Here is a 144,179-nt window from a genome sequence, read left to right as displayed (position 1 = left end):
CCCATCTTGGAGCCTTCGCCGGCGCTCCGCCGGAGGGGGAATCGACCATGGAGGGCTTCTACATCAACACCATGGCCCCTCCGATGAGTTGTGAGTAGTTTACCACAGTCCTTCGGGTCCATAGTTATTAGCTAGATGGCTTCTTCTCTCTTTTTGGATCTCAATACCATGTTCTCCCCCTCTCTTGTGGAGATCTATTTGATGTTACTTTTTTTGCGGTGTGTTTGTCGAGATCCGATGAATTGTGGGTTTATGATCAAGTTTATCTATGAGAAATATTTGAATCTCCTCTGAATTCTTTCATGTATGATTGAGTTATCTTTGCAAGTCTCTTTTAATTATCAGTTTGGTTTGGCCTAGTAGATTGATCTTTCTTGCCATGGGAGAAGTGCTTAGCTTTGCGTTCAATCTTGCGGTGTCCTTTCCCAGTGACAGCAGGGGCAACAAGGCATGTATTGTATTTTTGCCATCGAGGATAAAAAGATGGGGTTTATATCATATTGCATGAGTTTATCCCTCTACATCATGTCATCTTTATTAATGCGTTACTTCGTTCTTATGAGATTAATACTCTAGATGCATGCTGGATAGCGGTCGATGTGTGGATTAATAGTAGTAGATGCAAGCAGGAGTCGGTCTAATTGTCACGGAAGTGATGCCTATATACATGATCATGCCTAGATAATCTCATAATTATTCGCTTTTCTATCAATTGCTCGACAGTAATTTGTTCACCCACAGTAATACTTATGCTATCTTGAGAGAAGCCACTAATGAAATCTATGGCCCCCGGGTCTATCTTTTATCATATAAGCTTTCAGTTTACTTTTATTTGCATCTTTACTATTCCAATCTATATTATAAAATACCAAAAATATATTTATCTTATCATACTATCTTTATAAGATCTCACTTCCGCAAGTGACCGTGAAGGGATTGACAACCCCTTTATTGCATTGGTTGTGAGTTCTTTGTTTGTTTGTGTAGGTGCGTGGGACTTTTGAGGAGCCTCCTACTGGATTGATACCTTAGTTCTCAAAAACTGAGAGAAATACTTACGCTACTATTGCTGCATCACCCTTTCCTCTTCAAGGAAAACCAATGCAAGCTCAAGACGTAGCAAGAAGGATTTCTGGCGCCATTGCCAGGGAAGTCTTTGCTCAAGTGAAGACATAACAAGTACCCATCACAAACTCATCTCCCTCGCATTTACATTATTTGCCATTTGCCTCTTGTTTTCCTCTCCCCCACTTCACACTTGCGTTTTATTCGCCCTCTCTTTCCCAATCTTCACCTCTCTTTCTCTTGCCTTTTTGTTTGCTTGTGTCTCCATCTGCCTTCTATGTGCTTGCATCTTTGCTTGCTAAAAATCTATTGTTATGGATCCACTTAAAGTATTCTACTTGGATCATCTTCGATCGTTATGCGCTCATGCTGAAACCCCAACTAGCCTAGTTGATGGGAAATCTTTAGATGAGCATGCTCATTTTGTGCGTCACTGTTTGTCTGAAAAAGGGAGACTCTTATGGGATCAAATAAATAGATTGATGTGCTATGCTTGGAATCTTTGTGAAATTCTTGATTTTACTTGTTGCTCTAAGAACCCTAAAAAACACCTTCCCTACCTATGTGAGTTTAATGAAAATGAAATATTATCATCTTATGCAAAGGGTGTTTATAGTTACTATGATATCGAACAAATTGAAGAATTTGTTTCTTTTAAGGGTGCTTATGAAGTTGCTTATTTTATTGAAAAGTATGATATTACTCTCTACGAATCTGAAAATTTTGACATACTTAAATATTTCTATGAAAACTATGCACATAATGTCTATGCCAAAGAATTTATTGAGAGAATGACTGTTGCTTTGGAAGAAAATAATGATATGCATGAATCTATAGATAATGATGATTTCGATGATTTGATTGAAATATCCCTTGATGAACATGATGCTTGCTATTCTTGTGTTCATGATGCCAATATTTGTGAAGATGAATTTGCTATAGTTCCTTATGTTAAACATGAGATTGTTGCTATTGCACCCATACTTGGTAGTTCCTTCGATGAAAAGCTTGATTGCAATGATTTTACTATAAATTCTCTTCATGTCAATTGTGCTAATAATATGCAAAACCTTAAGCTTGGGGATGCTAGTTTTGCTATGTTTACTACTTATTGCAATGATCATGATTGGAGTGATTCTTCTTATGTTCTTGAAAATTTATTTAAGCCCCATGATGAATATGAGATTGATAATAGTGTTTGCAATATTGAAAGTGGGTTTGGAAGAGTGTCAACTTTAGATCCCACATATTTGGAGAATGTTCAATCTTATGAAATTTTTGAGAAAAGTGGGTGTGGAGAGGTCATGACTTTAGTTAATGTTAATCCCACTATCTTGGAAGAGTGTCAACTTTTCATGCATGTGGATCATGTTGAGAATATGTTATGTGGTAGCTATTTTGTTTAATTTGCTTATGATCCTACATCTAATTATTATGAGAGAGGAAAATATGGTTGTAGAAATTTTCATGTTACTAAATTACCTCTCGTCATGTTGAGATTGCTATCGTCTCTTTCTTCTTCCTTGCATATGCTAGTTTTTGCTTGCCCTGCAAATTTGTTTGCTTATAATATGCCTATGCATAGGAAGTATGTTAGACTTATATGTGTTTTGTCATGTGTTTCATGATTCTCTCTTTGCGCTTCAATTCTTGTCTTTCATGTGAGCATCATTAAAATTACCAATGCCTAGCTAGGGGCGTTAACCGATAGCGCTAGTTGGGAGGCAACCCAATTTTATTTGTGTTTTTTGTTTTTGTTCCTGTTAAGTAATAAATTTTGCTTCTACCTTCTTTTTAGATGTGTTTCTATGTTTTAATCAGTGTTTGTGCCAAGTAGAACCTATAGGATAACCTATGGTGATAGTTGATTTGATTCTGCTGAAAAACAGAAACTTTGCACGCACAAAATTAGTTTTTTAAATCACAGAAACGTGATTTTGCATTGATTTTTTTTGATTTAGATCAATAGATAAATTGTCCAGGACTTCCTATTTTTGTAGGAGTTTTAGAGTTCCATAAGTTTGCATTAGTTACAGATTGCTACAGACTGTTCTGTTTTTGACAGATTCTGTTTTTCGTGTGTTGTTTGCTTATTTTGATGCATCTATGGCTAGTATTAAGTGGTATGAACCATAGAGAACGTGGAATGCAGTAGGTTTAACACAAATATAGATAAATAATGAGTTAATTACAGTACCTTATGTGGTGGTTTTGATTTCTTTCACTAACAAAGCTTATGAGATTTCCTATTGAGTTTTGTGTTGTGAAGTTTTCATGTTTTGGGTAAAGATTTGATGGACTATGGAATAAGGAGTGGCAAAAGCCTAAGCTTGGGGATGCCCATGGCACCCCAATATATTCAATAGTAGCCAAAAGCCTAAGCTTGGGGATGCCCCTGGAAGGCATCCCCTCTTTCGTCTTCGTTCATTGGTAACTTTACTTGGAGCTATATTTTTATTCGCCACATGCTATGTGTTTTGCTTGGAGCGTCTTGTATGATATTAGTATTTGCTTTTTAGTTTTCCACACCTTTTGGGATAAGCCTACTTTATTGAAATTTATTAGAATACTCTATGTGCTTCACTTATATCTTTTGAGCTAGATAGTTTTTGCTCTAGTGCTTCACTTATATCCTTTAGAGCACGGCGGTGGCTTAATTTTGTAGAAATTGCTAGTCTCTCATGCTTCACTTATATTATTTTGAGAGTATCTTATAACATCATGGTATTTGCTATGGTTATAAAATTGGTCCTAGAATGGTAGGCATCCAAGTTGGGTATAATAAAAACTATCATAGGAAGTGAATCGGATGCTATGATCAATTTGATACTTGATAATTGTTTTGAGATATGGAGGTAGTGATATTAAACTCATGCTAGTTGGGTGATTATGAATTTAAAGAATGCTTGTGTTGAAGTTAGCAAGTCCCATAGCATGCACGCATGGTTAAAGTTGTGTAACAAATTTTAAACATGAAGTGTCCTTGGATTGTGCATCCTTATGAGTGGCGGTCGGGGACGAGCGATGGTATTTTCCTACCAATCTATCCCTCTAGGAGCATGCACGTAGTGCTTGGTTTTTGATGACTTCTAAATTTTTGCAATAAGTATATGAGTTCTTTTGACTAATGTTGATTCCATGGATTATACACACTTTTACCTTTCCATCATTGCTATCCTCTTCGGTACCGTGCATTGCCCTTTCTCACCTTGAGAGTTGGTGCAAACTTCGCCGGTGCATCCAAACCCCGTGATATGATACGCTCTATCACACATAAACCTCCTTATATCTTCCTCAAAACAGCCACCATACCTACCTATTATGGCATTTCCATAGCCATTCTGAGATATATTGCCATGCAACTTTCCACCGTTCCGTTTATCATCATGACACGCATTACTTTTGTCATATTTTCATTGCATGATCATGTAGTTGACATCGTATTTGTGGCTAAGACACCATGCATAATTTTTCATACATGTCACTCTTGATTCATTGCACCATCCCAGTACACCGCTGCATGCATTCATATAGAGTCATACCTTGTTCTAGTTTTGAGTTGTAATTCATGTGTTGTAAATCAATAAAAGTGTGATGATCATCATTATTAGAGCATTGTCCCCAAAAAGAAAAAAAAGAAAGGCCAAAGAAAAGAAAAAAAAGAAAGGGCAAAGAAAAAAAAAGGCCAAAAGAAAAAAGGCCCAAGAAAGAAAAAAAAGAAAAAGAAACAAAAGAAAATAAAAAGGGGAAATGTTACTATCTCTTTTTCCACACTTGTGCTTGAAAGTATCACCATGTCCTTCATATAGAGAGTCTCATATATTGTGCTTCAAAGTAGCACATGTCCTTCATATAGCGAGTCTCATATATTGTGCTTCAAAGTAGCACCATGTTCTTCATATAGAGAGTCTCATATGTTGTCACTTTCATATACTAGTGGGAATTTTTCATAGAACTTGGCTTGTATATTCCTACGATGGTCTTCCTCAAAATGCCCTAGGTCTTCGTGAGCAAGCAAGTTGGATGCACACCCACTAGTTTTCTTTTGTTGAGCTTTCATTCATGTATATCTCTAGTGCATCTGTTGCATGGCAATCCCTACTCCTCATGTTGACATCAATTGATGGGCATCTCCATAGCCCGTTGATTATTCTCGTCAATGTGAGACTTTTCTCCTTTTTTTGTCTTCTCCACACAATCCCCATCATCATATTCTATTCCACCCATAGTGCTATATCCATGGCTCACGCTCATGTATTGCGTGAAAGTTGAAATTTTTTGAGATTATTTAAGTACAAAACAATTGCTTGGCTTGTCATCGGGGGTGCAAAATTTAGGAACATTTTTGTGTCATGAAAATGAAGCATAGCCTAACTATATGATTTTGTAGGGATGAACTTTCTTTAGCCATGTTATTTTGAGAAGACATGATTGCTTTTATTAGTATGCTTCAAGTATTATTATTTCTTTTGTCAATATGAACTTTTACTTTGAATCATTTGGATCTGAACATACATGCCACAATAAAGAAAATTACATTGAGCATTATGCTAGGTAGCATTCCACATCAAAAGTTCTGTTTTTATCATTTACCTACTCGAGGACGAGCAGAAATTAAGCTTGGGGATGCTTGATACGTCTCCAACATATCTATAATTTTTTATGGTTCCATGTTATTATATTACCCCTTTTGGATGTTTATAGGCTTTATTTTACACATTTATATCATTTTTGGGACTAACCTACTAACCGGAGGCCCAGCCCGTATTGCTGTTTTTTTGTGCCTATTTTTGTATTTCGAAGAAAAGGAATATCAAGCGGAGTCCAAATGGAATGAAACCTTCGGGGGCGTGACTTTTGGAACAAACGTGATCCACAGGACTTGGAGTGCAAGCAAAGAAGTAGCCGAGGCGGCCACGAGGGTGGAGGGCGCCCCACTATCTTGTGGGCCCCTCGGGCGGCCACCGACCTACTTCTTCCTCCTATATATACCCACGTACCCCGAAAACATCAAGGGAGCCAACGAAAAACAATTTCCACCACTATAACCTTCTGTATCCGCGAGATCCCATCTTGGAGCCTTCGCCGGCACTCCATCGGAGGGGGAATCGACCATGGAGGGATTCTACATCAACACCATAGCCCCTCCGATGAGTTGTGAGTAGTTTACCACAGACCTTCGGGTCCATAGTTATTAGCTAGATTGCTTCTTCTCTCTTTTTGGATCTCAATACCATGTTCTCCCCCTCTCTTGTGGAGATCTATTTGATGTAACTCTTTTTGCGGTGTGTTTGTCGAGATCCGATGAATTGTGGGTCTATGATCAAGTTTATCTATGAGAAATATTTGAATCTCCTCTGAATTCTTTTATGTATGATTGAGTTATCTTTGCAAATCTCTTCGAATTATCAGTTTGGTTTGGCCTACTAGATTGATCTTTCTTGCCATGGGAGAAGTGCTTAGCTTTGGGTTCAATCTTGCGGTGTCCTTTCCCAGTGACAGCAGGGGCAGCAAGGCACATATTGTATTGTTGCCATCGAGGATAAAAAGATGGGATTTATATCATATTGCATGAGTTTATCCCTCTACATCATGTCATCTTTCTTAATGCGTTACTCTGTTCTTATGAACTTAATACTCTAGATGGATGCTGGATAGCGGTCGACGTGTGGAGTAATAGTAGTAGATGCAGGCAGGAGCCGGTCTACTTGTCACGGACGTGATGCATATATACATGATCTTGCCTAGATAATCTCATAATTATTCGCTTTTCTATCAATTACTCGATAGTAATTTGTTCACCCACCGTAATACTTATGCTATCTTAAGAGAAGCCACAAGTGAAACCTATGGCCCCCGGGTCTATCTTTTATCATATAAGCTTTCAATTTACTTTTATTTTCATCTTTACTATTCCTATCTATATTATAAAATACCAAAAATATATTTATCTTATCATACTATCTCTATCAGATCTCACTTTCGCAAGTGGCCATGAAGGGATTGACAACCCCTTTATTGCGTTGGTTGCTAGTTCTTTGTTTGTTTGTGTAGGTGCATGGGACTTTTGAGGAGCCTCCTACTGAATTGATACCTTGGTTCTCAAAAACTGAGGGAAATACTTACGCTACTATTGCTGCATCACCCTTTCCTCTTCAAGGAAAACCAACACAAGCTCAAGACGTAGCAGTGCCTTTCCTGGCACCCTACCAGAGGGGTATTTGATCACGGAGGGCATCTAAATCAACATCACTGCCCTTCTGACAAAGCGTGAGTAGTTTAACATGGATCTAAGGGTCAATAGCTAGTAGCTAGATGACTTGTTCTCTCTCTATAATATTCAATACCACGTTGTCCTCGATGTTCTTGGAGTTCTATCCGATGTAATATTCTTTTGTGGTGTTTGTCGAGATCCGGTAAATTGTGGATTTATCATCAAATTATCTATGAATATTATTTGAGTCTTTTTTGAACTCTTTTATGCATGATCAAGTATCTTTGTATTTCTCTTCGAATTATCGGTTTGGTTTGGCCAACTAGATTGGTTTTTCTTGCAATGGGAGAGGCACTTAGTTTTGGGTTCAATCTTGCGGTGTCCTCACCCAGTGACATAGCAGGGGTAGCGAGTCATGTATTTTACTGTTGCCATCAAGGGTAAAAATATGGGGCTTTCGTCATAGTGATTGAGTTTATCCCTCTACATCATGTCATCTTACTTAAGGCATTACTCCGTTCTTATGAACTTAATACTCTAGATGCATGCTAGATAGCGGTCGATGTGTGGAGTAATAGTAGTAGATGCAGAATCATTTTGGTCTACTTGACACGGAAGTGATGCCTATATTCATGATCATTGCCTTGCATATCGTCATAACTTTGTGCTTTTCTATCAATTACTCGACAATAACTTGTTTACCCACCGTATGTTTTCTTTCAAGAGAGAAGCCTGCGACTTCTTGAGCTTGCGTTGGTTTTTCCCTTGAAGAGGAAAGGGTGATGCAGCAAAGTAGAGATAAGTATTTCCCTCATTTAGCGAACCAAGGTATCAGTCCAGTAGGAGACAACACACAAATCACCAAGAACTACACAAACAATCAAACAACTTGCACCCAATGCGATAAAGGGGTTGTCAATCCCTTCACGGTTACTTGCAAAAGTGAGACCTGATAGAGATAGAATAAACTAAGCAGAAGATAAAGTAAATATTTTTGGTATTTTTGGTTTATATATCGGAAAGAAAAAGATTGCAAAATGGTAGATCGGAAACTCATATGATAGAAAATAGATCCGGGGACCATAGGTTTCACTAGTGGCTTCTCTCAAGACGGCAAATAATACGGCGGGTGAACAAATTACAGCCGAGCAATTGATAGAAAAGTGCAAAGTTATGAAGATATATAAGGCACTGATTATGAAATATAGGCATCAAGTTCATGTCAAGTAGACCGACTCCTACCTGCATCTACTACTATTACTCCACACATCGACCGACTCCTACCTGCGTCTAGAGTATTAAGTTCATGAAGAACAGAGTAACACATTAAGTAAGATGACATGATGTAGAGGAATAAACTCAAGCAATATGATGTAAACCCCATCTTTTTATCCTCAATGGAAACAATACAATACGTGCCTTGCTGCCCCTACTGTCAGTGGGAAAGGACACAACAAGATTGAACCCAACGCTAACCACTTCTCCCATTGCAAGAAAAACAAATCTAGTTGGCGACCTAAACCGATAATTCGAAGAGAATTACAAAGATATCAAATCATGCATATAAGAATTTAGAGAAGATTCAAATAATATTCATAGATAAGATGGTCATAAATCCACAATTCATTGGATCTCGACAAACACACCACAAAAGAAGATTACACCGGATAGATCGCCAAGAACATCGAGGAGAACATGGTATTGAGAATCAAAGAGAGATAAGAAGCCATCTAGCTACTAGCTATGGACCGGTAGGTCTTAGGTAAACTACTCACGCTTCATCGGAAGGGCAATAGAGTTGATGTAGAAGCCCTCCGTGATTGAATCCCCCTCCGGCAGGTTGCCGGAAAAGGCTCGTAGATGGGATCTCACAGATACATAAGGTTGTTGCGGTGGAAAAGTGTTTTCGTGGATGCTTTTGGTGGTTTGGGGATATTTTTGAATATATAGGGCCAAGGGTTAGATTATAGGAGTCCCGAGGAGTGCTACCTCATGAGCTTGCGTTGGTTTTTCCCTTGAAGAGGAAAGGGTGATGCAGGAAAGTAGAGTAAGTATTTCCCATAGTTTGAGAACCAAGGTATCAATCCAGTAGGAGACAACGCACAAGTCACTAAATATCTACACAAAGAATTAACAACTTGCACCCAATGCGAAAAAGGGGTTGTCAGTCCCTTCACGGTTACTTGCAAAAGTGAGATCTGATAGAGATAGATAAATGGTAAAGTAAGTATTTTTGGTATTTTTGGTTTATAGATCGGAAAGTAAAAGATTGCAAAATAGTAGATCGGAAACTAGTATGATGTAAAAGAGATTCAATATAATGGAAAAGAGACCCGAGGCCCATAGGTTTCACTAGTGGCTTCTCTCTAGATATACTACGGTGGGTGAACAAATTACTGCCGAGCAATTGATAGAAAAGCGTAAAGTTATGATGATATATAAGGCAAGGATCATGAACATATGCATCACGTCCATGTCAAGTAGACCAAAACGTTTCTGCATCTACTACTATTACTCCACACATCGACCAACTCCTGCCTGCATCTAGAGTATTAAGTTCATAAAGAACAGAGTAACGCATTAAGTAAGATGACATGATGTAGAGGAATTAACTCAAGCAATATGATGAAAACCCCATCTTTTTATCCTTGATGGAAACAATACAATGCATACCTTTCTGCCCCTACTGTCACTGGGAAAGGACACCGCAAGATTGGACCCAAAGCTAAGCACTTATCCCATTGCAAGAAAGATCAATCTAGTAGGCCAAACTAAACCGATAATTTGAAGAGACTTGCAAAGATATCAAATCATGCATATAAGAATTCAGAGAAGAACCAAATAATATTCATAGATAATCTGATCATAAATCCACAATTCATCGGATCTCGGCAAACACACCGAAAAAGAATATTACATCGAATAGGTCTCCAAGAAGAACAAGCAGAACATGGTATAGAGAATCAAAGAGAGAGAAGAAGCCATCTAGCTACTAACTATGGACCCGAAGGTCTGTGGTAAACTACTCATGCTTCATCGGAGAGGCAATGGTGTTGATGTAGAAGACCTCCCTGATCGAATCCCCCTCCGGCAGGAAGCCGAAAAAGGCCCCTAGATGGGATCTCACGGCAACAGAAGGTTGCAGTGGTGGAAAAGTGGTTTCGTGGCTCCCCTCAATGTTTTCAGGGTATAAGAGTATATGTAGGCGAAGGAGCTAGGTCAGGAGACCCACGAGGGGCCCACAATGTAGGGGGGCACGCCCTACCCCCTGGGCGCACCCTCCACCCTCGTGGCCGCCTTGTTGCGTCTCCGACTTCATCTCCAAGTCTTCTGGTTTCCTTCTGGTCCTAGAAAGATCATCGCGAAAGTTTCATTCCGTTTGGACTCCGTTTGTTATTCCTTTTCTGCGAAACTCTAAAATAGGCACAAAACCAGGAACTGGCATTGGGCTCTCGGTCAATAGGTTAGTCCCAAAAATAATATAAAATAGCATACTAATGCATATAAACATCCAAAACAAATAATATAATATCATGGAACAATAAAAAATTATAGATACGTTGGAGAAGTATCAAGCATCCCTAAGCTTAATTCATGCTCGTCCTCAAGTAGGTAAATGATAAAAACATATATTTTTTATGTGGAATGATACCTAACATATTTATCCATGTAATTTTCTTTATTGTGGCATGAATGTTCAGATCCGAAAGATTCAAAACAAAAGTTTAATATTGACACAAAAATAATAATACTTCAAGCATACTAACAAAGCAATCATGTCTTCTCAAAATAACATGGCCAAAGAAAGCTATCCCTACAAAATCATATAGTCTGGTTGTGCTCTATATTCATCACACAAAATATTTAAATCATGCACAACCTCGATGACAAGCCAAGCAATTGTTTCATACTTTTGATGTTCTCAAACTTTTTCAATCTTCATGCAATACATGAGCATGAGCCATGGATATAGCACTAAGGTGGAATAGAATATGGTGGTTGTGGAGAAGACAAAAAAAGGAGGAAGATAGTCTCACATCAACTAGGCGTATCAACGGGCTATGGAGATGCCCATCGATAGATATCAATGTGAGTGAGTAGGGATTGTCATGCAACGGATGCACTAGAGCTATAAGTGTATGAAAGCTCAAAAAGAAACTAAGTGGGTGTGCATCCAACTTGCTTGCTCACGAAGACCTAGGGCATTTTGAGGAAGCCCATTATTGGAATATACAAGCCAAGTTCTATAATGAAATTCCCACTAGTATATGAAAGTGACAAAATAGGAGACTCTCTATCATGAAGATCATGGTGCTACTTTGGAGCACAAGTGTGGAAAAAGGATAGTAACATTGCCCATTCTCTTTTTTTCTCTCCTTTTTTATATTTTTTTATTTGGGCCTTCCCTTTTTTTGTGGCCTCCTTTTTTATTATTTATTTTTCGTCCGGAGTCTCATCCCGGCTTGTGGGGGAATCATAGTCTCCATCATTCTTTCCTCACATGGGACAATGCTCTAATAATGAAGATCATCACACTTTTATTTACAACTCAAAAATTAAACTCAATGCTTAGAACAAAATATGACTCTATGTGAATGCCTCCGGTGGTGTACCGAGATGTGCAATGATTCAAGAGTGACATGTATGAAAGAATTATAAATGGTGGGTTTGCCACAAATACGATGTCAACTACATGATCATGCAAAGCAATATGACAATGATGGAGCGTCTCATAATAAACGAAATGGGGAGAGTTGCATGGCAATATATCTCGGAATGGATATGCAAATGCCATAATAGGTAGGTATGGTGGCTTTTTTGAGGAAGGTATATGGTGGGTGTATGGTATCAGCGAAAGTTGCACGATACTAGAGAGGCCAGCAATGGTGGAAGGGTGAGAGTGTGTATAATCCATGGACTCAACACTAGTCATAAAGAACTCACATACTTACTGCAAAAATCTATTAGTTATCGAAACGAAGTACTACGCGCATGCTCCTAGGGGGATAGATTAGTAGGAAAAGACCGTCGCTCGTCCCCGACCGCCACTCATAATGAAGACAATCAATAAATAAATCATGCTCCAACTTCATCACATAACAATTCACCATACGTGCATGCTACGGGAATCACAAACTTTAACACAAGTATCTCTCAAATTCACAACTACTCCACTAGCATGACTCTAATATCACCATCTTCATATCTCAAAACAATCATAAGGAATCAAACTTCTCATAGTATTCAATGCACTTCATATGAAAGTTTTTATTATATCCTTCTTGGATGCCCATCATATTAGGACTAAATTTATAACCAAAGTGAATTACCATGATGTTCTAAAAGACTCTCAATATAATATAAGTGAAGCATGAGAGTTCAAAAATTTCTATAAAACAAAGCCAACGCCATGCTCTAAAAAGATATAAGTGAAGTACTAGAGCAATATTGCCTAGCTCAAAAGATTTAAGTGAAGCACATAGAGTATTCTAATAAATCACGATTCATGTGTGTCTCTCCCAAAAGGTGTGCACAGAAAGGATGATTGTGGTAAACTAAAAAGAAAAGACTCAAATCATACAAGACGCTCCAAGCAAAACACATACCATGTGGTGAATAAAAATATAGCCTCGAGTAAAGTTATCAATAGATGAAGACGAAAGAGGGGATGCCTTCCGGGACATCCACAAGCTTATGCTTTTGGTTGTCCTTGAGTATTACCTTGGGGTGCCTTGGGAATCCCCAAGATTAGGCTCGTTCCACTCCTTATTCCATAGTCCATCAAATCCTTACCCAAAACTTGAAAACTTCACAACACAAAACTCAACAGAAAATCTCATGAGCTCCGTTAGTATAAGAAAATAAATCACCACTTTAAGGTACTGTTTCAAACTCATTCTTTATTTATATTGGTGTAATATCTACTTTATTCCAACTTTTCCATGGTTCATACCCCCCGAGACTACCCATAGATTCATCAAAATAAGCAAACAACATGTGAAAAACAGAATCTGTCAAAAACAGAATAGTCTGTAGTACTCTGTAACTCTTGAATACTTCTGTAACTCCAAAAATCCATCCAAATTAGGAAAATCTGAGAAGTTTCTGTATGAATACAGATAAAAAATTATCATATCAAAACCACGTTTATGTGAATTATCAAAACTAATTTACTGTGTGCAAACGTTTGTGATTTTCAGCAAGATCAACACAACTATCACCGTAAGCTATCCTAAAGGTTTAACTTGGCACAAACACTAATTAAAACATAAAAACACATCTAACCAGAGGCTAGATGATTTACTTAATACTAAACAGGAACAAAAAGCAAAGAACAAAAATAAAATTGGGTTGCCTCCCAACAAGCGCTATTGTTTAACGCCCTTAGCTAGGCATTATTAATTTCAATGATGCTCACATAAAAGAGAAGAATTGAAGCACAAATAGAGCATCAGAGAACACATGACAAACACATATAAGTCTAACATACTTCCTATGCATAGGCATTTTATAACCAAACAAATTATAAAGGCAAGCAAAAACTAGCATATGCAGGGAAGAAGAAAGAAGCAATAGCAATCTCAACATGAAGAGAGATAATTTAGTAACATGAAAATTTCTACAACCATACTTTCCTCTCTCATAATAATTACATGTAGGAATTGTGGAAACATTAGCACCCAAATTACACAAAGCATGGCACTCATAATCATTAATCTTAATCTTAATAGTAGGTTCCCACTCATCATAAAGTTTTCTAGGGATAGAAACTTCCAATTCAAGCTTTTGTTCAAAAGATTTCATCATAGCATCAACGATATGTTTAGTAAAAGCTTTGTTTTGATTGTAAGCATGAGGATAATTCAACATGGATTGCAACAAGGAAATACAATCTATTAAAGAACAATTATCATAACTAAATTTATTGAAATCCAAAAGAGTGGGTTCATTGCTACTTAAAGTTTTGACCTCTCCAATCCCACTTTTATCAATTTTTGCCTCAAGATCTAAAAACTTCAAATCATTGGGACGCCTTTTAACTGAATTTGACTCATATCCAGTCCCATATTTATCAAGATTTATATTGGAAAACAAAGATTCAATAGGAGTTACATCAATCACTTTAAGATCTTCATCATTATTTTCACGAAAACTAGAAGAACACGATTTTACAAACCAATCTCGTTTAGCACGCATCTTAGAGGTTCTTTCTTTGCACTCATCAATGGAGATTCTCATAGACGTTAGAGATTCATTGATATCATGCTTGGGTGGAATAGATCTAATTTTCAAAGAATCAATATCAAGAGAAATTCTATCCACGTTCCTAGTCAAATCTTCAATCTTAAGAAATTTTTCTTCAACCAAAGCATTGAAATTCTTTTGTAGTCATAAATTCTTTAACACTATTCTAAAAATCAGAGGACATATTATTATAATTTCCATAAGAATTGTTGTAGTATCTTCCATAATTATTAGAGGAATTACTAGGGAATGGCCTAGGATTAAAATTACCTCTATACGCATTATTACCAAAATTGTTCCTACCAACAAAATTCACATCCATAGATTCATTATTATTCTCAATCAAGTTGGACAAAGTCATATCACTAGGATCAATAGAAGCACTCTTGCTAGCAAATAATTTCATAAGTTCATCCATCTTTCCACTCAAAACATTAATCTCTTCAATCACATGCACTTTTTTATTAGTGGAAGATCCTTCGGTGTGCCATTGAGAATAATTAACCATGATATTATCTAGGAGTTTAGTAGCTTCTCCTAAGGTAATTTCCATAAAAGTGCCGCGCAGCCGTATCTAAAATATTTCTAGAAGCAAAATTTGATTCGGCATAATTTTTTTGTATAATCATCCACAAACTCAAACCATGAGTAGGGCAATTTCGTATCATCAATTTCATCCTCTCCCAAGATTGTGCAACATGTTCATGATCAAGTTGCTTAAAATTCATAATATCGTTCCTAAGGGAGATGATCTTAGCGGGAGGAAAATACATGGAAATAAAAGCATCTTTACACTTATTCCATGAATCAATACTATTTTTAGGCAAAGATGAAAACCAAGTTTTAGCACGATCTCTAAGTGAAAATGGAAATAAATTCAATTTAACAGTATCATTATCCACATCTTTCTTCTTTTGCATATCGCGCAACTCAACAAAACTATTTAGATGGGATGCAGCATCTTCACTAGGAAGGCTGGCAAATTAATCTTTCATAACAAGATTCAGCAAAGCGGCTTTAATTTCATAAGATTCTGCACTACTGGCAGGAGCTATCGAAGTACTAATAAAATTGTTGTTATTAGTGTTGGAAAATCACACAATTTGGGCTCTTGAGTCATCGTGACGTAAGCAATCCAACACACGAGCAAACAAAAAGCAAACCAATAATACGAACGAAAGAGGGGCGAAGAAATGATGAATCTTTTCGAAAATCATTTTAGAAGTGGGGGAGAGGAAAATGAGAGGCAAGTGGCGAATAATGAAATGCAAGAGATGAGAGTTTTATTATGGGTACTTGGTATGTCTTGACTTGGCGTAGATCTCCCCGGCAACGGAGCCAGAAATTCTTCCTGCTACTTCTTGAGCTTGCGTTAGTTTTTCCCCTGAGGAGGAAAGGGTGATGCAGCAAAGTAGAGATAAGTATTTCCCTCAGTTATAGAACAAAGGTATCAATCAAGTAGGAGACAACGCACAAATCACCAAGACCTACACAAACAATCAAACAACTTGCACCCAACGCGATAAACAGGGGTTGTCAATCCATTCACGGTTACTTGCAAAAGTGAGATCTGATAGAGATAGAATAAACTAAACAAAATATAAAGTAAATATTTTTGGTATTTTTGGTTTATAGATCGAAAAGTAAAAGATTGCAAAATAGTAGATCGGAAACTTATATGATGGAAAATAGACCCCTGGGCCATAGGTTTCACTAGTGGCTTCTCTCAAGATGGCAAATAATACGGTGGGTGCACAAATTATTGTCGATCAATTGATACAAAAGTGCAAAGTTATGACGATATCTAAGGCAATGATTATGAAATATAGTCATCACGTCCGTGTCACGTAGACTGACTCCTGCCTGCAGCTACTACTATTACTCCACACATCGACCGACTCCTACCTGCATCTAGAGTATTAAGTTCATGAAGAACAGAGTAACGCATTAAGTAAGATGACATGATGTAGAGGAATAAACTCAAGCAATATGATGTAAACTCCATCTTTTTATCCTAATTGGAAACAATACAATATGTGCCTTGATGCCCCTACTGTCACTGGGAAAGGACAACATTAGATTGAACCCAAATCTAAGCACTTCTCACATTGCAAGAAAAACCAATCTAGTTGGCCAATCTAAACCGATAGTTCGAACAGAATTACAAAGATATCAAATCATGCATATAAGAATTCAGAGAAGATTCAAATAATATTCATAGATAAGCTGATCATAAATCAACAATTCGTCGGATCTCGACAAACACACTGCAAAAGATGATTACTTTGGATAGATCTCCAAGAACATCGAGGAGAACATGGTATTGAGAATCAAAGAGAGAGAAGAAGTCATATAGCTACTAGCTATGGACCCGTTGGTCTGAGATAAACTACTCATGCTTCATTGGAAGGGCAATAGAGTTGATGTAGAAGCTCTCCATGATTGAATCCCCCTCCGACAGGAAGCCGGAAAAGGACCATAGATGGGATCTCATGGGTACAAAAGTTGTGGCAGTGGTAAAGTGTTTTCGTGGATGCTTCTGGTGGCTTGGGGATATTTGTGAATATATAGGGCTAAGGGTTAGGTAAGAGGAGTCTTGAGGAGGCAGCAACGCAGGGGGGTGCACCCTACCCCCTTGCCGCCGCCTTGCGGCTCTTATGACTTCATCTCCAAGTCTTCGGGCTGTCTTCTGGTCCAAGAACAATCATCCTGAAGGTTTTATTTCGTTTGGACTCCGTTTGGTATTCCCTTTCCACGAAACTCAAAAACAAGGAAAAAATAGAAATCAACACTGGGCTCTAGGTTAATAGGTTAGTCCCGAAAATAATATAAAATAGCATATTAATTCATATAAAACATCCAAAATAGATAATATAATAGCATAGAACAATCAAAATTATAGATACATTGGAGACGTATCAAAACCTCTAGTGAAACCTATGGCCCCCGGGTCCATTTTCCATCATATATTTTCAGATGAATAAACCAAAAAACCCAAAAATACCTTGCTACAATTTATTTATATCTACTTTAGTTTGCCTTTTTTTTATCTTTTATACCTATCTCTTTTAGATCCCACTCTTGTTCGTGGCCGTGAAGGGATTGACAACCCCTTTTTCGTGTTGTGTGCACGTGTTTGTTAGTTTGTGCAGGTGCATAGATAGGAGACTTGCTTGTGCCTCCTACTAGATTGATACCTTGGTTCTTAACTGAGGAAATACTTATTTATACTTTCCTGCATCACTGAGGGAGTCCTGGATTAGGGGGTATCCGGACAGCCGGACTATATACTTTGGTCGGACTATTGGACCGTGAAGATACAAGACTCAAGACTTCGTCTCGTGTCCGGATGGGACTCTCCTTTGCGTAGAAGACAAGCTTGGCGATCCGGATATTATATTTCCTTCTTTTGTAACCGACTCCATGTAAACCCTAGCCTCCTCCGGTATCTATATAAACCGGAGGGTTTAGTCCTTAGAGACAGAATCATAATCATCATAGGCTAGCTTCTAGGGTTTAGCCTCTACGATCTCGTGGTAGATCAACTCTTGTAACACTCATATCATCAATATCAATCAAGTAGCAAGTAGGGTTTTACCTCCATCGACAGGGCCCGAACCTGGGTAAACATTGTGTCCCCTGCCTCCTGTTACCATTAGCCTTAGACGCACAGATCGGGACCCCCTACCCGAGATCCGCCGGTTTTGACACCGACATTGGTGCTTTCATTGAGAGTTCCTCTGTGCCGTTGCTGCAAGGCTCGATGGATCCTTCAATCATCAACAACAATGTGGTCCAGGGTGAGACTTTTCTCCCCCGGACAGATCTTCGTGTTCGGCGGCTTCGCACTGCGGGCCAATTCGCTTGGCCATCTGGAGCAGATCGACAGCTACGCCCCTGGCCATCAGGTCAGGTTCGGAAACCTAAACTACATGGTCGATATCCGCGGAGACTTGATCTTCAATGGTTTCGGGCCTATGCCAGGAGCGCCGGACAGTCACGATGAGCACGGCTTAGACCTGCTGTCCGACAATGCTCGAGATATCGCCCCTGCAGGAACCCCGGACCTAAATTTGGGGCAGATTGCGTTGCCCAAGGACGGGCGGATGGACCCTACCCCGGAGGCTGCATCCTTATCGGCAGTAGAGCCGAACACAGACTTCACCCCCAAGGAAGTCTGCGACACCGGACCCTCGGACTCATGTCCGACTGTAGGTTCCAGTCCGCGCACCCCCGGACCCGCCGAATCTGGTTGGGCTCCGGTAATGGAGTTCACCGCTGCGGACATTTTCCGGCACACGCCCTTCGGCGACATGCTAAACTCGTTAAAGTCTCTCTCTTTATCAGGAGACTCTTGGCCGAACTATGTCCGGCTTGAGTGGGAAGCAGGCGACGAAGGAATTCGCTGCCCACCCACCACCCACTTCATTGCCACGATCGATGATTTAACCAACGTGCTTGACTGCGAATCTGAAGACATCGATGGTATGGACGACGACGTAGAAGAAGAACAGGAACCACTGCCCACAGGGCGGTGGACAGCCACCTCCTCATATGATATATATATGGTGGACACTCCGAAAGAAACCAATGGAGACGAGGCACTGGAGGATAACCCCTCAAGGAAGAAGGCAAAGTATGAACATCATCAGTGCCACCCCAAGCCCCGCCACAACACTGCTGGCACGACAGTCAAAATAATCTAGATGGTGCCAAAGATGAACACAATCCCGATCAGCCTGCCTTCAAGCAGGTCAGACTGGCGACGGACGGATATTTGGAGAGGGACAACTACATGCCCCCCTCCGAAGACGAGGTGAGCCTCGACAATGATGAACTCGGCGTGCCTGAGGATCCCGCGGAACAGGTTCACTTTAAGCGACGGCTTATGGCCACTGTGAGGAGCCTGCAAAAGAAGCAACAACAACTCAAACCTGACCAAGATTTTCTCACTAACAGATGGACCAAGGTCCTGGCTACCGAGGAATACGGACTCGACCACCCCGACAAAGAGCACACACGGCACAATTCGCTACCTCAGCCAAAGAAGGAGAACCTAAGGCACATACCCCGACTCCAATACATCACCATGGTCTAGGACAATACGAAGGAAACACGAGGCAACATCCTCAAGCCTCGGCGCAATCATCATAAACATCAAGTCAGGGAAGTTGGCGCCAAATTCAGCGCCCCCGGTCCGGTCAACGGAAAAAGAACAGCTCAAGCCCATCCGGCCCAATTAGAATACTCGATCAACCATGTGAAATTCATGGTACCCCCAGAAGGGCGGCCAAGCATACCAATGGAGAATGCCGGATCCTCAAAACAAAATGGCCGGTTGCGCACCGGAAACAATGAAGGGAGGTTCCAAACAACGAAAGACCGATCAAACATGGTGAGGTCAAAGGAAGATCCCCCCACAACAACAACAATATATATATATATATATATATATATATATATATATATATATATATATATATATATATATACGGCCGATCGTCTCTGACCACATCGACCGTCCGGACAACATCAGCCATAGCAATTTTATTGCACTCACTATCAACCCAATAGTTTGGGGGCTCCATCTCACACGAACCCCCACGGGCATAAAACTATCAATAACATCTCCTCAAAGATACCAGGTGAAAAGGCCAAGTTTTAACCCCACCATACTAATCGTTGTCTTCGGATCACCAAACAAATACCACACCGAAGAATAAGTCTTCGGCATTGTCCCCTTATACAGTAATTACCACATACTACCGGGACGAACCACGTTGGCTAGATTCAACGGGGTACAACATTAGGCCAGTCCCGCGTGACACAGTCACAATTATGGGCAAGGCCGAACTCCACCCTTAGAGTGGAAATCATACCGCTGCTGGAATAGCGAGTCGTGCCTGTTTATCAAATTGAGATTCGGCAGCCAACTACAAGGAACCAACTGAGGAGTCCGAGCTACTTTATGGCATGATAGCCTGGTTCAGCCAGGCTCCGGTCAGGCACCCATGGTTCAACCACAGGACATGCAGCTGCCTTTAAGCATTTGTCTTTACAGACTAACTTTGGTGCAGAACAGGACTAGCGACGTGGAATCAGCTCGGACATACAAGGCAGGAGCACATAATTAAACCCCCCCCAAAGGAGGCAGTCCGGATACATTTCAGATCCACACCCAGCCTCCTCCAGTTCGGCCACGACAGGTTCCGCCAAAAACACCTCTTTTTATAATCATAAACAATAGTCATATGCATAGACATGTCACTCTACTACAAATGCGTAGACTTAAATAACACTTACAGGCCGTCGTTCCTCATTGACGCCTTTCTGTCATAAACGGCACCCACGCCTCGTGTTATGCCCCACTATGCCAGGGGCTTCATGATATTCATGATATGGCAACAAAGTCCGGCCACCTTTTCGGTCGCTCGGCACCCCGAACTTATAGCACTATATGCATCAGCTTTGAATCATGTCTTGGGTCATTAGTTGGGTTTGCCCGGCTCCCATTTTTTGGTATCTTACGTTCCACTCCATCGTCTAAGGTAGCGCTGGGAGAACTACTATGATTGTGTCCCGATTCTTCCGGACGAGCACCTCAGTAGAGAAAGCCGAAAACTGACTGTCATGATACAGCGAGAGCTGCTCAGCTCTTCGAGAGGTTGTAAAATCTTTAAAGATTTATTCTGCATAATGCCATTATAAATGCAAAATGCGACGGATCATTCTTCCGATCAGGCGCCGATAGAGCCCCTAGTACGGTCTTCCAAACACCAGGGGCTGCGCCGACCATACTTGAATTCCTATGGCTAAGTGAGAGTGATAAAGCCCTATAGTCTGATTGCCTGGTTCGTGGTGAGGAACACCTCCTTAAAAGGACCCAACAATGGGATAAAGAGTGTTCAGGTATGTCCCGAACACCCCCGTACTTTTTACGTGGGGGCAGAAGCCGACGACTGGCCAACTCTCAGGATTTATATACACTAAACAGCCGCACAGGGAGAACAAAAGTTCACATAAACAGGCAATAAATAATAAAAGTGCCATTATCCCGCATTACAAAGAATAGCACGACTGCCTTCAGGGAAATATAGTGTCTTTGGTTGTAACATCCCAAATTTTCAATTTGGAATGTTATACATTAGATCATCATTGTATATCATATTTTATTGCATTTTGTCTTGATCCAGAAATTCTACGCAACTCAAGGACCCACGGAGAGAGTTGGGGATTTCTTTATTTTCATATTTGAGTTTTCTCAAATTTTGAAAATAGGATCATTTGATTTTATTTATTTTATCTTCAATTATTTCTATTATGAAAATAGGAGAGAGGGAATAAAATGACTTTCCCAAAATAAAGAAATATTGAAGATTTAATAAAAAATCAAATAAGATTTTATTTCGGAGTTTTTGGCTATGTTATTTGAATTTAGGAAAAATGTGCGTTTTTCAAAATTGCATTTAGGCCCCAAATAAATGTTCATCTTGTCCGGCTTGATTTTAGAAGTCGGGGAAAATTTATTTCAGAATTTTTGGAGTCCGTTTAGTATTTCTTTTAATTGTTTTTCTGTGCGAAAGTAATTTTTTTAAAAGCTAACCGACCTACGGGACGTGGGCGACCCGGACTCTGCCGCCCCGGGCCTTTATAAGCCGCCCCACCCCACAGCCCAGCCCACCCTGCCGTCACCCGAACCCTAACCCTAACCGCCGCCACCGTCGCCCGACGTCGCCGGACCCCGCCGCCCCTCATCGCCGGACCTCGCCGACCGCGGCCGCCCCGCCGGACCTCTCATCGAATTGCCGCCGTCGCCGACCCGCATCCCGAGGTAGCCGCCGGTTTTTCTTATAAAACCGTTCCGTATCTTTTTCGAAACCCTAGATCCAGTTTTTTTATTAGATCCAGTTCGGTTTATTTTTTTACGGTTTAGTCTATTTAGCGGACGTTCATCCGAACGTTCATTTTAACGAACGGTTTTCGTCGTTTAGCCGCAGACAACGAACATTCGTTCGTTAGCCTGTTCATCCATTTTTCTTTTTCTTAGATTTTCCGTGATTATTTCTGATCGCGATTTCTGATCCGATTTTCGTTTTAGTTTAACTTTTCGCTCGTTTATCGGAATCAGGCGATTCAAGCGCCTAGAGTTTCGTCTCGAAACCCTCTTTCCGTTTAACCAACTCAAACAAGTTTTTGCTGCTGTAAAATTTGATTTAGGTCCAGATTAGTAAACGAAGTTTGTTTCTTTCGCCGTTTGAGTTTTGGTGCTTTGTTTGATTTGATTCTTTTTGCAAACCGGAGTTCTTAAGTTGAACTTTCTGGTTAGATCTCGTATTTGAGTTTTACCTATGCATTAGATAAGTACTTATTGTATGCTTGTTTGCTTGTTTGTTTGTGATAGAGTACCCGGAGTGCGCCGCTTGCTACTTCGAATTTCTAGGTTTCACGGATAATCAGCAAGGCAAGTAACACTTTGATCATACAACTTTACTGTCCCAGTTTTATTGTATTAGATCAATTCTCAAACAATTGCATGATTAGGATCTGTTTTAATATGTGGGTTTTGGGAAGTAGATGAGGTAGTACCTATTACCAGTTTTATTATCAAACCTTTGGTAGTTACTTCTACGTTTGCTTATATTGAGGCACCTGGGGAACCCAGTGTTGCCTGTATTTTTGGAAATCCTGGGGTACCGTGTGATTCTCCTATGGACGGCCACCCAGGCTCAAAGGGATCATGAGATTATTCATGCTAGAAACTTCCATGTGCGGCCACATGCTAATATGGGTTCTAGCATAGTTGATTAAGTTGTGTGAACTCTTGAAGACGTAGACTAGCAGATGTAGGGGAAAGTAGGTGTAACTGTCTACCCGGAGTAGGGAGTTTATGCTTCTGAAAGACTGTGTCTCGGTCATCCGTTTCTCAAACACCATGTAGTGCGAGAAATCCAGCAGATGAGATTGAGTCATGTGGGGAAAAGTGCGCAAACCTCTGCAGATTGTATAAACTAATCATGGCTAGCCGTGTCCCCGGTTATGGACGTTTTGAGTATCTAGTACTTGGATTATCATGTGAATCTCATCATGTTACTTTAATTAAATTTGTTGGGTTTAATGATCATGCTTAATTGGGATTGAGTTGGAGTACCCTTCTCAATGGTTAACAACCACCATGATAGTTAAATAAAATTTATTCCTTTGCAGTAGGGAAAAATTGGCTTTATGCAAAACTATAACCGAAGAGCTTTCCACCAGCCATACATGCATGTAGTATAGCATATTTCTGTTCATTACTCTCTATGTGTTGCATGCCAGCATATTCCATGTGCTGACCCATTTTCGGGCTGCAACGTTCATGTTGCAGACTTTTCAGACGATGAGTAAGGTGCCTTAGGTCGTGGTTCTATACTCAGTGATGCCGTTGGAGTTGATGGACTCGCTTATCTTCCAAGCCTTCCGCTGTTATCGCTATTAGATGGTCTTAAGCCATATTTATTGTAATAAGTTCTCTTTTGAGACATTCGATGTAATAAGCGTGTGATTGCTACTCTGTTATAAATCCTTCAAGTACTGTGCGTGTCAGCATTACCAATCCAGGGATGACACTGATGCACGGAGATCAGACTGTTTGATGTCTGGTCGCTACAAGATGGTATCAGAGCACACGTTGACTGTAGGACACGGCCACTAAGCTAAAGCCCTAGATCACTACTCTCTTCTCATTTCTGACTTCTCATCTTTTCTACTCTTTTAGGATGGTGGATGCAAGGAACAAGTTCACACAACCGGATGAAGATACACCTTTTGGACGCCACTTGAAGGAAGTCACTAAGTACCTAAACATTGGAGTACCAAGCTTCACCGGGACCTACATCGCCACTCTACCAGAAGAGGAGCATTGGATGATTCAAGTTCAAGTTACAGGAAGAACGTTCATGCCCGTCACTGAGCCCATAGAGTTTTCCTTTGATGCACCAACCTGGAGTCTAGGAAAGAGCATGGCAGCTCACATTACCATGGGACGCATTGGAGAAGTTTACCACCAGGATCTCAAGGATACTATCTACCAGATTTGTGGGCGCCGAGTTGAGCAATGGGAGGTGATCAGCACCAGGAAGGATAGATCAATTGCAGCTTTCATCCAGGAGTTAAACCATCACATTCATCGCCAAGAGAATCAGATGTGCACAAGCATGATAGATCTGAAGAAGTCATTGACCAAGATCACAGATTTGGAGGAAGAACTCAAGTCTACACGTGATGGATATGAGGAGGAAATAGCGAAACTCTTGAAGAAAAATGAAGATCTGAAGAAGAAACTAAAAGTATTCATGGGATTCCCCGCGACTGGAGGAGAAAACGATGATTGCACCTGCCCGGAGAACTACATCATCATCGATGACACCGACTCGGATCCAGACGATAGCGATGATGACTTTGTTGATGAAGCTGGAGCAGATACCATGGAGTCTTCGACCGAGCAGTTTTTCTAGTCGACCACCATCATAGTAGTAGCTTTCCCCCATGTAAATAGTATAGTCCGAGCACTTTTGTAATGATAGATAGACCGTTGTATGCCCTTGTTTGATTTGATTGAAGTGATATTGTTTGCATTTGTCTCATGTGCATATGGATAGTGTTTTCTCTCTAGACCCCATTCTATTCTGTATTCTCATCCTTTCTAAACCCTCAGATGCCTCCAAGACGTGACAATGGATTTGCTTTCCCACCGGAGCTCACCCAGTTGATCCAGCAGCAGAATACATTGATGCAGCTTCTAGTCCAGAATCGGAACCAGGGGAACAACAACAACAACCCACCACCACCACCTGTTGATCACTTAGCCCGTTTCTTGAGGCTTAATCCGCCGGTGTTTTCCAGTAGCACCGAGCCGATAGTTGCAGATTCTAAACGTAGGAGATAGTTTACAAAGTCGAGACAAAGTTTATCTTCGTGTATCTCCACTTTGAGGAGTTAAGCGCTTTGGAGCTAAGGGGAAGTTAGCGCCACGTTTTGTGGGACCCTACAAAGTTTTGGAGCGTATGGGAGAAGTTGTTTACAAGTTGGAATTGCCTAAAGGATTGTGAGGAGTTCATGATGTGTTCCATGTTTCACAATTGAAGAAGTGCCACGCAGAGATGGCTGATATACCGCTGAGAGATACAGTGCCACTCGAGGCGATACAGTTGGATAGTGATTTGACCTACGAGGAGAAGCCAGTCAAGATTCTCGAGGTCGCCAGCAGAGTCACCTGTAGCAAGGTTATCAAGTTTTGCAAACTTCAGTGGAGCCACCACACCGAGGATGAAGCCACGTGGGAGCGAGAGGAAGCTCTGCTGAAGGACCACCCTCACCTATTTTCTAGCCAACCCAAATCTCGAGGACGAGATTCATCTTAAGGGGGGTAGGTTTGTAATATCCCAAATTTTCAATTTGGAATGTTATACATTAGATCATCATTGCATATTATATTTTATTGCATTTTGGCTTGATCCAGAAATTCTACGCAATTCAAGGACCCACGGAGAGAGTTGGGGATTTCGTTATTTTCATATTTGAGTTTTCTCAAATTTTGAAAATAGGACCATTTGATTTTATTTATTTTATCTTCAATTATTTCTATTATGAAAAAATGAGAGAGGGAATAAAATGATTTTCCAAAAATAAAGAAATATTGAGGATTTAATAAAAAAATCAAATAAGATTTTATTTCGGAGTTTTTGGCTATTTTATTTGAATTTAGGAAAAATGTGCATTTTTAAAAATTGTATTTAGGCCCCAGATAAATGTTCATCTTGTCCGGCTTGATTTTAGAAGTCGAGCATAATTTATTTCGGGATTTTTGGAGTCCTTTTAGTATTTCTTTTAATTATTATTCTGCACGAAAGTATTTTTTTTAAACTAACCGACCTACGGGCCGTGGGCGACCCGGACTCTGCCGCCCCGGGCCTTTATAAGCCGCCCCACCCCATAGCCCAGCCCACCCCGCCGTCACCCGAACCCTAACCCTAAATGCCACTGCCGCCGCCGCCACTTCCTACGCCGTCGCCCAACCGCCGCGCCGACGCCACCCGCCGCCGCCGGAACCCGCCGCCCCTCGCTGCCGGACCCCACCTACCGCCGCCGCCCTGCCGGACCTCTCGCCGGAGTAGCCGCCGCCACCGACACGCATCTCGAGGTAGCCGCCGGTTTTTCTTATAAAACCGTTCAGTTTCTTTTTCGAAACCCTAGATCCGGTTTTTTTATTAGATCTGGTTTGGTTTTTTTGGGTTTAGTCTATTTAGCGGATGTTCGTCCGTACGTTCGTTTTAAAGAATGATTTTCATCGTTTAGCCGCAGACAGGGAACGTTCGTTCGTTAGCCTGTTCGTCCGTTTTTCTTTTTCTCGGATATTCCGCGATTATTTCTGATCGTGATTTCTGATCCGATTTTCGTTTTAGTTTAACTTTTCGCTCATTTATCGGAATCAGGTGATTCAAGTGCCTAGAGTTTCGTCTCGAAACCCTCTTTTCTTTTAACCAACTCAAACAAGTTTTTGCTACTGTCAAAATTTGATTAAGGTCCAGATTAGTAAACGAAGTTTGTTTCTTTCGCCGTTTGAGTTTCGTTGCTTTGTTCGACTTGATTCTTTTTGCAAACCGGAGTTCTTAAGTTGAACTTTATGGTTAGATCTCTTATTTGAGTTTTATCTGTGCATTAGATAAGTACTTATTGTATGCTTGTTTGCTTGTTTGTTTGCGATAGAGTACCCGGAGTGCGCCGCTTGCTACTTCGAATTTCTAGGTTTCACGGATCATCAGCAAGGCAAGTAACACTTTGATCATACATCTTTATTGTCCCAGTTTTATTGCATTAGATCAATCCCCAAACAATTGCATGATTAGGATCTATTTTAATATGTGGGTTTTGGGAAGTAGATGAGGTAGTACCTATTACCAGTTTTATTATGAAACCTTTGGGAGTTACTTCTACGTTTGCTTATATAGCCATGCTATGCTAGTAGACGTGGATTGGGTGAGTGAATTCATGACAGGTGTGAGATTGTTAATTTAATGTTTTACTTAAGGTGGCAACTTAAACTCACATCAGGGTGGACTAAGGCACCTGGGGAACCCAGTGTTTTCTGTATTTTTGGAAATCCCAGGGTACCATGTGATTCTCCTATGGACGGCCACCCAGGCTCAAAGGGATCATGAGATTATTCATGCTAGAAACTTTCGTGTGCAGCCACATGCTAATATGGGCTCTAGCATAGTTGATTAAGTTGTGTGAACTCTTGAAGAGGTAGACTAGCAGATGTAGGGGAAAGTAGGTGTAACTGTCTAACCGGAGTTGGGAGTTTATGCTTCTTAAAGACTGTGTCTCGGTCATCCGTTTCTCAAACACCATGTAGTGCGTGAAATCTAGCGGAGGAGATTGAGTCGTGTGGGGAAAAGTGCGCAAACCTCTGCAGAGTGTATAAACTAATCATGGTTAGCCGTGTCCCCGGTTATGGACGTTTTGAGTATCTAGTACTTGGATTATCATGTGAATCTCATCATGTTACCTTCATTAAATTTTTTGGGTTTAATGATGATGCTTAATTGGGATTGAGTTGGAGTACCCTTCTCAATGGTTAACAACCACCATGATAGTTAAATAAAATTTATTCCTTTGCAGTAGGGACAAATTGGCTTTATGAAAAACTGTAACCGTAGAGCTTTCCACTAGCCATACATGCATGTAGTATAACATATTTCTGTTCATCACTCTCTATGTGTTGCATGCCAGCATATTCCATGTGCTGACCCGTTTTTGGGTTGCAACGTTCATGTTGCAGACTTTTGAGACAACGAGTAAGGTGCCTTAGGTCGTGGTTCTATACTCAGTGATGCCGTTGGAGTTGATGGACTCGCTTATCTTCAAAGCCTTCCGCTGTTATCACTATTAGATGGCCTTAAGCCGTATTTATTGTACTAAGTTCTTTTTTGAGACATTCGATGTAATAAGTGTGTGATTGCTACTCTGTTATAAATCCTTCAAGTATTGTGCGTGTCAGCATTACCGATCCAGGGATGACATTGATGCACAGAGATCCGACTGTTTGAGGTCTGGTCGCTACATTGGTACACTGATCCGCCATAAGGCGGGCTCCTTTCAGGACACCCTCATAGTACAACTCGGGCTTGCGATGCTCCTTACCCTCCGGTAGTCCCTCAGTCATCAGCTTCTCAGCATCAAGCTTCCCCCAGTGCACCTTCGCATGGGCAAACGCCATGCGTGCACCCTCTATGTAGACCGATCGCTTAATGACACTGAGCCGAGGGCAAGCACCAACAATCCGCTTCATGAGTCTGAAGTAACTGCTTGGAATTGGCTCCGCGGGCCACAGCCGGACAACCAAGTCCTTCATGGCCAGTTCGGCCGCCTGGTGCAGTTCGACCAGCTGCTTCAGCTGATCGATAAAAGGCACCGAATAATTCGGTGCCAAATACTGCGACCAGAAATGCTTCTCAGCAGACTTCTTCTCCTCAGTCCGATAGAATTGGGCAGCATCTGATATGCTGCATGGAAGATCCGCAAACGCCCCTGGAGAAATAAGAATTCAGCTTGTTGCTTAGAGTTCCTCCCATTACTATGCAAAAATGGCCTTGAGTACAAAAGGCCTTACCAGCCGCAACCTTCCGAGCCTCCTGAATGTCCTTCAGAGCACCTCGGGCTTCTTCCCGAGCATCCTCTGCGGCTTGGAGAGCAAGGGCAAGTTCGGATTCTTTCCCTACTAAACTCTTCTCCAAGGCCTCGCTTTTCTTCACGGCCTCCTGGAGCTCTCGCTTAGCTTCAATGACCCTGGCCTCGTGCTTCTCATGAAGAGCCTGTTTGGCGGCGGCCTTATTGTCAGCTTCGGCCACAGCCTTCTTCAGTGCCTCAATTTCGGCACTCGCCCCTAGAGCATAAAATACAAATATTTTTGCCAGGCACAACATCTAATTCATGCTCAACTTAGCCTCGAGTAAAGTTATCAATAGACGAAGAGGAAAGAGGGGATGCTTTCCGGGACATCCCCAAGCTTAGGCTTTTGGTTGTCCTTGAGTATTACCTTGGGGTGCCTTGGGAATCCCCAAGATTAGGATCGTTCCACTCCTTATTCCATAGTCCATCAAATCCTTACCCAAAACTTGAAAACTTCACAACACAAAACTCAACAGAAAATCTCATGAGCTCCGTTAGTATAAGAAAATAAATCACCACTTTAAGGTACTGTTTCAAACTCATTTTTTATTTATATTGGTGTAATATCTACTTTATTCCAACTTTTCCATGGTTCATACCCCCCGAGACTACCCATAGATTCATCAAAATAAGCAAACAACATGTGAAAAACAGAATCTGTCAAAAACAGAATAGTCTGTAGTACTCTGTAACTCTTGAATACTTCTGTAACTCCAAAAATCCATCCAAATTAGGAAAATCTGAGAAGTTTCTGTATGAATACAGATAAAAAATTATCATATCAAAACCACGTTTATGTGAATTATCAAAACTAATTTACTGTGTGCAAACGTTTGTGATTTTCAGCAAGATCAACACAACTATCACCGTAAGCTATCCTAAAGGTTTAACTTGGCACAAACACTAATTAAAACATAAAACCACATCTAACCAGAGGCTAGATGATTTACTTAATACTAAACAGGAACAAAAAGCAAAGAACAAAAATAAAATTGGGTTGCCTCCCAACAAGCGCAATTGTTTAACGCCCTTAGCTAGGCATTATTAATTTCAATGATGCTCACATAAAAGAGAAGAATTGAAGCACAAATAGAGCATCAGAGAACACATGACAAACACATATAAGTCTAACATACTTCCTATGCATAGGCATTTTATAACCAAACAAATTATAAAGGCAAGCAAAAACTAGCGTATGCAGGGAAGAAGAAAGAAGCAATAGCAATCTCAACATGAAGAGAGATAATTTAGTAACATGAAAATTTCTACAACCATACTTTCCTCTCTCATAATAATTACATGTAGGAATTGTGGAAACATTAGCACCCAAATTACACAAAGCATGGCACTCATAATCATTAATCTTAATCTTAATAGTAGGTTCCCACTCATCATAAAGTTTTCTAGGGATAGAAACTTCCAATTCAAGCTTTTGTTCAAAAGATTTCATCATAGCATCAACGATATGTTTAGTAAAAGCTTTGTTTTGATTGTAAGCATGAGGATAATTCAACATGGATTGCAACAAGGAAATACAATCTATTAAAGAACAATTATCATAACTAAATTTATTGAAATCCAAAATAGTGGGTTCATTGCTACTTAAAGTTTTGACCTCTCCAATCCCACTTTTATCAATTTTTGCATCAAGATCTAAAAACTTCAAATCATTGGGACGCCTTTTAACTGAAGTTGACTCATATCCAGTCCCATATTTATCAAGATTTATATTGGAAAACAAAGATTCAATAGGAGTTACATCAATCACTTTAAGATCTTCATCATTATTTTCATGAAAACTAGAAGAACACGATTTTACAAACCAATCTCGTTTAGCACGCATCTTAGAGGTTCTTTCTTTGCACTCATCAATGGAGATTCTCGTAGACGTTAGAGATTCATTGATATCATGCTTGGGTGGAATAGATCTAATTTTCAAAGAATCAATATCAAGAGAAATTCTATCCACGTTCCTAGTCAAATATTCAATCTTAAGAAATTTTTCTTCAACCAAAGCATTGAAATTCTTTTGTAGTCATAAATTCTTTAACACTATTCTAAAAATCAGAGGACATATTATTATAATTTCCATAAGAATTGTGGTAGTATCTTCCATAATTATTAGAGGAATTACTAGGGAATGGCCTAGGATTAAAATTACCTCTATACGCATTATTACCAAAATTGTTCCTACCAACAAAATTCACATCCATAGATTCATTATTATTCTCAATAAAGTTGGACAAAGTCATATCACTAGGATCAATAGAAGCACTCTTGCTAGCAAATAATTTCATAAGTTCATCCATCTTGCCACTCAAAACATTAATCTCTTCAATCACATGCACTTTTTTATTAGTGGAAGATCCTTCGGTGTGCCATTGAGAATAATTAACCATGATATTATCTAGGAGTTTAGTAGCTTCTCCTAAGGTAATTTCCATAAAAGTGCCGCGCAGCCGTATCTAAAATATTTCTAGAAGCAAAATTTGATTCGGCATAATTTTTTTGTATAATCATCCACAAAATCAAACCATGAGTAGGGCAATTTCGTATCATCAATTTCATCCTCTCCCAAGATTGTGCAACATGTTCATGATCAAGTTGCTTAAAATTCATAATATCGTTCCTAAGGGAGATGATCTTAGCAGGAGGAAAATACATGGAAATAAAAGCATCTTTACACTTATTCCATGAATCAATACTATTTTTAGGCAAAGATGAAAACCAAGTTTTAGCACGATCTCTAAGTGAAAATGGAAATAAATTCAATTTAACAGTATCATTATCCACATCTTTCTTCTTTTGCATATCGCGCAACTCAACAAAACTATTTAGATGGGATGCAGCATCTTCACTAGGAAGGCCGGCAAATTGATCTTTCATAACAAGATTCAGCAAAGCGGCTTTAATTTCATAAGATTCTGCACTACTGGCAGGAGCTATCGAAGTACTAATAAAATCATTGTTATTAGTGTTGGAAAATCACACAATTTGGGCTCTTGAGTCATCGTGACGTAAGCAATCCAACACACGAGCACACAAAAAGCAAACCAATAATACGAACGAAAGAGGGGCGAAGAAAAAGATGAATCTTTTCGAAAATCATTTTAGAAGTGGGGGAGAGGAAAATGAGAGGCAAGTGGCGAATAATGAAATGCAAGAGATGAGAGTTTTATTATGGGTACTTGGTATGTCTTGACTTGGCGTAGATCTCCCCGGCAACGGAGCCAGAAATTCTTCCTGCTACTTCTTAAGCTTGCGTTAGTTTTTCCCCTGAGGAGGAAAGGGTGATGCAGCAAAGTAGAGATAAGTATTTCCCTCAGTTAGAGAACCAAGGTATCAATCAAGTAGGAGACAACGCACAAATCACCAAGACCTACACAAACAATCAAACAACTTGCACCCAACGCGATAAACAGGGGTTGTCAATCCCTTCACGGTTACTTGCAAAAGTGAGATCTGATAGAGATAGAATAAACTAAACAAAAGATAAAGTAAATATTTTTGGTATTTTTGGTTTATAGATCGAAAAGTAAAAGATTGCAAAATAGTAGATCGGAAACTTATATGATAGAAAATAGACCCCTGGGCCATAGGTTTCACTAGTGGCTTCTCTCAAGATGGCAAATAATACGGTGGATGCACAAATTATTGTCGATCAATTGATACAAAAGTGCAAAGTTATGACGATATCTAAGGCAATGATTATGAAATATAGGCATCACGTCCGTGTCACGTAGACTGACTCCTGCCTGCAGCTACTACTATTACTCCACACATCGACCGACTCCTACCTGCATCTAGAGTATTAAGTTCATGAAGAACAGAGTAATGCATTAAGTAAGATGACATGATGTAGAGGAATAAACTCAAGCAATATGATGTAAACTCCATCTTTTTATCCTAATTGGAAACAATACAATATGTGCCTTGATGCCCCTACTGTGACTGGGAAAGGACAACATTAGATTGAACCCAAATCTAAGCACTTCTCACATTGCAAGAAAAACCAATCTAGTTGGCCAATCTAAACCGATAGTTCGAACAGAATTACAAAGATATCAAATCATGCATATAAGAATTCAGAGAAGATTCAAATAATATTCATAGATAAGCTGATCATAAATCAACAATTCGTCGGATCTCGACAAACACACTGCGAAAGATGATTACATTGGATAGATCTCCAAGAACATCGAGGAGAACATGGTATTGAGAATCAAAGAGAGAGAAGAAGTCATATAGCTACTAGCTATGGACCCGTTGGTCTGAGATAAACTACTCATGCTTCATTGGAAGGGCAATAGAGTTGATGTAGAAGCTCTCCATGATCGAATCCCCCTCCGACAGGAAGCCGGAAAAGGACCATAGATGGGATCTCATGGGTACAAAAGTTGTGGCAGTGGTAAAGTGTTTTCGTGGATGCTTCTGGTGGCTTGGGGATATTTGTGAATATATAGGGCTAAGGGTTAGGTAAGAGGAGTCTTGAGGAGGCAGCAACACAGGGGGGTGCACCCTACCCCCTTGCCGCCGCCTTGCGGCTCTTATGACTTCATCTCCAAGTCTTCGGGCTGTCTTCTGGTCCAAGAACAATCATCGTGAAGGTTTTATTTCGTTTGGACTCCGTTTGGTATTCCCTTTCCACGAAACTCAAAAACAAGGAAAAAATAGAAATCAACACTGGGCTCTAGGTTAATAGGTTAGTCCCGAAAATAATATAAAATAGCATATTAATGCATATAAAACATCCAAAATAGATAATATAATAGCATAGAACAATCAAAAATTATAGATACATTGGAGACGTATCAAAACCTCTAGTGAAACCTATGGCCCCCGGGTCCATTTTCCATCATATATTTTCAGATGAATAAACCAAAAAACCCAAAAATACCTTGCTGCAATTTATTTATATCTACTTTAGTTTGCCTTTTTTTATCTTTTATACCTATCTCTTTTAGATCCCACTCTTGTTCGTGGCTGTGAAGGGATTGACAACCCCTTTTTCGCGTTGTGTGCACGTGTTTGTTAGTTTGTGCAGGTGCATAGATAGGAGACTTGCTTGTGCCTCCTACTAGATTGATACCTTGGTTCTTAACTGAGGAAATACTTATTTATACTTTCCTGCATCACTGAGGGAGTCCTGGATTAGGGGGTATCCGGACAGCCGGACTATATACTTTGGTCGGACTATTGGACCGTGAAGATACAAGACTCAAGACTTCGTCTCGTGTCCGGATGGGACTCTCCTTTGCGTAGAAGACAAGCTTGGCGATCCGGATCTTATATTTCCTTCTTTTGTAACCGACTCCATGTAAACCCTAGCCTCCTCTGGTATCTATATAAACCGGAGGGTTTAGTCCTTAGAGACAGAATCATAATCATCATAGGCTAGCTTCTAGGGTTTAGCCTCTACGATCTCGTGGTAGATCAACTCTTGTAACACTCATATCATCAATATCAATCAAGTAGCAAGTAGGGTTTTACCTCCATCGACAGGGCCCGAACCTGGGTAAACATTGTGTCCCCTGCCTCCTGTTACCATTAGCCTTAGACGCACAGATCGGGACCCCCTACCCGAGATCCGCCGGTTTTGACACCGACATTGGTGCTTTCATTGAGAGTTCCTTTGTGCCGTTGCTGCAAGGCTCGATGGATCCTTCAATCATCAACAACAATGTGGTCCAGGGTGAGACTTTTCTCCCCCGGACAGATCTTCGTGTTCGGCGGCTTCGCACTGCGGGCCAATTCGCTTGGCCATCTGGAGCAGATCGACAGCTACGCCCCTGGCCATCAGGTCAGGTTCGGAAACCTAAACTACATGGTCGATATCCGCGGAGACTTGATCTTCAATGGTTTCGGGCCTATGCCAGGAGCGCCGGACAGTCACGATGAGCACGGCTTAGACCTGCTGTCCGACAATGCTCGAGATATCGCCCCTGCAGGAACCCCGGACCTAAATTTGGGGCAGATTGCGTTGCCCAAGGACGGGCGGATGGACCCTGCCCCGGAGGCTGCATCCTTATCGGCAGTAGAGCCGAACACAGACTTCACCCCCAAGGAAGTCTGCGACACCGGACCCTCGGACTCATGTCCGACTGTAGGTTCCAGTCCGCGCACCCCCGGACCCGCCGAATCTGGTTGGGCTCCGGTAATGGAGTTCACCGCTGCGGACATTTTCCAGCACACGCCCTTCGGCGACATGCTAAACTCGTTAAAGTCTCTCTCTTTATCAGGAGACTCTTCGCCGAACTATGTCCGGCTTGAGTGGGAAGCAGGCGACGAAGGAATTCGCTGCCCACCCACCACCCACTTCATTGCCACGATCGATGATTTAACCAACGTGCTTGACTGTGAATCTGAAGACATCGATGGTATGGACGACGACGTAGAAGAAGAACAGGAACCACTGCCCACAGGGCGGTGGACAGCCACCTCCTCATATGATATATATATGGTGGACACTCCGAAAGAAACCAATGGCGACGAGGCACTGGAGGATAACCCCTCAAGGAAGAAGGCAAAGTATGAACATCATCAGTGCCACCCCAAGCCCCGCCACAACACTGCTGGCACGATAGTCAAAACAATCTAGATGGTGCCAAAGATGAACACAATCCCGATCAGCCTGCCTTCAAGCAGGTCAGACTGGCGACGGACGGATATTTGGAGAGGGACAACTACATGCCCCCCTCCGAAGACGAGGTGAGCCTTGACAATGATGAACTCGGCGTGCCTGAGGATCCCGCGGAACAGGTTCGCTTTAAGCGACGGCTTATGGCCACTGCGAGGAGCCTGCAAAAGAAGCAACAACAACTCAAACCTGACCAAGATTTGCTCACTAACAGATGGACCAAGGTCCTGGCTACCGAGGAATACGGACTCGACCACCCCGACAAAGAGCACACACGGCACAATTCGCTACCTCAGCCAAAGAAGGAGAACCTAAGGCACATACCCCGACTCCAATACATCACCATGGTCTAGGACAATACGAAGGAAACACGAGGCAACATCCTCAAGCCTCGGCGCAATCATCATAAACATCAAGTCAGGGAAGTTGGCGCCAAATTCAGCGCCCCCAGTCCGGTCAGCGGAAAAAGAACAGCTCAAGCCCATCCGGCCCAAGAAGAATACTCGATCAACCATGTGAAATTCATGGTACCCCGAGAAGGGCGGCCAAGCATACCAATGGAGAATGCCGGATCCTCAAAACAAAATGGCCGGTCGCGCACCGGAAACAATGAAGGGAGGTTCCAAACAACGAAAGACCGATCAAACATGGTGAGGTCAAAGGAAGATCCCCCCACAACAACAACAATATATATATATATATATATATATATATATATATATATATATATATATATATATACGGCCGATCGTCTCTGACCACATCGACCGTCCGGACAACATTAGCCATAGCAATTTTATTGCACTCACTATCAACCCAATAGTTTGGGGGCTCCATCTCACACGAACCCCCACGGGCATAAAACTATCAATAACATCTCCTCAAAGATACCAGGTGAAAAGGCCAAGTTTTAAGCCCACCATACTAATCGTTGTCTTCGGATCACCAAACAAATACCACACCGAAGAATAAGTCTTCGGCATTGTCCCCTTATACAGTAATTACCACATACTACCGGGACGAACCACGTTGGCTAGATTCAACGGGGTACAACATTAGGCCAGTCCCGCGTGACACAGTCACAATTATGGGCAAGGCCGAACTCCACCCTTAGAGTGGAAATCATACCGCTGTTGGAATAGCGAGTCGTGCCTGTTTATCAAATTAGGATTCGGCAGCCAACTACAAGGACACCAACTGAGGAGTCCGAGCTACTTTATGGCATGATAGCCTGGTTCAGCCAGGCTCCGGTCAGGCACCCATGGTTCAACCACAGGACATGCAGCTGCCTATAAGCATTTGTCTTTACAGACTAACTTTGGTGCAGAACAGGACTAGCGACGTGGAATCAGCTCGGACACACAAGGCAGGAGCACATAATTAAACCCCCCCCAAAGGAGGCAGTCCGGATACATTTCAGATCCACACCCAGCCTCCTCCAGTTCGTCCACGACAGGTTCCGCCAAAAACACCTCTTTTTATAATCATAAACAATAGTCATATGCATAGACATGTCACTCTACTACAAATGCGTAGACTTAAATAACACTTACCGGCCGTCGTTCCTCATTGACGCCTTTCTGTCATAAACGGCACCCACGCCTCGTGTTATGCCCCACTATGCCAGGGGCTTCATGATATTCATGATATGGCAACAAAGTCCGGCCACCTTTTCGGTCGCTCGGCACCCCGAACTTATAGCACTATATGCATCAGCTTTGAATCATGTCTTGGGTCATTAGTTGGGTTTGCCCGGCTCCCAGTTTTTGGTATCTTACGTTCCACTCCATCGGCTAAGGTAGCGCTGGGAGAACTACTATGATTGTGTCCCGGTTCTTCCGGACGAGCACCTCAGTAGAGAAAGCCGAAAACTGACTGTCATGATACAGCGAGAGCTGCTCAGCTCTTCGAGAGGTTGTAAAATCTTTAAAGATTTATTCTGCATAATGCCATTATAAATGCAAAATGCGACGGATCATTCTTCCGATCAGGCGCCGATAGAGCCCCTAGTACGGTCTTCCGAACACCAGGGGCTGCGCCGACCATACTCGAATTCCTATGGCTAAGTGAGAGTGATAAAGCCCTATAGTCTGATTGCCTGGTTCGTGGTGAGGAACACCTCCTTAAAAGGACCCAACAATGGGATAAAGAGTGTTCAGGTATGTCCCGAACACCCCCGTACTTTTTACGTGGGGGCAGAAGCCGACGACTGGCCAACTCTCAGGATTTATATACACTAAACAGCCGCACAGGGAGAACAAAAGTTCACATAAACAGGCAATAAATAATAAAAGTACCATTATCCCGCATTACAAAGAATAGCACGACTGCCTTCAGGGAAATATAGTGTCTTTGGTTGTAACATCCCAAATTTTCAATTTGGAATGTTATACATTAGATCATCATTGTATATCATATTTTATTGCATTTTGTCTTGATCCAGAAATTCTACGCAACTCAAGGACCCACGGAGAGAGTTGGGGATTTCTTTATTTTCATATTTGAGTTTTCTCAAATTTTGAAAATAGGATCATTTGATTTTATTTATTTTATCTTCAATTATTTATATTATGAAAATAGGAGAGAGGGAATAAAATGACTTTCCCAAAATAAAGAAATATTGAAGATTTAATAAAAAATCAAATAAGATTTTATTTCGGAGTTTTTGGCTATGTTATTTGAATTTAGGAAAAATGTGCATTTTTCAAAATTGCATTTAGGCCCCAAATAAATGTTCATCTTGTCCGGCTTGATTTTAGAAGTCGGGGAAAATTTATTTCAGAATTTTTGGAGTCCGTTTAGTATTTATTTTAATTGTTTTTTTGTGCGAAAGTATTTTTTTTAAAAGCTAACCGACCTACGGGACGTGGGCGACCCGGACTCTGCCGCCCCGGTCCTTTATAAGCCGCCCCACCCCACAGCCCAGCCCACCCTGCCGTCACCCGAACCCTAACCCTAACCGTCGCCACCGTTGCCCGCCGTCGCCGGACCCCGCCGCCCCTCACCGCCGGACCTCGCCGACCGCGGCCGCCCAGCCGGACCTCTCATCGAATTGCCGCCGTCGCCGACCCGCATCCCGAGGTAGCCGCCGGTTTTTCTTATAAAACCGTTCCGTTTCTTTTTCGAAACCCTAGATCCAGTTTTTTTATTAGATCCAGTTCGGTTTATTTTTTTTACGGTTTAGTCTATTTAGCGGACGTTCGTCCGAACGTTCATTTTAACGAACGGTTTTCGTCGTTTAGCCGCAGACAACGAACATTCGTTCGTTAGCCTGTTCATCCATTTTTCTTTTTCTCAGATTTTCCGTGATTATTTCTGATCGCGATTTCTGATCCGATTTTCGTTTTAGTTTAACTTTTCGCTCGTTTATCGGAATCAGGCGATTCAAGCGCCTAGAGTTTCGTCTCGAAACCCTCTTTACGTTTAACCAACTCAAACAAGTTTTTGCTGCTGTAAAATTTGATTTAGGTCCAGATTAGTAAACGAAGTTTGTTTCTTTCGCCGTTTGAGTTTTGGTGCTTTGTTTGATTTGATTCTTTTTGCAAACCGGAGTTCTTAAGTTGAACTTTCTGGTTAGATCTCTTATTTGAGTTTTACCTATGCATTATATAAGTACTTATTGTATGCTTGTTTGCTTGTTTGTTTGTGATAGAGTACCCGGAGTGCGCCGCTTGCTACTTCGAATTTCTAGGTTTCACGGATAATCAGCAAGGCAAGTAACACTTTGATCATACAACTTTACTGTCCCAGTTTTATTGTATTAGATCAATTCTCAAACAATTGCATGATTAGGATCTGTTTTAATATGTGGGTTTCGGGAAGTAGATGAGGTAGTACCTATTACCAGTTTTATTATCAAACCTTTGGTAGTTACTTCTACGTTTGCTTATATTGAGGCACCTGGGGAACCCAGCGTTGCCTGTATTTTTGGAAATCCTGGGGTACCGTGTGATTCTCCTATGGACGGCCACCCAGGCTCAAAGGGATCATGAGATTATTCATGCTAGAAACTTCCATGTGCGGCCACATGCTAATATGGGCTCTAGCATAGTTGATTAAGTTGTGTGAACTCTTGAAGATGTAGACTAGCAGATGTAGGGGAAAGTAGGTGTAACTGTCTACCCGAAGTAGGGAGTTTATGCTTCTGAAAGACTGTGTCTCGGTCATCCGTTTCTCAAACACCATGTAGTGCGAGAAATCCAGCAGATGAGATTGAGTCATGTGGGGAAAAGTGTGCAAACCTCTGCAGATTGTATAAACTAATCATGGCTAGCCGTGTCCCCGGTTATGGACGTTTTGAGTATCTAGTACTTGGATTATCATGTGAATCTCATCATGTTACTTTAATTAAATTTGTTGGGTTTAATGATCATGCTTAATTGGGATTGAGTTGGAGTACCCTTCTCAATGGTTAACAACCACCATGATAGTTAAATAAAATTTATTCCTTTGCAGTAGGGAAAAATTGGCTTTATGCAAAACTATAACCGAAGAGCTTTCCACCAGCCATACATGCATGTAGTATAGCATATTTCTGTTCATTACTCTCTATGTGTTGCATGCCAGTATATTCCATGTGCTGACCCATTTTCGGGCTGCAACGTTCATGTTGCAGACTTTTCAGACGACGAGTAAGGTGCCTTAGGTCGTGGTTCTATACTCAGTGATGCCGTTGGAGTTGATGGACTCGCTTATCTTCCAAGCCTTCCGCTGTTATCGCTATTAGATGGCCTTAAGCCATATTTATTGTAATAAGTTCTCTTTTGAGACATTCGATGTAATAAGTGTGTGATTGCTACTCTGTTATAAATCCTTCAAGTACTGTGCGTGTCAGCATTACCAATCCAGGGATGACACTGATGCACGGAGATCAGACTGTTTGATGTCTGGTCGCTACAAGATGGTATCAGAGCACACGTTGACTGTAGGACACGGCCACTAAGCTAAAGCCCTAGATCACTACTCTCTTCTCATTTCTGACTTCTCATCTTTTCTACTCTTTTAGGATGGTGGATGCAAGGAACAAGTTCACACAACCGGATGAAGATACACCTTTTGGACGCCACTTGAAGGAAGTCACTAAGTACCTAAACATTGGAGTACCAAGCTTCACCGGGACCTACATCGCCACTCTACCAGAAGAGGAGCATTGGATGATTCAAGTTCAAGTTACAAGAAGAACGTTCATGCCCGTCACTGAGCCCATAGAGTTTTCCTTTGATGCACCAACCTGGAGTCTAGGAAAGAGCATGGCAGCTCACATTACCATGGGACGCATTGGAGAAGTTTACCACCAGGATCTCAAGGATACTATCTACCAGATTTGTGGGCGCCGAGTTGAGCAATGGGAGGTGATCAGCACCAGGAAGGATAGATCAATTGCAGCTTTCATCCAGGAGTTAAACCAGCACATTCATCGCCAAGAGAACCAGATGTGCACAAGCATGATAGATCTGAAGAAGTCATTGACCAAGATCACAGATTTGGAGGAAGAACTCAAGTCTACACGTGATGGATATGAGGAGGAAATAGCGAAACTCTTGAAGAAAAATGAAGATCTGAAGAAGAAACTAAAAGTATTCATGGGATTCCCCGCGACTGGAGGAGAAAACGATGATTGCACCTGCCCGGAGAACTACATCATCATCGATGACACCGACTCGGATCCAGACGATAGCGATGATGACTTTGTTGATGAAGCTGGAGCAGATACCATGGAGTCTTCGACCGAGCAGTTTTTCTAGTCGACCACCATCATAGTAGTAGCTTTCCCCCATGTAAATAGTATAGTCCGAGCACTTTTGTAATGATAGATAGACCGTTGTATGCCCTTGTTTGATTTGATTGAAGTGATATTGTTTGCATTTGTCTCATGTGCATATGGATAGTGTTTTCTCTCTAGACCCCATTCTATTCTGTATTCTCATCCTTTCTAAACCCTCAGATGCCTCCAAGACGTGACAATGGATTTGCTTTCCCACCGGAGCTCACCCAGTTGATCCAGCAGCAGAATACATTGATGCAGCTTCTAGTCCAGAATCGGAACCAGGGGAACAACAACAACAACCCACCACCACCACCTGTTGATCACTTAGTCCGTTTCTTGAGGCTTAATCCGCCGGTGTTTTCCAGTAGCACCGAGCCGATAGTTGCAGATTCTAAACTTAGGAGATAGTTTACAAAGTCGAGACAAAGTTTATCTTCGTGTATCTCCACTTTGAGGAGTTAAGCGCTTTGGAGCTAAGGGGAAGTTAGCGCCACGTTTTGTGGGACCCTACAAAGTTTTGGAGCGTATGGGAGAAGTTGCTTACAAGTTGGAATTGCCTAAAGGATTGTGAGGAGTTCATGATGTGTTCCACGTTTCACAATTGAAGAAGTGCCACGCAAAGATGGCTGATATACCGCTGAGAGATACAGTGCCACTCGAGGCGATACAGTTGGATAGTGATTTGACCTACGAGGAGAAGCCAGTCAAGATTCTCGAGGTCGCCAGCAGAGTCACCCGTAGCAAGGTTATCAAGTTTTGCAAACTTCAGTGGAGCCACCACACCGAGGATGAAGCCACGTGGGAGCGAGAGGAAGCTCTGCTGAAGGACCACCCTCACCTATTTTCTAGCCAACCCAAATCTCGAGGACGAGATTCATCTTAAGGGGGGTAGGTTTGTAACATCCCAAATTTTCAATTTGGAATGTTATACATTAGATCATCATTGCATATTATATTTTATTGCATTTTGGCTTGATCCAGAAATTCTACGCAATTCAAGGACCCACGGAGAGAGTTGGGGATTTCGTTATTTTCATATTTGAGTTTTCTCAAATTTTGAAAATAGGACCATTTGATTTTATTTATTTTATCTTCAATTATTTCTATTATGAAAAAATGAGAGAGGGAATAAAATGACTTTCCAAAAATAAAGAAATATTGAGGATTTAATAAAAAAATCAAATAAGATTTTATTTCGGAGTTTTTGGCTATTTTATTTGAATTTAGGAAAAATGTGCATTTTTAAAAATTGCATTTAGGCCCCAGATAAATGTTCATCTTGTCCGGCTTGATTTTAGAAGTCAAGAAAAATTTATTTTGGGATTTTTGGAGTCCTTTTAGTATTTCTTTTAATTATTATTCTGCACGAAAGTATTTTTTTTAAACTAACCGACCTACGGGCCGTGGGCGACCCGGACTCTGCCGCCCCGGGCCTTTATAAGCCGCCCCACCCCGCAGCCCAGCCCACCCCGCCGTCACCCGAACCCTAACCCTAAATGCCACTGCCGCCGCCGCCACTTCCTACGCCGTCGCCCAACCGCCGCGCCGACGCCACCCGCCGCCGCCGGAACCCGCCGCCCCTCGCTGCCGGACCCCACCTACCGCCGCCGCCCTGCCGGACCTCTCGCCGAAGTAGCCGCCGCCACCGACACGCATCTCGAGGTAGCCGCCGGTTTTTCTTATAAAACCATTCAGTTTCTTTTTCGAAACCCTAGATCCGGTTTTTTTATTAGATCTGGTTTGGTTTTTTTGGGTTTAGTCTATTTAGCGGATGTTCGTCCGTACGTTCGTTTTAACGAACGGTTTTCATCGTTTAGCCGCAGACAGCGAACGTTCGTTCGTTAGCCTGTTCGTCCGTTTTTCTTTTTCTCAGATATTCCGCGATTATTTCTGATCGTGATTTCTGATCCGATTTTCGTTTTAGTTTAACTTTTCGCTCATTTATCGGAATCAGGTGATCCAAGTGCCTAGAGTTTCGTCTCGAAACCCTCTTTTCTTTTAACCAACTCAAACAAGTTTTTGCTACTGTCAAAATTTGATTAAGGTCCAGATTAGTAAACGAAGTTTGTTTCTTTCGCCGTTTGAGTTTTGTTGCTTTGTTCGACTTGATTCTTTTTGCAAACCGGAGTTCTTAAGTTGAACTTTATGGTTAGATCTCTTATTTGAGTTTTATCTGTGCATTAGATAAGTACTTATTGTATGCTTGTTTGCTTGTTTGTTTGCGATAGAGTACCCGGAGTGCGCCGCTTGCTACTTCGAATCTCTAGGTTTCACGGATCATCAGCAAGGCAAGTAACACTTTGATCATACATCTTTATTGTCCCAGTTTTATTGCATTAGATCAATCCCCAAACAATTGCATGATTAGGATCTATTTTAATATGTGGGTTTTGGGAAGTAGATGAGGTAGTACCTATTACCAGTTTTATTATGAAACCTTTGGGAGTTACTTCTACGTTTGCTTATATAGCCATGCTATGCTAGTAGACGTGGATTGGGTGAGTGAATTCATGACAGGTGTGAGATTGTTAATTTAATGTTTTACTTAAGGTGGCAACTTAAACTCACATCAGGGTGGACTGAGGCACCTGGGGAACCCAGTGTTTTCTGTATTTTTGGAAATCCCAAGGTACCATGTGATTCTCCTATGGACGGCCACCCAGGCTCAAAGGGATCATGAGATTATTCATGCTAGAAACTTTCGTGTGCAGCCACATGCTAATATGGGCTCTAGCGTAGTTGATTAAGTTGTGTGAACTCTTGAAGAGGTAGACTAGCAGATGTAGGGGAAAGTAGGTCTAACTGTCTAACCGGAGTTGGGAGTTTATGCTTCTTAAAGACTGTGTCTCGGTCATCCGTTTCTCAAACACCATGGAGCGCATGAAATCCAGCGGAGGAGATTGAGTCGTGTGGGGAAAAGTGCGCAAACCTCTGCAGAGTGTATAAACTAATCATGGTTAGCCGTGTCCCCCGTTATGGACGTTTTGAGTATCTAGTACTTGGATTATCATGTGAATCTCATCATGTTACCTTCATTAAATTTTTTGGGTTTAATGATGATGCTTAATTGGGATTGAGTTGGAGTACCCTTCTCAATGGTTAACAACCACCATGATAGTTAAATAAAATTTATTCCTTTGCACTAGGGAAAAATTGGCTTTATGCAAAACTGTAACCGTAGAGCTTTCCACTAGCCATACATGCATGTAGTATAACATATTTCTGTTCATCACTCTCTATGTGTTGCATGCCAGCATATTCCATGTGCTGACCCGTTTTTGGGTTGCAACGTTCATGTTGCAGACTTTTGAGACAATGAGTAAGGTGCCTTAGGTCATGGTTCTATACTCAGTGATGCCGTTGGAGTTGATGGACTCGCTTATCTTCAAAGCCTTCCGCTGTTATCACTATTAGATGGCCTTAAGCCATATTTATTGTACTAAGTTCTTTTTTGAGACATTCGATGTAATAAGTGTGTGATTGCTACTCTGTTATAAATCCTTCAAGTATTGTGCGTGTCAGCATTACCGATCCAGGGATGACATTGATGCACAGAGATCAGACTGTTTGAGGTCTGGTCGCTACATTGGTACACTGATCCGCCATAAGGCGGGCTCCTTTCAGGACACCCTCATAGTACAACTCGGGCTTGCGATGCTCCTTACCCTCCGGTAGTCCCTCAGTCATCAGCTTCTCAGCATCAAGCTTCCCCCAGTGCACCTTCGCATGGGCAAACGCCATGCGTGCACCCTCTATGTAGACCGATCGCTTAATGACACTGAGCCGAGGGCAAGCACCAACAATCCGCTTCATGAGTCTGAAGTAACTGCTTGGAATTGGCTCCGCGGGCCACAGCCGGACAACCAAGTCCTTCATGGCCAGTTCGGCCGCCTGGTGCAGTTCGACCAGCTGCTTCAGCTGATCGATAAAAGGCACCGAATAATTCGGTGCCAAATACTGCGACCGGAAATGCTTCTCCGCAGACTTCTTCTCCTCAGTCCGATAGAATTGGGCAGCATCTGATATGCTGCATGGAAGATCCGCAAACGCCCCTGGAGAAATAAGAATTCAGCTTGTCGCTTAGAGTTCCTCCCATTACTATGCAAAAATGGCCTTGAGTACAAAAGGCCTTACCAGCCGCAACCTTTCGAGCCTCCTGAATATCCTTCAGAGCACCTCGGGCTTCTTCCCGAGCATCCTCTGCGGCTTGGAGAGCAAGGGCAAGTTCGGATTCTTTCCCTACTAAACTCTTCTCCAAGGCCTCGCTTTTCTTCACGGCCTCCTGGAGCTCTCGCTCAGCTTCAATGACCCTGGCCTTGTGCTTCTCATGAAGAGCCTGTTTGGCGGCGGCCTTATTGTCAGCTTCGGCCACAGCCTTCTTCAGTGCCTCAATTTCGGCACTCGCCCCTAGAGCATAAAATACAAATATTTTTGCCAGGCACAACATCTAATTCATGCTCAACTTAGCACAAGGTTTCAACATACCTTGCTTGTCCTCCAATTGCTTCTTCACACGGCCAACTTCCTCTTTGGCCCGTTCCAGACATTGTGTTAGTCCGGACACCTCCGCACTATGAGCGGCGGTCGTCTCTACGGATGCCTGTTTTCAAACAAAGGGATACACGTCATTAACTGAGTCTCCTGCAAGGCGGATGATTTGATCCCCTGTCCGGCTTTCTTTCTCTTTCGCCGGACAGTGCATCAGGGGCTACTACTCATACTGTGACAATCTCCAAAAGGTTTCTAAAAACATACCTCAAATCCTTTTATAAGGCTAAGGCAGGACTCATTCAGTCCGCTCTCGGTGGACTGAATCTTTTCAATCACCGCACCCATGAGGGTGCGATGCTCATCGACGATGGACGCACTCTTTAGCACCGTCGATAGGCCGCCCGGCAACTCTGCTTGGACAGAGGTTGTTGGCGGAGCGTGCGGGCCTCCCCCGTAAAAGGTAGCTGCTCGCCTGATCCTGGAGCCCCAAAGGTCTTCAGGACTACGTCCACCCGCGGGCCGAATCCAAGATTGCCCCCGCCATCGACAAACATGGGAGCCGCTGCTCCCGTGTGTCCGGCCCGAGGGATGCCCCCCTGGTCCGGGCCCCGCTGTCGCACCTAGGCTTCGAGGAAGGGGCCTCTGGAGGCGTCTCGCTCGCCAGGAAATCGAAGCTCAGCGAATCCTCCGATGAGGACTGTCCGGCATGGGACTTGGCCGGGTTGTACAAAATATGGCGACAGTTAAAACTACTACATCCTAATGACCTCGGGCACGTAGGTGTGTGCGGGTTTCATATACTTACGACTTTACCAGGGGCTGGGCCCTGGGATCGCAGTCCGGGCTGCTATCAGCGGCTGTGATGGATGCCTCGGGGAGGGAACCTATCCTCCTCTTTGGCGATTCGGCCTCCAGGGATGAGTAAGCCGTCCTTTTCTTCCCTCCCCCTGCGGGGGACTCGTCTTCTTCCTCCTCTTCATCTTCGGAGGAGAGATGGTCGTGGGAGTCTTCGGATTTTGTGTCTGAAGCATCGCGACGACGGAGGCCACTCTGGGTCTTCTTGACCTTCTTGGAGACCTCTTTCTGTGGCGCCTCATAAGGTGCTGGGACCAGCATCTTCGTCAGAAGAGGTCCGGCCGGTTCCTCCGGCAGTGGGGCTGGACAGTGTATCCGCTCCACCTTTTTCGTCCATTCCTGGGATTATTATAGAAAGCATGATAAAAGCGTCTCCCTCAGGACACGTCAGCTAAAACATGGATGGACATAGCACAACAATGACTTACCAGACTCGCAGAACGGGATAGTTGATACCCGCGGTCCTCGGCGGAGCCCGGCCATGGTTTGCCGGACTTGAAGAGCACCTTCCAGATGTCTTTGTGGGAGGAGCCATAGAGATCCTATAGCGTCTGGTGTTCGGCTGGGTCGTATTCCCACAAAGTGCAGGCTCGATGCTTGCAAGGGAGAACCAGGCAAACTAACATCACCTGGACCGTGTTGAAAAGTTTGACATCCTTATCGACCACGCTCTGGACGCGCGTTTGGAGCATCGACAGCTTGTTGGATGAGGACCAGTTTAGGCCCTTCTCGGGCCAGGACGTGAGCTGCAGTGGGGCTCCGGATCTGAATTCGGGAGCAGCGGCCCACATTTTACCGCACGGTTTGGTGATATAGAACCACTGCTGCTGCCACTCCTTGACGGAGTCATTGAAGGCTCCGGTCGGCCATACGACCTTGGGCATCTTGCTCACCATGGCACCGCCGCATTCGGCATACTCGCCATTCACCACCTTGGGCTTCACGTTGAAGATTTTTAGCCATAAGACGAAGTGGGGCAAAATACAGAGGAAAGCCTCACACACGACAACGAACGTCGAGATGTTATGGAAAGAATTGGGAGAAAGGTCATGAAATCAATCCCGTAATAATACATGATGCCGCGAACAAATGGGTGAAGGGGAAACCCGAGCCCACGGACAAAATGAGGAAGGAACACGACCCTCTCGTGGGGCTCCGGAGTGGGGACGATCTGTCCCGCCGGTGGAAGACGATGGCCGATTTTCTTGGCCAAGTACCTGGCCTCTTGAAGCTTTTTGATATCCCTCTCCCGGACGGTAGAGGCCATCCATTTGCCTCCTACTCCAGTCCGGACATCTTCAGAATCTCTCTTCGGTGGAGAAGAAGAGTGCTTGGGCGCTAGGGCTCCAGCAAAAGGGAATGGACTAGCGGAAGGAAAAGGTGTGGGCAAAAAAAGGAAGAGACATTATCTCTTTATAGAGGCAGTAAAAAGTTTTTGCGCCTCCCCACTTGCCTAGTGGAACCCGCTCATTCCCCACTCGCTGCAATTGATGGTGCAGTTGGGCTACCCATACCCGTATTGATGAGAATCCCGTAATAAGGGGACATGATCTCTGCTTCGGCAAGACGTGTAGAGGAAATCGCCTTGCAATAAGCATTGTGGATGGTTGTGGGAAAACGATTCGAATAATGACTCGACCGTGGTGTCATGTCACGCCGTACAAAAATTGCCAGCAGATCAGATTTATGAAGTGTTATGCTCTCTATGGTGGTATGTGAAGTTCGTCTTGCGGATCCGGACATGATTCAAGTGTTCGATAATTACTTTGGAGTATTCGGAGATGGAACCCGCCTTGCAATGCTGAAGATAAAACTACGCGCCGGACTCATCGTCATTGAAGCCAGGTTCAGGGGCTACTGAGGGAGTCCTGGATTAGGGGGTATCCGAACAGCCGGACTATATACTTTGGCCGGACTGTTGGACCGTGAATATACAAGACTCAAGACTTCGTCCCGTGTCCGGATGGGACTCTCCTTTGCGTGGAAGACAAGCTTGGCGATCTGGATATTATATTTGCTTCTTTGTAACCGACTCCATGTAAACCCTAGCCTCCTCCGGTATCTATATAAATCGGAGGGTTTAGTCCTTAGAGGCAGAATCATAATCATCATAGGCTAGCTTCTAGGGTTTAGCCTCTACGATCTCGTGGTAGATCAACTCTTGTAACACTCATATCATCAATATCAATCAAGCAGGAACTAGGGTTTTACCTCCATTGAGAGGGCCCGAACCTGGATAAACATTGTGTCCCTTGCCTCCTGTTACCATTAGCCTTAGATGCATAGATCGGGACCCCCTACCCGAGATCCGCCGGTTTTGACACCGACAATCACCCTTTCCTCTTAAAATGAAAAATCAACGCAAGCTCAAGAAGTAGTAGGAAGAATTTTTGGCGCTGTTTCAGTGGAGGTTCTACATCAAGCCTACCAAGTACCCATCGTAAACTCTCATCTCTTGTATTACATTATTTTCCATTTGCCTCTCGTTTCCCTCTCCCCCACTTCTTAAACGTTTTCAAAAAAATACAAAAATATTTGCCTTCTTTTTGTTTTCCTCTATGTCTTACTTGGTTTGTTTGCTTGTTTTCTTGGTATAATTGTGTATTCATTGAAAATCAGAAAGCAAAAAGTTTATGGATCCTCATCCACTTGCTAATATTTTTAAAAGATTTAACTATGATGAACCAATTTCTAGTGAGTTGAGTGCACTAGATTATCTTTATGATGTTTTACTTGAAATTCGTGAATCTGAAAATTCTGATGAAGTGCTAAAAGGAAAAATTTATGAAGTGATTCACGATAGCTCCTTGAATGAAAAGCATGATTGCAATGATGTTATTATAAATTCTACTAATTTCAATTGTGCTAATAATATGCAAAACCCTAAGCTTGGGGATGCTAATTTTGCTATGTCATCTACTTATTGCTATGATCATGATTGGGGTGATAATGTTTCTTATGATCTTGAAAATTTGTTTAAGCACTAGTAGAAAAGGGGGCATCAGTCCCGGTTTGTAAGGGCCTTTAGTCCCGGTTCTTGAACCGGGACTAAAGGGTCATTACTAATGCCTCCCCCATTTAGTCCCGGTTCTAACACGAACCGGGACAGATGTGCCTCCACGTGGACCGTGCACCGAGCCCAGGCAGAAGGGCCTTTGGTCCTAGTTGGTGGCACCAACCGGGACCAAAAGGCATCCACGCGTCAGCATTTCAGTGGCCGTGGTTTTTGTTTGTTTTTTTGAAAGGGGGGGGGGTTGGGGGTTTTGGGGGGTTAATTGAGGTGTTTCATATATTGTGTTAGCTAGCTAATTAATAGAGAGAAGTGTCCTCTCTTATGTCCGTGCTTGGTCGACGCTACGTACTATACATAGAGAGGCCCTCGACACGCTAGCTAGTAAGAAAATGAAGGGAACCATTAAGTACAGAAATTCGTCATGCATACCGAGAGAAGTGATCGATCGACCTCTCCTTCTCCGAGAGATTGGTCGAACAACAAGTTTTCGTATTATCTATCCGACACTACTGGCTACATACATATACAATATGTAAAATCTCTTACAATCCCCTAGCAATGGAAATCAATTTCCACATGATATTCTCCGGCTTTATTGATGACGTGGTCAAGAAAGAATCCCGCCAATTCCTCCTGAATTGCTTTCATGCGATCATGTTCTAGGAGTTCATCCCGCATCTGCCACGTCTAATTTGAAGAAGGAGGTTAATACATATATGAGTGAAACTCAACAGAAATGATGCTGTAATAAAATGAAATTGTGAATATTATTGCTTACGCACTTCATATTGTCTTTTAGAGTAGCCCCGCTTATTTTTCAAAGTCGCGTTGTAGATGAACTCGCACACATAGTATCCATAGAAATCATTCCCTTGTTCCTGCCACAAGCACTTTACGAGAAATAGAGGTCAATCAAACTGATAATGAAGCATTATAAATGGCATTGGTGAAAGTACAGCTATAGAATCAACGGGAGAGATGCGCGCAACTAGCTAGCTAGTAGTACTTACTTTTGGGTATGTATATCGCAGCTCCTTCGGCAGTCCCGGAACTTCTGCGGTGAACTGTTTCCAAACCCTGCAAGACAAAGAAAATAATTATTAATACTTGAGATATCAGGAAATGAACAAAAAGTTGCCGATATGGTGCGATAAATGATCGATTGAACTTACTTGTTGAGCATTTTAGTCATGTCCACATAGGTTTGGGGATCTTTTCGTCTCGAGTCTAAGACGTTTACTACTCCCCGCTCAAGCTTAATCTCCAGAAGAACATAGTGGAATCTGCGCACGCATGCATAACTCATCAATTACATTACTATAACCTCGCTCGAGTAATAAGGGAAACCGAATATGCACACGATAGTAACACTTACTAGAAGTTGTAAGGAAAGAGTATTAAATCTTTGTTTTGATTTTTGATCAACGATTGTAGCAAGTTCGCCTTGGCCTCTGTGGGGTGCTTTTTAACCAGAAATTCATCTATGATATTTGTATTAATGAACCCAATATCATTCATTTCTTGTTTTTTGCACTCGACGATCTTCAATCTGCATAATATAGTGAGGATAATTAATTATAAATACATGCAATGAAAGAGCCGAGCTATATATAGAGACTTAATGACAGAAATAGTACTTACAAACAGTAGCAAAAGACCGTTAGTTTATCGAGGTCCTTTTGATTGAAGAACGCGAAGAACTCCTCAAATGGAATAGTCAACAGATTAGTTCCAACGAGGTTGTGCTCCTCTTTAATATTCAGATACAAAGCATTCGTCCCCTCAGACTCTCTACAGGTTTTCATGTACCAATTATGGAATCTTCGCATCATAGTTGTCAGAGATTTTTCATCTTTGACGAGAGGCTTCCCGTACTCGTATTTGTGTTCGTCCACCTCCAAGAAATCAGGAAGTTGATCGTCAGGCAGGTAATCTCCAAGATTGCCATAACCGGCCACCATCCCCGAAGCAATAGCAACGACGTCGCCGCTAGACACATTGAGCGGGGGCACGATTGCTTTGCTTGTTCGCCGAGCTGGGAAATTTTTTTCCCAGCTGCTCGTTCTTTTAACCTTTTATCACTGACAGTACTTCCCGACCGCTCCGCTTCGAGATATGTCTATTCAGTAATGTGCTCATAGTTGGGGCTCGGCGGAGACTTTGATGGTTTCCTCAGGGCATCGATAGTGCGCTTTGCTTTCACCGGATCTACCTTCTCCTCCGGAGGTGGATATCTCTTTGCTTTCACCCCTTCAAAGAAGTCCTTCACGTGAGCTCGCACGATCGTCGCGTTTTCCTCCTCGGTCCTCTCGTACTGTAACTTCTCTAGAAGCTTGAGAGGTGGACCATTTCTGTATTGCATCCCGCCTCTGCTGGCTATACTGCTAGATGCTGGAGCATACGGAGCGGCTGCGGCGCCTGTCTTCTTTCATGCTTGCTTACGAGGCGGAGGAGAAGGAGTACGACACGCCTGAGCAGCCTGAGGGTCTTCCTCCTTAGGCTTATACCATTGGTGGATACTGATCGGGATCTTGTCCCTAACAAGAACCCCGCACTGTGCAACAAATGCGTTCTTTGTCCGGATGGGTTCCATCGGTTCTCCGTCGTGCACGATTGTTGTGATCTCAAACTTTTCATCCGAGCTCAACTTTTTCTTCGGGCCTCGTCTCCTTATCGAAGTTGTGCTCGATCGAGAGGGCTAGAAAAAGGAAGAAAGACGAGAGTTAATTAATATGTGTACATATACCAAAACAATGAATGCATCAATTAACTAGTCAGCACGGGCTTAACTAATATATATATACCTGGCCGGACTCGGTTCGGTCACCGGAGCAGTTAGCACGGTCTCCTTCTTGTACCTCCATTGGGTCATCACCGGAGCCATCATGAACATAGCAATCTTCTTATACCGGCATTAATGGGTCGGAGCCATCATGAACATAGCCCTCTTCCTCACCCAGTCCTTCCAGCTGACCAACGGTGTCGTTGAAAAATGACGCAACGACATCAGTTCCTTATGCAATTATCTCCCCCAACATCGCTTCTGTTGCTTCGTCTTGGTAGTGCTCCATAGTTTCTGCAAATATTTACAACATGTCAATTATTATTCGAACATGGTACAGATGGATATATATTAGTGGCAAACATAGAACTAGCTAGCTAATCACAATAAGGAATCATGTTAGTGGCCTCGACGCTGCTTCTCTAGGGTTTGGGGTGGCCTAGACAACGCTTCAAGGGTTTCGGGTGGCCTCGACACAATGCTTCATGGGTTTGGGGTGGCCTCGATGACAACGCTCTTTCAACTTGGTAAATTTGGGTGGCCTCAAGAGAGTTCATCGGGTAGGGGCGCAGCGGGAGGGGGTAGGAGTCCAACATCGTTTTTTCTCTAGGGTTTGGGTGTCCTCGAGAGTTTTGGTCGAGCGAGAGGGCCGAGGGGGGGTATATCGACGACGAGAGAGGAGAAGATCGAAGAAAAAAAGGAATAAAAAAGAGGAGAAGAAGAAAGGAATAGAGGAGAAGAATATTTTCTATTTTTTCTTCTTCTCCTCTATTCCTTTCTTCTTCTCCTCTTCTTTTTCTTCTTTTTTCCTCTTCTTATTTATTTCTCCTCTTCTTCCTCTCCTCTTCTTCTACTTTCTTCCTCTTCTTATTTTCCTTTTTCCTCTCCTTCTTTTTGTTCTTCTTCTTCCTTCTTCCTTCTTCTTCTTTTCTTCATTTTCCTTATTTTACTTTTTCCTCTACACTAACCTAAAATGCACTAACCTAAAATCGATATCTACTAACAACCTAAATAAAAAATTAATACATATATTAAAAAACATATATAAACAAAAAAATGCTATGAACATTATATTCATACATAGATAGCCACATCCATTCATCATATAGCTACCACATACATATATAGATTATATATATGAAAAAAATGCAATGAACAAAAAAAAATACACTTACGAAAAAAATACTATGAACATGTACACATATATACACATACAAACACAAATACACAAAAAAAATACAAAAAAAAGCTATGAAAAATGCAGGGCAGGGGCGGCGGGGCGGCGCGTGGCGCCAGCGCAGGGCAGGGGCGGCGACGCGGCGGCCGTGCAGGGGCGCGGGACAGGAGGGGTGCGGGAGCATGTGCTCATAGGGGGCGGCGGTGACGGCGAAGGCGAGCAGCCTGACGGCGTCGGTGGCGGCGGCCACGGGGAAGGTGAGCAGCCTGACGACATCGGTGGCGGCGGCGACGGCAAGGTGGAGCAGGGGCGTCGGGCGGCGACGACGATGAGGAGGAGCAGGGGGCATCGGGGGAGAAGTGGGAGATTTGGTCGAAAACTGCTAAGTGTTGTATATATATCAAGAGCATTGGTCCCAGTTCGTGGCATGAACCGGGACCAATGCTCCCTTTAGTCCCGGTTGGTGCCCCAACTTGGACCAAAGGCCTCTTTTCAGCAGCCCAAAGGGCGGGAAGCGGCAGTCTTTGGTCCCGGTTGGTGCCACCAACCGGGACTAAAGGGTGGGCATTGGTATCGGTTGGTGCCACGAACCGGGACCAATGCCCCCCTTTAGTCCCAGTTGGTGCCACCAACCGGGACCAAAGGCCCCTCCACTGCCCGCGTCACGGCCAAAATTTAGTCCCACCTCGCTAGTTGAGAGGGGCTCAGAGTGGTTTATAAGCCCTGCTGCGGCTACCCTCTCGAGCTCCTCTCAAATGCAGGCTTACGGGCCTAATATCACACTATGCTGTTGTGGGCCTATTGGGCCTTCTGCGGGCCTGAATCCTGGCCCAGGTTGGGTTTCTAGTCGTATTCAGGTCGTGGTGGCCCAATAGGTGGCAGTTTTTTTATTTTTTTCCCAGTTTTTTGTTTTGTTTTTTGCATTATTTATTTTCTTTTGTTTTTTGCTTTATTTTTTAACTCTTTTTGCTTTTAGGTCAGAAAAATTATAAACTTTCTGTTAGTGCCATTAGTTTTAGAAAAATTATTTTGTTTTTTTGTTTTCTTTGTTGCTTTATTTATTTTATTTTGTTTCTACTTACACCAAAATACTTATTGTTGCTATTTTTATTTATTTTATTAAAGTTTATGTTTAATTATTTTTATTTTAAGTCACAAAAATTATAAACTTTCTGTTAGTGCCATTAGTTTTCAAATTTGAATAGTTAAAATTTGAATTGTTTGAAATTTGTGTGGATCACAAGTTTGTGATTAACTTTACTAAAAAAATGAACATAGATGCGCCTATAGAGAAAAAGGTCCAGACGAACCGGGACCAATGGCCCACGTGGCTGCCCTCTTGAGAGTGTTCTTGGTGAGAACATAGTTGACAAGGAGCGAACCGGGATTAATGGTATTACGAGGGATGAACCATAAGACATTAAAGCATTTCAAATGAACTCTGAAAAAGTTGAAAGTTGGCATGGTATCATAATTTCACCCACATAGCATGTGCATGTACAAAACGGACAATGGTATCATACTCGTCTGTTACAAAGTTGGCATGGTATCATCATAATAGTTGCGGGAGAAAGTCTTCACTTTTTCTTCGCTTGTGTCATTTGCTTATTGCGCCGTAACCATGGATAATCTTCATTGTTTATCAGGATGTTGGGGTCAGCCTTGACTTTGAAGGGAGGAATTTCATGAAACTTTTCATAATCTTCAGACATGTCTGTCTTGCCCTCCACTCCCATGATGTCCCTTTTTCCTGAAAGAACTATGTGGCGCTTTGGCTCATCGTATGATGTTTTCTCTTCCTTATCTTTTCTTTTTCTCGGTCTGGTAGACATGTCCTTCACATAGAAAACCTGTGCCACATCATTGGCTAGGACGAACGGTTCGTCAGTGTACCCAAGATTTTTCAGATCCACTGTTGTCATTCCGTACTATGGGTCTACCTGTACCCTGCCTCCTGACAGATTGACCCATTTGCACTTAAACAAAGGAACTTTAAAATCATGTCCGTAGTCAAGTTCCCATATGTCCACTATGTAACCATAATACATGTCCTTTCCCCTCTCGGTTGTTGCATCAAAGCGGACACCGCTGTTTTGGTTGGTACTCTTTTGATCTTGGTCAATCGTGTAAAATGTATTCCCATTTATCTCGTATCCTTTCCAAATCGTAACAGTCGAAGATGGTACCCTGGACAACAAGTACAGCTCATCACAAATAGTGTTGTCACCTCTGAGACGTGTTTCCAACCAACTGCTGAAAGTCCTGATGTGTTCACATGTAATCCAGTCGTCGCACTGCTCCTGGTGTTTGGAGCGCAGACTGTTTTTGTGTTCATCGACATACGGGGTCACCAAGGTAGAGTTCTGTAGAACTGTGTAGTGTGCTTGAGACCAAGAATATCCGTCCCTGCATATTATTGACTCCCTTCCAAGCATGCCTTTTCCAGTCAGTATCCCCTCATACCGCGATTTAGGGAGACCTATCTTCTTAAGGCCAGGAATGAAGTCAACACAAAACCCGATGACATCCTCTGTTTGATGGCCCATGGAGATGCTTCCTTCTGGCCTAAGGCGGTTACGGACATATTTCTTTAGGACTCCCATGAACCTCTCAAAGGAGTACATATTGTGTAGAAATACGGGGCCCAGAATGACAATCTCATCTACTAGATGAACTAGCACGTGCGTCATGATATTGAAGAAGGATGGTGGGAACACCAGCTCGAAACTGACAAGACATTGCACCACATCACTCCTTAGCCTTGGTATGATTTCTAGATCGATCACCTTCTGAGAGATTGCATTGAGGAATGCACATAGCTTCACAATGGCTAATCGGGCGTTTTCCGGTAGAAGTCCCCTCAACGCAACCGGAAGCAGTTGCGTCATAATCACGTGGCAGTCATGAGAGTTTAGGTTCTGGAACTTTTTCTCTGGCATATTTATTATTCTCTTTATATTCAACGAGAAGCCAGTCGGGACCTTCATACTAAGCAGGCATTCAAAGAAGATTTCCTTCTCTTCTTTGGTAAGAGCATAGCTGGCAGGACCTTCATACTGCTTTGGAGGCATGCCGTCTTTTTCGTGCAAACATTGCAGGTCCTCCCGTGCCTCAGCTGTATCTTTTGTCTTTCCATACTCGCCCAAGAAGCCTAGCAGGTTCACGCAAAGGTTGTTCGTCACGTGCATCACGTCAATTGAAGAGCGGACCTCTAGGTCTTTCTAGTAGGGTAGGTCCCAAAATATAGATTTCTTCTTCCACATGGGTGTGTGTCCCCCAGCGTCATTCGGAACAGCTAGTGCGCCGGGACCCTTTCCAAAGATTACGTGTAAATCATTGACCATAGCAAGTACGTGATCACCGGTACGCATGGCGGGCTTCTTCCGGTGATCTGCCTCGCCTTTGAAATGCTTGCCTTTCTTTCGACATTGATGGTTGGTCGGAAGAAACCGACGATGGCCCAGGTACACATACTTCCTGCAGCTTCCCAGGTATATACTTTCGGTGTCAAGTAAACAGTGCGTGCATGCGTGGTATCCCTTGTTTGTCTATCCTGAAAGGTTATTGAGAGCGGGCCAATCGTTGATGGTCACGAATAGCAACGCCTTTAGGTCAAATTCCTCCTGTTTGTGCTCATCCCACGTACGTACACCGTTTCCATTCCACAGCTGTAAAAGTTCTTCAACTAATGGCCTTAGGTACATATCAGTGTCGTTGCCGGGTTGCTTAGGGCCTTTGATGAGAACTGGCATCATAATGAACTTCCGCTTCATGCACATCCAAGGAGGAAGGTTATACATACATAGAGTCACGGGTCAGGTGTTGTGATTGCTGCTCTGCTCCCCGAAAGGATTAATGCCATCCATGCTTAAAGCAAACCATACGTTCCTTGGGTCACGTGAAAACTCAGCCCAGTACTTTCTCTCAATTTTTCTCCACTGCGACCCGTCAGCAGGTGCTCTCAACATCCCGTCTTTCTTACGGTCCTCACTCTGCCATCGCATCAACTTGGCATGCTCTCCGTTTCTGAACAGACGTTTCAACAGTGGTATTATAGGAGCATACCACATCACCTTCGCAGGAACCCTCTTCCTGGGGGGGAGTCACCGTCAACATCACCAGGGTCATCTCGTCTGATCTTATACCGTAATGCACCGCGGTAGAGGATGCAGTCATTAGGGCATGCATGTATCTTCTGCACCTCCAATCCTAGAGGGCATACGACCTTCTTTCCTGCGTATGTAGTGTCGGGCAATTCTTTATCCTTTGGAAGCTTATTCTTCAATATTTTCAGTAGTTTCTCAAATCCTTTGTCTGGCACAGCATTCTTTGCCTTCCACTGCAGCAATTCCAGTACGGTACCGAGCTTTGTGTTGCCATCTTCGCAATTGGAGTACAACCCTTTTTTGTGATCCTTTAACATGCGATCGAACTTCAGCTTCTCCTTTTGACTTTCGCATTGCGTCCTTGCATCGACAATGACCCGGCGGAGATCATCATCATCGGGCACATCATCTGGTTCCTCTTGATCTTCAGCAGCTTCGCCCGTTGCAGCATCATCGTGCACATCGTCTGGTTCCTCTTGATGTTCAGTAGCATCACCGTATTCAGGGGGCACATAGTTGTCATCGTACTCTTCTTCTTCGCCGTCTTCCATCATAACCCCTATTTCTCTGTGCCTCGTCCAAACATTATAGTGTGGCATGAAACCCTTGTAAAGCAGGTGGGTGTGAAGGATTTTCCGGTCAGAGTAAGACTTCGTATTCCCACATATAGGGCATGGACAACACATAAAACCATTCTGCTTGTTTGCCTCAGCCACTTCGAGAAAATCACGCACACCCTTAATGTACTCGGAGGTGTGTCTGTTACTGTACATCCATTGTCGGTTCATCTGTGTGCATTATATATAATTAAGTGTGTCAAAAATCATTACAGAACATCATGAATAGATAACTAAGTGATCAAATTAATAGAAGTTCATCATCACATTAAAACCAAAGTACATACATAGTTCTCATCTTCAAGCGAAAATCATTATAGAACAACATAAAGCTCTGCAGAGCATCTAAATTAATTAAACCATACATTGAAACTATGTAAAACATTTCAATGCGAAAACAAATGCGATCATAATCGCAACCAAGGTAACAACTGATCCAACGGCATAATGATACCAAGCCTCGGTATGAATGGCATATTTTCTAATCTTTCTAATCTTCAAGTGCATTGCATCCATCTTGATCTTGTGATCATCGACGACATCCGCAACATGCAACTCCAATATCATCTTCTCCTCCTCAATTTTTCTTATTTCTTCCTTCAAGAAATTGTTTTCTTCTTCAACTAAATTTAACCTCTCGACAATAGGGTCGGTTGGAATTTCCGGTTCAACAACCTCCTAGATAAATAAAATCTATGCCACGTTGGTCGGCATAATTTTCATAAACAATAAATGAACCAATAGTTATGAAAAGATAATATATACCACATCCGAATCATAGACAGGACGAGGGCCGACGGGGGCGGATACCAAAACCATCGCACTATATAAGATGCAATAATAAAAATAAGAAAATAATACAAGTATCTATCTAAACATACAAGTAAGAATATTTTTCCTTTTAGAAAGAAGATAAGAACAATAGGCTCACCACGGTGGTGCCAGTGATGAGATCGGCGCGGGTGATCGACGGTGGTGAAGACGGGTACGGGGCATGACGGCCGCTAAACCTAGAAAAATATTGAGGAAAATGGAGCTTGCACGTCGAGCTTGGAGAGGAGAAAGCTTAAGTAGTGTGGCTCGGGCATTCCATCAAACACCTTGTGTGCATAGGAGGTGAGCTCGAGCACCACCAAGCCCTCTCCCTCGGTGGACAGAAAAAACAGAGCAGTGTGCTCTGCTCTTACGCGAGGGGGTATATATAGGCACCTCATTGGTCCCAGTTGGTGGCATGAACCGGGACTAAAGGGCAGCCTTTGGTCCCGGTTCGTGGCATCAACCGGGACCAATGGTGGTGGACCAGGAGCGAGGCCCATTGGTCCCGGTTCGTCCCACCAACCAGGACCAAAAGGTCCAGACGAACCGGGACCAATGGCCCACGTGGCCCGGCCGGCCCCCGGGGCTCACGAACCGGGTCCAATGCCACCATTGGTCCCGGTTCTGGACTGAACCGGGACTAATGGGCTGACCCGGCCTGGACCAATGCCCCCTTTTCTACTAGTGAAGCCTCATGACGAATATGATATTCATAATAATGTTTGCAATAATATTGAAAGTGGGTTAGGAAGAGTGTAAACTTTCGGAAATAATGATCCACTACTTTGGAGATTGATCAATCTTATGAAATTTTTGATAAAAGTGGCCTTGGAGAAGCAATGACTTTATTTTATGTTAATCCCACTATTTTGGAAGAGTGTGAACTTTGCATGCATGTGGATCATGAAGAGAAAATTCATGTGATAGTTATATTGTTGAATTTGATTATGATCCTACATGTAATTATTATGAGAGAGGAAAATATGGTTGTAGAAATATTCGTGTTACTAAATTACCTCTCATTATGTTGAGATTGCAATTGTTTCTTTCTTCTTCCTTGCATATGCTAGTTTTTGCTTGTCTTGATAGTTTGTTTGCTTAAAATTCCTATGCATAGGAAGTGTGTTAGACATAAACTTTCTTTCCACATGCTATATGATGCTCTCTTCTTGTTTCAATTGCTATCTTTCATGTGAACATCATTAAAATTATCAATGCCTAGCTAAAAGGCTTTAAAGAAAAGCGCTTGTTGGGAGGCAACCCAATATTTTTATTTTTTGTTTCTATGATTATACACATTATTAATTCTGTAGTAATTGTGTTTTGGTGTTTCAATTAGTGTTTGAGCCAAGTAAGACCTTTGGGATGGTCTACGGTGATAGTTGATTTGATCTGCTGAAAAACAGAAACTTTTGCATCCAGTAGTGGAATTGTTTAATTTCATAGAAGCATGATAAAATTCTGAATTTTTCACACAAGATTGATAGACAAATTGCCCAGATTGTCCTATTTTTCAGAATGTTTGGAGTTACAGAAGTATACGAAGTTTTCAAATTGCTACAGGTTGTTCTGTTTTTTGACAGATTCTGTTTTCTATGTGTTGTTTGCTTATTTTGATGAATCTATGGGTTGTATCGGGGGGTATGAACCATGGAGAAGTCCAAATGAAGTAGATATTACACCAATATAAATTTAGAATGAGTACACAACAGTACTAAAAGTGGCGATTTATTTTATTGTACTAACGGAGCTTATGGGTTTTCTGTTGAGTTTTGTGTTGTGAACTTTTCAAGTTTTGGGTAAAGATTTGATGGAAAACGGAATAAGGAGCGGCAAGAGCCTAAGATTTGGGATGCCCAAGGAACCCCAAGGTAATATTCAAGGAGAACCAACCATCTAAGCTTGGGGATGCCCGGGATGGCATCCCCTCTTTCATCTTCAATCTATCGGTTAATTTACTTGAGGCTATATTTTTATTCACCACATGATATGTGTTTTGCTTGGAGCGTCTTGTATGATATGAGTCTTTGCTTTTTAGTTTGACACAATCGTTCTAGCTGTACACATCTTTTGAGAGGGACACGCATTAATCGTGAATTTATTAGAATACTATGTGCTTCGCTTATATCTTTTGAGCTAGGGAGTTTGCTCTAGTGCTTCACTTATATCTTTTTAGAGCACGACAATGGCTTTATTTTATAGAAATTGTTGAACTCTCATGCTTCACTTATATTATTTTGAGAGTCTTTAAACATCATGATGATTTGCTTAGGTTACGAATTTAGTCCTAATATGATGGGCATCCAAGAGGGATATAATAAAAACTTTCATATAAAGAGCATTGAATACTTTGAGAAGTTTGATTCCTTGCATACTGTTTTGAGATATAAAGATGGTGATATTAGAGTCATGTTAGTGAGTAATTGTGGATTGGTAGAAATATTTATGTTAAAGTTTGTGATTCCTGTAGCATGCACGTATGGTGAACCATTATGTGATGAAGTCGGAGCATGATTTATTTTTTGATTGTCTTCCTTATCAGTGCCAGTCGGGGGCGAGCGATGGTATTTTCCTAGCAATCTATTCCCCTAGGAGCATGCTTGTAGTACTTTGTTTTGATGACTAATAAATTTCTGCAATAAGTATGTGAGTTCTTTATGACTAATGTTGAGTACATGGATTATACGAACTCTCACCCTTCCACCATTGCTAGCCTCTCTAGTACCGCGCAACTTTCGTCGGTGCACTAAACCCACCATATACCTTCTTCAAAATAGCCACCATACCTACCTATTATGGCATTTTGATAGCCATTCCGAGATATATTTCCATGCAACTTCCACCGTTCCGTTTATTATGACAGATACGATCATTGTCATATTGCTTTGCATGATCATGTAGTTGGCATAGTATTTGTGGCAAGGCCACCATTCATATTGTTTTTATACATTTCACTCTTGATCATTGCACATCCCGGTACACCACCGGAGGCATTCATATAGAATCATATTTTGTTCTATTATCGAGCTGTAATTCTTGAGTTGTAAGTAAATAAAAGTGTGATGATCATCATTATTAGAGCATTGTCCCATGTGAGGAAAGGATGATGCAAGCTATGATTCCCTCACAAGTTCAGATGAGTCTCCAGACTTTAAAAAAAAGAGGCCAAAGAAGCCCAAATAAAAGAGTCCAAAGAAGCCCAAATAAAAAATAAAAAAATAAGAGAAAAGAGAGAAGGGACAATGTTACTATCCTTTTTCCACACTTGTGCTTCAAAGTAGCACCGTATTCTTCATGATAGAGAGTCTCCTATGTTGTCACTTTCATATACTAGTGGGAATTTTTCATTATAGAACTTGGCTTGTATATTCCAATGATGGGCTTCCTCAAATTGCCCTAGGTCTTCGTGAGCAAGCAAGTTGGATGCACACCCACTTAGTTTCTTTTTGAGCTTTCATACACTTATAGCTCTAGTGCATCTGTTGCATGGCAATCCCTAGTCACTCATGATGATATTTATTGATGGGCATCTCCATAGCCCGTTAATATGCCTAGTTGATGTGAGACTTTCTCTTTCTTTTTGTCTTCTCCACAAACACCATATTCTATTCCACCTATAGTGCTATATCCATGGTTCACGCTCATGTATTGCGTGAAAGTTGAAAAACTTTGAGAACACCAAAAGTATGAAACAATTGCTTGGCTTGTTATCGGGGTTGTGCATGATGAAATACCTTGTGTGATGAAGATGGAGCATAGCCAGACTATATGATTTTGTAGGGATAAATTTCTTTGGCCATGTTATTTTGATAAGACACGGTTCCTTTATTAGTATGCTCGAAGTATTATTGTTTTTATGTCAATATTAAACTTTTGTTTTGAATCTTATGGATCTGAATATTCATGCCACAATAAAGAAAATTAGATGGATAAATATGTTAGGTAGCATTCCACATCAAAAATTCTGTTTTTATCATTTAGCTACTCGAGGATGAGTAGGAATTAATCTTGGGGATGCTTGATACGTCTCCAACGTATCTATAATTTTTGATTGTTCCATGCTATTATATTATCTATTTTGGTTGTTTTATACACATTAATATGCTATTTTATATTATTTTTGGGACTAGCCTCTTAATCTAGAGCCCAGTGCCAGTTTTTGTTTTTTCCTTATTTTTGAGTTTTACAGAAAAGGAATATCAAATGGAGTCCAAACAGAATAAAACTTTTGCAATGATTTTTGTTGGACCAGAAGACACCCGTAAGACTTAGAGAGGGGGTCAGAGGAGTCCCGAGGGGCCCACAATCCCTCAGGGAGCACCCTAGGGGGTGCCCCCAGGCTTGTGGACACCTCGGGAGTCCCCCAACCCTAATCTTTGCACTATAAATTCCCAAATATTCCCAAACCATCAGAGGCATCCACCAAAATACTTTTCCACCGCCACAAGCCTCTGTTCCCATGAGATCCCATCTTGGGGCCTTTTCCGGCACCCTGTCGGAGGGGGATTTGATCACGGAGGGCATCTACATCAACCTTACTACCGTTTAGATGAAGCGTGAGTAGTTTACCACGGACCTAAGGGTCCATAGCTAGTAGCTAGATGGCTTGTTCTCTCTCTATGATCTTCAATACCATGTTCTCCTCGATGTTCTTGGAGTTCTATCCGATGTGATATTCTTTTGCGGCGAGTTGGTCAAGATCTGATGAATTGTGGATTTATGATCAGATTATCTATGAATATTATCTGAGTCTTTTCTGAACTTTGTTATGAATGATCGAATATCTTTGTATTTCTCTTTGAATTGTCAGTTTGGTTTGGCCAAGTAGATTGGTTTTTCTTGCAATGGGAGAGGTGCTTAGTTTTGGGTTGAATCTTGCGGTGTCCTCATCCAGTGACATAGTAGGTGTCGGTGTCAAAACCGGCGGATCTCGGGTAGGGGGTCCCGAACTGTGCGTCTAGGCGGATGGTAACAGGAGACAAGGGACACGATGTTTTTACCCAGGTTCGGGCCCTCTCGATGGAGGTAAAACCCTACTCCTGCTTGATTAATATTGATGATATGGGTAGTACAAGAGTTGATCTACCACGAGATCAGAGAGGCTAAACCCTAGAAGCTAGCCTATGGTATGATTGTTGTTCGTCCTACGGACTAAAACTCTCCAGTTTATATAGACACCGGAGAGGGCTAGGGTTACACAGAGTCGGTTACAATGGGAGGAGATCTACATATCGTATCGCCAAGCTTGCCTTCCACGGCAAGGAAAGTCCCATCCGGACACGGGACGAAGTCTTCAATCTTGTATCTTCATAGTCCGGGAGTCCGGCCAAAGGTCGTAGTCCGGCCATCCGGACACCCCCTAATCCAGGACTCCCTCAGTAGCCCCTGAACCAGGCTTCAATGACGACGAGTCCGGTGTGCAAATTGTCTTCGGCATTGCAAGGCGGGTTCCTCCTCTGAATACTTCATAGAAGATGTTTGAACACAAGGATAGTGTCCGGCTCTGCAAAATAGTTTCCACATACCACCGTAGAGAGAATAATATTCGCACAAATCTAATCTGCTGACGTATTCCATAGCGTGACATCATGCCACAGCCAAGCCTTTATTCGAATCATTTTACTGTCCCACCTCAACGTGTTTAGCGAGGCGGTTTTCTTGGCACGTTTTGTCAAAGCAGAGATCGTGTCCCCTTATTCCGGGATTCTCATCAATACGGGCGTGGGTAACCCAACCGCGCCATTAATCATGGCGCTTGGGAGATAAGCGAGTTTTACTAGGCTGGTGGGGGCACATAGTTTCGGCCACCCATATAAGGGGATAAGAATCCACCCTTTCCATCTACGCCTTCCTCCTCCTTCGCTTATCCATTCCTGCACACTCGAGCTCCAGCGCCCAAGTCCGCACTTCCCACCTCAACCTTCTCCAATCATGTCCGGAGCGGGAGGCAAGTGGATGGCCTCCTCTGTTACGGAGGGGCAAATCAAGAAGCTGAGGAAAGCCGAATACTTGTCCAACGACATCGCGCACCGGCTCCCAGATGAGGGGCACCTCATCCCCACCCCCAGGCCCCATGAGAGGGTCGTGTTTATCCCCCATTTCCTCCACGGACTGGGCTTTCCTTCACCCATTTGTCCGGGGGCTCATGTTCTACTATGGCCAGGACTTCGACGATCTGGCCCCGAACTTCATCCTCAACATCTCGGCGTTTATCGTCATGTGTGAGGTCTTCCTCCGCATCCAGCCCCACTTTGTCTTATGGATGAAGACCTTCAATGTCAAGCCGAAGGTTGTGGGCGGCCGACAAGCGGAGTGCGGAGGCGCCATGGTGGGCAAGATGGCCAATGTCACATGGCTCAAGGGCTCCTTTGTGGAAACCATCAAAGGGTGGCAATCAGGGTGGTTCTACATCACCGAGCCGCGTGACCCTGAATGGGTAGCGGGCCCCGAGTTCCGATCTGGCATCCCCACGCGGCTCACCTCATGGAAAGAGATGGGCCTGTCGTGGGGTAATCTGGAAGAGGCGACTGGACTCCAAACCTGCATCCAGAACCTGATGGACAAGAAGGTTAAACTCGTCAATGTTGTCCAGGTCATGCTCTTTTGCCGAATCCTCCCGTGTCAATGGCGGGATTTTAATCTATGGGAATTCGACCCGGCTCAGCACCAAACTCTGTCCAGGCTCTTTGACACAATGCACGAAGATGCTTGGAAGGTGCTTTTCAAGAGCTCCGAGGTCCACCCTCCCACTATCGAGGATCGCGGATTCTGCGTGAAGCGCCAAGCCAGCGCGGTAAGCTTAGTTTACCCATTACAGGGTATTTGTTTTTCATAGTTTGACTCTATGTGGGATCTAAACTCCCATTCCTTTAACAGGACTATCAGAAGAAGGTCGGAAAGATCGATTGTCCGGCTCCTTTGCCCGAAGACCCAGCGGACGCCCGCCTGACGAAGCTACTGGTCCCGGCACCCCACGTGGTGCCGGAGAAGAAGGCCAGGAAGAAGGCCACGGGAACTCGAAGGAGCTCCCGGCGACTGGTGGTGTCGGACTCATCGCTCGACGACCCCGAAGCGCACTCCTCCTCTGAAGGCGAGGAGGAGGAAGAAGAAGCCTCTCCCCCTTGAATGGGGGGAGGAAAGAAAAGGAAGGTCGCCCCAACTAGGGAGGCAGAGGGTCCAAGAAGGGGAAGACCCTTCTTCCGGACTACGCCTCCGACGCCGAAGACGATGGAGAGGAGTGGCCATCCAGGGCCAAGCCCCTGGTGAAATCGTAAGTATCCGGATACCAGAATAACTCACGGTGTTCCTTTATTGCACAGTACCTTCTAACGCCAAATATAATTATGCAGTCCGCCCAAGGCTCAGCTCGACGATTCGTCGAGTGGCTCCCTGGACTCGTCGAATATGAATAGTCTTTCACTCCTGACGGCTTCCTCCCCCCGCCCTACGGACAAATACGAGGCGGAATCCCGAAAGGGGCCGAGCCAGAAGGAGGTGGTCCTGGAGGTGCATCAAGGCGACCTCCCGAACTCCAGGCCCGAAGGGGATAAAACCCTGGAGGGATCTCAGTCCGGCCCTGGGCCGGACACCGCACCGGAACCTTTAGTGCTTCCGGAGTCTGGCAGGCGGCCCCTTCGCAGGAAGGGCAAGCCTACGACGCCGGCGGCCTCCGTCCAACTGGAGGCACTGGACAATTTGCTGGAGGTGCTTAACAGCGCCTCCATCGACGAGGAGCACCGCACTGTTATGAGTGCGGTGATCGAGAAGGTTCGGTCCGCCAAGAGCGGGCTGACAAAAGCATGTGCCAGCCTTCTAACAGGCTTTGAGGTATGTATTTAAAACGTGTAAAAATGTTACCGCATAGACAGTAGCCCCTGATGCTCAGTTTGGTGTTCGGAAAGAAAAGCCGGACTGAGGATCTAAAAAGATATACGCAGGAGTCTAACAGAAATATGTCAATATGGGAATGCAGGTTGCGCTACTGACCTCTGCCGCACTGACTGCGGAGGTCGATGCATTGAAGCAGAACCTCGAGTAGTCCGACAACGAGCTCGGCCTTGCCAAGAAGCAGCTCGAGGACAAGGAAGGTAGGTAGTGCCTTATGTAAATATATATAAAAATACCTGGTTGCCAATAATGACAGCACCAATGTGAATGTTACAGGGGCCACAATCGAGGTGGCGCCCCTGAAGGAAGCGCTGTCCAAGGCCGAAGACAATGTGGCCATGGAGTGCACCGAGCGAGAGAAACAAGAGGCGCGGGTGGCGGAAGTGTGGCAAGAGCTCGATGCTCTCGTGAAGAAACACGAGAGTTTAGAGCTCGACTCAAACACGCGAGAGTCCGAGCTTGCCTCGGCACTTGAAAGCGCCAAGTCTACCAAGGCCAAAGCCCAAAAAGCCCTCCAGGAGATTGAGGCGATGAAAAAGATAGCGGCGGGTAAGGCATTCTTTATGCAAAGCAAGCATGTGAAAGTGAATTATGTGTTACTTACCCGAATCCGGAGCTCTCCAGGAGCATTCGCGGATCTGCCCGCAGTGTGTCCGACGCCGTCACATTCTACCGAGCCCAAGAAGGGAGCTCGACGAAGAAGGTGTTCTGGTCCCAGTATGCTGAGGCCGGATGCCCAGTGCCCTTGAGCGACCAGCTGAAGCAGCTGGTCGAGCTCTATAAGGTGGCCGAACAGGCCATGAAGGGCCTTATAGGCCGACTATGGCCTGGGGAGGTCCTGCCTGAGAGCTACTTCGGGCTGGTGAGGCGGCTGGTGGATGCCTGTCCGCGGCTTGGAATCATCAAGCGCTCTGTATGCCTTGAAGGCGCCCGTAGGGCTTTTGCCCGTGCTAAAGTGCACTGGGGCAAGTTGGATGCTGAGAAGCTGGTGATAGAAGGGCCACCGGAGGGGAAGGAGCATCGCAGGCCCGAGATGTATTATGAGGGCATCCTGAAGGGTGCCCGCCTTGTGGCGAATGAATGTACCAGGGATGTAATTTTTGAGTAAACTCGCTTGTGTTTATCCTGTGCGCTGAAAACTTGTTCATATGCGCTAAGCAACGCTTTTTGAATTTAAAATATTACCTTCTGTGCGGCCGTTTATTAAATCTGAGAGATGCAAGTCGTCGGCTTCTACCCCCATGCCACGAGTGCTGGGGTGTTCGGGATAAACCTAAGCGCTCTTGTTCCCATTCTTGGGTCCGTCGAGGGAGGCGCTCAGCACAACGAACAAGGCAGTCGAACTTATAATGCTTTATCACTCTCACTTAGCCATAGAATTCTATAATTTTAAATTTCGGCGAAGCCCCTAGTATTCGGAATACCGAGTTCGGGGCGCTATCCACGCCTAGGCCGGACAAAGCCAGCTCCTCGCTCTAAGCGGCATAAGTCTTTAAGGATTCGAAAAACCTCGCGAACAGCGACCGGCTCTCGCCCTATCATGACAGTCAGTTTTAGCTTTCTCTACTGAGGTGTTAACCCAGCTCAACTGGGGCACAATCGCAGTAGCTGTCCCAGCACCACCTTAGCCGATATAGCAGAACGTAAGGTACCAAAACATGGGATCCGGGCAAACCCAACTATTGACCCAAGACATGATTTGGAGCCAATGCATATAATGCTATAAGTTCGGGGCGCCGCACTCATGAGAGTGTTCGGTCTTCTCACACCGTATTTTGGGGAACTTAAGCCCCTGGTGTATTGGCCGTACCAAAGTGTATGGTTGCATAATGTCAAAACTGAACATATGTAAGAAATAAATGCAATAATAGACAAGAGCTATATATTGTTTATGAAAGGGCTGCTATGATAGCAGAATGATACAAATAGTGCGATAAGCAAGAGATGGGATTATTAGACATGTCCCCCTCCAGGGGCAAGCTGCGAGACTTTAGGTAAGACAGGTATTTAGCTTGTTATAGAGACCACCTGGACGTTCGACGTGGCTTGCTGTCTCCCTGGCTGTTGCATCGTGTGTTCGGCGATTGTACTGCCGGACAGGTCCTCCGAATAGTGGAGTCCTGAAAGTAAAAAAAAGAAAAATCACAAAAATCGAGAGCCCCTAGTGCGGTTAAGCCGTATTCTGGGCATGCCGTGGTTGTGCCCCTCCCCTTATGCCCATGGTATTTCCAGAGCGTAATTTTGTACGCATGGTACTGGTTCTGCAATCTCGCGAGGGATGGGGTTGGGGCCGCACTGCTATGCTAGCTCGGAACGTGCCAGACGGTCTTGTTGTAGGTTACTCCGGGCGTGCTTGACGGTGTCCGGACGCTTAACAGCCGGACTAGAGAATTGCCTTGAGAGGCTACTTTGTACTACCGCCACGAGGGCCACCGTGTGCTCCTCTGTTCGAAGAGAGCATTCGGTGTTTCCATTGACCGTAATGACTCCACGAGGGCCTGGCATCTTGAGCTTGAGATATGCGTAGTGCGGCACCGCATTCAACTTTGCAAATGCGGTTCTTCCGAGCAGGGCGTGATAGCCACTGCGGAACGGGACTATGTCGAAGATTAACTCCTCGCTTCGGAAATTATCCGGGGATCCGAAGACCACTTCGAGTGTAACTGAGCCTGTACAGCTGGCCTCTACACCTGGTATGACGCCTTTAAAGGTCGTCTTTGTCGGTTTAATCCTTGAGGGATATATGCCCATTTTCCGCACTGTATCCTGATAAAGCAGGTTCAGGCTGCTCCCGCCGTCCATGAGGACTCTAGTGAGGTGAAATCTGTCAATGATTGGGTCTAGGACCAATGCGGCGAATCCGCCGTGACGAATGCTAGTGGGGTGGTCCCTTCAATCAAAGGTGATCGGGCAAGAGGACCATGGGTTGAACTTTGGGGCGACTGGCTCCAATGCATATACATCCCTGAGCGCACGCTTCCATTCCCTTTTGGGGATGTGTGTTGCGTATATCATGTTCACCGTCCGCACTTGTGGGGGAAAGCCCTTCTGTCCTCTGTTGTTCGGCGGCCGGGGCTCCTCCTCGTCATCTCTATGCAGCCCCTTGTCTCTGTTTTTGGCACTTAACTTGCCTGCCTGCTTGAAAACCCAACAATCCCTGTTGGTGTGATTGGTTGGTTGTTCGGGGGTGCCATTTATCTGGCATGAGCGATTTGAATGGATTTTTCCGCTGACCGGGTTTAGAGCCTCTGAATCCGACATTAACTGTCGTATCCTCAGTGTTGTCGTCATTAATGCGGCACTTGTGCTTGTTGTGACGCGACCTGTCATTGTTATCCTTGGTATCTGAATTACCAGAGCTCTTGGTCATGTTGTTGCTACGAGCTAGCCAGCTATCTTCTCCTGCGCAAAAGCGGTTCATGAGTGTCGTGAGGGCTGCCATGGATTTCGGCTTTTCCTATCCTAGGTGCCGGGCAAGCCATTCATCTCGGATGTTATGCTTGAAGGCTATGAGGGCCTCTACGTCCGGACAGTCGACTATTTGATTTTTCTTGGTTAGGAACCATGTCCAGAATTGTCTGGCCGATTCCTCTGGCTGTTGAATTATGTAGCTTAGGTCATAGGCATCTGGTGGTCGCACATAGGTGCCCTGGAAATTGTCAAGGAATGCGGATTACAGGTCCTCCCAGGAACCAATTGACTCTGCTGGCAAGCTGTTAAGCCAATGCCTAGCCGGTCCTTTAAGCTTGAGTGGGAGGTATTTGATAGCGTGTAGATCATCACCACGGGCCATGTGGATATGAAGGAGATAATCCTCGATCCATACCGCAGGATCTGTTGTGCCATCGTATGATTTGATGTTTACGGGTTTAAAGCCCTCGGGGATTTGATGATCCATTACTTCATCTGTGAAGCATAGTGGGTGTGCGGCGCCTCTGTACTGGGCTATATCACGACGTAGCTCGGATGAGCTTTGTCTGTTGTGTTCAGCCTGGCCGTATTTGCCATATCCGGCATGACGGTTATCGTCACGTGTCATGGGGTGCTCACGCGATCCGTAGATTGATCTTTTTTGCCTTGCCTTGTCCTCCAATATGTCTTGCAGGTCTGGCGCGTTTCCCCGTGCCTTGGTACTTTTTGAGCGGCGCGAGGGTGCGGCTTGAGTTGAGGGCCGAAAGGCCTCTTTGTCGCGGCCACGGGGTGGCCGATCGGCCGCATCATACGCTGGTGATGTAGATTTAGTTGCTTCCTCCTCTAGTTGGGGTAGCAGCCTGCACTTTGGGTAGCTCTTGGAGGGGTGTTCGAGTTTGTACTCTTCGGCAGCAAGGACTTCCGTCCATCTGTTGACTAGCAAGTCTTGGTCAGCTCTAAGCTGTTGCTGTTTTCTCTAGAGGCTGCTTGGCGTGGCCATGAGGCTGCGTTTGAAACACTCTTGTTCGACAGGGTCCTCAGGCACGACAAATTCATTGTCGTCGAGGCTTGCTTCGTCTTCGGAGGGAGGCATGTAATTATCGTCCTCGACCTCTCTATCTGCCGCTCTCTCATGAGGGCTGGCTTCTCCATCCTCCTACGCTGAATCCTGCTGGAGGGGGTTGTCTTCGGCACTATCCGGGGTGTTATTGTCTCTGGTGCCGGACTCGCCGTTTTTGCTTTGGCGGGATTTAGAGCGGCGCCGCTGACGCCGGCACTTAGGCTGTTTCTTGGAGGGGTCATCCTCCGTTGTTCCGTCGCCATCCCCTTCTTTATATGTCGTATGATGAGATGGCTTTCCAGTGCCCTATAGGCGCTGGTTCTTGGACGTCTCCTTCATTGGCGTCCATACCGTCGATGTCTTCGGAGTCGAAGTCGAGCATGTCGGTTAAATCGTCGACAGTGGCTACGAAGTGGGTGGTGGGTGGGTTTCAAATTTCTTCGTCGTCCGCATCCCAACCTTGTTGACCATAGTCCGGCCAGGGCTCTCCTGATAAAGAGAGAGACTTTAGTGAATTCAGGATGTCGCCAAAGGGCGAGTGTTGAAAGATGTCCGCGGCGGTGAACTCCATGATCGGAGCCCAATTGGGTTTGATCGGGAGGGGTGCGGAAGATTTGGAGTCCAGAATGGAGTCCGGCACCCTGGAGTCACGAGCTTCGCGACGGACAAGATTGGTGTTTGGCTCGATCGCCATAGAGATTGTAGCCCCTGAGGCAGCATCCAGCCACCCGTCCTCGACCGGCGTAGTCGTCTCCGAGCTAAGGGTCAGAGCGGACACCTGAGCGGAGCTTTGGGGACTGTCCGGCGACAGAGCTAGATCATGCCCATCGTGACAGTGCGGCGCGCTCGGCTGTGGCTCGAATCCGTCGAAGATCAAGTCTCCGCGGACGTCAGCTGTGTAGTTTGAACTTCCAAATCTGACCTGATGGCCAGGGGCGTAGCTTTCGATCTGCTCCAGATGGCCAAGGGAATTGTCCCGCAATGCAAAGCCGTCGAGTACGAAGATCTGTCCGGGGAGAAAAGTCTCACCCTGGACCACGTCGTGGTTGATGATTGAAGAAGCCATCGGGCCTAAAGGTGACGACACAGAGGAACTCTCAATGAAAGCACCAATGTCGGTGTCAAAACTGGCGGATCTCGGGTAGGGGGTCCCGAACTGTGCGTCTAGGCGGATGGTAACAGGAGACAAGGGACACGATGTTTTTACCCAGGTTCAGGCCCCCTCGATGGAGGTAAAACCCTACTCCTGCTTGATTAATATTGATGATATGGGTAGTACAAGAGTTGATCTACCACGAGATCAGAGAGGCTAAACCCTAGAAGCTAGCCTATGGTATGATTGTTGTTCGTCCTACGGACTAAAACTCTCCTGTTTATATAGACACCGGAGAGGGCTAGGGTTACACAGAGTCGGTTACAATGGGAGGAGATCTACATATCGTATTGCCAAGCTTGCCTTCCACGCCAAGGAAAGTCCCATCCGAACACGTGACGAAGTCTTCAATCTTGTATCCTCATAGTCAGGGAGTACGGCCAAAGGTCATAGTCCGGCCATCCGGACACCCCCTAATCCAGGACTCCCTCAGTAGGGGTAGCGAGGCACGTATTGTATTGTTGCCATCAAGGGTAAAAAGATGGGGTTTTATCATATTGCTTGAGTTTACCCCTCTACATAATGTCATCTTACTTAAGATGTTACTTTGTTCTTTTGAACTTAATACTCTAGATGCATGCTGGATAGCGGTCGATGTGTGGAGTAATAGTAGTAGATGTAGAACCGTTTTGGTCTACTTGACACAGACGTGATGCCTATATTCATGATCATTGCCTTGGATATCGTCATTAACTTGGCACTTTTCTATCAATTGCTCGACAGTAATTTGTTTACCCACCGTATGTTTTCTTTCAAGCTAGAAGCCACTAATGAAACCTATGGCCCCTGGGTCTATTTTTCGTCATATATTTTTAGACCTATAAACCAAAAAACCCAAAAATACCTTGATGCAATTTATTTATATTTACTTTAGTTTTCCTTTTTATTTATCTTTTATATCTATATCTTTTAGATCTCACTCTTGTTCGTCACCGTGAATGGATTAACGACCCCTTTTTCGTGTTGTGTGCAAGTGTTTGTTAGTTTGTGCAAGTGCATAGATTGGAGACTGGAGGAAATATGCCCTAGAGGCAATAATAAAGTTGTTATTTTATATTTCCTTATTCATGATAAATGTTAATTATTCATGATAGAATTGTATTAACCGGAAACTTGATACATGTGTGAATACATAGACAAAACTACGTGTCCCTAGTCTGCCTCTACTAGACTAGCTCGTTGATCAAAGATGGTTAAGTTTCCTAGCCATGGACATGAGTTTTCATTTGATAAACAGGATCACATCATTAGTGGAATGACGTAATGGACAAGACCCATCTGTTAGCTTAACATAATGATCGTTCAGTTTTATTGCTACTGCTTTCTTCGTATCAAATATATATTCCTTCGATTATGAGATTATGCAACTCCCAGACACCGGAGGAATGCCTTGTGTGCTATTAAATGTCACAATGTAACTGGGTGATTATAAAGATGCTCTACAGGTATCTTCGAAGGTGTTTGTTGGGTTGGCATAGATTGAGATTAGGATTCGTCACTCCGAGTATCAGAGAGGTATCTCTGGGCCCTCTCGGTAATGCACATCATATGAAGCCTTGCAAGCAATGTAACTAATGAGTTAGTTGCAGGATGATGTACTTCAGAACGAGTAAAGAGACTTTCCGGTAACGAGATTGAACTAGGTATGAAGATACCGACGATCGAATCTCGGGCAAGTAACATACCGATGACAAAGGGAATAACGTATGTTGACATTGCGGTTCGACCGATAAAGATCTTCGTAGAATATGTGGGAACCAATGTGAGCATCCAGGTTCTGCTATTGGTTATTGACCAGAGAGGTGTCTCGGTCATGTCTACATAGTTCTCGAACCCGTAGGGTCCGCACACTTAATGTTTGATGACGATATGTATTATATGAGTTATGTGTTTTGGTGACCGAAGGTTGTTTAGAGTCCCAGATGAGATCACAGACATGACGAGGAGTCTCAAATGTGTCTAGAGGTAAAGGTTGATATATTGTAAGGTTATATTCGGACACCAGAATGGTTTCGAAAATGTTCGGGTATTTTTCGGAGTACCGGGAGGTTACCGGAACCCCCCGGGGAATTGTTGGGCCTACGTGGGCCATTGGAGAGAGGGGAGGCAGCCCACAAGGGGTGGCCGCGCCCCCCTCCCATGGGGAGTCCAAATTGGACTAGGGGAGGGGGTGCGCCCCCCTTTCCTTCTCATCTTCCCTCTCCCTTCCCCCTTTCCCCCTCCGGTTGAAGGAAAAAAGAAGGGGGGCCAAATCCTACAAGGAGTGGAGTCCTAGTAGGACTCCCCTCCCTTGGTGCACCCCTGGTGGCCGGCCTCATCCCCTTCTCCTTTATATACGGGGGCGGGGGTCACCCCAAAGCACATCAACTGTTTAGCTGTGTGCGGTGCCTCCTCCACCATCTACTCCTTCGATCATATTGTCGTAGTGCTTAGGCGAAGCCCTTCGCGAATCACTTCACCAACACCGTCATCACACCGTCGTGCTGATGGAACTCATCAACTCCATCGTACCTCCACTGGATCAAGATTTCGAGGTACGTCATCAAGATGAACGTGTGCAGAACTCGGAGGTGTCATACGTTCGGCACTTGATCGGTTGATTCAAGAAGACGTTTGACTACATCAACTGCGTTAACTTAACGCTTCCGCTTTCGGTCTATGAGGGTACATGGACACACTCTCCCCCTCTCGTTGCTATGCATCTCCTAGATAGATCTTGCGTGACCGTAGGAATTTTTTTGAAATTGCATGCTACGTCTACCAACAGTGGCATCCGAGCCAGGTCTATGCATAGATGATATGCACGAGTAGAACACAAAGAGTTGTGGGCGGTGATCGTCATACTGCTTACCACCAATGTCTTATTTTGATTCGGCGGTATTGTTGGATGAAATGGCCCGGACCATCCTTACATGACCATGTTCATGAGACCGGTTCCACCGACAAACATGCGACTAGTTTTGCATAAAGATGGCTGGCGGGTGTCTGTTTCTCCAACTTTAGTTGAATCGAATTTGACTGCGATCGGTCCTTGTGAAGGTTAAAACAACAAGCTTGATAAATCACCGTTGAGGTTTTTGTGCCGTAGGTATCTACGGTTCATGCTAGCATCCACGTAAAACTTGCAACAAACAAAGTAGAGGACGTTTAACTTGTTTTTGCATGGCATGTTGTGATGTGATATGGTCAAGACATGATGTGATATAAAGAATGTTGTATGAGATGATCATGTTTTGTAGAAGTTATCGACAACTGGCAGGAGCCATATGATTGTCGCTTTATTGTATGAAATACAAGCACTATGTAATTGCTTTGCTTTATCACTAAGCGGTAGTGATAGTCGTAGAAGCAACGGTTGGCGAGACAACCACGACGTTGCGATGGAGATCAAGGTGTCAAGCCGGTGACGATGGAGATCATGACGTTGCTTCGGCGATGGAGATCATGAGCACAAGATGACGATGTTCATATCATGTCACATATTTTGATTGCATGTGATGTTTATCTTTATGCATCTTATTTTTCTTAGTATGGCGATAGCATTATAAGATGATCCCTTACTAAAATTTCAAGGTATAAGTGTTCTCCCCGGGTATGCACCGTTGTGAAAGTTCTTCATGCTGAGACACCACGTGATGATCGGGTGTGATAAGCTCTACATTCAAATACAATGGGTATAAGACAGATTTGCACACACGGCATACTCGGGTTAAACTTGACGAGCCTAGCATATACAGATATGGCCTCGGAACACTGGAGACCGAAAGTTCGAACGTGAATCATATAGTAGATATGATCAACATAGTGATGTTCACTAATGACCCACAAGTGTAGGGGATCTATCGTAGTCCTTTCGATAAATAAGAGTGTCGAACCCAACGAGGAGCAGAAGGAAATGATAAGCGGTTTTCAGTAAGGTTTTCTCTGCAAGCACTGAAATTGTAGGTAACAGATAGTTTTGTGATAAGATAAATTGTAACGGGTAACAAGAAATGAAACTAAATAAAGTGCAGCAAGGTGGCCCAATCCTTTTTGTAGCAAAGGAGAAGACTGGACAATTTCTTATAATGAGAAAAGAGCTCCCTAGGACACATGGGAATTATCGTCAAGCTAGTTTTTCATCACGCTCACATGATTCGCGTTCGGTACTTTGATAATTTGATATGTGGGTGGACCGGTGCTTGGGTACTGCCCTTACTTGGACAAGCATCCCACTTATGATTAACCCCTATTGCAAGCATCCGCAACTACAAAAGAAGTATTAAGGTAAACCTAACCACAACATTAAACATATGGATCCAAATCAGCCCCTAACGAGTCAACACATAAACTAGGGTTTAAGCTTCTGTCACTCTAGCAACCCATCATCTACTTATTACTTCCCAATGCCTTCCTCTAGGCCCAAATAATGGTGAAGTGTCATGTAGTCGACGTTCACGTAACACCACTAGAGGAAAGACAACATACATCTCCTCAAAATATGGAACGAATACCAAATTCACATGACTACTAATAGCAAGACTTCACCCATGTCCTCGGGAACAAACGCAACTACTCACAAAGCATATTAATGTTCATAATCATAGGAGTAATAATATGCATTAAGGATCTGAACATATGATCTTCCACCAAGTAAACCAATTAGCATCAACTACAAGGAGTAATCAACACTACTAGCAACCCACAGGTACCAATTTGTGGTTTGGATACAAGATTGGATACAAGAGTTGAACTAGGGTTTTGAGAGTAGATGGTGCTGGTGAAGATGTTGATGGAGATTGACCCTCTCCTGATGAGAGGATTGTTGGTGATGACGATGGTGATGATTTCCCCCTCCCGGAGGGAAGTTTCCCCGGCAGAACAGTGCTGCCGGAGCTCTAGATTGGTTCCGCCAAGGTTGCACCTCGTGGCGGCAGAGTTTCATCCCGTAAGCTTGCCCACGATTTTTTTTCCAGGGTAAAAGCCTTCATATAGCAGAAGATGGACACCGGAGGGACACCAGGGGGCCCAGGAGACAGGGGGCGCGCCTAGTAGGGGTGGGCGTGCCCCCCACCCTCCTGGCCAGGGTGTGGGCCCCCTGAGGTGTTTCTTCTGCTCAATAATTCTTATTAATTCCAAAAATAAGTTTCGTGGAGTTTCAGGACTTTTGGAGCAGTGCAGAATAGGTTTCCAATGTTTGCTCCTTTTCCAGCCAGAATTCCAGCTGCCGGCATCCTCCCTCTTCATGGTAAACCTTGTAAAATAAGAGAGAATAGCCATAAGTATTGAGATATAATGTGTAATAACAGCCCATAATGCAATAAATATTGATATAAAAGCATGATGCAAAATGTACGTATCAACTCCCGCAAGCTTAGACCTCGCTTGTCCTCAAGCGGAAACCGAAATCGAAAAATATGTCCATATGTTTAGAGATAGAGGTGTCGATAAAAATAAAATACGGACATGAGGGCATCATGATCATTCTTATAACAGAAACATATATAGATTTTATCATATGGCTTCTTATCCTCAAGTAACAATCAATTCACAATGTCAAGTATGGTTCAGAAACTTCATTGGAAGCTAACAAACTATAATCTCAGTCATTGAAGCAATTGCAATTTATCATAACATCAAAAAGAGTCAAGAATAGAGCTTTTCAGCAAGTTCACATACTCAACTATCATGTAGTCTTCGACAATTGCTAACACTCACGCAATACTTCTGGTTATGGAGTTTCAAACGGACACTGAGAAAGATATGGGCTTATTGTGTTGCCTCCCAACATATTCACCTTTAGGTGATGTCAACAATAATAGTCCATGCTAACTTACACCCAATTGGATATATATATATCATGATCTTTCAAACATGAGGAGCTTGCCAAAGGACAAAACGAAAAATGGAAAGGTGAAGATCACATTGACTCAAGCATAAAGTAAAAACATAAAGTAAAAGATAGGCCCTTCGTAGAGGGAAGCAGAGGTTGTCATGTGCTTTTAGGGTTGGATGCATAAAATCTTAATGCAAAAGAACGTCACTTTATATTGCCACTTGTATGTGGACCTTTATTATGAAGTCTGTCGCTTTTATTGCTTCCACAACAAGATCGTATAAAGCTTATTTTCTCTGCACTAATAAGTCATACATATTTAGATAGCAATTTTTATTGCCTACAACATGACAACTTACTTGAAGGATCTTACTCAATCCATAGTTAGGTATGGTGGATTCTCATGACAAAACTGGGTTTAAGGATATTTGGAAGCACAAGTAGTATCTCTAGTTGGTGCAAGGATTTGGCTAGCATGAGGGGGAAAGGCAAGCTCAACATGTTTAGAAGGTCAATAACAATATACTTTAACTGAGATGTGAGAAAACATAAACCATTACGTTGTCTTCCTTGTCCAACATCAACTCTTTTAGCATGTCATACTTAATGAGTGCTCCCAATCATAAAAGATGTCCATGATAATATATTTGCATGTGAAACCTCTCTTTCCTTATTAGTTCCTATTAATTGCAACGATGACCAAAACTACGTTTATCAACTCTCAACAACTTTTATGCCTCATACTTTCTATGTGTGAAGTCATTACTATCCATAAGATCAATATGAACTCTTTTATTCTTTCTATGTTCTCAAGATCATATCAACATAGCAAAGCCCTTGACTCAACACTAATCTTTATTATAGATAGCTCACAGACTCGATTACAAAAAGAGATCACAAAGCAAAACTTGAAACTACTTGATATCAAAACTTCAATCTATTAGATCAAGATACTACTAAAAGGATCAAACTAAATAAAACGGTAAAGATAAGAGTGTGATGGTGATACGATACCGGGGCACCTCCCCCAAGCTTGGAAGTTGCCAAGGGGAGTGCCCATACCCATATGATTATGTCCTTGGAGGTGGTGAAGTAGGAGTTGTTGATGATGTAGGCTTGTCGTCCATCTTCCAAGGCATAGGCTCACCATCATAGAAGGATGATCGAGTCTCCGAGATCCTTAAATCTACAGCAAAACTCATCCTCTTGAATCTATATTCATACTCAGAGTTCTGGTTTTGCAGGTCATAGATCTGGGCTTGGAGGTGCTCAATTTTCTCTTGAAGCTTGAAGATGGTTTCCCCAATGACTTTGGCATCTAGCTTTTGGTTGTTGGTGAACTCCATGATCATCATCTGGTTGGCGTTGAGTCCACGCACCACCATCCCTTCGCACTTGAAGACTTGGTGTTCCACGGCTTTGAGCTTTGTCTCCACGCTTCCGGTATGCCTTGGTCCCTCCACATCGCGGATGTGTAGCACCCCCTCACTCATCTCAATGGTTTGAGGGTGTTGCAGCACCTCCACGAATAGGGGTTGATAACCCTCTCAAAACACTTGTCCTTGGGAGCGCTTGGGTGTTGCTCTAGATCTGTAACAGAAAACAGCTCGAAACGAAAATAGAGGATATTTGCGTGATAGGGTGGTCAAAACCTTCGTGAGTTTATATAATGAATTTTTACCGACCAAAATACGTAACGTGCAAGAAAACGGTCCGGGAGGCACACGAGGTGGCCACGAGATAGGGGGGCGCCCAGTAAGGGTGGGCGCGCCCTCCACCCTCGTGGAGGCCTCGTGTCCTTCCCGGACTACTTTCTTCCTAAAATTCTTAAAAATTCCAAAACTGATAAAAATTGCCATTAGAATTGTTTTGGAGTCGGTTTACTTACCGTACCACATACCTATTCCTTTTCGGAGTCTGGAACATTCTGGAAAGTGTCCCTTATGTATTCCTCTGTGGTTACGGTTTCAATAATATTAGTCTCAACATTGATAGGATTACCTGAGATATAATGTTTAATCCTTTGACCGTTCACCACCCTCGGACTTGTGCCTTCGAAGTTGTTGATCTTTATGGCACCGGAACGATAGATCTCCTCGATAACGTAAGGACGTTCCCATTTAGAGAGAAGTTTTCCTGCAAAAAAACTTAAATGAGAGTTGAATAATAACACATAATCACCTATGCTAAACTCATGCTTTTGTATTCTTTTGTCATGCCAGCGTTTGACTTTTTCTTTGAATAGCTTGGCATTCTCATAGGCTTGGGTTCTCCATTCATCAAGTGAGCTAATATCAAACAACCTCTTCTCACCGGCAAGTTTAGAGTCATAGTTGAGCTCTTTAATAGCCCAATATGCTTTATGTTCAAGTTCTAGAGGTAAATGACAAGCTTTTCCATAAACCATCTTATATGTAGACATGCCCATAGGATTTTTGTATGCAGTTCTATAGGCCCATAATGCATCATCAAGTTTTTGGACCAATTCTTTCTAGATCTATTCACTGCAGTCTTTTGCAAAATTAATTTGAGCTCTCTATTGCTCAACTCTACTTGACCACTAGACTGCAGATGATAAGGAGATGCGATTCTATAATTAACATCATACTTAGCAAGCATCTTACGGAAATCACCATGAATAAAATGTGAACCACCGTCAGTCATGTAACATCCCAAAATTCTAAATTTTGGAACGCTGTAATAAATAGATAGATGATTGTTTGTTTGATTGTTGTGTGATTGATTGAGTGAAATTGGAAACTTTTGAAAGTTAAATGAGAGGGAATAAAAGAACTTTCCCAAACTTTCACCTTTGCTTTCTGATCTCCATGGATTCAAATACTTTTCAAACACAAAACCCTAGAGTGAAGATAACATGACTTCTTCCATTTAAATAAATGAAAAGGGTTTTGAAGATATTTGAATTTCATTTGCAAATATTTTTCAATTTCGTAAACTTCAAGCAACTCAATGATTTTCATGAGAGAAGATAAAATTACTTCTTCAAAACATATGAAATATGAGTTGGGAGTTTAAAAGAAATCCAATTTAAAGCCTCGTTGAAAATTATTTTCAATTTGGCCTTATTTGGGTTTTATTCAAATTATTTTTCTCCAAAAACAAAATATATGGAAATTAGGGTAAAATGATTCCCTACACTAGAAAATTGGGGAGAAATAAATTTTAAACCATTTTAGTATTTTTAAAATGATTTTATTGGGTTTTAAATAGGTCAGTAGCACTGTTTGAATTATTAGAATTGTTTTGGATTTTACGTTGTAGAAAATCTTTTTATGAAAGTTTTGATATATTATATGCCTATATAATATTTTTAGTTATTCTGTTTTTAGTATTTTAGTTCTCCGAAATTTGTTCTTTTAAAGAACTCTTCAAACTGTGCCAGGCCGAAACCCAGCACTGCTCTCTCTCTCTCTCTGTCTCTCTCCGCGCCAGGCCAGCCGGCCCAGCCCAGCTGCGGCCCAGCACGCCCGCACCCGTCCCCGACTCCGGCGGAGTCCGCCGCCGCCCGTGTCCGTGCAGGACTCCCGCCACCGCCTCTGTCTGTCCCCTCCTCCAAGCCACGCGCTTCCCCTCCGCCTTTAAAAGGCGAGACCCCGACCTCTCTTTCTCCCTCAGCCGACGCGCCGCACTCGCCTGAAGCCGCCGCCTCGTCCCGCTCCGTCCTGTCACCGTGGACCACCATCGACGCCGCCATCCTCCTCGTCTCGCCGCGCCGCCCCTCCCTGACCTCTCCGTTGCCCTCCTCGATGACCGGAGCCACCGCCCCTTCGATGTCCGAGCCGCCTCCCTCGCCGCCGGCAGCCACCACCGCCGCGGTACGCCTCGCCTCTCTCCTCTCCGTCAGATCTAGAATCTACGGGCTAGATTAGGTTAGTTTTATTTTTTTAGATTCGAACCGGTATGCGCTATATAGAGAACATCTGCTGTTTTAGCCCCGCAGTGCACAGTTTTCGGCCAATAGTTTTCTGACACGTGGCCAGGAACCTAGATGTAGTATTTTTTTTTCACAGATTTGTCCCTAATCTTTAAACGTTCACTACTTTTTACTCGCTTATCCAAATCTAACGAAACCAACACCCACTTCTTTGTTATGATCCCCTCTATCCAGATAACCAACTTAATCATGTTTTTGACAATTTAAAAATTGAGTTTAGTTCAGATTAGTATTCAATCTTGTTTCGTGTGTAACTTGAGTTTCGTAACTCCGATTTGAGTGAATCTTTTTGCAAATCGAAGCTCTTGACCTAAAATTTCTGCTAAGGCCAAATTCATATAATTTTGGTACTGTTAGAAATTGTTTTATGTTGCAAGAGTTATTTGCTTGGTTTTGATGTTTTCTGAATCGTTTTCTTTGTTCTCTTCGATTCTTTTGCGTGATTGCTTATGTGTGGTTACTATTGCTTGCTTATGATAGATTGACCGAAGTGTGACGAGTAGATCTATCAAGAGTTTTGAGTGCGAATCATCTTCATCAACAGTACAGGCAAGTTCACACTTTGATCATACCTCTTTACTACCCAATTTTATGCATTAGATCAATCCTCACACAATTGCATGATTAGGATCTGATTAATATGTGGGTTTTGGGAAGTAGATGAGGTAGTGCCTATTACCTGTTTTATTTTCAAACCCTTGGGGGTTACTTCTATGTTTGCTTATTATGCGATGCTATGCTAGTAGACGTGGATTGGGTGAGTGAATTTCCATGACAGATGTGAGATTGTTAACTAATGGTTTATTTAAGGTGGCAACTTTAATACACATCTGGGTGGATTGAGGCACTTGGGTATTCCAGGATTGCCTGTTTGTTTTTGGACCTCCACCCAGGTTCAAAGGGATCATAAGATTATTCATGCTAGAAACTTCCGTGTGCGGCCACATGTTATTATGGGCTATAGCATAGTTGATTAAGTCGTGCAAACTCTTAAAGTGGTAGACTAGCAGATGTAGGGGAAAGTAGGTGTACAGGTCTACCCATAGTAAGGTGCTAGCGCTTCTGAAAGACTATGTCTCGGTCCAGGGCCGATCCTAAGATTTTAGGGGCCCGGGGCAACAATTTTAGTCGGGGCCCTTTATAAACCAAATGATAATTAACACATATGCATGTTTAAATATTTCCAAATAAAAGGTACTCGTAATGTTTCATAGATGGAGTACAAAACTAGCATGTCAACCGAGTTCCAAGATCTAATTATATATGATTATATTAAGTTTATATTACTTTTGTTAAGATTTGGACAAGTTTCATGCGTATATTTCATAGTTTGCCACACAGAAGTTATTTGAACTGCTCCTGGTGGCATGCAACTAGAATTAGATTTGTAATTTGCAACACTAAAATTAATTTGGCCACCTAATTAGATTAATGTGACCATGCATTCTCCAATTAGTTTCAGCTCGACTATCATCATTAATCCATCGATCCTAGTCATTCTCTCCCATTATCTTTCATCAATCTACAACAGAGCCAGATTAATTAGTCAGAAGTACAACTACGTCTAACTCTTCTTCTTCGCTAGTTCACTAGCTGTCCTATAACTCAGCCACTAACTAGTCACCAATCCAACCTAGCTAGCTCTTGGAAGATGAATCAACATGATGCTTACCTGATCTGTTGCTCAAAACTGCTTGTTGGGACCGGTGGGCCGTGGTGTTTATACTCCTATCCACGGTGACGAAGATGAAATTACCCAAGCCGTCGTTGGAGGAGGATGCATCAGGAAGGCCTCCGCGGGAGGAGGATGCGGCGGTGGGGTCGCCCTCGAGCTTGCCCTTGAGAGTCCTGCGTGATCTGTAGCTTGGTTGAGCTGGCCTACGAGAGGCAAACAGAAATTCCACGAATTTAGGGATCGCTGATTTACTTACCCCGTGCTCCCCGTACGCTGCTACACACGCTGTTGTATCTAAAATTAGCCCAGAATCATTTTTTCACGGGCCATATACAACACAGAGCACGAATATGTGGGGGACCCTCCATCTCGGGGGCCCGGGGAGGCCGCCCCCCTTCCCCCCTCAGGGTCGGGCCTGTCTCGGTCATCCGTTTCTCAAACACCATGTAGTGCGAGAAAACCAATGGAGGAGATCGAGTCTTGTGGGGAAAAGTGCACAAACCTCTGCAGAGTGTATAAACTAATCATGATTAGTCGTGTCCCCGGTTATGGACGTTTTGAGTATCTAGTATTTGGATTATCCTGTGAATCTCATCATGTTACTTTAATTGATATTGTTGGGATTTTAATGATGATGTTACTTAATTGGGATTTAGAATGCTGTCAACCATTCTCAATGTTTAACAACCACCATGATAGTTAAATAAAATGTATTCCTTTGAAGTAGGGAAAAATTGGCTTTTCGCAAAAACTTTATAACCATAGAGCATCCACTAGCCAAATATGCATGTAGTGATAGGCTTTATTCATCATTGCTCTATGGTGTGAATTTGCCAGTACATTCAATGTACTGACCTACATGGCTGCAATGTCTCATGTTGCAGGATTTCTTACAACGAGTAAGTGAAACATTAGGGTTACGATTTCTACACTCAACTTTGCCGTTGGTGTTTATGGGAATCCACAACCTTGTTACTTCTGCTATATGGATTGAGGTAATAGTATTTATATTATTTTATATACATGTGATTTACCTCTGTTATAAATCCTCGAGTACTGTGTGTGTCAGCATACCGATTCCAGGGATGACACTTAAGCATAGAGACTTGATCCATTCGGGTCGGGTCGCTACAAGATGGTATCAGAGCACATGTTGACTGTAGGACGTGACCCTAGAAACTGGCAAGCTCATAGGAAAAGTTTTTCTCTACAACTTTCTTTTCAAAAAGATCTCTTACCTCTCTTCTCTTCTAAGCTTATTCAAATATTCCCTTTAGTGAGACCATACCCCTTTCCCCTTTTGACCACGAAGATTCGACTGATAAGACCACTCCAAGAAGTACAAGATATCAGACAACTAAGACCACTTCAGGATGAAGAGGATTTTACCGTGCATTACAATGACGAAACTACAATGGTGAAGACTCCAAAGACTAGGAGAATTTGAAGGCTTTGAAGAATTTCCAGATTGGTATGACCTAGGAAGGCTACTCTGATAGATCTTGTCAGACTAAGGAAGTTGTCAATACCCGAGATCAGGGTGTATCGAAGAAAGACTGGAACATGGAGCATTAGAACTCAAAAATTTTGTCAAGAAAACCCTAAGACAGGAGATATCAATAGTGGAATGAAAGCTCATGGCAGTAACTGTTGGGGAACGTTGCAGAAAATAAAAAAATTCTACGCTTTCACCAAGATCAATCTATGAGTTCATCTAGCAACGAGAGAGAGGAGTGCATCTACATACCCTTGTAGATCGCAAGCGGAAGCATTCAAGAGAACGGGGTTGAGGGAGTCGTACTCGTCGTGATCCAAATCACGGGAGATCCTAGCGCCGAACGGACGGCACCTCCGCGTTCAACACACGTACGGTTGGGAAGACGTCTCCTCATTCTTGATCCAGCAAGGGGGAAGGAGAGGTTCATGAAGATCCAGGAGGACGACGGCGTGGTGGTGGATGCAGCAGCGATCTCGGCAGGGCTTCGCCAAGCTTCTGCAAGAGGGAGAGGTGTAGCAGAGGGAGAGGGAGGCGCCAAGAGCATGGGTGCGGCTGCCCTCCCTCCCCCCTCTTTATATAGTGCCTCTAGGGGGGGCGCAAGCCCTAGGAGATGGGATCTCCAAGGGGGGGGGGCAGTGGCCAGGGGGGAAACTTGCCCCCCAAGCTAGGTGGAGGCGCCCCCACCACTAGGGTTTCCCAACCCTAGGCGCAGGAGGGCCCAAGGGGGGTGCACCAGCCCACTAGGGGCTGGTTCCCCTCCCACTTAAGCCCATGGGGCCCTCCGGGATAGGTGGCCCCACCCGGTGGACCCCCGGGACCCTTCCGGTGGTCCTGGTACAATACCGGTGACCCCCGAAACTTTCCCGATCGCCGAAACCTGACTTCCTATAAATAATTCTTCACCTTCGGAGCATTCCGGAACTCCTCATGACGTTAGGGATCTCATCCGGGACTCCGAACAACTTTCGGTTTACTGCATACTCATATCTCTACAACCCCAGCGTCACCGAACCTTAAGTGTGTAGACCCTACGGGTTCGGGAGACACGCAGACATGACCGAGACGCCTCTCCAGTCAATAACCAACAGCGGGATTTGGATACCCATGTTGGCTCCCACATGCTCCTTGATGATCTCATCGGATGAACCACGATGTCGAGGATTCAATCAATCCCGTATACAATTCCGTTTGTCAATCGGTACGTTACATGCCCGAGATTCGATCGTCGGTATCCCAATACCTCGTTTAATCTCGTTACCGGCAAGTCACTTTACTCGTACCGTAATGCATGATCCCGTGACGAGACACTTGTTCACATTGAGCTCATTATGATGATGCATAACCGAGTGGGCCCAGAGATACCTCTCCGTCATACGGAGTGACAAATCCCAGTCTCGATTCGTGCCAACCCAACAGACACTTTCGGAGATACCCGTAGTGCACCTTTATAGTCACCCAGTTACATTGTGACATTTGGCACACCCAAAGCACTCCTACAGTATTAGGGAGTTGCACAATCCCATGGTCTAAGGAAATGATACTTGACATTTGGAAAAGCTCTAGCTAAACGAACTACACGATCTTTGAGCTATACTTAGGATTGGGTCTTGTCCATCACATCATTCTCCTAATGATGTGATCCTGTTATCAATGACATCCAATGCCCATAGTCAGGAAACCATGACTATCTGTTAATCAACGAGCTAGTCAACTAGAGGCTCACTAGGGACATGTTGTGGTCTATGTATTCACACGTGTATTACGATTTTCGGATAAAACAATTATAGCATGAATAACAGACAATTATCATGAACAAAGAAATATAATAGTAACCATTTTATTATTGCCTCTAGGGAATATTTCCAATAGTCTCCCACTTGCACTAGAGTTCAACAATCTAGTTACATTGTGATGAATCGAACACCCATGGAATTCTGGTGTTGATCATGTTTTGCTCTAGGGAGAGGTTTAGTCAACGGATCTGCTACATTCAGGTCCGTATGTACTTTACAAATATCTATGTCTCCATCTTGAACATTTTCACGAATGGAGTTGAAGCGACGCTTGATGTGCCTAGTCTTCTTGTGAAACCTGGGCTCCTTGGCAAGTGCAATAGCTCCAGTGTTGTCACAGAAGAGTTTGATCGGCCCCGACGCATTGGGTATGACTCCTAGGTCGGTGATGAACTCCTTCACCCAGATTGCTTCATGCGCTGCCTACGAGGCTGCCATGTACTCCGCTTCACATGTAGATCCCGCCACGACGCTTTGCTTGCAACTGCACCAGCTTACTGCCCCACCATTCAAAATATACACGTATCCGGTTTGTGACTTAGAGTCATCCAGATCTGTGTCGAAGCTAGCATCGATGTAACCCTTTACGACGAGCTCTTCGTCACCTCCAAAAACGAGAAACATATCCTTAGTCCTCTTCAGGTACTTCAGGATATTCTTGACTGATGTCTAGTGTTCCTTGTCGGGATTACTTTGGTACTTTCCTACCAAACTTACGACAAGGCTTACATCAGGTCTTGTACACAGCATGGCATACATAATAGACCCTATGGCTGAGGCATAGGGGATGACACTCATCTCTTCTATATCTTCTGCCGTGGTCAGGCATTGAGCTAAGCTAAATTTCACACCTTGCAACACAGGCAAGAACCCCTTCTTAGACTGATCCATATTGAACTTCTTCAATATCTTATCAAGGTATGTGTTTTGTGAAAGACCTATGAGGCGTCTCGATCTATCCCTATAGATCTTGATGCCTAGTATGTAAGCAGCTTCTCCAAGGTCCTTCATTGAAAAACACTTATTCAAGTAGGCCTTAATGTTGTCCAAAAGTTCTATATCATTTCCCATCAAAAGTATGTCATCTACATATAATATGAGAAATGCTACAGAGCTCCCACTCACTTTCTTGTAAACGCAGGCTTCTCCATAAGTCTGCATAAACCCAAACACTTTGATCATCTCATCAAAGCGAATGTTCCAACTCCGAGATGCTTGCACCAGCCCATAAATGGATCGCTGGAGTTTTCACACCTTGTTAGCATTCTCAGGGTCGACAAAACCTTCCGGCTGCATCATATACAGTTCTTCCTTAAGATGGCCATTAAGGAATGTCGTTTTGACGTCCATTTGCCATATCTCATAATCATAGTATGCGGCAATTGCTAACATGATTCGGACGGACTTTAGCTTTGCTATGGGAGAGAATTTCTCATCGTAGTCAACCCCTTGAACTTGTCGATAACCCTTAGCGACAAGTCGAGCTTTATAGATGGTAACATTACCATCCGCGTCCGTCTTATTCCTAAAGATCCATTTGTTTTCTATCGCTCGCCGATCATCGGGCAAGTCTGTCAAAGTCCATACTTCGTTTTCATACATGGATCCTATCTCGGATTGCATGGCGTCAAGCCTTTTGTTGGAATCTGGTCCCGCCATAGCTTCTTCATAGTTCAAAGGTTCACCATTGTCTAACAACATGATTTCCAAGACAGGGTTGCCATACCACTCGGGTGTGGAACGTGTCCTCGTGGACCTATGAAGTTTAGTAGTAACTTGATCCGAAGTACCTTGATCATCATCATTAACTTCCTCTTCAGTTGGTGCTGGCACCACAGGAACATCTTCCTGAGCTGCGCTACTCACCGGTTCAAGAGGTAGTACTTCATCAAGTTCCACTTTCCTCCCACTTACTTCTCTCGAGAGAAACTCTTTCTCCAGAAAGGACCCGTTCTTGGCAACAAAGATCTTGCCTTCGGATCTGAGGTAGAAGGTATACCCAATGGTTTCCTTAGGGTATCCTATGAAGACGCATTTTTCCGACTTGGGTTCGAGATTTTCAGGTTGAAGTTTCTTGACATAAGCATCGCATCCCCAAACTTTTAGAAACGATAGCTTAGGTTTCTTCCCAAACCATAATTCATACGGTGTCGTCTCAACAGATTTAAACGGTGCCCTATTTAAAGTGAATGTAGATGTCTCTAGAGCGTATACCCAAAAAGATATCGGTAAATCGGTAAGAGACATCATAGATCGCACCATATACAATAAAGTGCGATTACGACGTTCGGACACACCGTTACGCTGAGGTGTTCCGGGCGGCATGAGTTGTGAAAGGATTCCACATTTCCTTAAGTGCGTACCAAATTCGTGACTTAAATATTCTCCACCATGATCTGATCGTAAGAACTTTATATTTCGGTCACGTTGATTCTCTACCTCATTCTGAAATTCCTTGAACCTTTCAAAGGTCTCAGATTTGTGTTTCATCAAGTAGACATACCCATATCTACTCAAGTCATCAGTGAGAGTGAGAACATAATGATATCCTCCGCGAGCCTCAACGCTCATTGGACCGCACACATCAGTATGTATGATTTCCAATAAGTTGGTTGCTCGCTCTATTGTTCCGGAGAACGGAGTCTTGGTCATTTTGCCCATGAGGCATGGTTCGCATGTGTCAAATGATTCATAATCGAGAGACTCTAAAAGTCCATCAGCATGGAACTTCTTCATGCGCTTGACACCAATGTGACCAAGGTGGCAGTGCCACAAGTATGTGGGACTATCGTTATCAACCTTACATCTTTTAGTATTCACACTATGAATATGTGTAACATCACATTCGAGATTCATTAAGAGTAAACCATTGACCATCGGGGCATGACCATAAATCATATCTCTCATATAAATAGAACAACCATTATTCTCGGATTTAAATGAGTAGCCATCTCGTATTAAACGAGATCCAGATACAATGTTCATGCTCAAAGATGGCACTAAATAACAATTATTGAGGTTTAAAACTAATCCCGTAGGTAAATGTAGAGGTAGCGTGCCGACGGCGATCACTTCGACCTTGGAACCATTCCCGACGCGCATCGTCACCTCATCCTTCGCCAATCTCCGCTTATTCCACAGCTCCTGCTTTGAGTTACAAATATGAGCAACGGCACCGGTATCAAATACCCAGGAGGTACTACGAGTACTGGTAAGGTACACATCAATTACATGTATATCACATATACCTTTAGTGTTGCCACCCTTCTTGTCTGCTAAGTATTTGGGGCAGTTTTGCTTCCAGTGTCCGCTTCCCTTGCAATAAAAGCACTCAGTCTCAGGCTTGGGTCCATTCTTTGACTTCTTCCCGACAACTGGCTTACCGGGCGCGGCAACTCCCTTGCCGTCCTTCTTGAAGTTCTTCTTACCCTTGCCTTTCTTGAACTTAGTGGTTTTATTCACCATCAACACTTGATGTTCCTTCTTGATCTCTACCTCCGCTGATTTCAGCATTGAATATACCTCAGGAATGGTCTTTTCCATCCCCTGCAAATTGAAGTTCATCACAAAGCTCTTGTAGCTTGGTGGAAGCGACTGAAGGATTCTGTCAATAACCGCGTCATCCGGGAGGTTAACTCCCAGCTGAGTTAAGCGGTTGTGTAACCCAGACATTTTGAGTATGTGCTCACTGACAGAACTATTTTCCTCCATCTTACAACAGAAGAACTTGTCGGAGACTTCATATCTATCGACCCGGGCATGAGCTTGGAAAACCATTTTCAGCTCTTCGAACATCTCATATGCTCTGTGTTGCTCAAAACGCTTTTGGAGCCCTGGTTATAAGCTGTAAAGCATGCCGCACTGAACGAGGGAGTAATCATCAGCACGAGACTGTCAAGCGTTCATAACGTCTTGGTTCTCTGGGATGGGAGCTTCACCTAGCGGTGCTTCTAAGACATAATCTGTCTTGGTTCTCTGGGATGGGAGCTTCACCTAGCGGTGCTTCTAAGACATAATCTTTCTTTGCAGCTATGAGGATGATCCTCAGGTTCCGGACCCAGTCCGTATAGTTGCTGCCATCATCTTTTAGCTTGGTTTTGTTGGAAATATGCCCTAGAGGCAATAATAAATTAGTTATTATTATTATATTTCCTTGTTCATGATAATCGTTTATTATCAATGCTATAATTGTATTGATAGGAAACTCAGATACATGTGTGGGTACATAGACAACACCATGTCCCTAGTAAGCCTCTAGTTGACTAGCTCGTTGATCAATAGATGGTTACAGTTTCCTGACCATGGACATTGGATGTCGTTGATAACGGGATCACATCATTAGGAGAATGATGTGATGGACAAGACCCAATCCTAAGCCTAGCACAAAGATCGTGTAGTTCGTATGCTAGAGCTTTTCTAATGTCAAGTATCATTTCCTTAGACCATGAGATTGTGCAACTCCCGGATACCGTAGGAATGCTTTGGGTGTACCAAACGTCACAACGTAACTGGGTGGCTATAAAGGTGCACTATGGGTATCTCCGAAAGTTTCTGTTGGGTTGGCACGAATCGAGACTGGGATTTGTCACTCCATGTAACGAAGAGGTATCTTTGGGCCCACTTGGTAGGACATCATCATAATGTGCACAATGTGACCAAGGGGTTTATCACGGGATGATTTGTTATGGAACGAGTAAAGAGACTTGCCGGTAACGAGATTGAACAAGGTATCGGGATACCAATGATCGAATCTCGGGCAAGTACAATACCGCTAGACAAAGGGAATTGTATACGGGATTGATTGAATCCTCGACGTCGTGGTTCATCCGATGAGATCATCATGGAACATGTGGGAACCAACATGGTTATCCAGATCCCGCTGTTGGTTATTGACCGGAGAACGTCTCGGTCATGTCTGCATTGTTCCCGAACCCGTAGGGTCTACACACTTAAGGTTCGATGACGCTAGGGTTATAGGGACTAGATATACGTGGTTACCGAATGTTGCTCGGAGTCCTGGATGAGATCCTGGACATCACGAGGAGTTCCGTAATGGTCCGGAGGTAAAGATTTATATATGGGAAGTCCTGTTTTGGTCACCGGAAAAGTTTTGGGTGTTATCGGTAATGTACCGGGACCACCGGGAGGGTCCCGGGGGTCCACCAAGTGGGGCCACCGGCCCCAGAGGGCTGTGTGGGCCAAGTGTGGGAGGGGACCAGCCCCAGGTGGGCTGGTGTGCCCCCCTCCCCACAAGGGCCCAAGGCGCCTAGGGTTTGTGGATGGGGCGCCCCACCTTGCTTGGGGGGCAAGTTTCCCCCTCTCCCCCCCTTGGCTGCCACCCTAGATGGGTTTTGGGCTGCCGCACCCCTAGGGGTGGGAACCCTAGAGGGGGCGCAGCCCCCTCCCTCTCCCCTATATATATTTGAGGTTTTGGGGCTGCTAGAGAAAAGAGTTTCCACCTCTCCCTGGCGCAGCCCTACCTCTCTTTCTCCTTGTCTCTCGCGGTGCTTGGCGAAGCCCTGCTGGATTACCACGCTCCTCCATCACCACCACGCCGTTGTGCATCTGTTGGATGGAGTCTTCCTCAACCTCTCCCTCTCTCCTTGCTGGATCAAGGCATGGGAGACGTCATCGGGATATACGTGTGTTGAATACGGAGGTGCCGTCCGTTCGGCACTAGGATCTCCGGTGATTTGGATCACGACGAGTACGACTCCTTCAACCCCATTCTCTTGAACGCTTCTGCTTAGCGATCTACAAGGGTATGTATATGATCTCTCCTTACCCTCGTTGCTAGATTACTCCATAGATTGATCTTGGTGTTGCGTAGAAAATTTTGAATTTCTGCTACGTTCCCCAACAGTTTTCTCTAGGAACGCGTTGAAGTTGAGGGTAACGTGGGCCATTTGATCTACAAGACATATTGTAAAGATTTTAGACTAAGTTCATGATAATTAAGTTCATATAATCAAATTATTTAATGAACTCCCACTTAGATTAGACATCCCTCTAGTCATCTAAGTGATACATGATCCGAGTCGACTAGGCCGTGTCCGATCATCACGTGAGATGGACTAGTCATCATCGGTGAACATCTCCATGTTGATTGTATCTTCCATATGACTCATGTTCGACCTTTCCGTCTCTTGTGTTCCGAGGCCATGTCTGTACATGCTAGGCTCATCAAGTTAACCTAACTATTTATGCGTGTGTAAATCTGTCTTACACCGTTGTATGTGAACGTTAGAATCTATCACACACGATCATCACGTGGTGCTTCGAAACAACGAACTTTCGCAACGGCGCATAGTTAGGGGGAACACTTTCCTGAAATTATTATGAGGGATCATCTTATTTACTACCGTTGTTCTAAGTAAACAAGATGCAAAAACATGATAAACATCACATGCAATCAAATAGTAGTGACATGATATGGCCAATATCATATAGCTCCTTTGATCTCCATCTTCGGGGCTCCATGATCATCTTCGTCACCAGCTTGACACCATGATCTCCATCATCATGATCTCCATCATCGTGTCTCCATGGGGTTGCTCTCCAACTATTAGTTCTACTACTATGGCTAACGGTTTAGCAATAAAGTAAAGTAATTACATGGCGTTGAATCAATGACACGCAGGTCATACAATAATTAAGACAACTCCTATGGCTCCTGCCGGTTGTCATACTCATCGACATGCAAGTCGTGATTCCTATTAGAAGAACATGATCTCATACATCACATATATATCATTTGTCATTCATCACAACTTTTGGCCATATCACATCACAATCACATGCTGCAAAAACAAGTTAGACGTCCTCTAATTGTTGTTGCATGTTTTACGTGGCTGCAATAGGGTTCTAGCAAGAATGTTTTCTTACCTACGTAAAAGCCACAACGGGATTTGCCGACTTCTATTTACCCTTCATAAGGACCCTTTTCATCGAATCCGCTCCAACTAAAGTGGGAGAGACAGACACCCGCTAGACACCTGATGCAACTAGTGCATGGTAGTCGGTGGAACCTGTCTCATGTAAGCGTACGTGTAAGGTCGGTCCGGGCCGCTTCATCCCACGATACCGCTGAAGCAAAATAATACTATTAGTGGCAAGAAAGTTGAAAACATCTACTCCCACAACAAATTGTGTTCTACTCGTGCAAAGAGAACTACGCATAGACCTAGCTCATGATGCCACTGTTGGGGAACATTGCAGAAAATAAAAAAATTCTACCCTTTCATCAAGATCAATCTATGAGTTCATCTAGCAACGAGAGAGAGGAGTTCATCTACATACCCTTGTAGATCGCGAGTGGAAGCATTCAAGAGAACGGGGTTGAGGGAGTCGTACTCGTCGTGATCCAAATCACCGGAGATCCTAGCGCCAAACGGGCGGCACCTCCGCGTTCAACACACGTACGGTTGGGAAGACGTTTCCTCCTTCTTGATCCAGCAAGGGGGAAGGAGAGGTTGATGAAGATCCAGCAGCACGATGGTGAGGTGGTGGATGCAGCAGCGATCTCGGCAGGGCTTCGCCAAGCTTCTGCTTGAGGGAGAGGTGTAGCGGAGGGAGAGGGAGGCGCCAAGAGCATGGGTGCAGCTGCCCTCCCCCCCCCTCTTTATATAGGGCCCCTAGGGGGGGCGCCGGCCCTAGGAGATGGGATCTCCAAGGGGGGTGGTGGCCAGGGGGGAAACTTGCCCCCCCCCAAGCCAGGTGGAGGCGCCCCCACCCCTAGGATTTCCCAACCCTAGGCGTAGGGGGGGGCAAGGGGGGCGCACCAGCCCACCAGGGGCTGGTTCCCCTCCCACTTCAGCCCATGAGGCCCTCTGGGATAGGTGGCCCCACCCGGTGGACCCCCGGGACCTTTCTGGTGGTCCCGGTACAATACCGGTGACCCCCAAAACTTTCCCGATGGCCGAAACCTGACTTCCTATATATAATTCTTCACCTCCGGACCATTCCGAAACTCCTCGTGATGTCCGGGACTCCGAACAACTTTCGCTGTACTGCATACTCATATCTCTACAACCCTAGCGTCACCGAACCTTAAGTGTGTAGACCCTACGGGTTCGGGAGACACGCAGACATGACCGAGACGCCTCTCCGGTCAATAACCAACAGCGGGATCTGGATACCCATGTTGGCTCCCACATGCTCCTCGATGATCTCATCGGATGAACCAAGATGTTGAGGATTCAATCAATCCCGTATACAATTCCCTTTGTCAATTGGTACGTTACATGCCCGAGATTCGATCGTCGGTATCCCAATACCTCGTTTAATCTCGTTACTGGCAAGTCACTTTACTCATACCATAATGCATGATCCCGTGACCAGACACTTGGTCACATTGAGCTCATTATGATGATGCATTACCGAGTGGGCCCAGAGATACCTCTCCGTCATACGGAGTGACAAATCCCAGTCTCGATTTGTGCCAACCCAACAGACACTTTCGGAGATACCCGTAGTGCACCTTTATAGTCACCCAATTACGTTGTGACGTTTGGCACACCCAAAGCACTACTACGGTATCTGGGAGTTGCACAATCTCATGGTCTAAGGAAATGATACTTGACATTTAGAAAAGCTCTAGCTAAACGAACTACACGATCTTTGAGCAATGCTTAGGATTGGGTCTTGTCCATCACATCATTGTCCTAATGATGTGATCCCATTATTAGTGACATCCAATGCCCATAGTTAGGAAACCATGACTATCTGTTGATCAACGAGCTAGTCAACTAGAGGCCTACTAGGGACATGTTGTGGTCTATGTATTCACACGTGTATTACGATTTCTGGATAACACAATTATAGCATGAATAACAGACAATTATCATGAACAAAGAAATATAATAATAACCATTTTATTATTGCCTCTAGGGCATATTTCCAACAGTAACATGTGCATAGACACGACTAACCATGTTGTTATTGCCCACTTATGCTATTGTCACCGTGCGGAGCTAAGATGCAGATGCATGGAAGGATTGGATGGTAGAAGGCTGATGGAGGATCTGTCAGCAAAGGATGAAGTTTTAACATAGCTGGTGTATCACCAGGGTCTGGAGTATTACATCAAGAAGTTTAGATTGGACCTTTCAGAAGTCATATTTGACAAGGAGGCAATTCGTGAAGCACTCAGGAACCAGAAGCTGAAAGTAGCCAAGCTGGAGGAGCTAAGCCTCAAGATACCGGAGATTAGTCAGGAACTGAAGGATAGTAGAACCATGGTTCATGTCGAGGATGTTGAAACACAGAAGTTTGGAACGCAACTCCAGAATATTAAAGGACGTCATGAGAGATTTCGCTTTAACAGAGATGACCTGATAGAAGAACTTGAGAAGGACAAGCATGATCGGAAGAAGCCATCGGAGACATGAACAAGACTTGAAGAGTTTGGCGACTTTGAAGATTTATTGACTTTTAGAAGACCAAACCCCTGTTATATACCTACGTTAGATGCGACAATTGTGAGCTATCATTTGTTTGATGTTTTCCGACAGCCACAAAATAAAATCCGCCTTTTCAAAACCATTGTTTGCATTGTGTGTATCCCTCCCTCTCTACCTCTCTTATCTCACCCCAAAAACCCCTAGACCCAATCGAGGATGAATGGATATGAGCTCATATTATCTGGACCGATGAGTCAATTGGAGAAGGACCGATGGATTCAGAACATGGAGGATCACACGAAGAATAACCCTATAGCCAGAAAGGATATGGCACAACATGCTCCTCAGTGCTTTGAAGGAGGTGCTGCTACTTGGTGGAGAATATACCAAACCATCAATGGATGGCAAGGAGTAACCACTTGGAAGAAATTTAAGTTGACTCTGCTAAAGTCTCGGCTTGTGTCCCAGAAGTTGAAGCCTTATGGAAAGGATATGAAGAAACTCCGTGCATGCAAGTTTTGTGAAGAAATAGGACACAACCATGCATAATGAGCACAAGGATGAATGCCCTCATTGTGAAGGAAGTCACCCAGCTGAAGAATGCCCAACTAGGCAGATTACTTGTTTCTTTTGTGAAGGAACTATCGACTACCCTGCTCAGCGTCACATTTACCCCATGGTACAAAGAACCATCAAGCAGAAGAAAGAAGCGATGAAGGGAGCCCTCAAGGAAACTTTAGAAGAACATGTGGTGAAGGAAGAGGTGGAGGACACGCTTGAAGAATACCCAATTAAACCCTGCACCAAATCATGCTATTCATGTGGAGAACAAGGACACCTCTCCCAGAATTGTTTGAATGGGGATCTAGTAGAACTCCCGACAGAGGAAGTAGAGTATGACCGACAGGAAATAGAAGCCCTTATTGGAACAGAAAAGTCCAGGAAGAGAAGTAGATTGGATACCAGGAAGGACCCGAGTCATATCACCTGTTTCAGGTGAAAAGATTCAGGGCACTACTCCAGCAGTTGCCCAAAAAGGAAGCCGAGGACCAAAGGAGGCTATGTGATCATGAGGAAACCTCGATACTTGTTAGAAGTAATATGTTTCTTCTGTAATGAAGCAGGGAAATTTGCAAGAGATTGTCCCAAGGAGGAGACTTGTGCTAAATAGTTGAGTCTGTGAGAAGTATAGTAGAAGTAGTGAGAACGTTTTTATTATTGAGGTGTTGAGTTGAGGCATGTAAAGGAAATACATGAGATTGTAGTAATTGGAGAATCAATAAAGTTATCATCATTGATATTGATTTGGATTTTTACTCTATGAAGAAAGGTTTTGACCAATTTCGAGGATATGAGAAATATGGTCTATGGATAAGTTTGGAGCATTTTAAGGGTGGTAGTGCCCTATGAGGAGATTTGACCCCTGAAAAGGATAATGATTGTTCCATGGAGTGGACCTTGGACAAACTAAGTACGAGTTTATCTCGATATGTGGGATACCCCAAGAATATGAAGGGATCGAGTATCATTGGAGATATAAAGTTGGTAATATGGAGCAATTGTAACTCCAGAATGAGTTTGAGTAATCACTTCTTAGTTTGGTACCAGTAGAAGGAAGGGAGACTGTACAATTGGATGGATTTAAGAATGTTAGGAAGTTGGATGTTGGAATAATGATCAATTGCCCCGATGATGAGTTCAAGGTTTACAAGTGATGAGATGGGCCATAACCCACAGGCCCCAGGACCTGCCAAGAAGCAAGCACACTCTTGCTAAAGGAGAAACCCTAGAAGAAGAGGATACGCCTTACGATCTTATAGGAGTTTACGCAAAACCTGAGAGTTGTAAAGGAACGATAGATGTTGGTTTGGCTTGCAGAATCAATGGATTTATTCGAACTTGGTTCGTCTACAAGAGAAATTCTGCAATGTTTGTGAGGATGACCGAGTGTTAGAATGCGAGATAAGCTAAACCATATACAAGGTAATGATTTGGGTGCGAGATGGATTGATCACCATACCGACTTACTCTTATTATTCTCCTTGCTATGTGGGATGGAAAATCTGAGTGACTTACCTATAGTAGAGAGACGACGATCAAAACCTTGTTTAAACCTTAGAATGGTATGACAATTTTTCCCTTGTACAAGGCAGTTGTTGCCAATCGTAGGACCTACGGTGAGGTTTAACCCAGACCCATTTCCTACAGGAGAAACCATAAATGGTTGACCACCATGAGATATCGATAGTTGTTTAGTATTGGCGCCAGACCCGTCAGCTAAGAAGACCCAGTCTCGGAATAACCTTACCAAGATGAAAGGACAGAAGAATTGAGGAAAAGGTTATGCTGCTACCGGAAGAGAGAGAGAAGAAATTATACTGAAGATCTGAGAAGACCGGACACTGTCAACAATAAGGATGGAGTATATGAGTTTTTGATGGAACCCTAACAATGCTTCTAAGGGTGGTAGCACCCGAGACCCCCTGTGACGATCGATGGATTTTGAGAAGACCCCGGCCCTAACCTATTTCTTGCTAGCCTCTCCGAATCTTGAGGACGAGATTCATTTTAAGGGTGGTAGGTTTGTAACATCCCAAAATACTAAATTTTGGAATGTTATAATAAATAGATAGATGATTGTTTGTTTGATTGTTGTGTGATTGATTGAGTGAAATTGGAAACTTTTGAAAGTTAAATGAGAGGGAATAAAAGGACTTTCCCAAACTTTCACCTTTGCTTTCTGATATCCATGGATTCAAATACTTTTCAAACACAAAACCCTAGAGTGAAGATAATACGACTTCTTCCATTTAAATAAATGAAAAGGGTTTTGAAGAGATTTGAATTTCATTTGGAAATATTTTTCAATTTCGTAAACTTCAAGCAACTCAATGATTTTCATGAGAGAAGATAAAATGACTTCTTCAAAACATATGAAATATGAGTTGGGAGTTTAAAAGAAATCCAATTTAAAGCCTCGTTGAAAATTATTTTCAATTTGGCCTTATTTGGGTTTTATTCAAATTATTTTTCTCCAAAAACAAAATATATGGAAATTAGGGTAAAATGATTCCCTACACGAGAAAATTGGGGAGAAATTGATTTTAAACCATTTTAGTACTTTTAAAATGATTTTATTGGGTTTTAAATAGGTCAGTAGCACTGTTTGAATTATTAGAATTGTTTTGGATTTTATTTTAAGCTACAATAATGTTCAAGTTGTAGAAAATCTTTTTATGAAAATTTTGATATATTGTATGCCTATATAATATTTTTAGTTATTTTGTTTTTATTATTTTAGTTCTCTGAAAATTTGTTTTCTTTTTAAAAAGAACTCTTCGAACAGTGCCAGGCCGAAGCCCAGCACTGCTCTCTCTCTCTCTGTGTCTCCCCACGCCAGGCCAGCCGGCCCAGCCCAGCTGCGGCCCAGCGCGCCCGCGCCTGTCCCCGACTTCGGTGGAGTCCGCCTCCGCCACGGGATCGCCGCCGCCGCCCGTGTCCGTGCGGGACTCCCGCTGCCGCCTCTGCCTGTTACCTTCTCCAAGCCACGCGCTTCCCCTTCGCCTTTAAAAGGCGAGACCCCGGCCTCTCTTTCTCCCTCAGCCGATGCGCCGCACTCGCCGTAAGCCGCCGCCGCCGGCGAGATCCGCCGCCTCGTCCCGCTCCGTCCCATCGCCGTGGACCACCATCGATACCGCCATCCTCCTCGCCTCGCCACACCGCCCCTCCCTGACTTCTTCGTTGCCCTCCTCGATGACTGGAGCCACCGCCTCGTCGATGTCCGAGCCGCCTGCCTCGCCGCCGGCAGCCACCACCGCCGCGATACGCCTCGCCTCTCTCCTCTCCGTCCGATCTAGAATCTACGGGCTAGATTAGGTTAGTTTTGTTTTTTTCGATTCGAACCGGTATGCGCTATATAGCGAACATCTGCTGTTTTAGCCCCACAGTGCATTTCGGCCAATAGTTTTCTGACACGTGGCCAGGGACCTAGATGTAGTAAAAAAAATTCACAGATTAGTCCCTAATTTTTAAACGTTCACTACTTTTTACTTGCTTATCCAAATCTAACGAAACCAACACCCACTTATTCGTTATGATCCTCTCTATCCAGATAACCAACTTAAACATGTTTTTGACAATTTGAAAATTGAGTTTAGTTCAGATTAGTATTCAATCTTGTTTCGTGTGTAACTTGAGTTTCTTAACTCCGATTTGAGTGAATCTTTTTGCAAATCGAAGCTCTTGACCTAAACTTTATGATAAGGCCAAATTCATATAATTTTGGTACTTTTAGAAATTGTTTTATGTTGCCAGAGTTATTTGCTTGGTTTTGATGTTTTCTGAATCGTTTTCTTTGTTCTTTTCGATTCTTTTGCGTGATTGCTTATGTGTGATTACTATTGCTTGCTTACGATGGATTGACCAAAGTGTGACGAGTAGATCTATCAGGAGTTTTGAGTGTGAATCATCTTTATCAATAGTACAGGCAAGTTCACACTTTGATCATACCTCTTTACTACCCGATTTTATGCATTAGATCAATCCTCACACAAATGCATGATTAGGATCTGATTAATATGTGGGTTTTGGGAAGTAGATGAGGTAGTGCCTATTACCTGTTTTATTTTCAAACCTTTGGGAGTTACTTCTATGTTTGCTTATTATGCCATGCTATGCTAGTAGACGTGGATTGGGTGAGTGAATTTCCATGACAGATGTGAGATTGTTAACTTGGCAACTTTAATACACATCTGGGTGGATTGAGGCACTTGGGTATTCCAGGATTGCCTGTTTGTTTTTGGACCGCCACCCAGGTTCAAAGGGATCATAAGATTATTCATGCTAGAAACTCCCGTGTGCAGCCACATGCTATTATGGGCTCTAGCATAGTTGATTAAGTCGTGCGAACTCTTATAGTGGTAGACTAGCAGATGTAGGGGAAAGTAGGTGTACATGTCTACCCATCGTAAGGTGCTAGCGCTTCTGAAAGACTGTCTCAGTCATCCGTTTCTCAAACACCATGTAGTGCGAGAAAACCAACGGAGGAGATCGAGTCTTGTGGGGAAAAGTGCACAAACCTCTGCAGAGTGTATAAACTAATCATGATTAGCCGTGTCCCCGGTTATGGACATTTTGAGTATCTAGTATTTGGATTATCCTATGAATCTCATCATGTTACTTTAATTAATATTGTTGGGATTTTAATGATGATGTTACTTAATTGGGATTGAGAATGCTGTCAACCATTCTCAATGTTTAACAACCACCATGATAATTAAATAAAATGTATTCCTTTGCAGTAGGGAAAAATTGGCTTTTCACAAAAACTTTATAACCATAGAGCCTCCACCAGCCAAATATGCATGTAGTGATAGCCTTTATTCATCATTGCTCTATGGTGTGAATTTGCCAGTACATTCAATGAACTGACCTACATGGCTGCAACGTCTCATGTTGCAGGATTTCTTACGACGAGTAAGTGAAACGTTAGGGTTACTATTTCTACACTCAACTTTGCCGTTGGTGTTTATGGGAATCCACAACCTTGTTACTTCCGCTATATGGATTGAGGTAATACTATTTACATTATTTTATATACATGTGATTTACCTCTGTTATAAATCCTCGAGTACTGTGTGTGTCAGCATACCGATTCCAGGGATGACACTTAAGCATAGAGACTTGATCAATTCGGGTCGGATCGCTACAAGTCATAAGATATCTAGGGACTCCAAACCTCGGAAAAATAACTTCTTTAAGCATTTTAATAGAAGTGTTATGATCAGCACTACTAGTTGGAATTGCTTCTAGCCACTTAGTAACGTAATCAATAGCAACTAAAATATGTGTATAACCATTAGAGGCAGGAAAAGGTCCCATATAATCAAAGCCCCCAAACATCAAATGGTTCAAGAACAAGAGAATAATTCATATGCATTTCTTGACGTCTACTAATATTACCAATTCTTTGACATTCATCACAAGACAAGACAAACTTACGAGTATCTTTGAAGAGAGTAGGCCAATAAAAACCAGATTGCAATACCTTATGTGCAGTTCTATCTCCAGCGTGGTGTCCTCCATAGGATTCAGAGTGACACTTGCGTAGGATCTGTTCCTGTTCATGCTCAAGTACACAACGTCTAATAACACCATCTACTCCTTCTTTATAAAGGTGTGGGTCATCCCAGAAGTAATGTCTTAAATCATAAAAGAATTTTTTCTTTTGCTGGTATGTGAAACTAGGTGGGATAAATTTAGCAACAATGTAATTAGCATAATCAGCATACCAAGGAGGAGTACGAGAGGCATTAACGACCGCTAATTGGGTTAGAAATATGCCCTAGTGGCAATAATAGAAGTGTTATTATTATATTTCTTTGTTCATGATAATAGTCTTTTATTCATGCTATAACTATATTATCCGGAAATCGTAATACACGTGTGAATACATAGACCACAATATGTCCCTAGTGAGCCTCTAGTTGACTAGCTCGTTGTGATCAACAGATAGTCATGGTTTCCTGGCTATGGACATTGGATGCAGTTGATAACGGGATCACATCATTAGGAGAATGATGTGATGGACAAGACCCAATCCTAAGCCTAGCACAAAGATCGTGTAGTTCGTATGCTAAAGCTTTTCTAATGTCAAGTATCTTTTCCTTAGACCATGAGATTGTGCAACTCCCGGATACCGTAGGAATGCTTTGGGTGTACCAAACGTCATAACGTAACTGGGTGGTATAAAGGTGCATTACAGGTATCTCCGAAAGTGTCTGTTGGGTTGGCACGAATCGAGACTGGGATTTGTCACTCCGTGTAAACGGAGAGGTATCTCTGGGCCCACTCGGTAGGACATCATCATAATGTGCACAATGTGACCAAGGGGTTGATCACGGGATGATGTGTTACGGAACGAGTAAAGAGACTTGCCGGTAACGAGATTGAACAAGGTATCGGTATACCGACGATCGAATCTCGGGCAAGTATAATACCGTTAGACAAAGGGAATTGTATACGGGATCGATTGAGTCCTTGACATCGTGGTTCATCCGATGAGATCATCGTGGAACATATGGGAGTCAACATGGGTATCCAGATACCGCTGTTGGTTATTGACCGGAGAATGTCTCGGTCATGTCTACATGTCTCCCGAACCCGTAGGATCTACACACTTAAGGTTCAATGACGCTAGGGTTATAAAGGAAGTTTGTATGTGGTTACCGAATGTTGTTCGGAGTCCCGGATGAGATCCCGGACGTCACGAGGAGTTCCGGAATGGTCCGGAGGTAAAGATTTATATATGGGAAGTCCTGTTTTGGTCGCCGGAAAAGTTTCACACTTTATCGGTATTGTACCGGGAGTGCCGAAAGGGGTCCGGGGGTCCACCGGGGGGGTCCACCTGCCCCGGGGGGGCACATGGGCTGTAGGGGGTGCGCCTTGGCCTATATGGGCCAAGGGCACCAGTCCCAAGAGGCCCATGCGCCAAGGAAACTTGGGGAGGGAAGAGTCCTCAAGGGGGAAGGCACCTCCGAGGTGCCTTGGGGAGGATGGACTCCTCCCCCCCTCTTGGCCGCACCCCTTCCTTGGAGGAAGGGGCAAGGCTGCGCCTCCCCCTTCTCCCTTGCCCCTATATATAGTGGAGGGGAGGGAGGGCATCCATACCTGAAGCCCTGGCGCCTCCCTCCCTCCCGTGACACCTCCTCCTCTCCCGTAGGTGCTTGGCGAAGCCCTGCAGGATTGCCACGCTCCTCCACCACCACCACGCCGTTGTGCTGCTGCTGGATGGAGTCTTCCTCAACCTCTCCCTCTCTCCTTGCTGGATCAAGGCGTGGGAGACGTCATCGGGCTGTACGTGTGTTGAACGCGGAGGTGCCGTCCGTTCGGCACTAGGATCTCCGGTGATTTGGATCACGATGAGTACGACTCCTTCAACCCCGTTCTCTTGAACGCTTCCGCTTAGCGATCTACAAGGGTATGTAGATGCTCTCTCCTTCCCCTCGTTGCTGGTTTCTCCATAGATAGATCTTGGTGACACGTAGGAAAATTTTGAATTTCTGCTACGTTCCCCAACAGTGGCATCATGAGCTAGGTCTATTGCGTAGATTCTTTGCACGAGTAGAACACAAAGTAGTTGTGGGCGTTGATGTTGTTCAATATGCTTACCGTTACTAGTCCAATCTTGTTTCAACGGTATTGTGGGATGAAGCGGCCCGGACCGACCTTACACATACTCTTACGTGAGACAGTTTCCACCGACTGACATGCACTTGGTGCATAAGGTGGCTAGCGGGTGCCAGTCTCTCCCACTTTAGTCGGAACGGATTCGATGAAAAGGGTCCTTATGAAGGGTAAATAGCAATTGGCATATCACGTTGTGGTTTTGCGTAGGTAAGAAACGTTCTTGCTAGAAACCCATAGCAGCCACGTAAAACATGCAAACAACAATTAGAGGACGTCTAACTTGTTTTTGCAGGGTATGCTTTGTGATGTGATATGGCCAAGAAGAATGTGATGAATGATATGTGATGTATGAGATTGATCATGTTCTTGTAATAGGATTCACGACTTGCATGTCGATGAGTATGACAACCGGCAGGAGCCATAGGAGTTGTCTTAAATTTATTGTATGACCTGCGTGTCATTGAACAACGCCATGTAATTACTTTACTTTATTGCTAACCGGTAGCCATAGTAGTAGAAGTAATAGTTGGCAAGGCAACTTCATGAAGACACGATGATGGAGATCATGATGATGGAGATCATGGTGTCATGCCGGTGACGATGATGATCATGGAGCCCTGAAGATGGAGATCAAAAGGAGCAAAATGATATTGGCCATATCATGTCACTATTTGATTGCATGTGATGTTTATCATGTTTATGCATCTTGTTGACTTAGAACGACGGTAGTAAATAAGATGATCCCTTACAACAATTTCAAGAAGTGTTCTCCCCTAACTGTGCACCGTTGCTATAGTTCGTCGTTTCGAAGCACCACGTGATGATCGGGTGTGATAGATCCTTACGTTCACATACAATGGGTGTAAGACAGATTTACACATGCAATACACTTAGGGTTAACTTGACGAGCCTAGCATGTACAGACATGGCCTCGGAACACGGAGACCGAAAGGTCGAGCATGAGTCGTATAGTAGATACGATCAACATGAAGATGTTCACCGATGATGACTACTCCGTCTCACGTGATGATCGGACACGGCCTAGTTGACTCGGATCATGTAATCACTTAGATGACCAGAGGGATGTCTATCTGAGTGGGAGTTCATAAGATGAACTTAATTATCCTGAACATAGTCAAAAGATCTTTGCAAATTATGTCGTAAGCTCGCGCTTTAGTTCCACTTTTTAGACATGTTCCTAGAGAAAATATAGTTGAAAGTTGATAGTAGCGATTATGCGGACAGTAGAAAGCTTATGTCCTTAATGCACCGCTCAGTGTGCTGAACCCCAAACGTCGCCTATGGATGTTGCGAACATCGGACATACACGTTTTGATAACTACGTGATAGTTCAGTTAAATGGCTTAAGTAGAGGCACCAAAGATGTTTTTCGAAACATCGCGGAACATATGAGATGTTTCGAGGGCTGAAATTAGGATTTTAGGCTCCCTGATACTACCACTTGGATCTGGAACCTACATGCTGATGCTCACAATTTCGATAGTCATACTGGTGATTTGGAGGAGATTTCTCGAAAAGTCTTTAGTGCTCATTTTGGGCAACTTTCCATTATCTTTCTTTGGTTGAGTGGCATGTACTTTCATGGCGCCCATTTTTCCAATTATGAAGCATGGCTAAGTGATCCTACTCACATTGGACCCAGTGCTCAGGTAGTTTGGCCTATAGTAGGGCAAGAAATCCCACGTCAAGAGGTATAAGACCTCCGACGATTTTCTTAGCCTGCATACTCAGGGAGAAAATCTCAATCGTTGAGCTTGTGCTCAGATTGTCTGAGTGCAACAATCACTTGAATCGAGTGGGAGTTGATCTTCCAGATGAGATAGTGATGTTTCCCCAAAGTCATTGCCACCAAGCTGCTAGAGCTTCGTGATGAACTATAACATATCAAGGATAGAGATGATGATCCTTGAGGTATTCGCGTTGTTTGACATCGCAAAAGTAGAAATCAAGAAGGAGCATCAATTGTTGATGGTTGGTGAAACCACTAGTTTCAAGAAGGGCAAGGGCAAGAAGGGATACTTCATGAAACAGCAAATCAGCTGCTGCTCTAGTGAAGAAACCCAAGGTTGAACCCAAACCCGAGACTAAGTGCTTCTGTAATAAGGGAACAGCCACTGGAGCAGCATTACCCTAGATACTTGGTAGATGAGAAGGCTGGCAAGGTCGATAGAAGTATATTGGATATACATTATGTTAATGTGTACTTTACTAGTACTCCTAGTAGCACCAGGGTATTAAGATACCGGTGCAGTCGCTAAGTGTTAGTAACTCGAAATAAAAGAGCTACGGAATAAACGGAGACTAGCTAAAGGTGAGCTGACGATATGTGTTGGAAGTGTTTCCAAGTTTGATGTGATCAAACATCGCACGCTCCCTCTACCATCAAGATTATTATTAAACCTGAATAATTGTCATTGTGTGTTTGCGTTGAGCATAGACATGATTGGATTATGTCTATCGCAATACGGTTATTCATTTAAAGAGAATAATGGTTACTCTATTTATTTGAATAATACCTTCAATGGTCTTGCACCTAAAGGAATGGTTTATTGAATCTCGATCGTAGTGATACACATTTTCATGCCAAAAGATATAAGATAGTAATGATAGTACCACTTACTTGTGGCACTGCCATGTAAGTCATAATGGTATAAAACGCATGAAGAAGCTCCATGTTGATGGATCTTTGGACTCACTCGTTTTTGAAAAGTTTGAGACATGCGAACCATGTCTATTGGTGTATACGCATGAAGAAACTCCATGCAGATGGATCGTTTGGACTCACTTGATTTTGAATCACTTGAGATATGCAAATCATACCACATGGGCAAGATGACTGAAAAGCCTCGTTTTCAGTAAGATGGAACAAGATAGCAACTTGTTGGAAGTAACACATTTTGATGTGTGCAGTCCAATGAGTGCTGAGGCATGCAGTGAATATCGTTATGTTCTTACTTCACAGATGATTCGAGTAGATGTTGAGAATATTTACTTGATGAAACACAAGTCTGAATTATTGAATGGTTCAAGTAATTTCAGAGTGAAGTAGAAGATCATTGTGACAAGAGGATAAAATGTCTATGATATGATCATAGAGATGAATATCTGAGTTACGAGTTTTGGCACACAATTAAGACATTGTGGAAATTGTTTCGCAATTAATACCGCCTGGAACACCATAGTGTGATGGTGTGTCCGAACATCATAGTTGCACCCTATTGGATATGGTGCGTACCATGATGTCTCTTATCGAATTACCACTATTGTTCATGGGTTAGGCATTAGAGACAACCACATTCACTTTAAATAGGGCACCACGTAATTCCGTTGAGATGACACCGTATGAATTATGGTTTAGAGAAACCTAAGTTGTCGTTTCTTAAAGGTTTGGGGCTGCGACGCTTATGTGAAAAAGTTTCAGGATTGATAAGCTCGAACCCAAAGCGGATAAAATGCATCTTCATAGGACACCCAAAACAGTTGGGTATACCTCCTAATTCAGATCCGAAAGCAATATGGATTGTTTCTTGAATCGGGTCCTTTCTCGAGGAAAGGTTTCTCTCGAAAGAGTTGAGTGGGAGGATGGTGGAGACTTGATATGGTTATTGAACCATCACTTCAACCAGTGTGTATCAGGGCACAGGAAGTTGTTCATGTGGCACCTACACCAATTGAAGTAGAAGCTTATGATAGTGATCATGAAGTTTCGGATCAAGTCACTGCCGTACCTCGTAGGGTGACAAGGATACGTACTACTTCAGAGTGGTACAGTAATCATGTCTTGAAGGTCATGTTGCTAGACAACAATGAACCTACGAGCTATGGAGAAGCGATGGTGGGCCCAAATTCCGACAAATGGTTAAGAAACCATGAAATCCGAGATAGGATCCATGTATCAGAACAAAGCATGGACTTTGGTGGACTTGCCCAATGATCGGCAAGCCATTAAGATAAATGGATCTTTAAGAAGAAGACGGATATGGATGGTAATGTCACCGTCTATGAAGCTCGACTTGTGGCGAAGAGTTTTTTCACAAGTTCAAGGAGTTGACTACGATGAGATTTTCTCATCCGTAGCGATGCTTAAGTCCATCGGATTCATGCTAGCATTAGCTGCATTTATGAAATCTGGCAGATGGATGTCAAAACGAGTTTCCTTACCAGTTTTCGTAAGGAAAGGTTGTATGTAATACAATCAGAAAGGTTTTGTCGATCCTAAGGATGCTAAAAGGTATGCTAGCTCTAGCGATCCTTCCATGGACTGGAGTAAGCATCTCGGAGTTGGAATGTGCACTTTGATAAGTTGATCAAAGATTTTGGGTTTATACAAAGTTTATGAGAAACTTGTATTTCCAAAGAAGTGAGTGGGAGCACTATAGAATTTCTGATGAGTATATGTTGTTGACATGTTGATGATCAGAAATGATTTTCTAGAAAGCATATAGGGTTATTTGAAAGGTGTTTTTCAATAGAAAACCTGGATTAAGCTACTTGAACATTGAGCATCAAGATCTATAAGGATAGATCAAAATGCTTAATAATACTTTCAAATGAGCACATACCTTGACATGATCTTGAAGGTGTTCAAGATGGATCAGTCAAAGAAGAAGTTCTTGCCTGAGTTGTAAGGTACGAAGTTAAGACTTAAAGCTCGACCTCGGCAGAAAAGAGAGAAAGGACGAAGGTCGTCCCCTATGCTTTAGACGTAGGCTCTACAGTATGCTATGCTAAGTACCGCACCTGATGTGTGCCTTGCCACATGTCTGGCAAGAGAGTACAAAGGTGATCAAGGAGTGGATCATCAGATAGCGGTCAAAGTTATCCTTAGAGGAATAAGGATATGTTTCTCGATTATGGAGGTGATAAAGAGTTCGGCGTAAAGGGTTACGTTGATGCAAGCTTTAACACCTATCCGAATGACTCTGAGTAGCAAACCGGATACGTATAGTGGAGCAACCATTTGGAATAGCTCCAAGTGGAGCGTGGAAGCAGCATTTACAATATGACCTAGAAATTTGCGAAGTACATACGGATCTGAATGTTACAGATCCGTTGACTAAAACCTCTCTCACAAGTAGAACATGATCAAACCCCAGAACTCATTGAGTCTTAATCACATGATGATGTGAACTAGTTTAATGACACTAGTAAACTCTTTGGATGTTGGTCACATGGTGATGTGACCTGTCAGTGTTAATCACATGGTGATGTGAACTAGATTATTGACTCTAGTGCAAGTGGGAGACTGTTGGAAATATGCCCTAGAGGCAATAATAAAAGTGTTATTATTATATTTCTTTGTTCATGATAATAGTCTTTTATTCATGCTATAACTGTATTATCCGGAAATCGTAATACACGTGTGAATACATAGACCACAATATGTCCCTAGTGAGCCTCTAGTTGACTAGCTCGTTGTGATCAACAGATAGTCATGGTTTCCTGGCTATGGACATTGGATGTCATTGATAACGGGATCACATCATTAGGAGAATGATGTGATGGACAAGACTCAATCCTAAGCCTAGCACAAAGATCGTGTAGTTCGTATGCTAAAGCTTTTCTAATGTCAAGTATCTTTTCCTTAGACCATGAGATTGTGCAACTCCCGGATACCGTAGGAATGCTTTGGGTGTACCAAACGTCACAACGTAACTGGGTGGCTATAAAGGTGCATTACAGGTATCTCCGAAAGTGTCTGTTGGGTTGGCACGAATCGAGACTGGGATTTGTCACTCCGTGTAAACGGAGAGGTATCTCTGGGCCCACTCGGTAGGACATCATCATAATGTGCACAATGTGACCAAGGGGTTGATCACGGGATGATGTGTTACGGAACGAGTAAAGAGACTTGCCGGTAACGAGATTGAACAAGGTATCGGTATACCGACGATCGAATCTCGGGCAAGTACAATACCGTTAGACAAAGGGAATTGTATACGGGATCGATTGAGTCCTTGACATCGTGGTTCATCCGATGAGATCATCGTGGAACATGTGGGAGCCAACATGGGTATCCAGATCCCGCTGTTGGTTATTGACCGGAGAACGTCTCGGTCATGTCTACATGTCTCCCGAACCCGTAGGGTCTACACACTTAAGGTTCGATGACGCTAGGGTTATAAAGGAAGTTTGTATGTGGTTACCGAATGTTGTTCGGAGTCCCGGATGAGATCCCGGATGTCACGAGGAGTTCCGGAATGGTCCAAAGGTAAAGATTTATATATGGGAAGTCCTGCTTTGGTCGCCGGAAAAGTTTCGCACTTTATCGGTATTGTACCGGGAGTGCCGAAAGGGGTCCGGGGGTCCACCGGGGGGTCCACCTGCCCCGGGGGGCCACATGGGCTGTAGGGGGTGCGCCTTGGCCTATATGGGCCAAGGGCACCAGTCCCAAGAGGCCCATGCGCCAAGGAAACTTGGGGAGGGAAGAGTCCTCAAGGGGGAAGGCACCTCCGAGGTGCCTTGGGGAGGATGGACTCCTCCCCCCCTCTTGGCCGCACCCCTTCCTTGGAGGAAGGGGCAAGGCTGCGCCTCCCCCCTCTCCCTTGCCCCTATATATAGTGGAGCGGAGGGAGGGCATCCATACCTGAAGCCCTGGCGCCTCCCTCCCTCCCGTGACACCTCCTCCTCTCCCGTAGGTGCTTGGCGAAGCCCTGTAGGATTGCCACGCTCCTCCACCACCACCACGCCGTTGTGCTGCTGCTGGATGGAGTCTTCCTCAACCTCTCCCTCTCTCCTTGATGGATCAAGGCGTGGGAGACGTTGCTGGGTTGTACGTGTGTTGAACGCGGAGGTGCCGTCCGTTCGGCACTAGGATCTCCGGTGATTTGGATCACGACGAGTACGACTCCTTCAACCCCATTCTCTTGAACACTTCCACTTAGCGATCTACAAGGGTATGTAGATGCTCTCTCCTTCCCCTCGTTGCTGGTTTCTCCATAGATAGATCTTGGTGACACGTAGGAAAATTTTGAATTTCTGCTATGTTCCCCAACAAATTGTTCATCAGGAAAGCTATCATCAATAGGCAGTGGGTCATCAAGAACATTCTCTAACGTAGACAAGTTGTCTGCAACGGGGTTCTCACTCCCTTTCTATCAATAATATGCAAATCAAATTCTTGGAGCATGAGAACCCATCTAATGAGTCTAGGCTTAGCATCTTTCTTTTCCATAAGATATTTAATAGCAGCATGATCAGTGTGAATAGTAACTTTGGAATGAACAATATAAGGTTTAAACTTATCACATGCAAACACAACTGCTAAGAATTATTTTTCAGTAGTAGCATAATTTCTCTGGGCAGTATCAAGAGTCTTACTAGCATACTGGATAACATTCAATTTCTTATCAACTCTTTGCCCTAGAACAGCACCTACAGCATAATCACTAGCATCACACATAATTTCCAAAGGTAGATTCCAATCAGGTGGCTGAACAATAGGTGCAGTGATCAAAGCTTTCTTAAGTATTTCAAATGCTTCTACACAATCATCATCAAAGAAAAAAGGAATATCTTTTTGCAATAAATTAGTCAGAGGCCTAGAGATTTTAGAAAAGTCCTTAATGAACCTCCTGTAAAAACCGGCATGACCAAGGAAACTTCTTATACCTTTTATGTCCTTGGGACATGGCATCTTTTTAATAGCATCAACATTAGCTTTATCAACTTCAATACCTCTCTCGGAAATCTTATGCCCCAAGACAATGCCTTCATTAACCATAAAGTGGCACTTTTCCCAATTCAACACTAGGCTAGTGTCTTCACATCTCTGCAAAACTCGATCAAGGTTGCTTAAGCAATCATCAAAACAGGATCCATAAACGGAGAAATCATCCATGAATACCTCACAAATCTTTTCACAAAAGTCAGAGAATATAGCCATCATGCATCTTTGAAAGGTAGCAGGTGCATTACATAAACAAAAAGGCATACGTCTATAATTAAAAGTACCAAAAGGGCAACTAAAAGTAGTTTTTGATTGATCCCCTGCTGACACAGGTATTTGAGAAACCAGAATAACCATCTAGAAAGCATAAATGTGTGTGTTTGGATAGTCTGTCTAGCATTTGATCAATAAAAGGTAAAGGGTAATGATCTTTCTTAGTAGCTTTATTTAATTTACAGAAATCAATTACCATCCTATAACCTGTAATAATTCTTTGCGGGATCAATTCATCTTTATCATTAGGAACGACAGTAATACCTCCCTTTTTAGGAACACAATGGACAGGGCTTACCCAATCACTATCAGCAACGGGATAAATTATACTTGCCTCAAGGAGCTTTAGTATCTCCTTTCTTACGACTTCTTTCATCTTAGGATTCAATCGTCGTTGAGGATCTCTAACTGGTTTGGCATCTTTCTCCACATTTATTTTGTGTTGGCATAGAGTGGGACTAATGACCTTAAGATCATCCAGAGTATATCCAATAGCGTCATGGTGCTTCTTTAGAGTTTTCAATAATCTTTCTTCTTCTTGCTCTGAAAGGTTAGCACTAATAATAACAGGATATATTTTCTTTTCATCAAGATAACAATACTTAAGATTATCAGGTAATGGTTTGAGTTCAAACACGGGATGACCCTTGGGTGGAGGTAGATCCCCTAGAATTTCAACGGGAAGGTTATGTTTCAGCATAGGTTCCAGTTTAAGGAACACTTCATCTATTTCCCTTCTTTCCTTCATAAACATATCATTTTCATGGTCAAGCAAATATTGTTCTAACGGATCAGTAGGAGGCACGGCAATAGAAGCAAGACCGATAATCTCATCCTTACTAGGTGATTCTCTATCACGAGGTTGTCTACGAAACTTAGCAAAATTAAACTCGTGAGACATACCCTCTAAGCCAATTGTAACAGTATCCTTTTCACAATCAATCTTAGCATTAACTGTATTTAAGAAGGGTCTACCAAAAATAATGGGACAAAAGTCATCTTGTGGGGAACTAAAAACAGGAAAATCAGCGGGATATTTAACCTTCCCACACAAGACTTCAACATCTCTAACAATTCCAACTGGTGAAATAGTATCTCTATTGGGAAGTTTGATAGTAACATCAATACCTTCCAATTCAAAGGGTGCAATGTCGTGCATAATTTCTTTATATAAATCATAGGGTATTGCACTAGCACTAGCACCAATATCACATAAGCCATGATAACAATGATCTCCTATTTTAATAGAAATAACAGGCATGCCTACCACAGGTCTATGTATCTTAGTATCTGGTCTAACAATATTAGCAGTCTCACCATAGAAATAAATAACATGCCCATCTAAATCATCATCCAAGAGATCTTTAGCCATAGCAATACTAGGTTCAACTTTGATTTGCCCAGGAGGTGTATAAGTCCTAGTATTACTCTTACGAACAACAGTTGAAGTTTTAGCATGATCCTTTATCCTAACAGGAAAAGGAGGTTTCTCAACATAAGTAGTAGGAACAATAGGATCACTATAAGTGACAGTCTTTTCTTCAACTATAATAGGTGCAACTACTTTTACTTCAATGGGAGGATTATATTTAAACCACTTCTCCGTAGGGAGATCAACGTGAGTAGCAAAAGATTCACAGAAAGAAGCTACTATCTCAGAGTCAAGTCCATATTTAGTGCTAAATCCACGAAAAGCATTGGTATCCATAAAAGATTTAACACAATCAAACTTAGGTGTCATACCTGACTCCTTACCATCGTCGGAACCCCAATCTTCAGAGTTGCATTTAATTCTTTCCAATAAGTCCCATTTGAATTCAATAGTCTTCAGCATATAAGAACCAGCACAGGAAGTATCGAGCATGTTGCGATTATTGAGAGAAAGCCGAGCGTAAAAATTTTGAATAATCATTTCTCTGTAGAGCTCATGATTGGGGCATGAATATAACATTCACTTAAGCCTCCCCCAAGCTTGGGCGATGCTTTCTCCATCGCGAGGCCAGAAATTATATATGTAATTACGATCACGATGAACAACATGCATAGGATAGAACTTCTGGTGAAATTCCAACTTCAATCGTTTATAATTCCAAGATCCCGTATCATCACATAGCCTATACCATGTCAATGCATCTCCCTTCAAAGATAAAGGGAAGACCTTACTTTTGACAACATCATCGGGGATACCTGCAAGCTTAAATAATCCACAAACTTCAGCCACAAAGATAAGGTGTAAATCGGGATGCAATGTTCCATCTCCTGCAAATGGATTAGCTAGCAGTTTCTCTATCATATCCGACGGAATCTCAAAGTAAATATTTTCAATAAGTTCAGTAGGTTGAGGAGCAACACTTCGCTCTTCTGGTCGGGGTGAAGATACCCGAACAAGCCCCTCAAAGGATTAGTTTCCATAGTGACAAGTAACAGAAAATTTCAGCACACTATATAAATGTTTGCTTACCAAGTTCCACTCACCAAAAGCGCTACACTCCCCGACAACGGCGCCAGAAAAGAGTCTTGATGACCCACAAGTATAGGGGATCTATCGTAGTCCTTTCGATAAGAAAGAGTGTCGAACCCAACGAGGAGCAGAAGGAAATGATAAGCGGTTTTCAGTAAGGTTTTCTCTGCAAGCACTGAAATTGTAGGTAACAGATAGTTTTGTGATAAGATAAATTGTAACGGGTAACAAGAAATGAAACTAAATAAAGTGCAGCAAGGTGGCCCAATCCTTTTTGTAGCAAAGGAGAAGACTGGACAATTTCTTATAATGAGAAAAGAGCTCCCTAGGACACATGGGAATTATCGTCAAGCTAGTTTTTCATCACGCTCACATGATTCGCGTTCGGTACTTTGATAATTTGATATGTGGGTGGACCGGTGCTTGGGTACTGCCCTTACTTGGACAAGCATCCCACTTATGATTAACCCCTATTGCAAGCATCCGCAACTACAAAAGAAGTATTAAGGTAAACCTAACCACAACATTAAACATATGGATCCAAATCAGCCCCTAACGAGTCAACACATAAACTAGGGTTTAAGCTTCTGTCACTCTAGCAACCCATCATCTACTTATTACTTCCCAATGCCTTCCTCTAGGCCCAAATAATGGTGAAGTGTCATGTAGTCGACGTTCACGTAACACCACTAGAGGAAAGACAACATACATCTCCTCAAAATATGGAACGAATACCAAATTCACATGACTACTAATAGCAAGACTTCACCCATGTCCTCGGGAACAAACGCAACTACTCACAAAGCATATTAATGTTCATAATCATAGGAGTAATAATATGCATTAAGGATCTGAACGTATGATCTTCCACCAAGTAAACCAATTAGCATCAACTACAAGGAGTAATCAACACTACTAGCAACCCACAGGTACCAATTTGTGGTTTGGATACAAGATTGGATACAAGAGATGAACTAGGGTTTTGAGAGGAGATGGTGCTGGTGAAGATGTTGATGGAGATTGACCCTCTCCTGATGAGAGGATCGTTAGTGATGACAATGGTGATGATTTCCCCCTCCCGGAGGGAAGTTTCCCCGGCAGAACAGCGCTGCCGGAGCTCTAGATTCGTTCCGCCAAGGTTCTGCCTCGTGGCGGCAGAGTTTCATCCCGTAAGCTTGCCCACGATATTTTTCCAGGGTAAAAGCCTTCATATAGAAGAAGATGGACACCGGAGGGCCACCAGGGGGCCCAGGAGACAGGGGCACGCCCAGTATGGGTGGGCACGCCCCCCACCCTCCTGGCCAAGGTGTGGGGCCCCTGAGGTGTTTCTTCCACTCAATGATTCTTATTAATTCCAAAAATATGTTTCGTGGAGTTTCAGGACTTTTGGAGCAGTGCAGAATAGGTTTCCAATGTTTGCTCCTTTTCCAGCCAGAATTCCAGCTGCCGGCATCCCCCCTCTTCATGATAAACCTTGTAAAATAAGAGAGAATAGCCATAAGTATTGAGATATAATGTGTAATAACAGCCCATAATGCAATAAATAGTGATATAAAAGAATGATGCAAAATGGACGTATCATTCACCATTGAAGACTACTCCATCTCACGTGATGATCGGACATGGTTTAGTTGATTTGGATCACGTATCATTTAGATGACTAGAGAGATGTCTATCTAAGTGGGAGTTCTTTAGTAATATGATTAATTGAACTTAATTTATCATGAACTTAGTCCTGATAGTTTTTGCATATCTATGTTGCAAATCAATGGCATGTGCTACCATTCCTTTGAATTTTAATGCGTTCCTAGAGAAAGCTAAGTTGAAAGATGATGGCAGCAACTACACGGACTGGGTCCATAACTTGAGTATTATCCTCATTGTTGCACAGAAGAGTTATGTCCTCGATGCACCGCTAGGTGTACCACCAGCCCCCAACAACTGCAGACATTGTGAATGCATGGCAGTCGCGTGTACTCGTTAGTTCAGTGTGCCTTGCTTTACGGCTTAGAATCGGGACTTCAAAGATGTTTTGAACGTCATGGACCATATGAGATGCTCCAGGAGTTGAAGTTGATATTTCAAGCAAATGCCCGAGTTGAGAGATATGAAGTCTCCAACAAGTTCTATAGTTGCAAGATGGAGGAGAACAGTTCTGTTAGTGAGCACATACTTAGAATATCTGGGTACCATAATCACTTGACTCAGATGGGAGTTAATCTTCGAGATGATTGTGTCATTGACAGAGTTCTTCAATCACTGCCACCAAGCTACAAAGGCTTCATGATGAACTACAATATGCAAGGGATGGAAAAGACTATTCTCGAGCTCTTCGCGATGCTAAAGTCCGCGAAGATAGAAATTGATACGTCTCCGTCGTATCTATAATTTTTGATTTTTTCATGCCAATATTATTCAACTTTTACATACTTTTGGCAACGTTTTGAAAGATTTACTTGGACTAACTTACATATCCAATGCCCAGTGCCAGTTCCTGTTTGTAGCCTATTTTTGTATAGCAGAAAATTCATATCAAACGAAGTCCAAACGTGATGCAACTCCACAGAGAATTATTTTGGAATATTTGTGATTTTTAGGAGGTGGAATCAACATAAATGGATGGCCGAGGGAACCACAACACACCAGGGTGCGCCACCAGGCCCAGGCGCGCCCTGGTGCATCGTGCCCTCCTCGAGCATCGCTTGGATATCTACTTCGGGCGCAAGGAAGCTTATATCCAGAAAAAAATCGTGTAAAAAGATTAGCGCAATCGGAGTTATGGATCTCCGGGAATTTAAGAAACCATGAAGGGCCACATCTGGGGACCGTGAAATAGAAGTGGACAGAGAGACAAATCCAATCTCGGAGGGGCTCTCGCCCCTCCACAGCCATGGAGGCCATGGACGAGAGGGGGAACCCTCCTCCCATCTAGTGGGGAGGCCAAGGAAGAAGAAGAAGGAGGGGGGCTCTCTCCCCCTCTCTCCCAGTGGCTTCGGAACGCCTCCTGGGCTAGGATTGTGACGGCGATCTACATCAACAACCTTGCTACCGTCAACCCCAACTTTCTCCCCCTCTGTGCAGCGGTGTAACACCTCTTCCCCCCCCCCCCCCCCCGCTGTAATATGTACTTAAACATGGTGCTCAACTCCATATATTATTTCCCAATGATCTATAGTTATCCTATGATGTTTGAGTAGATCCGTTTTGTCCTATGGGTTAATCGTTATCTTGGTTGGTATGATTGCATATTTTATTTATGGTGCTGTCCTACGGTGCCCTCCGTCTCGCGCAAACGTGAGGGACCCCCGCTGTAGGGTGTTGCAATATATTCATGGTTCGCTTACGGTGGGTTGCGAGAGTGACAGAAACTTAAACCCGAGTAGGTGGGGTATGACGTATGGGAGTAAAGAGAACTTGATACTTAATGCAATGGTTGGGTTTCACGACCTTAATGATCTTTAGTAGTTGCGGATGCTTGCTAGAGTTCCAATCATAAGTGCATATGATCCAACTAGAGAAAGTATGTTAGCTCATGCCTCTCCCTCATATAAAATTACAAGAATGATTACCGGTACTTGTTATCGATTGCCTAGGGACAAATGACTTTCTTGTTGACAAAAGCTATCTACTTTTATTACCTTGCAATTTATTCTTAGTTTTATTCTCGCAAAGTACTCACAGTTTTATTCTCTCAAAATAGTTTCATACTTGTTTTAGGTAAAGCAAACATCAAGCATGTGTAGAGTTGTAACGATGGTCGATAGAACTTGAGGGAATATTTGTTATACCTTTAGCTCCTCGTTGGGTTCGACACTCTTACTTATCGAAAGAGGCTACAATTTATGCCCTATACTTGTGGGTTATCAAGACCTTTTTCTGGCACCGTTGCCGGGGAGCAATAGTGTGGGGTGAATATTCTCGTGTGTGCTTGTTTGCTTTATTACTAAGTAGTTTTTATTTCCTGTTCTACATTGTTCTGTATCTTTAGTTATGGATATGGAAGACGAAACACCAAAAAAATTTAGTTGTACTTGCTACTCATGGAGATGGGGGACCTCCTAAAACCCTCGATGCTCGTTATGTCAAAGATATTATGCATTACTTTGATAATCCTGAGAATAACCCATTCAACTATATAATGGGAGTAATGTTGGATCAACGTGAATACTTTTGGGATTATCGCTTAACACAAAAAGGGAAACTTTTATGGGATCAAATTTATATGTTGCATTAGTATGCTCGATATTTATGCTTGAGATATGACTTTACTTGTTGCTCTAGGATGAATGCTCCACACCTTCCCTTTTCATGTGAATTTAATGATAATGAAACCTTGGCTTCTTATGCTAGAGGTATATATGATTGTTATGATGTGGAACGAATAGAAGAATTTGTTGCTTTTAAGGGTGCTTATGAAACTGAATCTTTGTCTGAAAAGTTTGATGCTTTTGATGATGATGGTTATAGGCCTGAAATTTTTGCCATCCTTAAATATTGCTATGATAATTATAAATTCAATTCCGATATTGATGCATTTATTGAGAAAGTCTCCGCTGTCCAAGAAGAGACTAATATTTTGCAGGAGTCTATGGTAGAAGGAATTGATGAAACTGTGAGCTCATTGGATGAAAAAGATGATGAGGAGAGCGAAGAACAAGTGGAGAAAGAACGGATTAGCTACCCGTTCCTACCTTCTAATGACAATAACCCTCCAACTCATACATTATTTAATGCCCCTTCATTCTTATCGAAGGATGAATGCTATGATCTCGTTGATTCATTTGAAATATCCCTTTTTGATGAACTTGATGCTTGTTATGCTTGTGGCCAAGATGCCAATATGAATTATGCTTATGGAGATGAACTTGCTATAGTTCCTTATGTTGAGAATGAAATTTTTTCTATTGCACCCACACATGATAGTCCTATTACCTTTTTGAATTCTCCAAACTACACTATATCGGAGAAGTTTTCTCTTATTAAGGATTATGTTGATGGGTTGCATTTTACCGTTGCACAAGATGATTTTGATGAATGTAATATGCATGTGCTTGCTGCTCCTACTTGCAATTATTATGAGAGAGGAACTACATCTCCGCCTCTTTATGTTTCCAACACGATAAAATTGAAAGAAACTGCTTATGCTATGTATTGGCCTTTACTTGATGTTCATGAATTGTTCTCGTGCTGATGCATAGAAAGAGAGTTAGACTTCGTCATTGCTTGATACATGTTTCTTTTTGCTCACTACTAAATGCCAAATCATTGTTAATTAAAATTGGCTTTGATATACCTTGGGATCCGGGTGGATCCATTACTTGAGCACTTTATGCCTAGCTTAATGGCTTTAAAGAAAGCGCTGCTAGGGAGACAACCCGGAAGTTTTAGAGAGTCATTTATTTCTGTTGAGTGCTTTTATAAAGTTTAAAAACAAAAAAATATAGAGGGGTGAGGGAGTCCTGGATTAGGGGGTCCTCAGACAGACGGACTATATGCCTATGCCGGACTGTTGGACTATGAATATACAAGATTGAAGAATTCGTCCCGTGTCCGGGTGGGACTCTCCTTTGCATGGAAGGCAAGCTTGGCAATTCGGATGTGTAGATTTCCTTCTCTGTAATCGACTCAATGTAACCCTAGCCTCCTTTGGTGTCTATATAAACCGGAGGGTTTAGTCCGTAGGACAACAACAATCATAATCATAAACTAGCTTCTAGGGTTTAGCCTCTACGATCTCGTGGTAGATCAACTCTTGTAATACTCATATCATCAAGATCAATCAAGCAGGAAGTAGGGTATTACCTCCATAGAGAGGGCCCGAACGTGGGTAAACATTGTGTCCCCCGCCTCCTGTTACCATTAGCCTTAGACGCACAGTTCGGGACCCCCTACCCGAGATTCGCCAATTTTGACACCGACATTGGTGCTTTCATTGAGAGTTCCACTATGTCGTCACGGTAAGGTTTGATGGCTCCTTCAATCATCCACAACGATGCGACCCAGGGTGAGGTTTTCCTCCCCAGACAGATCTTCGTATTCGGCGGCTTCGCACTGCAGGCTAACTCGCTTGGCCACCTGGAGCAGATCGATAGCCACACCCTTGGCCATCAGGTCAGGTTTGGAAGCCTGAACTATACTGCCGACATCCGCAGAAACTTGAACTTCGACGGATTCGAGCCCATGACAGGTGCGTCATACAGCCATGATGAGCATGACTTAGATCTGCCATCGGACGGTGTTCAGGAGAATGCACCTGCAGCCGCTCTAGCCCTAAATCCGGAGTAGATTGTGACATCCAAGGAAGGGTGGATCGATCCCGCCATGGAGGCCGCACACTCATCGGCGATAGAGCTGAACACAGACTTCGCCTCCAATAAGGTCTGTGTCATCGGACCCTTGGACTCATCTCCAGCCATAGGCTCCGAACCGCGTGCATCCATACCCATTGAATTTGACTGGGCACCGATCATGGAGTTTAGCTCCACGGATATCTTTCAGCACTCAGCCTTGGGAGATGTGCTAAGCTCATTAAAATCTCTCTCCCTATTAGGAGACTCTTGGCCGAACTATGTTCGGCTCGAGTGGGAAGCGGATGACGAAGAAATTCGTTCCCCACCCACCACCCACTTAATAGCCACTGTCGATGACTTAACCGACATGCTTGATTTCGACTCCGAAGACATCGACGATATGGATGACGATGCCGGAGAAGAACAGGAACCACCGCCCACAGGGCGCTGGACAGCCACCTCATCATACGATATATATAGTGGACACACCCAAAGAAAGCAATGGCGATGATGCAACGGAGGATAATCCCATTGAGAAGCAAACAAAGCACCGACATCAGCGACGCCGCTCTAAAGCCCGCCAGAGAAAAAACAGCAATAACGACACAAGAAAGAATAATAGCTCGGACGACTCTAAGGATAATGATGACCCCATAGACACAGTGATGGAGCAGGATGAGCCAGGGTACGGCGAACATAGTCCGGGGCCGCAGTCCGATCATAGCGATGCTAAAGACAAATCTTATAAACCTGTCTCCGGAGAGGATAACAGTCCGGATGACGATGCACGCATCATCCCGGAAAAGCACTTAGAACAAGAGAGCCTCCACAAAAGTCTTATCGCCATCGCGAGGAACTTGAAGAAGCAGAAGCAAAGGCTTAAGGCCGCACAGGATACGCTCAACCACAGATGGAACAAAGTGCTCGACACTAACGAAAAATACGGTGGGGATCACCACACAAAGAGCTACCCAAAGCGCAAGCTGCTGCACGAATTCGACAATGAGGCTGTAGAGCCCATCCCACCGAAAAACAATACGGCCAATCAGACGGACCGACCACCCCATGGCCGAGACAGAGCGGCTAATGACACCGCACATAAGTCAACACACGATCTACGTGATCACCTAGACAAGAAAGCTGGTATGGCTAGGTCCATCTATGGATCTAGGAAACGTGTTCCTACGCAAGATCACGGCCACCAAACTGTTTATACCGATCAACTACCAGCCCAGAATCAACATCGAACACTACAGCCGTTGGACCCACGCCATGACACATCCAAATACAGGGGTGCCACACACCCCCTGTGCTTCACCGATGAGGTGCTGGATCATGAATTTCCAGAGGGGTTCAAACCCGTGAACATCGAGGCATATGACGGAACAACAGACCCTGCAGTCTGGATTGAGGACTTTATTCTTCACATCCACATGGCTCGTGGAGATGATCTCCACACCATCAAATACCTACCCCTCAAGTTGAAATGACCAGCTCGGCACTGGTTGAAAAGCCTCCCCGAAAATTCCATTGGAAGTTGGAAGGAACTCGAGGACGCTTTCAGGGCTAATTTTCAAGGGACATATGTCCGACCTCTGGACGCAGACGATTTAAGTCACATAATCCAACAGCCCGAGGAGTCAGCCCGTAAGCTTTGGAATAGATTTCTCACTAAGAAGAACCAAATCATCGACTGCCCGGATGCCAAAGCCTTAGCGGCTTTCAAACACAGTGTCTAGGACGAATGGCTCGCCAGACACCTCGATGAGGAAAAGCCGAGGACAATGGCAGCCCTAACAAGCCTTATGACCCGCTTTTGCACGGGCGATGATAGTTGGTTGGCCCGTAGCGGCACCAGCGACCCAGGCACATCCAAAATCAAGGACGGCAATGGGAAGCCACGACGCAATAAAAACAAGCGTCAAAAGAATAAAGGCAGCCTAGACAACACGACAATAAATGCTGGATTCAGGGGCTCTCGACCCAGTCAACGGAAAAAGCCATTTAAAGGCAGTAGAGATGGACCGTCCAGCCTAAACAAAATTCTAGACAGATTATGTCAGATTCATGGCACCCCCGAGAAACCTGCGAATCACACCAACAGAGAATGCTGGGTCTTCAAGCAGGCCGGCAAGCTAAACGCCAAACACAAGGTGAAGGAGCCGCCAAGTGAAGACGAGGATGAACCTCGCCAGCCGAACACTGGGGGACAGAAAAAATTTCCACCAGAGGTCAAAATAGTGAACATGATTTACGCAACCCACATGCCAAAGAGGAGGCGCAAACGCGCACTCCGAGATGTATATGTTGTAGAACCCGTCGCCCCCAAATTCAACCCATGGTCGGCCTGCCTGATCACTTTTGATCGCAGGGATCATCCGACTAGTATCCGGCACGGAAGTTCGGTTGCCTTGGTGCTCGACCCAATAATCGACGGATACCATCTCACCCGAGTCCTCATGGACGGAGGCAGTAGTCTTAATCTGATATATCAGGACACTGTCCGCAAGATGGGGATAGACCCGTCAAGAATCAGCCAAAGCAATACTACCTTTAAAGGAGTAATACCAGGTATAGAGGCCTGCTGCTCGGGCTCTCTAACATTAGAGGTTGTATTCGGTTCTTCCGACAACTTCCGAAGTGAAGAACTAATCTTCGACATCGCTCCATTCTGAAGTGGCTACCATGCACTACTCGGAAGAATGGCCTTCGCTCGTTTCAAGGTAGTTCCACATTACGCTTATCTTAAACTTAAGATGCTCGGTCCACGTGGCGTCGTCACAATTAGCGGAAATACAGAGCGCTCCTTGTGTGCGGAAGAATTTGTGGCGGCTCTAGCAGCCGAACCACTGACCGGCCTCTCCAACCCAAGTAGCTAATCGGTCATCGAGACCATGGACACGGCTAGACGTGTTCGGCGCACCACTATTTGTAGCAGCCCTGATAAACCTGAGCTTGACTAATGGCTATGCCCCCATATGTGGTGCTAGGGGCTGCCCGCACGAAAAGAATCCATAGTTCGGCTAGATCCTATTTACACTCAAGAAATTGAATTTTCACGGTTCATTAAGTTTAACCAACGTTATGCATGGTCTCACAAGATTATTTCACCTGAGTTTTTCCTTCTTTTTCTAGATGACTACCATGCTATACCCTTCCAGGATATGGCACAACAGAGACAAAGGTGTAGACGTGCAGTAGGGACTAGTTCCAAGGTTTCTTTTTAGATTAAGACCCTGTGTAAACCTTTTTTACTGTCTCTTGTTGGCTCACACCCTCCTGGTACTTAAAACGACCAAGAGGGATACCGGCGTTATTGGCAAACTTAATATTCGCTGATCTAAAATGGACGTCACAAGGGCAGCATCCAATGTGTTTTCGGGATTTATGCCCTTACCACAGTTGCTCTTTCGTTACGCTGAATTTATGCACGTATCCGAAAATTTAAGGATCATTATCGAGGGCGGTACTCAGCCCAGTATATGTTGTAAAGTCCGAATACCTTCGGTAGTGTTCTGCGTCGCGAGTTTGGCCTTATATGCATCAGCTCCGAATCATGTCTTTGGTCAATAGTTGGGTTTTCCCAGCTCCCGTGTTTTGCTACCTTACGTTCCGCTCTATCGGCTAAGGTGGAACCGGGAGAACTACTGCGATTGTGCCCTGGTTCATCTGGATGAGCACCTTAGTAGAGAAAGCCGAAAACTGACTGTCATGATAAAGCGGGAGACTGGTCAACCACTCGATGACCCAGCGGAATCTTCGTGATTCCTCCGCATTAACGAAGGACCGGTTTCTCGGTCACGTATGTACACACACCGTATTCGGATGAGCGTGGACATACCAGGGGCTATATAGTAGCCCCATCGTCAAACTCCTATGGCTAAGTGAAAGTGTTAAAGTTATATAGTCCGATTGCCTTGTTCGCCGCGCTATCACCTCCTTAACGGACCAAGACGTTGGATCAAGTGTGATTACACGCTTTGCCGAACACCCCCGCATTATATGCGTGGGGGCTAAAGCCGACGACTGTAAACTTTCAGGTTATATACATACATACATAAACGGCCGCACAGGAGGCACTACAATACTTTACGGGCAAAAGTATAAATATAGCCTCTATTATCAAAAGCATTGTTTTTACAATCAAGATACATATCACTAGAACATGGTATTCTTTGAGCACTGAGCCTCTATTAAATGGACACCTTCTAGGACTTCTTCAAAATAGTGCTCGGGCGAGTCCTGACCCCCGGGCGGACCCCTGGTTGTAATATCGATGGCCTCCATCTTCGCCCAATATGTCTTAACACGGGCAAGAGCCATCCGCGCACCCTCTATGCATGTCGACCTCTTGACAGCGTCGATATGCGGCACATCACGAAGAAATCGTTGCACCAAACCAAAATAACTATCTGGGCTCGGTTCCTTCGGCCACAGATGATCCACAACAGCCTTCATGGCAAGACCGGATAACCTATGGAGCTCGGCCCACTCGGCCATTCGCTCATTCAACAGCAGCGGGCGCTTTGGAGCACTCAACTGCGACCAGAACAATCTTTCGACCTCATGACCTTTCCGATCCTTGAAATACTCCGTCGCATCAGCAGCACTCTTTGCTAAAATCCAAGTATGCGTGCAGCACTCCACAGTTGATCAAGAGGGGCATACTTCGAATCGCCGAACTTCATTCGCAATAAAAAGGGCTTTCCAGCCGTGATATCACCAGCTTTCTAAAGCTCCTCCCGCGCTGCTCTGATTTCAGAGCGAGTTTCCTGTGCTGCTTGCAAGGCCTTCTCCAGGTCAGTCGTTTTCGTTTTGTTTTCCCTTTCGAGAAGCTCATATCGGCTGGTGGCATTTTGTAGCTCAATAGCCATGTTGGCTATTTTACCCTCACTTTGGTGATGAGCAGCATGTTCGGCTTTTAGTTCTTCGGCTGCCTTCAGGGCGGCCGCATCACTTCTCCTGGCTTGCTCCTTGGCCCCGGCAAGCTCTGTACGCAGGGTCTCCACGGCGGCAGCTCCATCTGCAATCACAGCATACTATAAATACTAGCATCATCTTCTTATTAATATTTGCTGACCACCCAAATATACATACCCTATGCCTCGTCAAGCCGCTTGTTCACAAGCATGATGTCCACATCCGCCATGTCAAGTTGCCGCCTAAATTCAGAAAATTCAGCAGTTCGGTCAGCCGCCGGATCTACAGCCCCCTGCGCACGAAAGCAACGCTCTTATTACCTGAAATTATGATCCTCTGCTCGCCTCGTCTGGACGGCAACCAGAGTCTCAGCGGCTACTATCTATACAAAGTACACCTTGTGTGTGTGGTACAATCAAAAATATATATATCATTACTTCGCGTACCTCAAAGCCTCTTAGCAGGCTCGTGAAGGCTTCATTCAACCCGCTTTTTGCGGATGAAATCCTCTCAACCACCGTACCCATTAAGGTACGATGTGCCTCTGAGATAGCCACTTGCTTCAGAAGACCCATCAATGTGTCCGGTTGTGCACCGGACGATCCTGGCTTTTTTTGTTGGTCTCCTTAGGAGCCGAGAACTTCGGACTTCGGGCGGCCTAAAAGTTACCTTCTGGCCTTTGTGGATCAGGAGAAATCCTTAGGGATGACACCTCAGGGTCGTCCACCTCATGAGGCGGGGAAGCAGGAGGAGGCGTTTCGTTCTCCATCATTTCCGGAAGCAGATCCCCCGAAGACGAACATTGTTGAGAAGGTCTATGAGCCGAACTGCAAAACATATGTCTTAGTTGTTATTTTCAGGAAAATAGCAGGGCATGCTTACTAAAGCGCCTATGTTCATTTACGGCTCGGTTGACGGCTGGCCCCCTTGTGGGCGCTGTGCGGTAAGGATGCCCTCCCGGGCAGGGGCCCCTGGTGAAGGTTTCTTCCCTCGTTTGGAAACCTCCGTTTCCGAGTCTTCAGGGGCGGTCCTTTTCTTCCCGTGGGGAGAGGGCATTCTAGATTCACCTCCCCGATCATCCTCCAACACAGAGGCACTAATTCCCCCAGTTAGCATGCATAATGTATGAAGCCCGCTTTTGCTTTCTCTATTCCTCCCCTCGTCTTCTCCTAATGGCACTTGATAAGGTGTGCGAGCCAGCATCCTGGTTAGTATAGGATTCGGCGAGCCTTCGGGAAGAGGGGTCGAACATCTGATCCTCTCCGCCTTTCTTACCCAGTCCTGTCCAAGGGTGGTTTTTCAGAATAATGTTGTGACAAATATAATGACAACATGTTCGGTCGCGGAGTTACTTACTTGGGTATCTGAACGGTTGCAGTTGAGATCCGCATCCTCTATTGTGTCCAGACACTTTATTCATGATCCGAAGAACAATCGATACATTCCTTCGAGCGTCACGCCGAAGAAGTGTTGAATGGTTCGCGGTCCTTCCGGGTTGAACTCCCACATCAGGAGAGATCGACATTGGCATGGCAGGACCCAACGAACTAACATTACTTGAATTACTTTGACGAGACTGATATCCCTCTTGAGGAGATCTCAGATGCGGCTTTGCAATGTCAGTAGGTCATTAACTTGTCCCCAGTCCAGCCCCTTGTTGACCCATGATGCAAGCTGTGGCGGAGGGGCAGATCGAAAGGCTGGGGCGGCCATCCACTTTGTGCCTCGGGGCGCTGTGATATAGAACCACTCCCGTTGCCATAGGTCAGACACCTCCGGGAAGGAACCCTTTGGCCATAAGGCGTCGGCACCTTTGCTTATTATAGCGCATCCACACTCTGCGTGTTGCCCGTCAATCATCTTCGGCTTCACATTAAAGGTCTTGAGCCATAAGCCGAATTGTGGGGTAATGCGGAGGAAGGCCTCACACATGACGATAGACGACGAGATGTGAAGGAAGGAATCTGGAGCTAGATAATGAAAATCTAGCCCGTAATAGAACATGAACCCTCTAATGAAGGGATCAAGACTAAAGCCTAGCCTCAGAGGAAGTGGGGGATGAATACGACACTCTCGTTGGGTTTGGGAGTGGGGATAACCTGCCCTGGAGCAGGTAGCCTGTGGAGAATCTCGGCGGTCAGATACCTAGCCTCCCTAAGCTTCTTGATGTCCTCCTCTGTGACGGAAGAGGCCATCCACCGGCCTTGAAGTTTGGATCTGGACATGGTTGAAGTTCCGGAGTGCTTGGACTGAACCTTGGGTGTTGGAACTCGAGGTAGGGGAAGGGAAGGATCGGGCGTGGAAAGAAAAGGACAGGTCTTGACCACCTTATAAAGAGGATGAATATCAAGCATCCTCCGCGTGGCCGTTTGGAACTTGCCTAAATCGAGGAGTCATATTAACGGCATGGTTGGGTTACCCACACCCGTATTGATGAGAATCCCATGATAAGGGGAACATGATCTCTGCTTCGACAAGATGTGCCAGTAAAACCGCCTCACAAGACGTGTAGTACCGGGTTGGGAAAAACGGTTGTGATAATAACCAGGCCGTGGCATGATGTCACGCTATGAAAAATTGTCAGCAGATTAGATTTGTGGAATATTGTGCTCTCTATGGTGGTATGTGGAATTTGTTTTGCAGAGCTGGACACGATCCTTGTGTTCAAGATCTTCTATGGAGTATTCGGAGAAGGAACCCGCCTTGCAATGCCGAACACAATCTGCGCACTGGACTCATCGTCATTGAAGCCTGGTTCAGGGGCTACTGAGGGAGTCCTGGATTAGGGGGTCCTCGGACAGCCAGACTATAGGCCTATGCCGGACTGTTGGACTATGGAGATACAAGATTGAGGACTTCGTCCCGTGTCCGGGTGGGACTCTCCTTTGCGTGGAAGGCAAGCTTGGCAATTCGGATGTGTAGATTTCCTTCTCTATAACCGACTCTGTGTAACCCTAGCCCCCTCCGATGTCTATATAAACCGGAGGGTTTAATCCATAGGACAACAACAATCATAATCATAGGCTAGTTTCTAGGGTTTAGCCTCTACGATCTCGTGGTAGATCAACTCTTGTAATACTCATATCATCAAGATCAATCAAGAAGGAAGTAGGGTATTACCTCCATAGAGAGGGCCCGAACCTGGGTAAACATTGTGTCCCCCGCCTCCTGTTACCATTAGCCTTAGACTCACAGTTCGGGACCCCCTACCTGAGATCCGCCAGTTTTGACACCGACAAGGGGAAACTTAAAACCTCACTAAAAGACAAGTGAAAGTGAGAGGGACGAGCATTGTGAAAGTGGGAGCTAGCCTTGAACTTTGTTCATGCCCATGAAAACTTTGTGAATCTCAAATTACAGAAACTTTTCAACAAAAATAATTATCCCCTTGTACAATTCCATTGTATTATAAAAATAATGTGCCAAGATTTGCCTTTAGGATTGGTAGATTGCTTGTTGGTTTGTGTGGTGCAAAACATAAACTTTGGCTGTAGTGCACGATTTTACATTTTTTACTGCAACGTCAAACGGTTTTGAAACCTTTTGTACTGTCTTTCTATACAAAATGTTTGTTTTTCCTAATTTTCTCAGAATTTTTAGAGTTACATAAGTATGATGGATGTTCAAATCTTTACAGACTGTCCTATTTTCACATATTGTTGTTATAGCTTCATTATTTGCGTATGTTTGAATTCTTGTTGAAGCCTCCTTGACTTGGGGCCATAGAATTGTGATAGAGTACAGTGGGTAATGTTTGTATATAATTATATAATAATGTTGCAGCAGTACATGATGGGGTTTCATTGCCATTTTCACTAACCCCGCCACTAAAAGTTCGTTTAAGTTTTGTGTCGATGAAGTGTTCGAAGATCGAGGAGGTCTTGATATGAGGAGAAGGAGGAGAGGCAAGGGATCGAGCTTGGGGATGCCCAAGGCACCCCAAGTAAATATTCAAGGAGACTCAAGCATATAAGCTTGGGGATCCCCTGGAAGGCATCCATTCTTTCTTCAACAAGTATCAGTATGTTTTCGGATTCGTTTCGTTCATGTGATATGTGCAAATCTTGGAGCGTCTATTGTGTTTATTTTGCACTTTGCTTTTATGCACCATGCTCTGGTATGAGATAGTCCATGGTTGATTTATAGAATGCTCATTGCACTTCACTTATATCTTTTCAGTATGGCTTTATAGAATGCTTCATGTGCTTCACTTATATCATTTGAAGTGTGGATTGCCTATTTCTCTTCACATAGAAAAACGATGTTCGTAGAATGCTCTTTTACTTCACTTATACTTGTTAGAGCATGTTCTTTTGTAGAAAGAATTAAACTCTCATGCTTCACTTGTATCTATTTAGAGATACAAACGAAATTGGTCAATTGCATGGTTAGTCATACAATCCTACATAAAACTTATGGATGACTGAATATGATATGTTTGATTCCTTGCAATAGTTTTACGATATAGAGATGATAAATATGTGGGAAGTACTAGTAAAAGGTTGTGGTTAAGTAAGAATATTGGTGTTAAGGTTTGTGATTCCCGATGCATGCACGTATAGTCTCTTGTTATGCTATGAAAGTTGGAGCTCAATTTATCCTTGATTGTCTTCCTTATGAGTGGCGGTCGGGGACGAGCGATGGTCTTTTCCTACCAATCTATCCCCCTAGGGGCAAGCGTAGTAGTACTTTGCTTCGAGGGCTAATAAACTTTTGCAATAAGTATATGAGTTCTTTATAACTAATGTGAGTCCATGGATTATACGCACTCTTACCTTTCCGCAATTTGCTAGCCTCTACGGTACCATGCATTGCCCTTTCTCACCTCAAGACGTGGTGCAAACTTCGCCAGTGCATCCAAACCCCGTGATATGATACACTCTATCACACATAAGCCTCATTATATATTCCTCAAACAACCACCATACCTACCTATTATGGCTTTTCCATGGTCATTCGGAGATATATTGCCATGCAACTTCCACCGTTTCCGTATGATGACTTGAGCATTCATTGTCATATTGCTTTGCATTATCATATAGCTGACATAGTAGCTATGGCTCAGCCACCGTGCATCATTTTTATACATGTTACGCTAGATTATTTGTCAGAGGCATTCATATAGAATCATATTTTGTTATAGGTATCGAGTTGTAATTTTTATTTCTATTGAGTTATAAGTAAATAGAAGTGTGATGATCATCATTTTTAGAGCAGTGCCCCAGTGAGGAAAGGATGATGGAGACTATGATTCCCCCACAAGTCAGGATGAGACTCCGGACATTGAGAGAAAAAAAAGAGAAAAAGAAAAAAAAGAAAAAAAGAAAGAAAGAAAGAAAAATAATAAAAGAGATAAGAGGCATTTGTTAGTATCCTTTACCACACTTGTGCTTCAAAGTAGCACCATGTTTTTCATATGGAGAGTCTCCTATGTTGTCACTTTCATATATTAGTGGGAATATTTCATTATAGGATTAGATGCACACCGACTTAGTTTTCATATGGAGCTTTCATACACTTATAGCTCTTAGTGCATTCATTGCATGGCAATCCCTACTCCTCACGTTGATATCAATTGATGGGCATCTCCATAGCATGTTGGTTATCCGCGTCGATGTGAGACTTTCTTACTTTTTTGTCTTCTTTATATTTACTCCTATCATCATACTCTATTCCACCTGTAGTGCTATATCCATGGCTTATGCTCATGTATTGCGTATGGGTTGAAAAAGCTGAAGCGCGTTAAAAAGTATGAACCAGTTGCTCGGCTTGTCATCGGGGTTGTACATGATTTATAAAAAGACAAAGCATGACAAGATTATATGATTTTGTAGGGATAGCTTTCTTTAGCGCTGATATTCTAAAAGACATAATTGTTCGTTGGGATGCCTGAGTATTGATGTCTTTATGTCAAATTATAAGCTATTGCTTTGAATCACTTATATCTTAACATTCATGCCATGACTAGACAAATGATCAAGTTTATGTTAGGTAGCATTCCACATCAAAAATTATCTTTTTTATCATTTACCTACTCGAGGACGAGTAGGAATTAAGCTTTGGGATGCTGATACGTCTCCGTCGTATCTATAATTTTTGATTGTTTCATGCCAACATTATACAACTTTATATACTTTCGGCAACCTTTTATATGATTTATTTGGATTAACTTACTTATCTAGTGCCAAGTGTCAGATCTTGTTTGTTGCCGGTTTTTGTAGAGGAGAAAATCCATATCAAACGAAGTCCAAACATGATGCAACTCCACGGAGAATTATTTTGGAATATTTATGATTTTTAGGAGGTGGAATCAACATAAATGGAGGCCCGAGGGCACCACAACCCACCAGGGCGCGCCACCAGGTCCAGGCGCGCCCTGGTGTATCATGCCCTCCTCGAACGTTGGTTGGAGCTCTACTTCGGACGCAAGGAAGATTATATTCGGAAGAAAATCGTGTAAAAAGATCAGCGCAATTGGAGTTACGGTCTCTGGGAATTTAAGAAACTGTGAAGGGCCAGATCTGGGGAGCACGAAATAGAAGAGGACAGAGAGATAGATCCAATCTCGGAGGGGCTCTCGCCCCTCCACAGCCATGGAGGACATGGACCAGAGGGGGAACCCTCCTCCCATCTAGGGGGAGGTTAAGGAAGAAGAAGAAGGAGGGGGCTCTCTCCCCCTCTCTCCCGGTGGCGCCGGAACACCGTCAGGGCTAGGATCATGACGGCGATCTACATCACCAACCTTGCTACTGTCAACACCAAATTTCTCCCCCTCTGTGCAGCGGTGCAACACCTCTTTCCCCCGCTGTAATCTCTACGTAAACATGGTGCTCAACTCCATATATTATTTCCCCATGATCTATGGTTATCCCATGATGTTTGAGTAGATCTGTTTTGTCCTATGGGTTAATTGTGATCTTGGTTGGTATGATTGTATATTTTATTTATGGTGTTGTACTACGTTGCCCTCTGTCTCGCGCAAACGTGAGAGACCCCTGTTGTAGGGTGTTGCAATATGTTCATGCTTCGCTTACGGTGGGTTGTGAGAGTGATAGAGACTTAAACCCGAGTAGGTGGGGTATGACGTATAGGAGTAAAGAGGACTTGATACTTAATGCTATGGTTGGGTTTCATGACCTTAATGATCTTTAGTAGTTGCGGATGCTTGCTAGAGTTCCAATCATAAGTGTATATGATCCAAGTAGAGAAAGTATGTTAGCTCATGCCTCTCCCTCATATAGAATTACAAGAATGATTATCGGTACTTGTTATCGATTGCCTAGGGGACAAATGACTTTCTTGTTGACAAAAGCTATCTACTTTTATTACCTTGCAATTTATTCTTAGTTTTATTCTCACAAAGTACTCGCGGTTTTATTCCCGCAAAATAGTTTCATACTTGTTTTAGGTAAAACACACATCAAGCGTGCGTAGAGTTGTATCGGTGGTCGATAGAACTTGAGGGAATATTTGTTCTACCTTTAGCTCCTCGTTGGGTTCGACACTCTTACTTATCGAAAGAGGCTACAATTGATCCCCTATACTTGTGGGTTATCAGAAATCAAGAAGGAGCATCAAGTGTTGATGGTTAACAAGACCATTAGTTTCAAGAAAAATGGCAAGGGTAAAAAGAAGGGGAACTTCAAAAAGACTGACAAGCAAGTTGTCACTCCCTGGAAGAAACATAAAAATGGACCCAAGCCTGAAGCTGAGTGCTTCTACTGCAAAGGGACTGGACACTGGAAGCGGAAATGCCCCAAGTGTTTGGCGGATAAGAAGGATGGCGAAGTGAGCAAAGGTATATTTGATATACATGTTATTGATGTGTGTAGTAGTACCTGGGTATTTGATACTGGTTCTGTTGCTCATATTTGTAACTCGAAGCATGGACTACGGATTAAAAGAAGATTGTCCAAGGGTGAGGTCATGATGCACGTCGGAAATGGTTCCAAGGTTGACGCCTTCGGCACGCTACCTCTACATCTACCTTCAGGATTAGTTTAGACCTGAATAATTGTTATTTGATGCCAGCGTTGAGCATGAACATTATATTTGGATCTTGTTTAGTGCGAGACGGTTATTCATTTAAATGAGAGAATAATGGTTGTTCTATTTATATGAGTAAGATCTTTTACGGTCATGCACCCGTGAAGAGTGGTCTATTTCTGTTGAATCTTGATTGTGATGATACACATATTCATAATATTGATGCCAAAAGATGCAAAGTTGATAATGATAGTGCAACTTATTTGTGGCACTGTCGTTTGGGTCATATCAGTGTAAAGCACATGAAGAAACTCCATAAAGATGGACTTTTGGAATCACTTGATTATGAATCATTTGATACTTGCGAACCGTGCATTATGGGCAAGAGGACTAAAACTCTGTTCTCCGGAACAATGGAATGAGCTAGTGAATTATTGGAAATAATACATACCGATGTATGCAGTTCAATGAGTGTTGATGCTCGTGGCGGGTATCATTATTTCCTGACCTTCACAGATGATTTAAGCAGATATGGGTATATCTAATTAATGAAACACAAGTCTGAAACATTTGAAAAGTTTAAAGAATTTCAGAGTGAAGTGGAGAATCATCATAACAAGATAATAAAGTTTCTATGATCTGATCGTGGAGGAGAATATTTGAGTTACGAGTTTGGCCTTCATTTAAAACAATGTGGAATAGTTTCACAACACATGCCACCTCGAACACCACAGCGTAATGGTTTTTCCCAACGTCGTAACCGCACTTTATTGGATATGGTGCGATCTATGATGTCTGTTACCGATTTACCACTATCGTTTTGGGGTTATGCATTAGAGATAGTTGCATTGACATTAAACAGGGCACCGTCAAAGTCCATTGAGATGACACCGTATGAACTGTGGTTTGGTAGCAAATCATGACGAACCTACGAACTATGAAGAAGCTATGATGAGCCCAGATTCCGATAAATGGCTTGTGGCCATGAAATCTGAGATAAGATCCATGTATGAGAACAAAGTGTGGACTTTGCTGGATCTGCCCGATGATCGGCGACCCATAGAGAATAAATGGATCTTCAAGAACAAGACTGACGTTGACGGCAATATTACTGTCTATAAAGCTCGACTTGTTGCAAAGGGTTTTTGGCAAGTTCAAGGAGTTGACTACGATGAGACTTTCTCACCCATAGCGATGCTTAAGTCTTTCAGAATTATGTTAGCAATTTCCGTATTTTATGATTATGAAATATGTAAAATGGATGTCAAAACTACATTCCTTAATGGATTTCTTAAAGAAGAGTTGTATATGATGCAACCAGAAGGTTTTGTCGATCCTAAAGGTGCTAAAAAGTGTGCAAGCTCCAGCGATTCATTTATGGACTAGTGCAAGCATCTCGGAGTTGGAATATACGCTTTGATGAGGTGATCAAAGCATATGGTTTTATACAGACTTTTGGAGAAGCCTATATTTACAAGAAAGTGAGTGGGAGCTCTATAGCATTTCTAACATTAATGTGGATGACATATTGTTGATTGGAAATGATGTAGAATTTCTAAATAGCATAAAAGGATACTTGAATAAGAGTTTTTCAATGAAAGACCTCAGTGAAGTTGCTTACATATTGGGCATCAAGATCTATAGAGATAGATCAATACGCTTGATAGGACTTTCACAAAGCACATACCTTGATAAAGTTTTGAAGAAGTTCAAAATGGATCAGTCAAAGAAAGGGTTCTTGCCTGTGTTACAAGGTGTGAAATTGAGTCAGACTCAATGCCCGACCACTGCAGAAGATAGAGAGAAAATGAAAGTCACTCCCTATGCCTCAACCATAGGTTCTATCATGTATGCTATGTTGTGTACTAGACCTGATGTGTTCCTTGCTATAAGTTTAGCAGGGAGGTACCAAAGTAATCCAGGAGTGGATCACTGGGTAGCGATCAAGAACATCCTGAAGTACCTGAAAAGGACTAAGGGTATGTTTCTCATTTGTGGAGGTGACAAAGAGCTTGTTGTAAATGGTTACGTCGATGCTAGCTTTGACACTGATCCGGATGACTCTAAGTCACAATCTGGATACGTATTTTTATTGAATGGTGGAGCTGTCAGTTGGTGCAGTTCCAAGTAGAGCGTCGTGGCAGGATCTACGTGTGAAGCAGAGTGCATAGCTGCTTCAGAAGCAACTAATGAAGGAGTCTGGATGAGGGAGTTCATATACGATCTAGGTGTAATACCTAGTGCATTGGGTCCAATGAAAATCTTTTGTGACAATACTGGAGCAATTGCCTTGGCGAAGGAATCTAGATTTCACAAAAATACCAAACACATCAAGAGACGCTTCAACTCCATCCAAGATTTGGTCAAGGAGGGAGACATAGAAATTTACAAAATACACACAGATCTGAATGTTGCAGACCCGTTGACTAAGCCTCTTCCACGAGCAAAACATGATCAACACCAAGACTCCATGGGTGTTAGATTCATTACAATGTAATCTAGATTATTAACTCTAGTGCAAGTGGGAGGAGACTGAAGAAAATATGCCCTAGAGGCAATAACAAAGTTGTTATTTTATATTTCCTTATTCATGATAAATGTTTATTATTCATGCTAGAATTGCATTAACCGGAAACTTGATACATGTGTGAATACATAGACAAAACTACGTGTCCCTAGTATGCATCTACTAGAGTAGATCGTTAATCAAAGATGGTTAAGTTTCCTAGCCATGGACATGAGTTGTCATTTGATCAACGGGATCACATCACTAGTGGAATGATGTAATGGACAAGACCCATCCGTTAGCTTAGCATAATGATCGTTCAGTTTTATTGCTACTGCTTTCTTCGTGTCAAATATATATTCCCCCGACTATAAGATTATGCAACTCCCGGACACCGGAGGAATGCCTTGTGTGCTATCAAACGTCACAACGTAACTGGGTGATTGTAAAGATGCTCTATAGGTATCTCTGAAGGTGTTTGTTGGGTTGGCATAGATCGAGATTAGGATTTGTCACTCCGAGTATGGGAGAGGTATCTATGGGCCCTCTCGATAATGCACATCATATGAAGCCTTGCAAACAATGTAACTAATGAGTTAGTTGCGGGATGATGCACTAAAGAATGAGTAAAGAGACTTGTCGGTAACGAGATTGAACTATGTATGAAGATACCGACGATCAAATCTCGGGAAGTAACATACCGATGACAAAGGGAATAACGTATGTTGACATTGCGGCTCGACCGATAAAGATCTTCGTAGAATATGTGGGAACCAATATGAGCATCTAGGTTTCGCTATTGGTTATTGACCAGAGAGGTGTCTTGGTCATGTCTACATAGTTCTCGAACCCGTAGGGTTCACACACTTAACATTCCATGACGATATGTATTATATGAGTTATGTGTTTTGGTGACCGAAGGTTGTTCGGAGTCCCGGATGAGATCACAGACATGATGAGGAGTCACGAAATGGTTAATAGGTAAAGATTGATATATTGGAAGGTTATATTCGGACACCAGAATGGTTTCAGAAAGGTTCGGATATTTTTCGGAGTACCGGGAGGTTACCAGAACCCCCTAGGGAATTGTTGGGCCTACATGGGCCATTGGAGAGAGGGGAGGCAGCCCACAAGGGGTGGCCGCGCCCCCTCCCATGGGGAGTCCTAACTGGACTAGGGGAGGGGGTGTGCCCCCCTTTCCTTCTCCTCTTCCCTCTCCCTTCCCCTTTTCCCCCTCCGGTTGAAGGAAAAAAGAAGGGGGGGAATCCTACTAGGAGTGGAGTCCTAGTAGGACTCCCCCTCCCTTGGCGCGCCGCTGGTGGCCGGCCTCCTCCCCTCCTCCTTTATATACGGGGGCGGGGGGCACCCCAAAGCACACCAATTGTTTAGCCATGTGTGGTGCCCCCTCCACGGTTTACTCCTCCGGTCATATTGTCTTAGTGCTTAGGCAAAGCCCTGTGCAGATCACTTCACCAACACCGTCATCACGCCGTCGTGCTGACAGAACTCATCGACTCCTTCGTACCTGATATGTCCATTTTGCATCATGTTTTCCTACTATTATTTATGTTCTTTTATTGTGTAATAATGATTTTTGGAGTAATTCTAATGCCTTTTCCCTCATAATATGCAAGGTATGCACCAAGGGGGAGAATTCTGGCAGCTGGAAATCTGGATATGAAAAAGCTACGTCAAGCTACCTATTCTACACAACTCCAAATAATCTGAAACTCCCCGAGGATTTTTTATGGAATATTTAATAAATGTTGGAGAAAATAAGTACCATAGGAGGGCCACCAGGTGGGCACAACCCACCTGGGCGCGCTAGGAGGCCCAGACGCGCCCTGGTGGGTGCTGCCCTCCTTGGCCCACCTCCGGTGCCCACCTTCTGGTATATAAGTCATTTTGACCTAAAATAATTTAGGGGAGGACATTCGGGACGAAGCGCCGCCACCTCGAGGCGGAACTTGGGCAGGAGCACTTTTGCCCTCCGGCGGAGCAATTCCGCTAGGGGAACTTCCCTCCCGGAGTGGGAAATCATCATCATCGTCATCACCAAAAACTCTCCCATCTTGGGGAGGGCTATCTTCATCAACATCTTCACAACACCAACTCCTCTCAAACCCTAGTTCATCTCTTGTGTTCAATCTTTGTATTAAAACTATAGATTGGTGCTTGTGGGTGACTAGTAGTGTTGATTACATCTTGTAGTTGATTACTATATGGCTTATTTGGTGGAAGATCATATGTTCAGATACATTATGCTATTTAATACCCCTCTAATATTGAGCATGTTTACCATTTGTGAGTAGTTACTTTCATTCTTGAAGTCACTGGAGAAATCATGTTGCAAGTAATCATGTGAACTTGATATGTGTTCTATATTTTGATGGTATGATGTTGCCATTCTCTTAGTGGTTTCATGTGAACATTGACTACATGACACTTCACCATATTTGGGCCTAAGGGAATGCATTGTGGAGTAGTTATTAGATGGTGGGTTGCGAGAGTGACAGAAGCTTAAACCCCAGTTTATGCGCTATTCCGTAAGGGATCGATTGGATCCAAAAGTTTAAGGCTATGGCTAGAATTTATTCTTAATACTTTTCTTGTAGTTGCGGATGCTTGTGAGAGGGTTAATCATAAGTAGGAGGTTTGTTCAAGTAAGAACTGCACCTAAGCACCGGTCCACCCACATATCAAATTATCAAAGTACCGAACACGAATTAAGACAACATGATGAAAGTTACTAGATGAAATTCCCGTGTACCCTCAAGAACACTTTGCTTATCATAAGAAACCATTTTGGCATGTACTTTGCCTCAAAAGGATTGGGCTACCTTGCTGCACTTTTCCTACTACTATTGTTACTTGCTCGTTACAATCTATCTTGCTATCAAACTACTCTCCTACTCACATTTTTAGCACTTGCAAACATTACCTTGCTGAAAACCACTTGTCATTTCCTTCTGCTCCTCGTTGGGTTCGACAATCTTACTTATCGAAAATGGCTACAATTGACCCCATATACTTCTGGGTCATCAGTACCTCTACTGGGTCAAGAGTTCAAGGGACGTCATCAAGCTGAACGTGTGCAGAACTCGGTGGTGCCGTACGTTCGGTACTTGATCGGTTGATTCGAGAAGACGTTCGACTACATCAACCACGTTAAGTTAATGCTTCCGCTTTTGATCTACGAGGGTTGATACTTCTCCATCATATCTACTTTTCCAAACACTTTTGCCCTTGTTTTGGACCCTAACTTGCATGACTTGAATGGAACTAACCCAGACTGACGCTGTTTTCAGCAGAACTGCCATGGTGTTATTTTTGTGCAGAAATAAAAGTTCTTGGAATGACCTAAAAATCCACGGAGCAAATTTTTGGAATTAATAAAAAATATTGGTGGCCAGGGGGCCCACACCCTATCCACGAGGGTGGGGGCCCGCCCTACCCCCCTAGGCGCACCCCCCTATCTCATGGGCCCCCTGGAGCTCCACCGACCTCAACTCCGCTCCATATATTCATGTCCGGGTAGAAAAAAATCAGGGAGAAGGATTCATTGCATTTTACGATACAGAGCCGCCGCCAAGCCCTAAACTCTCTCGGGAGGGCTGATCTGGAGTCCGTTCGGGGCTCCGGAGAGGGGAATCCGTCGACGTCGTCATCATCAACCATCCTTAGTCACAAATTTCATGATGCTCACCGCCGTGCATGAGTAATTCCATCGTAGGCTTGCTGGACGGTGATGGGTTGGATGAGATTTACCATGTAGTCGAGTTAGTTTTGTTAGGGTTTGATCCCAAGTATCCATTATGTTTTGAGATTGATGTTGTTATGACTTTGCTATGCTTAATGCTTGTCACTAGGGCCCGAGTGCCATGATTTCATATCTGAACCTATTATGTTTTCATGAATATATGTGAGTTATTGATCCTATCTTGCAAGTCTATAGTCACCTACTATGTGTTATGATCCGGCAACCCCGAAGTGACAATAATCGGGACCACTCCCGGTGATGAACATAGTTTGAGGAGTTCATGTATTCACTAAGTGTTAATGCTTTGGTCTGGTACTCTATTAAAAGGAGGCCTTAATATCCCTTAGTTTCCAATAGGACCCCGCTGCCACGGGAGGGTAGGACAAAAGATATCATGCAAGTTCTTTTCCATAAGCACGTATGACTATATTCGGAATACATGCCTATATTACATTGATGAATTGCAGGTAGTTCTGTGTCACCCTATGTTATAACTATTGCATGAGTAATCGCATCCGACATAATTATCCATCACTGATCCAATGCCTACGAGCTTTTCACATATTGACCTTTGCTTAGTTACTTTACCGTTTCCACTATTACAATTACTACAAAACTGCTACTGTTACTTTTGCTACCATACCTTTACTTCCATACTACTTTGATACTAAATACCTTGCTGCAGATAATAAGTTATCCAGGTTTGGTTGAATTGACAACTCAACTGCTAATACTTGAGAATATTCTTTGGCTCCCCTTGTGTCGAATCAATAAATTTGGGTTGAATACTCTACCCTCAAAAACTGTTGCGATCCCCTATACTTGTGGGTTATCAAGACTATTTTCTGGCGCCGTTGCCGGGGAGCATAGCTCTATTCCTTGAGTCACTTGGGATTTATACCTGCTGATCACTATGAGGAACTTGAAAGACGAAAGAACTAAGATTTTTCCCTCAACTACGAGGGGAGGTAAGGAACTACCATCTAGCTCTGCACTTGATTCACCATCTGTTTTGAGTAAACTTGCGACACCTAAACTTGCTTCTGCTATTAATTCTGATATGTCGCATGTTATTTATGATGCCACTTGTGCTATGGATGATGCTTATGATGAAACTACTTCTATGCTTGATACTACTGTGCCATTAGGTGGATTTCTTGATGAACAACTTGCTAGGGCTAGAGAGAATGAAATTATTGAAACTGATAATATTGATGAAAGTGATGATGAAGGTTCTCCCCTAGATATGAATTGCCTGTTGTTCCTGAGGGTTATGTTATGGATGAAGAAACTACTAGAGATTTTCTTGCTTGCAATGATAGATCTGACCTTAAGAAATTATTAGCTAAGCTGAAAGAAAAGTCTTTGAATGCTAGAATGAAATATGACCCTGCTTTTGCTACTTCACCTATCTGTGTTACTAATAAGGATTATGATTTCTCTGTCAATCCTAAGATAATTACTTTGGTTGAATCTTATCCTTTTTATGTCTATGAATCTGAAACTGTTGTGGCACATCTTACTAAGTTAAATGATATAGCCACCCTATTCATTAATGATGAGAAAACTCATTACTATTATATCCTTAAATTATTTTCGTTCTCATTAAAGGGTGATGCTAAAACTTGGTTTAATTCTCTTGATCCTGGTTGTGTGCGTAGTCCCTAGGATATGATTCATTACTTCTTTGCTAAATATTTCCCTGCTCATAAGAAACAAGCTGCTTTAAGGGAAATATATAATTTTGTACAAATTGAAGAAGAGAGTCTCCCACAATCTTGGGGGAGGCTTCTCCGATTACTTAATGCTTTGCCTGATCATCCTCTTAAAAAATGAAATACTTGATATCTTTTATAATGGACTAACCGATGCTTCTAGAGACCACCTGGATAGTTGTGCTGGTTGTGTTTTCAGGGAAAGAACTGTTGATCAAGCTGGATTGTTATTGAATAACATGTTGACTAATGAAAATAATTGGACACTTCCTGAACCAACTCCTAAGCCAACTCCGAAGAAAAGAGGTGTTCTATTTCTCAGTCCTAAAGATATGCAAGAGGCAAAGAAATCTATGAAAGAAAAAGGTATTAAAGCTGAAGATGTTAAGAATTTACCTCCAGTTGAAGAAATACATGGCCTTAATTTACCACCTATTGAAGAAATATATGGTCTTGATAACCCGACACAGGTAGTAAAGGTAAATTCTCTCTATAGATATGATAAAGTTGAAATCTCGTCTACTAAGTTTGCTAGCCAATGCTTGGATGAGTTTGATGACTTTATGGCTAAACAAGAAAACTTCAATGCTTATGTTGGTAGACAATTGAAAAGTAATGCTTATATGATGGCACACTTGAGTGATTATATGTCTAGAGTTAAGAGTGAACTTATACTCATTAGTAAACATGCTTCTGTAGTTACCACTCAAGTAGAACAAGTGCTTAAAGCTCAAAATGATTTGCTTAATGAGTTAAATAATAAGAAAAATGATAATGTTGTTAGAGTTATGACTAGAGGGGGAAAAATGACTCAGGAACCTTTGTATCCTGAGGGCCACCCTAAGAGGATTGAGCAAGATTCTCAGAGAACTAATGTTGATGCACCTAGTCCTTCTAAAAGGAAGAAAAAGAAGAATGATAGGACTTTGCATGCTGCTAGTGAACCTGTTGTAGACACACCTGAGAATCCCAATGATATTTCTATTTCTGATGCTAAAACACAATCTGGTGATGAACATGAACCTAGTGATAATGTTAATGATAATGTTCATGTTGATGCTCAACCTAGCAATAATAATGATGTAGAGATTGAACCTGTTGTTGATCTTGATAACCCACAATCAAAGAATCCACGTTATGATAAGAGAGACTTCATTGCTAGGAAGCACGGTAAAGAAAGAGAACCATGGTTTAAGAAACCCATGCCTTTTCCTCCTAAACCATCCAACAAAAAGGATGATGAGGATTT

This window comes from Triticum aestivum, chromosome 6B (assembly GCF_018294505.1).
Source record: "Triticum aestivum cultivar Chinese Spring chromosome 6B, IWGSC CS RefSeq v2.1, whole genome shotgun sequence".
Lineage (NCBI taxonomy): Eukaryota > Viridiplantae > Streptophyta > Magnoliopsida > Poales > Poaceae > Triticum > Triticum aestivum.
Note: the sequence above shows the minus strand (reverse complement) of the source record.